Source organism: Rhamphochromis sp. 'chilingali', assembly GCF_963969265.1.
Source record: "Rhamphochromis sp. 'chilingali' genome assembly, chromosome: 1".
NCBI classification, from domain to species: domain Eukaryota; kingdom Metazoa; phylum Chordata; class Actinopteri; order Cichliformes; family Cichlidae; genus Rhamphochromis; species Rhamphochromis sp. 'chilingali'.
In genome coordinates, this window is record NC_137929.1 from 65,896,661 (window position 1) to 66,039,027 (window position 142,367).

The 142,367-nt window shown below is 41.8% G+C and overlaps 10 protein-coding genes and 1 long non-coding RNA gene across 25 annotated transcripts; 3 read left to right on the forward strand and 8 right to left on the reverse strand.

Annotated features, from left to right (window-relative positions):
• Positions 1-3,062: 3,062 nt before the first annotated feature.
• LOC308405222 (nuclear factor 7, brain-like) lies at positions 3,063-5,221 on the forward strand. The gene is made up of 2 exons (XM_080895698.1): positions 3,063-3,261; positions 3,363-5,221. Exon 2 carries the CDS (start codon positions 3,380-3,382, stop codon positions 4,763-4,765), a length of 1,386 nt encoding a protein of 461 aa, XP_080751824.1. The 5' UTR covers positions 3,063-3,261; positions 3,363-3,379; the 3' UTR covers positions 4,766-5,221.
• Positions 5,222-10,959: 5,738 nt separating this feature from the next.
• On the reverse strand, positions 10,960-17,892 carry LOC308405511. Of its 14 annotated transcripts, none has more exons than XR_013973339.1 (6): positions 17,722-17,892; positions 13,961-17,603; positions 13,688-13,868; positions 13,468-13,603; positions 13,185-13,365; positions 10,960-13,043 (listed from the first exon to the last, which is right to left on the reverse strand). It is a non-coding gene; the product is annotated as an uncharacterized lncRNA (long non-coding RNA). The 14 variants fall into 14 exon arrangements; XR_013973340.1 differs by having other exon boundaries at positions 10,961-13,043; positions 13,185-13,603; positions 13,961-16,243; positions 16,396-17,603; positions 17,722-17,888; XR_013973341.1 differs by having other exon boundaries at positions 10,962-13,043; positions 13,185-13,603; positions 13,961-14,561; positions 14,676-17,603; positions 17,722-17,887.
• A 1,279-nt stretch (positions 17,893-19,171) lies between these two features.
• LOC308405258 (nuclear factor 7, brain-like) lies at positions 19,172-23,488 on the forward strand. The gene is made up of 2 exons (XM_080895763.1): positions 19,172-19,449; positions 19,551-23,488. The coding sequence occupies exon 2, from the start codon at positions 19,568-19,570 to the stop codon at positions 20,939-20,941; it is 1,374 nt and encodes a 457-aa protein (XP_080751889.1). The 5' UTR covers positions 19,172-19,449; positions 19,551-19,567; the 3' UTR covers positions 20,942-23,488.
• A 3,603-nt stretch (positions 23,489-27,091) lies between these two features.
• Positions 27,092-35,104, reverse strand: LOC308405501 (stress-associated endoplasmic reticulum protein 1). The gene is made up of 3 exons (XM_080896176.1): positions 34,841-35,104; positions 32,609-32,684; positions 27,092-28,792 (listed from the first exon to the last, which is right to left on the reverse strand). Exons 1-3 carry the CDS (start codon positions 34,922-34,924, stop codon positions 28,752-28,754), a joined length of 201 nt encoding a protein of 66 aa, XP_080752302.1. The 5' UTR covers positions 34,925-35,104; the 3' UTR covers positions 27,092-28,751.
• Positions 35,105-37,934: 2,830 nt separating this feature from the next.
• LOC308405472 (C-type natriuretic peptide 2-like) lies at positions 37,935-40,338 on the reverse strand. The gene is made up of 3 exons (XM_080896147.1): positions 40,158-40,338; positions 39,343-39,441; positions 37,935-38,804 (listed from the first exon to the last, which is right to left on the reverse strand). Exons 2-3 carry the CDS (start codon positions 39,439-39,441, stop codon positions 38,499-38,501), a joined length of 405 nt encoding a protein of 134 aa, XP_080752273.1. The 5' UTR covers positions 40,158-40,338; the 3' UTR covers positions 37,935-38,498.
• Positions 40,339-44,974: 4,636 nt separating this feature from the next.
• On the reverse strand, positions 44,975-52,551 carry eno3 (enolase 3, (beta, muscle)). 2 transcript variants are annotated; one of them, XM_080895784.1, is made up of 14 exons: positions 52,453-52,551; positions 49,696-49,785; positions 49,520-49,615; positions 49,378-49,436; positions 49,206-49,275; positions 48,234-48,367; positions 47,833-47,949; positions 47,648-47,753; positions 47,216-47,413; positions 46,446-46,522; positions 46,097-46,221; positions 45,912-46,020; positions 45,317-45,375; positions 44,975-45,229 (listed from the first exon to the last, which is right to left on the reverse strand). In XM_080895784.1, the coding sequence occupies exons 2-14, from the start codon at positions 49,778-49,780 to the stop codon at positions 45,160-45,162; spliced, it is 1,305 nt and encodes a 434-aa protein (XP_080751910.1). In that variant the 5' UTR covers positions 49,781-49,785; positions 52,453-52,551; the 3' UTR covers positions 44,975-45,159. The 2 variants fall into 2 exon arrangements, with proteins under 2 accessions (XP_080751910.1, XP_080751909.1); XM_080895783.1 differs by lacking the exon at positions 52,453-52,551 and adding an exon at positions 49,941-50,003.
• Positions 52,552-56,690: 4,139 nt separating this feature from the next.
• Positions 56,691-61,072, reverse strand: pfn1 (profilin 1). Its single transcript, XM_080896135.1, has 4 exons — positions 60,920-61,072; positions 60,657-60,795; positions 57,228-57,420; positions 56,691-57,131 (listed from the first exon to the last, which is right to left on the reverse strand). The coding sequence occupies exons 2-4, from the start codon at positions 60,792-60,794 to the stop codon at positions 57,034-57,036; spliced, it is 429 nt and encodes a 142-aa protein (XP_080752261.1). The 5' UTR covers position 60,795; positions 60,920-61,072; the 3' UTR covers positions 56,691-57,033.
• Positions 61,073-74,636: 13,564 nt separating this feature from the next.
• On the forward strand, positions 74,637-76,240 carry LOC308409688 (nuclear factor 7, brain-like; the record flags this gene model as incomplete). The annotated part of the gene is made up of 2 exons (XM_080902611.1): positions 74,637-74,736; positions 74,838-76,240. The coding sequence occupies exon 2, from the start codon at positions 74,855-74,857 to the stop codon at positions 76,238-76,240; it is 1,386 nt and encodes a 461-aa protein (XP_080758737.1). The 5' UTR covers positions 74,637-74,736; positions 74,838-74,854.
• Positions 76,241-80,284: 4,044 nt separating this feature from the next.
• LOC308405144 (uncharacterized protein) lies at positions 80,285-94,204 on the reverse strand. The gene is made up of 3 exons (XM_080895587.1): positions 93,892-94,204; positions 90,735-90,914; positions 80,285-81,937 (listed from the first exon to the last, which is right to left on the reverse strand). The coding sequence occupies exons 1-3, from the start codon at positions 94,061-94,063 to the stop codon at positions 80,868-80,870; spliced, it is 1,422 nt and encodes a 473-aa protein (XP_080751713.1). The 5' UTR covers positions 94,064-94,204; the 3' UTR covers positions 80,285-80,867.
• An 11,605-nt stretch (positions 94,205-105,809) lies between these two features.
• On the reverse strand, positions 105,810-111,952 carry LOC308405136 (uncharacterized protein). The gene is made up of 3 exons (XM_080895574.1): positions 111,649-111,952; positions 109,713-109,955; positions 105,810-107,282 (listed from the first exon to the last, which is right to left on the reverse strand). The coding sequence occupies exons 1-3, from the start codon at positions 111,818-111,820 to the stop codon at positions 106,258-106,260; spliced, it is 1,440 nt and encodes a 479-aa protein (XP_080751700.1). The 5' UTR covers positions 111,821-111,952; the 3' UTR covers positions 105,810-106,257.
• Positions 111,953-127,649: 15,697 nt separating this feature from the next.
• On the reverse strand, positions 127,650-129,278 carry LOC308405185 (nuclear factor 7, brain-like). Its single transcript, XM_080895647.1, has 2 exons — positions 129,235-129,278; positions 127,650-129,133 (listed from the first exon to the last, which is right to left on the reverse strand). The coding sequence occupies exon 2, from the start codon at positions 129,114-129,116 to the stop codon at positions 127,728-127,730; it is 1,389 nt and encodes a 462-aa protein (XP_080751773.1). The 5' UTR covers positions 129,117-129,133; positions 129,235-129,278; the 3' UTR covers positions 127,650-127,727.
• Positions 129,279-142,367: the final 13,089 nt, after the last annotated feature.

Here is a 142,367-nt window from a genome sequence, read left to right on the forward strand (position 1 = left end):
AAGACAACCTTCCATTTATATTCACTTAAACAAGAAGCTGGTTTTTATGTACATTAAAGCTTTATAAAAATGTAACAGTGCAAATGCTAATTCCTTGCTGAAAGTTTAACCAAAAGGCATTTCCAGTAGAAATGGGCTGACATATCCTGAGCATAACCATGTATAATATCCACTGAAGTTAAAAAGAGGTGCTTTGCAACATTAAACTGCAGTGTGCAGTACGCATTTTTCGGACCATAAGGTGCACGGGATTATAAGGCACATTAAGCGAAACAAAGCAGTCAGATAAATCAAACTTTATTAAACTCATTCTTCTTGCTTCCTCCACTTCTGTACCATTGATTCATTAATGTTGAATTCTCTGGCAGCTGCTCTATTCCCATGTTGTTGCAGTATATTAATGACTAACCTCGTATTGTGGATGGATTATCTCAGTTGTTCTCCTGACTGAAGTTTGGTCCGTTTACAGCATCCTGCCATGCGATTGCATACGTTTGATTTTTTTCAGAAATCTCTCAGTCAGAACATGCAATATCATGCTTAGGTAACTAGCGAAACTAGCGAGCTAACTTCCGCTAGCTTCCTGCTAACTTCTAACTCCGTTAAATGTAATAACTTTTGTTTTCATGGATGCCTGGAAGTTAAACTTTATAGTTACACCTGGTAAAGCAGCAATGCTGATCGTTTTATTAAAGATGAAAGAATTTAGACAGTTTTTAACTCTCAGTGATGCTGCAGTGTTGTTTGACCTGAAGAATAAAGAGTTTAGGACCCAGATTACTCCCAGATTTAAGAGCATCTTAGTCCGACAAATACGACAATAACAACGGCCGCTTGCATGTTCTGCAAAAAAATGTGCTTTGTTGTGTATCTGATGGACAAACACCAAACCAGTTCCACATCACGGAAGTTGCACCATTTTTACAAACCAATTCTGGATCATCTGTTTCACTCAACAATCGGCCATGTGCGTATGAAAACAAAGGCACTGCGCATGCGCGTTTTACTCCCATTCTATCGCGATATTTCATTTTCCTATCGTTGCCTAACATTATACCGGTATTACCGTGAACGGTATAATATGGCCCAGCCCTACTACAAACATAACTTTACTCCTCACAATACCCCTATATGGAACAACAGGTATATCCGTTTGTGTAGGAAATCTGTGTACGTGGATGAATGGAGATCTAAAGGGATTTGGGCTGTAGCTCATTTTATGGATGATAATGGGGTCTTATTAAAGCATGAGACGTTTTGTGAGAAATTTGATGTAAGATGTACTGTTAAGAGATATAAATCCCTAGTTGTTAGAGGAAAAATGATTCTATGTAACTTTACCTTCTTTTAAATGTACAAGCTGTGTTTAAGATAAGTAGTTTAGAAGTGTCTTTCAGATTTTCCCAGCAAGGACATATTGTTTTAGATTGTTTTATCTCTCACAGCTTTCTCCCAGCTCTCTGCTGACGAGACTAGCGCCACATATGGAGTTGTTTATTTTATCTGTTTATTATTTTCTTATCCTGTTCTCACTGTCTTTCCTATAAAAAGTGCCAAGCCTCTGTTCACGACGTGAGTTGTTCTCAGCAGCTCACCCGTGTACACGTTTAGCAAAGAAAGTAACTTTGTCTCATTGTGTCTTTATTTCTCCTGGGTTTTTTACAGAGTTTTCCCCCAACACTAGTGAAAGCCATTCCAGTCCCTTTGAGATCAATGATAAAAGAAGATATTGTGCACTCTAAAATTTCTCCTGGACTGAGGCAGCTCTGCATAGCTGGAGTTGAATTTGGTGACAGCAGGTTTACAAACAAAGTGATCAGGAATATTTTGATAAACGAAATTTTCCCTAATCCGGTTAAAAGAAATTATATCCTTAAAGAATTTGAGACCATGGAGGTTAAGGCGATAAGAAAAAAGTATATTTCACTTCCTCTTTCCCCTAAAGCAAAAGAGGTTCACTTTAAAATCATTAATGAGGTTTATCCAACCAATGAATTCTTAAGACGGAAATTTAATTTAGATGTGAACGCCTGCACATTTTGTGAAAATGATATTGAAAGTCTGGATCACTTGTTTTTCAACTGTGAATCAGTGCACTCCTTCTGGACTGACATGTGGAGCTGGCTACAGTCCAGGAGAATTCAGTTACCACATTTGACGGTGACAGTAATAAAATTTGGAATACTTGCTGAGAATGCAGATTTTGACCTGTTGATTAGGACGATTTTGTTAATGGGAAAATTTTTTATTCACAAATGCAGATACTTTAAAGCTAAACCATGTATAAACAGATGGCTGAATGACTTTAGACTCTGGGCTAAATCGCTGAAACTTGTGAATAACAAGAAAGCCCATAAACTTGTTGTTTTATTTAAAGAGTTTAACCTATGTTAAAAAAAACAAAAAACTCCCTATTTTATAATCACGACTGCCCTTTTTTTGCACGTTAGTTTTTGCCTTTGGTTCGAATCCTTCAATGACTGTTCTTTATTTTTGTGCTAACTTTGTGCTTATTGTTGTTGTTTTTGGGGTTTTTTTTGTTCGTTTTGTTTGTTTGTTTGTTTTGCTATAATGCTCAACCGAGGATGTAACATAATCGGATTAATGATGGTGCCTTGTATGTTAAACTGTTGTTTGTAAATAAAGTTTAATTTAAAAAAAAAACATAGCGGAGGTGCCGTTGTTGTTTTCTGGTGACGCAACGTCCGTCGAGAGACGATTGGTAGTCTACAGTGGGCCAGCTCTCCTATTGGTCCACAGTCTGCGGGCGGGGTGAGCCCTTCTAATAATCAGAAGAAAGTTTGAAAGAAAAACTGCCAAACAGCTGCAACACTGAGTCATGCTTTATTTTATCAACTTCATAAAAATGTTTAATTTTTGACCTGCGGTGACCGTCTGCGCTCTGCTGTCACACTCACACATTTATAAGAGGAAGTTAAATGAAGCTCCGCCCCCCACGTGTTTAACACGCAACAAACCAGGAAACTGGCTTTTTTTTTTCGAGCGTCGTTCCAGACCATACTCCATACCACTTGGTGGCGGTAATGCACCTTTCAATTGTTTGCCAACCGCCAGTACAACTGTAAGAAAGAAGAAGAAGAAACTGGCCGTTCTTCGTCCTCAGTGCAGAGAGACGCACAGACGATCAGACTGAGCTCAGACCAAACTAGCAGCTTCCTCTGAGTGAGTCCAGCTACAGGAGAGAAAAGTGGAAAACTCCAACACTGCTGCTTCAAGCTGCTGACGCTCCACACACTGAATGTGAGTTTGAGCAAAAACACGACTCAAAGGAAGTTTCAGTGAAGGTGGTAGAGGAGGGAGGGGAGCCAGGACTGACTGTACTTCCTGTCTGCTGTTTTCAGCTTCACTCACAGACTCAATGGCTTCCAGATCAGAGGAGGATCTCTGCTGTACGGTCTGTCAGGAGGTCTTCAGAGATCCTGTTCTTCTGTCATGTAGCCACAGCTTCTGTAAAGACTGTCTGAAGAGATGGTGGAGAGAGAAAGGGGAACGTGAGTGTCCAGTTTGTAAGGAAATATCTTCAAAGAAGCATCCACCTTTAAACCGAGCTTTAAAGAACCTGTGTGAGTCGTTCTTACAGGAGAGAGCTTCAGAGGATCTCTGCAGTCTGCACTCTGAGAAACTCAAACTCTTCTGTCTGGACCATCAGCAGCCAGTGTGTGTCGTCTGCAGAGACTCAGAAAAACACACCAATCACAGATTCAGACCCATCGATGAAGCTGCACAACAACACAAGAAGGAACTTCAGGAAACTCTGGAGCCCTTAAAGAAGAAGTTAAAGGTTTGTGAAGAAGTTCAAATGAAGTTTGATCAAACAGCAGAACACATTAAGGTCCAGGCCCGACACACAGAGAGGCAGATTAAGGAGCAGTTTAAGAAGCTTCACCAGTTTCTAGCAGAGGAAGAGGAGGCCAGGCTGGCTGCAGTGAGAGAGGAAGAGGAGCAGAAGAGTGGGATGATGAAGGAGAAGATGGAGGCTCTGAGCAGAGAGATAGCAGCTCTTTCAGACACAGTCAGAGCCACAGAGGAGGAGCTGAGAGCTGAAGACGTCTCATTCCTGCACAACTACAAGGCTGCAGTGGAAAGAGTCCAGCGCTGCCCCCTGCTGGATGATCCACAGCTGCCCTCAGCAGCTCTGATAGACCAGGCCAAACACCTGGGCAACCTGACCTTCAACATCTGGAACAACATGAAGGACGTGGTCTCCTACACTCCTCTCATCCTGGACCCAAACACTGCTCATCCAAACCTCATCCTGTCTGAAGATCTGACCAGTGTGAGACGAGGAGGAGAGAAGCAGCAGCTTCCTGATAATCCAGAGAGGTTTGATTATTACATCTCTGTCCTGGGCTCTGAGGGCTTTAACTCAGGGAGTCACAGCTGGGATGTTGATGTTGGAGACAGTATACGGTGGGCACTGGGTGTATTTGCAGAGTCTATGCAGAGGAAGGGAAGCATACTGTCTGGATTTTGGGGAATAGTGTTCAATACAAGTAAATATTTTGCATTCTCACCATCCGCTAAAACTGTTCTCTCAGTCCAGAAGAAGCTCCAGAGGATCAGAGTGAATCTGGACTGGAACAGAGGAAAGCTGTCGTTCTCTGATCCTGATACTAACACACACATACACACCTTCACACACACTTTCACTCACAGGATGTTTCCATACATTAGCACTTTTGATGGTGGTAAAGTGAAGGTGTGTCCGTTGAAGGTGTCAGTGTCAGTGCAGCAGATGAGTTGAGGATGATGATGTTTCTAATGTTGTTTCCTGTCAGTGAGTTGAAGCTGTTAAACTGCAGCTGTCCTCCTGCTGCCTCGTTGTTCCAAAGCTCTTTGTTTCTCTTTTAGTCTCACTGTTTCTTTCTGTTTCTGCTGTCCACCTTTTCACATGGAAAATCATTTCACTGTTTCTCACTGAATGACTCCCCAAACTAGATTTGAAATTCTATCAAGTTTCTAATCATTACAAGTGATTCATGTTTTTTATCTGTCTGTCTATTGAGATATATGGAGCTTAATTAAAACATATGAGCTCCAAGCTTGTGTGTTAATAAATGTTTTATATACTCTTCTTTATATATTCTTTATACTAATTTTATATCTTTTTTTAATTCATTGTTTTCGACAGTTAGAAGTTATTAAGTACATAAACTGTTTTTATATTAATTAAAATAAAAGTAGCTCATGACTCAAAAAAGTCTCACATATCTTCACTAAATGTCACAAAGCACAAAGAGATGCAAAACATTCAAATATTCTTTTGCCAGATTGAAACAAAGCCCACCTGAGGTTTGCAGGAGCAGAGTCTGAGTTTGTAGGAGGAGTTTAAGAGCGAAAGATGCACTGAGCCTCAGGATAGCCCAGCTTAAAGATAAAATATGAATAATGTTATAACGAAACAATATTTCACAAATAAGTGTAAACACCATGAACAAATGATCCATCGTGGCATTTGATTGACTTTGTCTGATTATAATGAATTTGAGATCCTCCTACTGTGGAAGTAATGAGTCAGCAAAATGAAAATGAAATCATGTTTAGGCAAAACCTGTTTAAAAAACAAAAAGATCATGGTCTCAAAAGTTGAAGGAAAAACAAATGAAAAAACATTTTGTAAATTATCATGGATTTGAGACCAATACTGGCGAATATCTTTACAGTCCCAAAAGATGTGGAAATGGTTAGCTCCATCTCCCCCACATCTCCAACATTTATCACCTATTCCTCGATATCTTTGTTGAGCAGGGGTAATGAAAAATCTCATAATGCTTTTCCAGCAAAATTCACGTCAAACGTTAGACCCAGTGGTAGCCCACTGTATCTTGCATGCGTGAGCCCAACTCTTGTCTGTAATTGTCAAATTACCCTCCTTTTCCCACTTCGCTTTAATATACAGAGTGCTGTCGTTTTTACACCGCCGGATGCTGTTATATAATTTAGAAATAATTTTGCTTTGCACTTCAGATTTGGTTAGTAATAAGAATGTTTCTACAAATTGTAATTCGTTTAGGTTCACTTTTAAGTTTTGATTAAAATAATTTCTGATCTGTAGATATCTAAAAAAATCATCAGATCCCAAGTCATGTTTACTCCTTAAAGATTCAAAGCTTTGAAATGCACCCTTATGGACAAATGAATAATAATTGGTTATACCTTTTGAAATCCAGTTTTTGAATCTATTATCATATTGATTTGGAGTAAAATCTGAATCATATGCACACCATCTTAAAACCTTAGAGGCATTTTCCAAACCACCAATTTTTATTACTTCTTTCCAAGCTGATATCATTATTTGTAGTATAGGTTTATCTGCCATATGTATTTTATTCTGCAATTTTATGTCCGATATTAAAGCTGAAACTGGTATTTCTTTTACTATTGTTCCTTCAACATCTTTCCATCCGGCGGTGTAGTTTGGACAACAGAGACAAATCAGTGGTCTTAACTGAGCTGCACAATAATATTCTCGTAGACAGGGAAGCCCACGACCTCCCTTTTCTTTCTTTAATTGAAGCGTTTTATATTTAACTCTAGCTTTTTTCCCATTCCAGATATATTTTGACAATGTTCTATCCCATACCACAAACTGTTTTTGTGGTATGGTAATCTGTAGAGACTGAAACAAATACAGCAGTCGGGGAAGAATATTTAATCTGATTGATTCAATCCTGGAGTGTAGGTCCAGAAATGGAATAGTGTTCCATCTTTGTATATCTGATTTTATGGATTCATTTTGAGGGGCATAGTTGGCATTGAACATTTTGGTGAAGTCACGATGTATTACCACCCCTAAATACCTAATGCTATCTGCATCCCATTTCCATTTATAACGATTCTTAATTTTGACTGGTGGTTCATAATTTAAAGTTAATACCTGCGTTTTATTTATATTGACCTTATATCCCGATAAAGAACCATACTTTGATAGTGCTTCCATGAGATGGGGGAGTGCCTGTGAGGGACAGGTTAATGTTAAAAGTAAGTCGTCAGCAAATAATGCTAATTTCTGTTCCCCTCCTGGCGTTCGTACTCCTGTTATATGCTGACTCTGCCTAATCCACTGACTAAGTGGTTCTATAAACAAAGCAAAAAGCAGCGGTGAAATGCAGCAACCCTGTCGTGTCCCTCGTTCCAGTATAAATGATTCGGTGAGGTCCCCATTGATTTTGATTTTAGCTGTTGGTTTGTTGTATAGCTCTGAGATAATATCAATTATAGATTTATCAAAATTAAACTTCTCAAGCACTTTGTATAAAAAGGACCATCTCACTGAGTCAAACGCCTTCTCGGCATCTAAGCTTAACACTAAGGTCTCTAATTTTTGTTTGTCAACTTGCTGCAATATGTGCAAAACCTTTCTGATGTTGTCCTGGGCCTGTCTATGTTTAATAAAACCCGTTTGGTCATTATGTATTAACCTAGGTAATATCATTTCTAGTCTCTTACAGACAATAGATGTGAACAACTTGTAGTCAATATTCAATACACTGATTGGGCGATAGTTGCTACATTCTAATTTATCTTTTCCTTCTTTTGGTATAATGGAAATTATTGCTTCCCTCCATGAAGGAGGGATAATTTTCTTTTCCATTACCCAATTAAATGTCTTTATCATGGTGGGGATCAAATGATCCTGCATTATTTTATACCATTCAGGGCCGAACCCAACAGCATTTTATTTTGTTCCTCTGTCACACCTTGCAACTTTAGACCTGACAAGAAAATATTGACACTAGAGTTGTTATCTACAGGAGATTGGGAGTAAAGTTTTCTGTAGTAATTCTGGAAGCATAGTTTAATTTTCCCCAGTTCAGTTTCTATTTGTCCATTAAAAGGATTCTTTATTCTATGTATAGTCCTCTCTGCTTGTTGCTTCCTAAGTTTAAGAGACAGAAGTCTTAGTGATTTCCTCCCTACGTCGCATTGCTGTTGTTTAATAAAAACGATTTTCTTTTGTATATCCATCATATTTAAATCATCTATTTTTTTCTTAAGTTTTATTATGTCAGATTTGATATCATCATCCAGCGTCACAGAATGTAGATGTTGTAGCTCTAACAATTTGTCTTCTAATTGACAACGGTTTTCCCACCTAGATTTTTTCAGGTAAGAGGATATACTAATTATTTTTCCTCTAATTACTGCTTTCAATGCATCCCATAATATTCCTGGAGATACCTCCTCATTTTCATTATACTCTAAATAAGTTTCTATTTCCTCTTTCAAACTCTCTTTAATATTTGGATAATTTAAAATGTTTGTATTCAGCCTCCATAAGGTTGATCTATTTTTGCTATTCGGGCAGATCTCAAGATAAACCGGGTTATGATCTGAGATGGTACAAGCGCCTATTTCACAGCTTTTAATTCTAAATAGGTCATTCTTAAACATGACAATATAATCTAGCCTAGAATATACATTGTGTGGAATTGAGAAGTGGGTATACTTTCTGTCATTTGGGTGTAAATCTCTCCACACATCTAGTAGTCCAAAATCGTCCATAAAATGCACCATTCTTCTTCCAATACTCCTCTGATCGTTTTTTGTGCAATGCACCAGTGGATAAACTGAATTCCAACGACAGAAGACTCCTGTATATCCTTCTGGTCGCAAGTAAAAAGCCTCTTACGAGAAGATGGCTTAAGCCTGAACCACCAACGATAGAAGACTGGATACATTCTGTACAAGGGATCTATACAATGGAAAAAGTGTAATTTTCTCTTAAACTTCAGAGGGATACCTTCTACGGAATATGGTCTAAATGGACAGACTATGTTAAGCATATGAGGTGTGATTTTGTGTATGATGTTACAACCCTGAGTACTACGTAAACCTACCTGCCCTGCTGCCTCCTAACCCTAGTTTTTTTTGTTTGTTTGTTTGTTTGTTGTTTTTTTTTTGGGGGGGGGGGGATTGTTTTTGTTCTTTTCTTCTTTTCTTTTCTCTTCTTTTTCTGTCTTCTTTATTTTTCAATTATAAGTTAAAATCTGACAGCAAAGAAAATGTAAAAAGGCAAACTACTGTTATGTTCAACAGCTGTCCCAATAAAAGAGATAATAATAAAAAATTTAAAAAAATCAAGTGCTTTTTTTGAACCTTCAGGCGTTTTCTTTTTTGTCCTCTATATTAGAAGTGTTAACATTACAACAATATGAATTGGGACCAATTTAAGAACGCATACATACAGAAACCCATGAAAGTTTAACAGTGTTTAAGAGAGCTCACGAACACTTGATGGACTGACAGTACAAGCTCTTATGAACTTAATAGGAAGACTTCAAAGTGTAAGAAGCAGTGTGTAGATCACTGGTGCTTACACACTTATCTGTAGTTTGTCACTCATCAAGGATTACGAGAGTTACCAATTCTGAGAGAACTGGGTGAGGCAAGGAGAGGGAAGTGACGGGAAATGCCGTAGGTCACATTAGATGCTGGAGAGTTGACAAGAAAAAAAACCTCTAAATGTTAGCTCACAAAGCTTCAGTTATAGTATACAATCAATTGACAAATAATAAACCAAATTTGTATAATCATCTCCATCAGCCTGGAGCACAGGGAGGAGAAATTAGACGCTCTCCAAGAATACAACGACTTTATCGAACTCCTGGAGTCAGTTGATAGGCGATGGTCCAGCTTGGATGCGATGTTGTCCCTGCTGAAGATTTTACACCAGGAATTTAAATCCCCGCGGGAATCTCTGGAATTCAGCCAGAATAAGGTGGAAATGGTCACTGCTAAAAAGTCCTCGCTACGAGACTGAGTTAAGTCTGTAAATGAGAATGTGACCCATCATAATACAGAAAATAAATGCAGGCCTGTAGTATGAGAGAAAACTATGTGTTTTCTGGTATCTCGAGGTCTACTGAAGAGGATGCAGAAGCAACTAATTAAAAGCTGCGCTCGAGTCCATCATCTCAGACCTAAGAGGGTGCCGGGAGACAGCATCCTGTTGTGGAAAGACCAGCGAAAAGTTGCATCAAGGAGGTGAAAGGACTGGACTTCAGCATAAACCACCATTTCCCTAAAGAGATCCTGGAGCAACGCAATGTCCTGTTCCTAAGTCTTCATTAATAAGGGCTCTACGTGGACGGACAGCTCTATCGTGACCCTGCATCACTCCCTGGTTATATTAACATCACTCCAGATAAGAATCTGAGATGTTGCTTCAGACACCAACTACACTTAAAGAAAATAGTTCTGTAAAAATGAATTCTTGCTGTAGAAAAAGTTGAAAAATATTCAATATTGAAAGCTTCACTAAAAGGATATTTGATTAAATATGAAGATTTTGTAACGCTGTTGTACTTTGTATAAAATCAAAGTGAAAAACATGGACGTATTATTATTATTTATAGGTAATTATTAGAGGTGGGAATCACCATACGTCCCACGATACGATATTATCACGATACTTACGCACGTTACGATATTATTGCAATTTTTTAAAATATTTAGCGATATTCAGATTCTGTACATAAAGGTAAACTTTATCAATATTCATTTTATCTAATATCAAAGCCTCGCACTCAGTCTTTCTCTCATTTCAGTCAGTTTTATTGTTGACAAACTGAACGGTTTGTATTACAGTCTAGTCCAACTTAACTGAATGCAACCATCTGGTACAATTATAGCTATTCTGAACTATGCAATTTATGAAAACTATGCAGCCCATTCAGCAACTGAAGAATTTGAAAGTATATTAACTCATTCACTGCCATTGACGTCTATAGATGTCAATTGAAAAACTCTTCAAAAATGAGTAAAAATGCTCAAAAACCCTGGCAGTGGGGAGTTACCTGATTTGAAAATGGCTGGCAGTGAATGAGTTAAAACAAAACATAATTTTACATTAAATAAAAATTTTTTAAACGTAATTAAAATAAAACATGTCTTAAATTAAAATAAGTAAACTGTGACATTTGGACAGTGAAGGAATGTCAGGATCCTTGCTCAGAAAAAGGATCAACATGCTCTGAAGTCAGAGCACAAAAACCTTTTTTGTAACAAAATATCGATTTCTGCTGTCCCTGTATCGATACATTATTAGCAAACAAAATATCACGATACTACACAGTATCGATTTTTTTCCCCACATAGCATAACATAGTAATTATGTTATGATTGTACTGCTTTGGCCCACTTTACATCTAATTAGGCTGCATGTTGCCCCGTAAACTAAAACGACTTTGACACCCCTGATATACACTATAATAACCTGACTGGAAGATCAGCATCTGTCCTCTGGGAAGCAGGGAAAGCTGCGATGAGGTAAAATTATTTCTTTCTTCTTTAATGAAAAAAAGAACAAAAACATTCCTGAATTGGAAAAAAAAAAAAAACGTCACCAGTGGTGGTAGTTACGTTCATAGGAGGAGATCGAGATAGAGAGGGATCCAGGGGCAACAACAAGAGACAACATCGACACATTAGAAAGGTATAATAAAGAAAATACGTGACACCAAGAAAAGAAGCAAAATCTGAAACCACTTCAATTTTATTGACAATACAAAGGCAGAGTGTAGAGTGTGCCAGAAAAGGATATCACATAGAGTCAAAGGAGCTTGCAAAGAAAAGCGTCTGGACTTCTTTAAGTTACTTGAAGACGTTTCATCCGAGAAGCTTCTTCAGTTCTAAGGTCAAATGGTGGAGAGTCCCAGATATAAACCTAGTGGGAGTAACCCCCCACAGAGGGACAAAAGGACCCCCTGATGATCCTCTAATCGCCTGAGCCAAGGTGTGAAACTGGGTGTGGGTCCCAATCAGAGTTTCGGGTGAGTTCATTGTGAAACCTGGCCCCACGTTATCATGCGAATTCCTGAGATCAGATGGCCCAGGATGTGAGTGGGTGTTAAGGCGTCTGGGAAGGGATCTCAAAACTGGATTATAGATGGCAGACAGTTGGTGTCGCAAACCACCGCCTCTGTTCAAAGATGGTCGCTCACAGTGGACATAGATGGCTTCTTTCACTCCTCTTTCAAACCATCTGTCCTCTCTGTCCAAAATGTGAACATTGGCATCCTCGAAAGAGTGTCCTTTATCCTTCTGACCTTAGAACTGAAGAAGCTTCTCGGATGAGAGGTGAAACGTCTTCAAGTAACTTAAAGAAGTCCAGATGCTTTTCTTTGCAAGCTCCTTTGACTACGATGACTGAGAACCTTCACAGAGATATCACAGAACTCAAACAACCTGCACAGAGACCTGAGAACAGTCCACCCATCAGTGCACTGGGAAGATAAAACACAGTCAAATGAGAGTGATATTAATGAAGGTGCCAGTGTGTCTACTGCAACTTTAGCTGCTGCAGTATCTACAGCATCATGCAGTATACCACCACAACCACCTAAACCAACCCAGAGCTCTATAAGAAAGTTTTTGCAGAGGTCTGTGACCCCAGCAAGACAGAACTTAATTGATAAAGACCTGTCCAAAATGATTGCACTTGATTTCCAACCATTTTAGCTGTGGATGATAAAGGATTCAGGAACTTATTCATGCACTGAATCCTATGTATGTTTTCTTGCATGCAGATTGAGGATAGTTTCTTGCTGATGGTTGAAGTCCCGCATAGTCTTGATGTTTATTTTAGAAAGAACCGCATCTTCCACCAGAACACGATGCTGGATTCGCTCACAGGCCTTTAAAATAGAGACTTTCTCTGGACTGTTGTGAGTACCCTGAGGTGAGCATAACCACAAGTGTTTAGTTTAACTGTTGCTCCGAGTGCTGATGTCACGTTGTGCGGGTCCCTAGCACTTGGTCATCTTTACTCTCTGTATAAGAGCAGCATCAACGAGGTCATCCCTGTCAGTGTGGCAGTAGAGGGTGTTGTCCCAGTGGGTCTTGTACAGCTGGTTAAACTATTGTGGCTGCTTGTCATGCCCCTCCACACTGAAGGACCTTGTTCCTCTGCTCAGCGGTAAGTGATAATTTGTCCTCTATCAGGCTAATCTCCACAAACACAGAGCAGAACATTTCCAGCTTTTCAAATCCAGGATGGCTTTTGTACTGCAGGAATCTTCCTGTAAAATGAATCCCATACAAACTTGGTCGGTAAATATATAAACAATTGTCTTTGTTTTCAGACAAGCAGTGTGTGTTTTAATCCTTGCTTTAATGTAAAAATGTTGTCCCTCATATAAAAAGTAAACCTAGCTACTCACACAGACTGGAGGGTGAACAGTGGAGGTTATAATTGGTGAGTGTAATGTGGGGAAGGACAGCATGCAGCACAGTGTCACATGCCTCCTCGTCACTCTGCAATGTTTCACCGGGATCATCTGGCTCGGGTTGCTCAGGCTGAAGCACCTCCTCCTCAGAAACAGGTCCATCACTGACGATGTCCTACAGAGAGAAAATTACAGAGTCTCCTCTGCTCTGGCTGAACAAGTACTCCAGTCTGAGTAATTCAGTGGATGTGAGATCAGCTGGGCCACAGATGTTTACTTCTACAGGTTCTCCAAACAGCTGCTGACAGCAAGTGTTGAGGCAATTGATCAGTGCTGCAGAGTAAATCCTTTACCACCAAATACAGCATCTGAGCTCCTCCTTCCACCTTGCAAAGCCACTTATCAGTGAGGACCTGAAAACAACAATAATAATGGAAATGTCAATGACATGACTACAAGTGTAATTTGTCACAAGTATACAGATTACAGCCGTGTACCTGAAATCATGTTAGGAAGTTATTCGTGAAAACCTTCCAGGCTGTTGCTTCCACGCAGACATTTTTAATCGGGAACATCCACGTTGTTTTTTCTTGTGGTACCCACCCTGTACATGTTTGTGTCTGCTGGGTCCTGAATGCACTCCAGGTGTCACTGCTGTGCTGCCCTCAACAATGACACCTGGAAATAAACAGACAAACTTTATGTGATCTTCAGTTTGTCACAATTTAAATTCTTGTTTTAATAACCTTCTGGAATGAGGACTTTCCTACCAGGTGTTTTGAACAGACTCACTCCACCCTCATCCAGCCCAGCTGGAACTTTCAGCTCCTCAATAACCAAATGGATGATCCGAAATGTTTCCTCGGGCGTCAGTGTGACCCTCCGCACATGCTGTTTTACCTGTCCCTGGAAATGTACAGGCAGACAACTGCAGACACAGACTGCATTGTTACTGGGTCCTTTGCTCTGGCGACCCTTATAAGCAGCTCGAGGTCTTCGCGGTTTTAAGGCAGCAGCGCCCCAGCTAGTGCAGACTTAAATGCTGAGTACTTTGCATGAGACTCTGTACGGATGGCTGCGTCAAACCAGGGGATCCAGTGAAAGATGTCCAGACACACAACCATCCCACAGTCCACCCGAGGCTGAAACAAGGCCTCTACTACTGATGGTCCCTTTGCACGACAACAAGCATCCAAAATGTTGGGAACAGGCTGATTGGCCAAGTGAAACCTCTCAATGACTCCACATCACATTGGTTCCAGCTTGTCAAAGGACTCCTCACAGGTTAGCACAAAGTGCGATTCATGTGATTCTCTTTATCTGCCGGTTCTGTCTCTCAGAAGGCGTGCAACATTCTTATCCACACCACGCCTGCAAGGACTCTCACAATTAAGATCTTGATGTTAAATTGAGTGAGCGATTGAAAAATTAAAAAAAACTTAAAGCTTTTAAAATACACATGAACATGATGGTCATTTTACTCACTTGCTAGTCAAGATGGCAGGGAACATGGCTTGATGTCCCTCACTGAGCTGTGATTAAATTCCTGAACTCCAGGCGAGCCACCAACCCTCCTCTGCCACTTCTGCCTTTGTCCATGGCCCGCAGCACAGGACCTCAGTAAGCATCATGCACCAGTTGGACACATCACAGGTGTGACGTACCTTAAGTATATAAGGAAGAAGAGGGAAAATGTAAATATGAATCCAGGATAGGGGTTTTACTGTTTACATTGGAGTAAAATATTAATGTGAAATTACACGGTGGTGATAGCCAGACTTATATAGGTGAACCTCCTCACACTCATCAGCTTGAGGATACTTCTAGGAGCACTTTCACACTCCAACAGAGTGCCACAAAAAATATGCGGCTGTGAAAAAAAGAGCTGTACACTGATCACAGCACCTCAGGATAGGGATGCAACGATACCAATTTTTTCAAACCGATACGATACTTGGATCTGAGTACTTGCCGATACAGAGTACAAAAATCGATACTTCTACCACACACACACACACACACACACACACACACACACACACACACACACACATACAATTAATTGGAAGAGAGGTTTTATTATATTCCCTGCCGATAAAAAATAAAATCTTAATAAAAATGACCACAAAAAATTTTCAAGTGAAAAATAAGCACTTCTGTTAAATTATTGCAGAGTCTCCACATTGTAATTTTACAAAATATCACTGAATTATTGGCACTGTCTCGAGCTTTCAGAATAATAAATAAACACTTCTGTTTGGAATAAAATAAATACAAATAAGGTTTGAGAATAAAATAAACTTTTAAATTGTTGCAGAGTGTCCATATTGTAAACAAACAAACAAAATAACGAAAGTATTTGGCGTCCGTTGTGCCGTCGCGCACACATTGCTTGTCTTTACCTCTTCAGACAGTTTTGGCACCACTATCTCCCTGATGTATGGGCGGTTGGGAATTTCATATCGCAGCTCGAGTATGCTGAGAAGATGGTGCAATCCTATGTTTTCAGCGATAAAATGAGTCAGAGCCTCTGTTATTTTAACTGCCCGTGGATTCTCTCTTGACATTTTTCATTGCTTTTCCAAAACCTGAGTTAAAGTTGGCTGTTCCGGTCCACACTGCTGACATTTTGTTTAGCCTAGCTACAGCAGCCTCCAGTTTCTCTTTTTTACCTGGAGCCGTCAGTCTCACTCACCTAGCCCTGTGCCTGTTTAGCGCGGGATGTCCCCCTAGTGGCCAATCTAAAAAACGACAACAAAAATGACAAGCCACCCTCTGATTAATGAAATAAGTTGGTATCGGTTAACTTTTACGAGTATGAGTACACACACATTTTACAGTATCGGTGCATCCCTACCTCAGGAGGTTCTGGTGGGTAAAAACAAATGTGATGTGATTTCATCACCCGTCGCCTCTTTAACACAACAGTAGTGTCCTTGTATGTCTGAACAGGGGTGAACAGCCCTCTGTCAGTGTCCTTTTTAAGCCAGGAAAAGTCACCAGATGGGATATATCAGGATTTTCCCAGAGACATGCCCATCCCTCTGTCTCCACTTGAAACACACACAGAAAACATAGAATACAACACACACATACAAATGCTCTAACTGAAATTGTTTGGATTTCAAATAAACAGCACTTACAGGTGAGTGACTCAAAGGTAATTGTATGGCATGATCATGACCCTGGGATGCAGGTGACTCACTCAGTCAAACTGTGTCATGTTTTTGGACCGTACAGCAGCCTCTGTGGACTCAAAATTATTTTGATGTGACTGTACAGTGGTCTCAAACTCCTTGGACAGGAAAGCTGAGGTCTGCCCAGTTCCCCGCTTGTCAGACTTCACTCCAGGACGAGGAGTGTTGGGACTTTAGTACATCTATAAATGGGATGAACAAGTAGTTTTGTAATTACGATTACTTTGTAGAAAAAGGTGGTTCCCCATCTCTCCGTTTCTTTGTGGGTTTGTCAGTAGTGATGTGACGTTCTGTATCGAGGCTTCGAGGCTTGTGTCGAGTAATGGAGGGGGCGTTTCCGCGAAGCGCGTATCGAGGCTTGCTTCATTTATGGGAGGAGCTGAAAATGATGACGTCCGAAGCCTCGCTGCCTGGCTGTACCACGTGACTGGTTCAGGAAGCAGTTCGAACTTTGCCGCAAATGATCATTTTCCATACTGCCAGCATAAATATACACAGTGTACTGCCATCACTACAATATAGATGTTTTACACACTCCTTTTGTTGTTGACATTTACAGGCTGTGTGCAAAATGCCACACTCTTCAAATTCATGCCAACTACTATTTTTACGTCCAGTAGGTGTCCTGCTAGAGCAAATGAAGCTTCAAGAAGCTTCGCGTTGGGGTGAACCAATTGGATGAAAAGCTTCAGTGCTTCATGAGGCTTCATCTGCCCATCACTATTTGTCAGCTCCGTTCTGCGCCTGTCAAGTATGCTGGAATCATGCATACCGTCAGCAATATCATCGTGAATGTTACACACTTAAAGAAAGTTTACAACGAGCAACATATGCTGACAATAGCCATTCTCAGGTAAATGAGTATTAATGGTTTAGTAATCCTGCCTAGTATGATATTAAATATATGATACACTTACTACTTCATATATCCGACATCGTTTGTAACGAGCCACCGAAGCGGTGCCTTTTCATATTGTCCTAATGGCACCACCAGCTCTCCCAGACACTGCTGACGTGAAGGCGCGTGGATACAATCTGCTCGGAGAAGCTTCTCTGCGTGAGTCAACGCAGTGATTTGGCTGAGCAGCTCCAGTGGAGGTTTGGAGAAGACCATACTTCCCACAGTAACGTGCCTCTTTGGTTGTCTTAAGTAGGGCCGAGTGACGACGTGCATCGGGATTAACAACGCGAATTGCTGGTGTCGCCACTGAAAAGACTAGAAATGGCAGTAATAGGTTAGATATTGGCCATGACGTAAAGGGTTGAATGAGCTTTTCATCCTGGTGTCATTTCAGCTAAATCCAGATCCAAATATCTTAAAGTCGATAACTTACTGTAAAGATAAACGAAAAGCGACTTTCCAAACATAGCGGAGGTGCCGATGTTGTTTTCTGGTGACGCAACTTCCGTCGACAGACGATTGGTAGTCTACAGTGGGCCAGCTCTCCTATTGGTCCACAGTCTGCGGGCGGGGTGAGCCCTTCTAATAATCAGAAGAAAGTTTGAAAGAAAAACTGCCAAACAGCTGCAACACTGAGTCATGCTTTATTTTCTGAACTTCACAAAATGTTTAATTTTTGACCTGCGGTGACCGTCTGCGCTCTGCTGTCACACTCACACATTTATAAGAGGAAGTTGAATGAAGCTCCGCCCCCCCCCCCCCCACGTGTTTAACACGCAACAAACCAGGAAACTGGCTTTTTTTTTTTTTAATTTAACAAACAATGAGTATACAACATACGAACAGATGAAGTATACAAAACAACAGAACATTAACACAAAAAGCCAAGGGTAAAAGAAAAAGGTAACAGTTATAAGAATACACGCAAAAATTCACATACATATATTGTTTTGAGAGCCTTTTTGTTGGTGGAGTCTGATATTGATTGTATGTACATTTCCACATCCTTAAAATAATGACAGAAATATGGTGTTTTGTTAGTAAACTTAAATTTATGGATAAAAAATTTAGCTAAAAGTATTAACAAATTTATCATATAAAAACATTTATCATACTTCTTGGGGAACTTAAAGAAACAGAATAAAACATTTTCCCATCGTAAAGAAAACTCCCTTAAAATATGGACAATAACAAACCTGCTAAATTCCTTCCAGAATCTCTGTGTAAAAGAACAGTACCAAAAAAGATGTGTCACAGTTTCTGGATGATCCCCACAGAAAGTACAATTAGTATTTATGTCCCTTTTAAATTTTACCATGTAGTGACTGGCTGGATAACATTTATGTAGAATTTTAAATGAGACTTCTTTTACCTTATTTACAATCAAATATTTATGGGGACCATCCAGACTGTCTTCCACTTGATATCTGGAACATATCGGTTCCAATAAGATATTATATATGGGAGAGAGACGATATCTTCTTGGAATAAACTACGTATTCTCTTATTGCTGTTACCAAGTTCCTGTGAAAAGCAGATTTTTCCTATTGGTGACTCAGCTGGATCAGGGAGAGTGACTGAGGCAGATATTGAGCTGTCAGTGTTTTTATATAATATTAAAGTCAATGAGGGTATGGCACCAAGCACCATTGAGAATTCCTGAACACTCATTGGAAAATTATATAGTGCAATAAAGTCGTTGTAAGTAAGTAGTTGTCCCTCTTTATTAACCAGCTGAGCCACCAATAGGATCCCATTTTGGACCCAAGTTTCCAGGAAAAGTGATTAATTTTTATATCTCTTTTGTTCCAGATGAGGTATTTGTGAGGTGAGAAGTTGTGTTTATAAATGAGGGTCCACGCTAAGAGGACCTGCTTATATAAAGTTTTTTTTTCTTTTTCGAGCGTCGTTCCAGACCATACTCCATACCACTTGGTGGCGGTAATGCACCTTTCAATTGTTTGCCAACAGCCAGTACAACTGTAAGAAAGAAGAAGAAGAAACTGGCCGTTCTTTGTCCTCAGTAAAGAGAGACGCACAGACGATCAGACTGAGCTCAGACCAAACTAGCAGCTTCCTCTGAGTGAGTCCAGCTACAGGACAGAAAAGTGGAAAACTCCAACACTGCTGCTTCAAGCTGCTGACGCTCCACACACTGAATGTGAGTTTGAGCAAAAACACGACTCAAAGCAAGTTTCAGTGAAGGTGGTAGAGGAGGGAGGGGAGCCAGGACTGACTGTACTTCCTGTCTGCTGTTTTCAGCTTCACTCACAGACTCAATGGCTTCCAGCTCAGAGGAGGCTCTCTGCTGTCCGGTCTGTCAGGAGGTCTTCAGAGATCCTGTTCTTCTGTCATGTAGCCACAGCTTCTGTAAAGACTGTCTGAAGAGATGGTGGAGAGAGAAAGGGGAACGTGAGTGTCCAGTTTGTAAGGAAATATCTTCAAAGAAGCATCCACCTTTAAACCGAGCTTTAAAGAACCTGTGTGAGTCGTTCTTACAGGAGAGAGCTTCAGAGGATCTCTGCAGTCTGCACTCTGAGAAACTCAAACTCTTCTGTCTGGACCATCAGCAGCCAGTGTGTGTCGTCTGCAGAGACTCAGAAAAACACACCAATCACAGATTCAGACCCATCGATGAAGCTGCACAACAACACAAGAAGGAACTTCAGGAAACTCTGGAGCCCTTAAAGAAGAAGTTAAAGGTTTGTGAAGAAGTTCAAGTGAAGTTTGATCAAACAGCAGAACACATTAAGGTCCAGGCCCGACACACAGAGAGGCAGATTAAGGAGCAGTTTAAGAAGCTTCACCAGTTTCTAGCAGAGGAAGAGGAGGCCAGGCTGGCTGCACTGAGGGAGGAAGAGGAGCAGAAGAGTGGGATGATGAAGGAGAAGATGGAGGCTCTGAGCAGAGAGATAGCAGCTCTTTCAGACACAGTCAGAGCCACAGAGGAGGAGCTGAGAGCTGAAGACGTCTCATTCCTGCACAACTACAAGGCTGCAGTGGAAAGAGTCCAGCGCTGCCCCCTGCTGGATGATCCACAGCTGCCCTCAGGAGCTCTGATAGACCAGGCCAAACACCTGGGCAACCTGACCTTCAACATCTGGAACAACATGAAGGACGTGGTCTCCTACACTCCTCTCATTCTGGACCCAAACACTGCAAATCCAAACCTCATCCTGTCTGAAGATCTGACCAGTGTGAGACGAGGAGGAGAGAAGCAGCAGCTTCCTGATAATCCAGAGAGGTTTGATCATTCCTGCTGTGTCCTGGGCTCTGAGGGCTTTAACTCAGGGAGTCACAGCTGGGATGTTGAGGTTGGAGACAGTATACAGTGGGCACTGGGTGTATTTGCAGAGTCTGGGCAGAGGAAGGGAGTCATAGGGTCTGTTTTATGGAGAATAGGGTGCAGTGCAAGTAAATACTACACACTTTCACCATCAGCTATCACTGATCTCTCAGTACAGAAGAAACTCCAGAGGATCAGAGTGAATCTGGACTGGAACAGAGGACAGCTGACGTTCTCTGATCCTGATACTAACACACACATACACACCTTCACACACACTTTCACTCACAGGATGTTTCCATACATTAACACTTACGATAAAGCTAAAGTGTTGCCTTTGAAGGTTCAGTGTGAGTGGGGCAGATGAGTTGAGGATGATTATATTTCTAATGTTGTTCCCTGTCACTGTTAGACCTCTGCCTCACCACTACATATTTCAAATACAACGAAGGCTTTTACAGACAAAAACATGGCTGTGCCATGGGCTCCCCCGTGTCACCTATTGTAGCCAACCTTTACATGGAGGAAGTGGAAAGAAAGGCTCTTGGCTCTTTCAAAGGAAGAGTACCCAGCCACTGGTACAGATATGTGGACGACACCTGGGTCAAAATCAAGACACAAGAAGTGGAATCCTTCACTGCGCACATTAACGCTGTGGATAAAAACATCAAGTTCACCAGGGAAGACACAAAGGATAACTGTTTGCCTTTCCTGGACTGCGCCGTGCACATTGAAGAGAACGGCAACCTCAACATCGAAGTTTACCGGAAGCCCACACACACGGACCAGTACATCCTGTTTGACTCCCATCACCCTCTGGAACACAAACTTGGAGTAATTAGGACCCTACACCATCGGGCAGAACATGTTCCCTCTAAGCCTGAAGGAAAAAAGAAGGAACACACACATGTAAAGGAAGCACTTAAAACATGTGGTTATCCTAACTGGGCGTTTATAAAGTCAGCATAGATGCACAGGAAAGAAGACCAGACACCAGCGAGGGAGGATAAGAAGGACAGATGCAACGACATTGTCATCCCCTATGTAGCCGGTGTATCAGAGAAACTCGGGAGAGTTTTCTCCAAGCATGACATCCCAGTGTACTTCAGACCCAGCAACACACTCAGACAAAAACTGGTTCACCCGAAAGATAAAACGCCAAAACACAGACTTAACAATGTGGTGTACGCTGTACAGTGCAGCGAGGAATGCCCAGACCTCTACATTGGAGAGACCAAACAGCCACTTCACAAGCGCATGACACAACACAGAAGAGCCACCTCCACAGGACAAGACTCAGCAGTCCATCTGCATCTTAAGGATAAAGGACACTCTTTCAAGGATGCCAACGTTCACATTTTGGACAGAGAGGACAGATGGTTTGAAAGAGGAGTGAAAGAAGCCATCTATGTCCACTGTGAGCGACCATCTTTGAACAGAGGCGGGGGTTTACGACACCAACTCTCTGCCATCTATAATCCAGTTTTGAGATCCCTTCCCAGACGCCTTAACGCCCACTCACATCCTGGGCCATCTGATCTCAGGAATTCGCATGATAAGGTGGGGCCAGGTTTCACAATGAGCTCACCCGAAACCCTGGCTGATTGTGACCCACACCCGCTTTCATACCTTGGCTCATGTGATTAGGTAGAGGATCATCAGAAGGTCCTTTGTCCCTCTTAGTGGGTGGGACACTCCCACAGGGCTTTAATCTGGGACTCTCCACCATTTGGCCTTAGAACTGAAGAAGCTTCTTGGATGAGAGGTGAAACGTCTTCAAGCAACTTAAAGAAGTCCAGACGCTTTTTTTCTTTCCAACAGCTTCAATTCCTGTCAGTGAGTTGAAGCTGTTAAACTGCAGCTGTCCTCCTGCTGCCTCGTTGTTCCAAAGCTCTTTGTTTCTCTTTTAGTTTCACTGTTTCTTTCTGTTTCTGCTGTCCACCTTTTCACATGGAAAATCATTTCACTGTTTCTCACTGAATGACTCCCCAAACTAGATTTGAAATTCTATCAAGTTTCTAATCATTACAAGTGATTCATGTTTCTATTTGATGTGTGAACTATTAAGCTTTAGTAAGCTATTATTAAGTTCTTATTTCATCATTTATAAAGCATTAATTCTCCTTACTGTTCATTTCTAAATGTTTATTCTTGATTAATACAGCCCCATATAACATGTTCATTGTATCATTTTTAAATAAGTGATAAAGTATTTAGATGCACATCTAGCTCATGTCTGTGTGTTAATAAATGTGTTATAAATGCTTATTTTAAAATATAATTTTGTAATTCATTGTTTGCCACAGTTACAAGTTATTAAGCATTTTTTTGTGACCTCATCTAAAGTGAAGTGTAATTTTGCCTTAAACTGTTTTTATAGTTGACTCAAAAAGTCTCACATGTCTTCACAACAGAAAAATGTCACAAAGCACAAAGAGATGCAAAACATTCAAATATTCTTTTGCCAGATTGAAACAAAGCCCACCTGAGGTTTGCAGGAGAAGAGACTTAAACTCCTCCTACAAACTCAGTCTGAGTTTGTAGGAGGAGTTTAAGAGCGAAAGATGCACTGAGCCTCAGGATAGCCCAGCTTAAAGATAAAATATAAATAATGTTAATACGAAACAATATTTCACAAATAAGTGTAAACACCATAAACAAATTGTCCATCATGGCTGATAATGCAGGAGTTTGTAATAGATCCCACTTTCCTCTGGATTGTAGTCTGTTAGCTTTAGTCAGACAAGACAGCATCCAGTCAGGTTCAGTTTCAAAATGCTCCTGAAGTTAAAGAAATACATGGAGACGATTTAGTTTGCTGGGATATGGACGGACATGTGTTTAGTGAGAGCAGCAGTTTGTTGTTGCCCAGTTGATTCTTTATGACAACAATAAATATATTTTTAAACAATGATTCATGTTCAACTCCATATATGAAATGTTTCTGATATTTCAATTGTGGTTGTTTGCATTTGATTGACTTTGTCTGATTATAATTAAAGTGAGATCCTTCTATTGTGGAAGTAATGAGTCACTTCCCTCTCCTTACCTCACCCAGGTAAGGAGAGGGAAGTGACGGAAAATGCCGTAGGTCACATCAGATGCTGGAGAGTTGACAAGAAAAAAAACCTCTAAATGTTAGCTCACAAAGCTTCAGTTATAGTATACAATCAATTGACAAATAATTAACCAAATTTGTATAATCATCTCCAACAGCCTGGAGCACAGGGAGGAGAAATTAGACGCTCTCCAAGAATACAACGACTTTATCGAACTCCTGGAGTCAGTTGATAGGCGATGGTCCAGCTTGGATGCGATGTTGTCCCTGCTGAAGATTTTACACCAGCAATTTAAATCCCTGCGAAAATCTCTGGATTTCAGCCAGAATAAGGTGGAAACGGTCGCTGCTAAAAAGTCCTCGCTACGGGACTGAGTTAAGTCTGTAAATGAGAATGTGACCCATCATAATACAGAAAATAAATGCAGGCCTGTAGTATGAGAGAAAACTATGTGTTTTCTGGTATCTCGGGTTCTGCTGAAGAGGATGCAGAAGCAACTAATTAAAAGCTGCGATCGAGTCCATCGTCTCAGACCTAAGAGGGTGCCGGGAGACAGCATCCTGTTGTGGCCAAATTCGGACATTTCAAATAGAAAGACCAGCGAAGAGTTGCGTCAACTTGGACTTCAGCATAAACCACCATTTCCCTAAAGAGATCCTGGAGCAACGCAATGTCCTGTTCCTAAGTCTTCATTAATAAGGGCTCTAGGTGGACGGACAGGTCTATCGTAACCCTGCATCACTCCCTGGTTATATTAACATCACTGCAGATTAGAATCTGAGATGTTGCTTCAGACGCCAACTAAAGTAAACAGTTCTGTGAAAATGAATTCTTGCTGTAGAAAAAGTTCAAAAATATAAAATTTAATGTAAGTCAACAGCTTTACTACAAATTAGTTTGGTTTGGTGGCATCCTATTGTTCGTGCAATGCCATAAATGTTAAAGTGCAATACTATGTTGTCAGTTGTTTGTATTTGTGCAACACTTGAATTAAGAAAGCAAAAGTTGTTATATGTTTTGAAAAGGGATATCTGATTAAATATGAAGATTTTCTAATGGAATTGTACTTCTTTGCATGAAACAAGTGAAAAAAACATGGACTTATTATAATTATTAATATTAATAGGTAATTATGTTATGATTGTACTGCTTTGGCCCACTTGACATCTAATAAGGCTGTATGTGGCCCCATGAACCAAAATGAGTTTGACACCCCTGATCTACACTATAAAAATCTGCCTGGAACATCAACATCTGTTCTCTGGGAAGCAGGGAAAGCTGTGATGAGGTAAAATAATTTCATTTCATTTTAAAAAGAAAAAACAAAACAAAATATTCAGGGATTAGAAAAAAAACATGAAATCCTTCGAAGAAGCCTTCGTGTCCCAACAGGAACAGGAAATACTGAACAAACTATGTAAAACTCGAATTAAATGAAGTTATTAATAAGACAGTCAAGCAATAACGCTGGATTCACCGCTGACAACTGGTGAACTCCAGCAGGAATTAGACAGGCTATAGTGATTGAGGGCTTAAGATGCAAGAATGTGGAACATAAAAACACTCTTTATGATGTTTACTTTTTCTCCAAAACTCACAAACCACTCTCTCTGAGGTAATTATATTAATAAACTTTTTTTCAAGATTTTCAGATTATTCAGTATCTATACTTCTTCTGATTAATTGCTCGTTTCATAATTCTTCTTCTACACCACTGCAGTCTGAAAATATAAACCCCTGCGTGTTATCTTAAAAAGCTATAAAGGACCGAGGACAAAGAAGGACTAGATCCGCCTAACTTCTTAGCCAACAGGCTTAGGATGGTTAAAACATACCCTTTCAGATGGGCTCTGGCTAGACGTAGAACAGGCTCTAACAATAACAGAGAGATTTTGGAACTACCATTTATCAGCTCAAACATCAAATGGCATCAATATCAGCTCCTTCCTGACAGCATGGTGGGAGTTTCTAAAAATGATGAGTCTTCATTAATCCCCTGCAAACGTTCACCTATCTGGAACAAACCTGACATATTACAAAACAATAATATGATCAACTTCCCAGATTGCAGTTGTAAAAGAATTAAATACTTGGAACATATATTCTAAGGAACAGACTTTATTCCATCTGACAGGCTAGTTATACAGTGTAGGATTAACAAGAATAGATTTTTAGAATATCAACAAATTAAATCTATAGTAAAAAAAACAAAAACAAAAAGGAATTTAAGGCTAATGAAGTTAAATAACAAACACCATCACAATTCCTTAATCTTAAAACCCCCAAAATACTGTCTAAAATGGACAGTCTCCAAAATAGATGAATCCATATCTCTTCCTATTGCTAAATGGGAAGCAGATTTATCAGTCAGTTTAGACCAAAGGTTCTGGTCTCAGATATGCGTAAAAATCTTTAAATTGATTAGAAATCCCAGTCTACAACCAATACTGTACAAAACACTACATAGAGTGCAATATACAGGTCAGTGGATGTTCAGGATAGTTTCTAACAACTGCTCACACTGTCACGGGAATACACCTAGCAACAAGGTGTATTAGGAGGATACAGATAATTGTCAGGCAAAATGTCCTCAGTTTGATGAAATAATCCCCTCCCATAATACACCTACCGTAGCACAACACTGGCTTCATAGACATTTATCCTTTCTTACTTGAACAAATTGATCTGTTGGAGGCTGGATGAGTCACTTTGGTAATACAACTGATAAACAGATGTCTTGCCCAGAGGTGTGTTATAAAACTGAGTTTTGAACCCCCCCTTAATGAAGTACCAGCTGATCTATTTGTTAAGGCTAGTGTTTATTTACGGGATGTTTGTGTATATATATACATATACATGTACTTTGACATTGGAGTTGTGTCATTTATTTTTATTGACTATTGCTTCTAATTATTTTGTATTTTGAATACTACAATTGCAGTTTGTTTTACGTTATTGTGCTAGTGATGTTAATGATGGTAACTCTGTTTTCTTCTGGGCTCACTGGTGGCAGTCAGTGTGCAGAGTCAGGGTAACAGGCTTCATGTTAGCACCCGGTTTGGTAGTGGAGTTATGGACAATTGAGTGCGATCACTGAGGGGCTCCATACTGTTCTGCATCCTCCATCTGTCCCCTTGTTTCCCAACTTAATCTTTAGCAGGACAGGTTGATTTGTTTTTCATATAATTAATAAAACCGTGGATAACAGTACAAATTCAATAGTGCTAACCCTTCTTCTTCAGAACAGCTGTTAGTAAAGCAAGTTTACAATGATGATTAACTTCAGCCACAAGCTGGCAGCAGCTGGTCTGAGATCCTTTATCGGAAAGAACAATTCAACTCTCAGGTGTCATCAGAGACAGTCTTCACTTTCAGAGATGAATTCATGCCTGCACTGCCTTGTTGGTCGTAAACATCTTTTTCTTACAGAGAAAGCAAAGACAAAGAGGAGCCGGGAGGCGTGTAGAGAAAAATATTGGAGCTTTATTTAGTATCAAAGCGGAGCGTGTCGTCCAGCCGGAGGAACGTCTCCGACTGCTTCACATGGAAACGTCAGCAGGACGTTTGTAATGACGGAGCTCGTTTCATCAGCTTGTTTTACTTCATTTACAGCAGAAGAACTGAAAGTGTGTGGAGGGGAAGGGATTTAAAGGAGCAAAGCGCTGTTTTTAGAGCCTTAAAGAGAAATCACATTTCCAGTCTGAATCCTGTAAACTTCACACGATGATCCAGCATGAACCTGCATTCACAATCACTTCCTGTGTGCTTTAATTCAACGTCTTTTCACTCCGCTGACAGTCTGTTCGTCGCTTCATCTGCACGTCATTAAAGCCCAGATTCATTTACTTTAAATGACTTTGGACCTCTGAAAATCTGAGAGCTAAAAGAAGAATTTACGAGGCCCCGTGAGACATTTGTAACTAGCGCTCACAGAAGATGAAGCTCTGACTTCTTCTTCATGTGATTCATATATTTCCTGTTTCACACACACTCACAAAAAAGTGTTTTGGATGAGAGACGTGCTGCTGATAGACGCAATCTGCAGATTTCAACCCTGAGTTCAAAATAAACATTTTATCTGTAACTTAACTATTTCATTAATTCGTCACAAATATAACCAATCACAGCTCAAGCAGGGTTTATTGTGAAGAAGACGCACTAAATGTAAGTGACAGTTACCAGAGGAGAGATTAGAGTAACAGCTGTGGTTGAAACTAAAGAGCTCCAGCAGAAAAGCTAAAATTGCTTCTTTAAAGTAAACGTTTGTCTTTAAACCGTTTCTAATATTAACACTTATGATATGTGACTGAATAATCAGCGGAATGAATTAAACGGCTCCTCAGAAATAAATAGATTTGTTCTTTTTGTTTGTTTCACATTTGAAACACTAAGTAATAAGCAGTCATTAAACAGCGGTTAGCAACAGCACTCGAAATCACATAAATCACTGAACTATTATTGACAAAAATACAAAATTCACAACAAATACACTCAATATGAACTGAAACTAGAACAGGTGTGTTAGACTTTTAATTTGGAAGACATTCTTTTTTTTCACATTAAAAGTCTTCCAGGCTGGGCTGCTCTTCTCAGGCTTCAATGTACAAAAGTTTAAAATCTGAGGCGTGCTGCATGTAAACATCTGTCTGAACCTTAACTTTGTCCTGTTATTACAATGATTCACAGTATGATGGCTGAGTCTTTCTGAGTAAATGAGCTCAGACTCACGAGGGTCCTAAAGACTGAGCGACGGTCTGAGAAAGGAGGCGCGTTCGCAGGATTTATGATTAATGAGCCGACAGCAGGAAGAACAGCGCTTTGTCCCTTTAAACCGGGGACTGAGAAAAGCAGCAGAGACGAGAGACAGCAGCTGGACGACCGACAGGAAGAGGATTTAAGACTTCATCTGACAGGAACCAATTATCAATATGTGATGGATCAGCTTCATCGACAGAGACGGGAGTAAACAAACAGGCGATGTGCTGCAGAGAGAGAGGGAAGAGTCCAGACTCCACAGGTACAAGTGTGTGTGTGAGAGAGTGTGTTGGGGGTGTGTTTTGAAGGCGATGTGCCCCTCCCTCCCTCCATCGGGCTCAGCATCTCTGGGGTCAAAGATCATCACATGCCCTGCCTGATGCTCTGGATGATCTGGAAGATGGCTGCAACAAACACAAAGGAGGCATTAGCAGCAGGTCACATGACACAAAACTAGCTCATCCGTAGACACAAAGAGACGCTGACACCTGTTTTCTTAAACACTCTTAAACTGTATTATTGCTCAGTGAATCAAACCTGGAAATTGTGGCACAAACGTTCAAAAAACCACAAACGACGCAAAGCAACGAGCCACGATCGCTTCCTGAGTTTTACTCCGAGGGCTGGAGGCCTGCCAGCCGCCTGTGTTTGTCACGTAACACTAGCTACTGTATTTTAAAGAAGATAAATGTTATGAAACGGAGGTACCAAACAACCGTGTGCAGCAGAGATAAGATCGCATGAATCATGTGACGTGTGAACGCGCTTGAAATGATGGCGAGGTGATGTGCTCTGTTGTCGGCTGCAAATGCAGAAGTCTCTGCGTTATCACTCTGCAGCTGCTCGTGTGGTTTCACACGTGTTCCTCAACAGCGAGCCTCCTCACCAGCTCGCAGTGGAGTCTTAAACAAGAACACTAACCGTCCAAAGACTCCGAGCGCACGCAGTCACGACGGACGTGTTTATAGCAACGTTTCTGTAAATGTAAATAAAAGCACAGTTTGTGTTTCATAAGCTCCTCGAGTCTGTGAGGACTAACTATGAAGCAAAGACGCAGGGACACAGTGTGGTTTAGAAACCTGTCAGTGAAATAAGCACAGGTTTCCACCTTAAATGAGCCCGGGCTCATTTAAGGTGGAAACCTGTGCTTATTTCACCGTCAGTGTTTCTTCAGGTGTGGATGTTCCTGAGCACACGCAGGATCAGGTCGGTTTCTAATGCAGCGCTGACACCAACATTCACACTGTGCAGCCAAATCCATCAAGTCATGAAATCTCAATGACGTTATGAACCACATATGATGGAATCCACAAACATCTGTAAGAAAGTTGTTACTGTTCAACTAACGCAGCCACCAAAGATTCAGCTTTTTTCAGCAACACGATGCCAAAGCACATTGTTGTAAAAGAGCCCAGCTGCTACTGACCAGCATGTAGACTTGAACGGTCGCCCACTGAACTTTATAAAACCCAACATGTGAGCAAAGAGCTGCTTGAATCCTAGATAAAGTGAAAAAATGAAACATTATGGTTTCAAACCACAAGCTTACAACCTAAGATTATGAACACGTAAAGAGTTACGTTAGAAGAACAACGGCCACAGCTCAGTGGGAAACATGCTCCTCTATGTCTCCATCTACCTACACGGTTACCTTCCAAGATATGTGCAGATCCACCTACTGACAAACCTGCTGCATCCATCTACCAAACTATGTTCCCACCTACTTATCTACCTATATACCAACCCATATCTAACTACCATCATACCCTCTACCTGCCTAAAATCTACCTACATAGACACCCATAGGTGTCTCTGTACCTAAAGCCTCTCTATCTATGCACCTACCTGCCACTTCTACTTTGGCTCTCGGAGGAGGCGGACGCACTTTTCTCCTCTCCCTTATCTTCCCTGCTAGTTCTTATGTCCTTGTCTAGTCTCGTGTCTTTTTTGTATTACTTTCCCTGGAACACTCTCTCACAGTCTGTGTCTAAAACCTAAAAGAGAATTATGGATTTGATCAACTGGTCTCTGAATGCTATTGACACCCTTTAACGAGAAGTCTGGGCTCGGGAGAACCCGAGTGCCCTGGAGGGACTTTCCCTGCCGGATACACGATGGACGGGTGGCAGAGGATCGTGTGCCTGGCGGGACTGTCGATCGAGGACGCTGAAGATATCTACCTATTCGGAACCATGATAACAGGGTTCTTGCTGATCGGAGCTGGCTTGGCCCTGGCTTATCGGAGAATTAAGAAAGCGGAACCGGCTGTTCAAACCCCCACAAGGCTGCCCGCTGGGATTGGAACGACAGGTGCGACTTCTCAGAAAGGGCTCACTGAAGGCAGCATGGTTAAGAGCTTGGAGGCGCTTACGACTGCAGTGAATGCTCAGAATAACACCTTTGAGCGTATGTATGTTGGATTACATCAGGAAAGAATCAACTCAGAACAACATCTCTGGGCGGAGCTGGATTACACCTCGGATCAGTTGGCTGCGATCGTGAGGTCTCAGAATCTGCTATGTGAGCAAAAAGAGTGACAAGACCACAGAATCGACGGCTAATAACATCACGGAGAAGCTCGCAGCTATTAACGGGAGATTGAGAGACGAGTGTCGGAGTGTTAAAAAACAGCTTGAAATTCTCAATTACCATCATAACCCGGCTACCCCTTCGGCGCCAGCTCAAGGCTGGAGCCGAACAACAACTCCCTGATAACGACTGTGTTGAGTCTGTTCCTTCCCATTCCCTACAAGGCCACCTGGGTTGGCTGGTAGACTGTTTACTTAGCCTGATAGGGTGAAGGACACTGTCTCAGCTGAACTATGGACACGCACACACATACATATACTGATACTGATAAGCACTCACTGACGCATCACCCTCCCTACCCCGGACCCAACGCCACCTCCAACGCTTACCTCCCCTCTGATGTGGACATCGGGTCAGCTGGAGGCGCAGTCGAAGATTGTAGCAGTCCCAGATCAGATGTACACACTGGGACTCTTTCCCATGTTGCTGTCTGTGTTTATTGTGTTATGGTGTGTTGATACCTGTGCATTCCTGTATTATCCTTTTGTGTTGCACATTTCAATGTTTTTTTTCCTCGCTACCTGGCCTGACCTGTCTCCCCAATGTGATGTTTGTATTGTATGTACGGCCGGCAAGGTCTGTCATCTCGGTTGTGGGCAAAAGACCTGCAACTGACAAATAAAGGCTATCTCATCATCTCTCTCATCTCATTATACCCACCCACCCATTTACCTACCTACTTAACTACCTGTGTAATGATCCATATACCTACCTACTGATATATGACTTAATCTACTTTACCAACTGTCCTGTTTATCTTATCCATAGGCATGTATTCATATACTTACCTATGGATAAGGATGGATGTGCCTGCCTATCTACTGAGGTATTACAACTAGAGACACCCCATTAAATTTGATGATCAGTGCTTTAATAGAGGACTCTTAATAGCTTTTTATCTTCAGAGGCTTTGATTGTGATTGCAGTAATAGTAACGATCGCAGTTAATCCAAAAAGTAAAGCAAACATGTTTCTCTCTCTCCAGGTTTATTGTCATGTTAACGAAGAGTGTTGAGCCTTGTAATACTTTTTATTCACACACATGCTCCTAAATAAATGTAGCAATCTGCACATGTATTTTTAGTCGCAAATGTGAAACTTTCACAATGTCCAGCACCGCCAGCATCAACTTCCTGTCCTTATTCCAGTAACTCTAATACTTCTTTTAGTATGAAACAGTCAAGTCTTCTGCTGCTGGCAGAAGCAACATTAATCTGCTTAATGAGCAGGAACATCACGGGAAACCCAAACCGGCTCTATGCCTCAAAGCCACGGCACAAACAGAGATTCTATTGTGACCTACAATTAAAAAACAGGCTGAGAAAAGCAGGAGAGCCAACTCCCATCTATTTAAAGCGACTGTTTTTTGACATGTGTTACCAAACGCTAATTAGAGATGGCAAGTCCTGACTGGCAGCGATAAAAGTGCAATCTGTCACAGGAAGACCTTCTGACTCCGTATCCTGCAGGCTGAAGACAAAACTTCTGGGGAAAAATGTGACTCAGAGTTTCGAGAGCTGATAGAGTTCTGCAGAAACGCCACAGAGATAGGATCAGCTGAGCGGGAAGCAGAGCCCGTCTGCATCAGCAGCTGTATCAACATCTGTATCACCTGCAGGGGAGAAACTCACCTGATCCACAAACCACAAAGACGAACAGAGCGAGCAGCCACGGGCCCACCGGAGACTTCTCATCGTTTACTGGCCGCTGGAAAACACAGAGAAACCACGCACCGTCAAAAGCGTCCCGTGGAAGCCTTTTGAGTTTTACTTCTACATAGAACTTGGTTCTTTTTATTCTGATGGTAATGATAACACCTCGTGGTGAAAACAGGCGTCTTTGGTGTTTTCACAACACTTCTCTTATGATACCTTTACACTGTTTACATTATATGCGACTTTGTTTCACACATTTCACTTGCTTAATCCTGAGATTTAAGCTTGTGCTTCATGAAGCCTCGTTTATGCAGCAGGGTGAGTAAAGTAGAGAAACACGAGGTGAGACAGTTCTAACTGGTTTGTCTACTGCAAGGACAGACGAGCTGAAAAAAATGACATTTTGTGACAGGTGAGATGGGAGTGTTGGCAGGTCAACGCTAAGAGAAAACCGAAAGTCTCCAACAAACCAAAGACAACCTGAGAAACCGAACTGTAGACAGGACGGGCAAACAGAACGTGCGACAGCCGCTGAATATTTCAGCTAACATCCCTGCTGTAATCGTCCCGTTTCAAAGACTTCTGCTAGCAAATGAAAAGATTTCCGTGGACAGTCAGTGTTTACTGTGTTCACCTTAACGTCTGGAGGTCATCATTACAGGGCCAAACCCTGACTGATGAGATCCATTCATGCCTCAGAGCTCCAAGCTCTGACCTTTGATTTATTTTAAACACTAGAACTTTAAAAATGTTTAAATTATGTAACCCTGTTAAAATAAAACCCGTCATGTTACCATTTGCAATATGTGGTACAACGGGAAGGCCACTTATACCTCAAACCGCTGAAGACGTCACGTTAATATAATAATGAACGCAGCGCTGGACATTAATGGCACACGTAGTTGCCTAGTAATGCACACTGTTTACATACATTTTGGCTGCTGTAACATAAGCTAAAGTTAGCTCGATGTGACTGAGCAGCAGGGACCATGTAAAGATGCCAGTATAGCCTCAGCATTGGTTGATTCACGTGGTGCTGCTTCAATGAAATATTCGTTGTGCCAAAGCAGTGCAAATATCACTAGAACTGTAATAAATGTATATTTAAACCATATTTTATGAGGGGTTTTACAGGTATTCAAACATCAAATACTTCTTTGTTCATCAAACAGAAAACACAAGTAGTTCTGTTGTACGGTGTGACACCACCAACTGAATCAAGGCAAACTGTGGTTTTGTCACAGTCGCCCACCACAGACTGTAAATATCCTGAGCTAGCGTGCCTGCTGATGGCACGCAAGCTAAATGTCTCTGAATTTAAGCTTCAAAAGTACAAAGCTGGGTGTTTACAGATGTTTACTAAATCACATCTGTGGCTTCGAGTTCCTTGAGAATCGCCTCACAGTAAAAAATGTTAGGCTGACTCTGTGTGTGTCACACTCATAACTGCTCACACACACACAGCTTTGTGTGCGCTCAATGTTGTTACACCTGCCAAACCAGCCACTCTGCACCAGACTCCATTTAGAAAACAGCTCATTTAACGCTGCTCTCTGTCTGCACGGACAGAATCGAGCATCTGATCTTCATTTAAACGGTCCGAAGCCCTTTGTTAAATTCGGCCTGCGTGTGATTCCCTAACATCACCTTCTTTGACACAAATTCTGTTTTAAATGTGCGTACTGAGCTGCACGCCTCCGCCCACTCCATCTGTTTACACCTCATCACACAGAGGGGATGGACGATTAAAGCCCCCCAAAAGCTCACAAACAGCCGACAGCTTTATATGTTTGTGCCGATTGAACACCACAAAATAAAACTTTAATATATTAGAATAAAATCGTATTTCTATAAATTACAATCGAGCGGCGCGCTAAAACTCCAGCTTTCCTGAAGGACTCTGGCTCTCTTTAAGATGACACACTAAACAGCCACTCACAGTGCGCCAGCAGCGGGATCTCTGTTACTATCCCACCATTTCACTGGTTTTTAACAACAATTACATGCAGCATGATGGCGACTGTGATGGTAACAGAGCTCCGTGGCTAACTTAGCGAGCTAGCTGTTTCCTGGATTCGACTCTAAATAAATCAAATAAACGTATTTAAATGCTCACTTCTACACGAACATCACATCTACAGACCACACGCCGGCCACAGCCCACGGGCTCTAAGTTAACGGGTCAGCCGTTAGCCCTGGTTTCCCTACCGACGTTTTCTGGACGTGTCCCCGCTGTGTGATCGTCTTGCTGTGTCGCTCGTTTGCCACTTTCATCCGCTGCACTGCCGACATGCTTCAGGCTTATTGACCGGTGCGGACCAGGAGGACGGAGGAAGAGGCGGGAACAGCCGGGATCCAGAGGCAGGAGGCTCGCTGGTAGCGGAGGAGAACGTCCGGGAGGAGAGGACAGTCAGCTCGTTCTGTTTCCGTGTTACCGTCAACGGTTTGGTTGATGTTAGCTGAGCGAGCCCTGACCCCGGAACTACTGACCTCGTCACGTGACAGGGAACAGCCAAATGTCTGCATGCTGCCCCCGAGAGGCGGGAACAACCTGTGCATGTCAGAAATTTCACCAGAAATACAAAAATAATTATATATTCTTAAAAAACGTAGAAATATTCAAAATAAATGTAATATTATTAAACAATTACTGAAACTGGTTCAACATGAGGAAGTCTTATGAATGTTTGCAGATGATGTTTTGATCTGTTGGGAGAGAAGGGAGCAGGAGGAGGAGAGAGAAGAGGAAATAAGGCAGATAACATGTGTGAGGATGAGGCAAGTGGATAAAATGAACGTGCGAGGAGTAAAAGGAGTGACGTAGATGAGGTTCCTGGGGTCAACCATCCAACTGACAGTGTACAAGAGAGGTGAAGAAGAAAGTGCAGGCAGGCTGGGGAGGATGGAAACGAGTGTCAAGGGTGATTTGTTACAGAAGCAGCAAGAGTGAAACAGAAGGTTTATAAGATGTTAGTGAGACGTGCTGTGATGTTTGGTTTGAAGACGGTGGCACTGATGAACAGACAGAAGGCCGAGCTGAATGTGTTAAGAACGTCATTGGGAGTGATCGGGATGGAGAGGATAAGAAATTAGGAAGAGCAGTTTGGAGACAAAGTTATAGAAGCAAGGCCGAGATGGTGTGGACATGTGCATAGGATGTTGAAAATGGAACTGCCGAGCAGATAAGATGCACTGTGGCAACTCCTAAAAGGAGGATCCAAAAGAAGAAGAAGAAGAAGAAGAAGAAGGAAATCACTTTGAAATGAGTGGTGATTAAATTCAAGTTTTAGGTAACCTGTCTAAAAATGTATTTCTTCTTCTCAAGTTTCAACTTAGACCACCTTAATAATAATAATAATAATAAGAAGAAGAAGATTATCTTTTATTATTTCCAGTCTTTTTCAGTGTGAATGAATGACATTTTCTCTAACAATGTAATGATATGATCATTTTTGTATTTTAACCTTTAACCGGTAAAATTATTAACGCGTCACACATTTTATGATGTGTTCCATACACCACCAACACCATGAACCATCCACTGATGTAAATGGCACTCTGTTCAGAAAATCCTGACCAAAAAGAATTATAATTAAGAAAACTTGGTATTTGCACAAGATATTAATATCTATCCAAAAGAACTTCATGATCAACTTTTAATAGAGCTGGTCATATCACTGACTTCAACTAGAAGCTTCAAATTATGAGATAAAAGAGAAAAACTGATAAATGAAAAGTGGCAGTGGACTTATCATAAGAAAGCTTTAGGAAATATGTAAAAGGAAGTCAAGTGATGTGTTCACTGTCTGTTTCAAAATAACACTCCAACAACAGTGACACAACTCCAGTGAACTGTTGCTTTCATTATATGTTTCATAATCTTTAGTTTAATAGTTATCAGGTTTATCGTATATTTGATAGTCATATGTAAAAAACCAAACAAACAGACAAACAAACAAAATGTTTCCGATGTGAAAGTGCAGCACCAACCTGCTACATTTGACTGTGTTGACGAGGACTAATTTATGACTGTAGGACTATATTATGTATTAAAAAACATTATGGTCAAATCATTTAAATAATATGATTTTTTTTATATAGAAATAATTTGTAACCCTAAAGAGTAATATTTATGAGAAGGTCAGTAAAACAAACAGCTGACCTGTTTATTTATCACAAACATGTTTATGATAAATTAATTTGACGAATACTCAGACACGTGTTTTTAAAAACACTTCTTCCTTGTTCTAGCTTGGTTTTAGTGAAGCATGCTGTGCGCAAACTTAGGTAACTGCACTCACTGGCATCTGCCACATGAGGGCGCACTAATAACACAAACTAAAGGAGTCTCACGTGGAGACAAGGTAATAAACCATTTCCTAAAGAAACAGATGAAATGAACACAGGGTAAAAGAATAACTTTCATTACCTTAAACATCACAGAGCATCTTATAGTCTGCTATAAGTTTTCAAAACCAGATCACAGGCAATAAGAAGTAACCCTTGTGGCAAGGCTAATAAAAGTCTCTCCCGTTTCCTTGCTCATTTGCTGTGATTCTGTCTTTTCTGTTAAACTGCATCTATAAATAACTCACTTTGCTAAATTTCATACAATGGGATAAACCTGTAAAAATGATCCCAGTGAGCCAAAAGCTCAGGCTTCAGACTTGCTAAACAGTCACCTTACACATTACTGTTTACTTCATAACAGCCTGACATCATCTCAGTGGAGTAAGTAATTACAGTAAGGTGAAAACAGTTGAAATTAGGCTTTTATTTTAAAAACCTAGCATTGACTATTATTTTGGTCATCTCATAACATTAATGCATCTTCATAACATGCTTGAAGAGATATTTTGAAACTCATATGTCAAAACTTGGGAGCGATGTCACTCTTGAGTTAGCGAGTTCTTAAAAAGTAGGTTTTCTTTTGGTTCTCAGAAAGGTAGAGCGGTCCTGCGCAGTATCTTAGCTGTTCCTAGGACCGCGCTCTTCTGGACAGAGATCTCCGATGTTGTTCTTCTCAAGCTCTTCCCTGAGCCCTTGGTATTTCTCAAGTCTTTAACCTCAAAATGTTTTCCTGGTTAAACAACAGATAAATACATTCCTGCTGTTACAGAGCCATAATATGCATTCCTATTTAGGATTCTTCTTCCTTGTTGGAAGCACCATAATGTCCGTTCAGTGTCACCATAAACAGGAAGTTCACACAGTAAAAACTGAAACTTTCATTAATATTAATGTTGTAATAAATATCTGTGTGATGTTATTTACCTGTTGAATCAAAGCAACATAAGCCCAGTGAGGTTTTCTCTGTAGTTTATTGTTGCCTGCAGTCCGTCCACACAAACACACACATACCTGCATGTTTAACACATGGTCGTCTATTAAGCTGCTTTCACACATGCCCCACTGTGATCAGCTTTCCAGTACATCACCCGACAGAGACACATGTAAAAGCGCAAAAATGTGCAACACTATCAGATTGGACATTCATCTGTCTTTAACCTGCCATGTCCTGCACACATTATCCAGACTCCGCCCCTCACTGGAGCAACACAGAGTACTTCCTGTAATGAAAAGGCGTGTGAAGTGGATCATTTCCTGCTGTGAGCTAAATGCCTAATGTTCTTACACACACAAATATATCTACATGTTTAAAACATGTTCGTCTTTCACACACACAGAGTCCTGCTGGCTGCACTGGAGCCAGGCGTCAAGGGTCATTAGTACGTTTCCTTTAGTCCTTTATTAGTAAAGATCCAACATGAAGTCTTTGCCCAGTGGAAAAATTCATCCTTCTGGAGGTCATGCAACGTCAGGCGGAGCTTAGGTCGTAGTGTAGTTACCATGGTGACACATATGTCTAACAGCCCAGACCACTCATGGACCCAATACGGTCCATCTTCATCCCAAAGCATCCTCTCCCTCCCATCATCGACTTGCGGCTCCACCTCCTCATCTTGGTCTGTTGCCGCAGGAAGTTGAGAAAGAACTGAGGGACTGCTTCAGTTCTGCTGTTCACTCGCTTTGCAAGGGTGTGGCTCACAGGCAGTACTGCAGAAGGAGTTGTGGAGGTGAGCTGTCCAGCTGATCCCTCTGTGATGTCATCAAAAGTGGGAGTGGCCAAGATGAGAGTTGAAAGACGAGAGCCAAACAGAGAGTGTAAAACCTGAAATACAGTCAGTAATCATCTGTGTGATTCACTGCCTTTTCTAGTGAATGTTGATAACTGTACCTCAAGTACACAGAGTAGTCAACTAATCAGATTACTCAGATTACACACTGGTCCCACATAACAGAACTTAGAGTAAGCCATATTATATATTGGTTAGTACTCTTGTAACGATGGGTCCATTAACCTTTGCCCCATATTTGAGTCTTTAAAACAAGTCTTTAAAACATCAAACAGATGACATTTTTTAAGTGTCACATTTATCTTCCTATTATGTGTCACTGATCGGTGGAGCACTGAAAAATCTTACACAGACTCACTTATGCTGATGACACCATGCTGTTAATCTAAGATCATCTCTGACTATGAGATCTGTTTCATTGTATCTCTTTATTAAAGCTGACATAATCAATAAAAAGAGCAGAAACTATCGATGAAGACGATGAATGAAGATAATGAGGACAAAGATAATGATTAAAATAAAGGGTGTAAAAAGAGAATGAAGGTAATGATGAAAAGGAAGTTCTCCACTGACCTGTTTGTTGTCTCGTTGAGGTGACGGTTTTAACTCCGCAGCAACAGCGAGGAAGAGGAGGAAGATGAGGGAAATGAAAGGAGATGAAGCAGCAGCCATCTTTGTTTGTACAAAAAACATTTAGTTAAAAAAACACACCACCGTGACTGTTTTTAACCTATAAGCTTTAAGAAGAACATGAAATAGCTGAGTTACGTGTAGCTCTGACTGAAGGTTATTAAAGCCTACAGCGCCATCTATCGGTCAGAGGATTGCTGTGACTTGATAAAAGTGAATATTGTGGTGAAATAACCTGATCAGGAGATAAAAACTGATTGGGTCAAATTTTGTTGTGGTATTAAAAAAGAAGCAAAAATATATTTTTAACATAAATTTGAATTTATTTGTGCATCTTAACAAATTTGTAGCTTTATTCACATTTGTACAATTCTGTTTTTTTACAATGTGGTCATGAATAGTTTTTTTAAATTGATTATTACAGTCTCAGATTACAGATGTAGATTAGAGTCTACCAAACTGAAGGTGTTTAGATTTTTATTATTGAATTCAATTCAATACAATAGAGTTAAAAAACATTTTAAGTAAAAGAAGGCTAGAAAATTTAGACTTAAAATAAATTTTGATTTTTGTTATTTTATTATTAGATATGAATAAATCTTCATTGGGTTATGGGAGTTATTAAACTGGATTATTTAGTAAATTTCAATTTAGATTTTCTTTAATTTGATGAAATATTTTTGAAGTTTAAATGTCATTTTCTGATGTTTATGTATTAGTAAATTTGATGATTAGGACAATAAAGAAGCAGAACTTACTGACAAACAGTTTCTCAAAAATATTCCAACAAAAATCAAAGTCAAATAAAAGATTCTGCTGGTCGTCCGATCAATCCAACTGTTTTTCTCCAATCACAGTAATTGATTATCAGTCTCAGAACAAGTCGTATAAGCTTTTTTTTTCTTTTTTTAACTATCACTGGTGTCTGTCCTGTCTCATCTCAGGACCAGTCAGTATCTGTGTGCCGGCGGCGGGCTGACACTTTTATACGACTCGGCGCTATGATGTCACACATTCTTACTGCTGTCACCCCAGACAACGGGTTCACACACTCACAACGACGCACACACAGATGAATGTGGACTCAATGGATGCATGTGTTACAAAAAACACTCAAAAAAACAAAATAGATAAAAATATTCAATCGACAAAGTTTAATCATGAAGTTCTGGAGGAAGTTCAAGGAATCCTTGAAGAGGCTTCTTTGGTTTGAAATAGTTTCCTTTGGTGTTTTAAAAGCATCTTGAAGTCCTTGTGGTGTTTCAAAGACCATAGGAGTGTTCACAAGTTTCATGAGGGTCTCAGATTGTCCTCATTGTAGCTCCAGGGTCTTTCCTAGGTCAGTTTGAGGTGTCTTTACAACATTCAATGACTGAAAGGGTTGTGGGCCTCCAGATGTCATCTAGTGACCTGTAATAGAGCTAAAAATGTCTTGGCTTTGAAAACTTTCCAGGTGAGACAAACCCTCAAAACTACTCTCAAACATCTAGATGTTCATGAAGAAGGCGAATTCTTCCATGAGTAATTAAGAACACAATAAATGGAAAGGAACAGGCTCATACAGTCCTGGAAATGGTTCAGGGTTCTTGAAAAGTTTCCAGGAGTCACAAATAGGTGCAAGTGGTATTTGAACATGTTGTAAAAGTCATGACAGGAGACAGAATGGGCCTCCTTCTACTGTAGTTTCAAGTGTCTATTGTTGTCATTGAGGAAGTTCCAGGAGCACTTTCAGAGTTTCTGGAAACAGATGTTGTTAAAGACGCGATTGCAGTAGGGTAAGTTGGAAATAGTTTATCTGATTTAGTCACTAAAGTACTAAAAGTATAGTAAAGAAGTATAGTCTTTGAAATGTTTCAGGGCTCTTGAAGATTCTGAAGGTAAAAAACAAAACAGAAAACTTTCTAGTTCAGGGGAGTCAAACATAATTTATTTTGTGAATTAACAAATAGTTTTTATAACTATAATTGTATAATTAAAGGTCAGTCTGGACAATGACATACCAGAACTTTATTTTTCCAAACACATTTATTTCTAACAATTTAAGCTCAAAGAGTTGTACTGAGAAATTTCCTTCTTTACTCTGAAGAACTTCTAGGAGATTCTAAAGAGCTTTCAGAAGAGAAATGATCCTGCAGGAGGTTTAGGTATTCTTTGTAGGCTAGTTCCACATATACTTGACAAAATTCATTGAGTTAAATGGTTTATTGGTTCAAGGTTTCCAGGAAAAGTTTAGTAAGTTACTGAAGGTGTTGTAGATGTTCTTGAGAGAAAGCCAAAGGATGTGATTGTCCTTAAAGAAGGAGTTCTAGACTTTCTTGAGAACTAAAAGTCAGTAAAGATGTTCATGCAGACTAAAATATGTTCCACAAGTCAGCAACTTGTGGAACATTTTAAGGTACATCGAGATTCTCCAGCAGTTGAAAATAGAGAATCGAGCATGGGGAGAATCAAATAGATCCTGCACGGTCCTCAGGGTCCTTAAGGGAAAATTTGATTTCACTTCCAGGATTCTTCCAGATAGAATGAATGACTCAATCAGTCTTTCAGGGGCTTCCGGGATTCCTGGAATGACTTGGGTCTTTTAAGTGAGATACTTAAAATCTTCCAGGGGAATATGAAGATAATCCTGGAGTCCCAGATTAAGTTCCAGATGTTGAGTTGAATCCTAGAATATTCGGGAGCCGCCATTATAACCGCACCCAAAAGAAAGGATAGCTTCGCCTTTCCCTCCGTCTCCTTGTGACCCCTGACCCCAGTCGTCCCGTCAGCTCGTAAAGCATCACCGTGGAGACTGAGTCGTGGTTTGCAACTATTTCCTGTGGAACGGGGCGGGGCCACAGAGGTTCACATGCTCCGAAGGATAGGTGTGTATGTATGGGTGTGTGTGTCTGTGTGTGTTTAATGACCCCCTGCTGTCTTTGTCCTCATCAGACAAAATCCCGCCCCCCATTCAACCTCACACGTCATCAGCCACGCATAACACACACACGCACACAAGGGCGGAATAACAGATCATCAATCACCTCATTAGAGAGGAAGATGGGTTATTATGTGTGTGTGTGTGTCAGCATGACAAGCAGGAAACAACAGCGCCTTTACTTCCAAAGAAGGCCAATCACAGGTCAGAGAGCAGCTTGTTCTTAATACAATAACACAATATTTACCTTTGTGTCACTTTCGGTGCATTTCAGCCCGACCAGTGCTGTAGGGCTGCAACACTGCACTGTAACACACAGCTGCAGTTTTGCTGTTCTTACACAGCGATTGTAAAGTAACAAGTAATTATTTCTAAATGAGTTTTGATCGTTTTCAGAGTGAACTTCGGCACGGCTGCTGCTCATATCCAGGCAACAGGCTGCCTTCAGCCTAAACTCCTCCACCAATCAGCATTGACGTCACACCAGCGTGTGTGTGTGGACATGAATAGTGGACTCCAGTTGAGTGTGAGAAATCTGCCCTTCGTTCACAAGACTGAACACATAAATGTTTCACCTCTTTCTCACCACAGGATTTTATTTAAAGCTTATTTTCATATTAAAGATATTTATTGCTAAAACCTATTTAAAAACCTTCCAGAATAACCGGAAGCTATCAGCAGACCTAAGAGACCTGATCGTGGGCCAAAATAGGCCCTACAATGATGCTTGGAAGGGGAGGAAGAGGAAATGCAGATGGAGAGAGGTATTCTAATGAAGGCCGAAGACCCTAGAAAGCACCAAATGCTGCAGGAAAGAAAACTCATCTTTAAAGAAAGAAATTTCAAGGAGGAAACGAGTTGCTTTCCACCACTGGAGACTACCCTTAGAGAATAAGTGACACTGAACTGGCATAATGTCCTTTTAACTTTCATGATCAAAGCAGAGGCTGTTTGTAGCTGTGGGCAGAGCTGAGCCAAGTGCACTGAAAGAGTTCAAAGATTTTTAATGTTAAATGTTCAACTAGGAAGAAAAACACACTTTAGCTGCTCATAAATAAACAGGGATCCATACACTGGCATATACAAACTGCTTTGAATCAGTTGGTTATTCTTCATTGTGAAGCGTAGAAGTTTATCTGATGTAGTAAAACAGTCGTGCCTCCTGTTACACTCGTCGCACACGTCTCATTTGCATCTTTTCTGACTGCTGCAGGAAGCTGAGAGGGAACCTGCAGCTCTGCAGCTCATCCACTTCCCCTTTAGATGCATTGCTCAATCCTTATGTACTTTCATGGTATAACAACACTGAATGTGCAGCCTAATGGCATGAAAACCAGCCCCTTATCAAACACTCAAAGCTTATCTGTAGAGATCACGCAAGCTAAGATATTCACTGATGCTTATATGGCTAACTATTTTGACAAACAAGGGTTTTAAATGTTTGTCTTAATCTTATAGATAAGACCGAGAAACGTTTTCTTTTCAAATCCTCTTAGTTTGTAGCACAATAAAAATCACATGTGTAACAAGACAGAACTTTAATTCATTACAAACATTATGTAGGAATATTATTTCTAAATAACTGGACACGGATAATGACATGATATAATATACTACACTATTTCTAACCAGGAAGCTTAGTCTCATGTTTTAGGCTGAACGCGAAAGGTAGATATGAAACCTAAGAGGTCAGCTCATGTGTGACATATTTGAATGGCCCTACATCAGTCCCCGTGTCGTCAGGAAGAAACTCTGTAGCATTATCAACTTAACCTTTCGGGTTGATCAGAGCTTGCAGGTGTCAAATTACACTTTATTTATAAAGTACTTCATGTTGATAACACTCGTTTTATTTTTAAACCACTGTAGTTGTCTAGTTATAAAGCATTTGTCAGTTTGACATCACCAAGTAGTCTTTGAAGACCTTGTTGGATGATAGCCCCATCTTCAAATTGTCAAAATGATCGTACAGACCAGAGGAAAAAAAAACCCAAAACACTCAGACAGGAAGTAGATTCATAGATGTTGATTCCTAAACGAGTTCTTCAGCCTTTTGGATCCATTTGTGTCAGATCTCATTAAACAGATGCTGATCAATCACCTAGCCAAGCCCAGAGATTGTCTGGTCCATGTTGGTCACTATGAGAACGCCTCACGGCTGGAATCAGCTTTGATAAAACCCATTACTGACTGCTGTGTTATCCAGGCTGCCTTTTTACTGATGCAGTTCAGATAATTGTTGGGTGGCTAAAAATGCTGATATACATTAACCAAATAGAAATGTCAATGGGAGGGAGAAAACTAAAGAACCCAGCCAACAAGGGGACATGAACCCAGAACCTTTGTCCAACCAAAAGTTTTTGTTTGTTGGTGTTTGGCTTGATAACTTCCATTTGATTTGTAGGAGTTACAGAAACACATTTGAAGCACACCTGAGGATTTTGAGGTGGAAAGCTGAAGGAAAACTTCAGAATATCAGTCTTTCCTATTAGGAAGCGATTAGTTGTTCACGTCAAGCAGAAGCTTGTTCTGAATGAGTTTTGTTCACCATTGCTGGTGAGGATCTGTACATGCATGATGCATTGAAGAGCTCAGCTCTTTAAGGAGTTTGAATGTAAAAAGACTATAAGCAGCCTAAATGAATTAAACTCGGAGATGTTTCCTTTTCACTCTTTAATGTTTGTCTTTTGTATAGAAAACATCATTAATGGAATTACATCTAGAGAGACAGTCAAGCCCACTATGACCTCTAACCCCTCACCCCCAGTGGAAAGGGGCAAGAGCCTTCTGGGGTCATCAGGTGTCAGTCAGTTGCCACAGCGACAGGAAGGCAGCATGGTGCTTTAGTTGATCTTTGGGTGGCGGAAGTCTTTGCCAGCGAACTTGGCCTTGCCTCCAAGCTCCTCCTCAATCCTGCAAGTCAGAGGTCATGATTAGCTGTGCTTTGTTTTTCTTAAACGTCTACTAGCCTGAGAATGACAAAAATCCTAAAGTTCTTACCTCATCAGCTGGTTGTATTTGGCCAGACGTTCTGACCTGCAGGGGGCACCGGTTTTAATCTGAAAGAAACAGTAGAATGAGATCAGCACTGGAGTTGTAGTGACCCAGTTTCCTACCCAGCACATTTAATCAGAAATAGGACCAGACAGTTCAATAGTGGTTTCCCTGCTTTTATGCAACCACTTATTTAAAAAAGGCACAAGTCACATTTATTCTTCTGCCTGCAACTGACCAGTGATTTTCCCACAAGACTCAAAACTTTGGGTCTTATAAGTACTGATGCACTTTAATTTTCATTTTGAGTCAGACCTCTGTAGATAATCAGTGTTCATATCAGTCCTTGATTATCAAGGCATTTTGCACACACCCAGCAGTTAAGATTCAAGTGATTTTCTTACAATTTTGCTTCAAAATGATCTTAAATCTTTCATTCAAGCTCAAATACATGAAGCAGTACATTGACCAGCCATGTGTGAGCAGTCTGGCTTTTTCAAATGACTTTAAGGGGCATTTTTTGTTTTTAATGAACAAAAACTTCAATTATTCTTTGTGAACACATTAATCTCACTGAGACTGTCTGATGAAGTTTAAATACCTGTCCAGTGCAAAGTCCAACCACCAGGTCAGCGATGAAGGTGTCTTCAGTCTCTCCGGAGCGATGGCTAACCATCACACCCCAGCCGCTGCTCTGAGCCAGCTTACATCTGACAGGCAGATACATTTAATTAACTTTACGCAGAAAATGTTAATGTGGACTAAAACGACTGATTGGTGTCTTACGCCTGGATGGACTCGGTGACAGAGCCAATCTGGTTGACTTTCAGCAGCAGACAGTTGCAGGCCTTCTTGTCCACTGCCTGCTGGATCCTCTTTGGGTTGGTGACAGTCAAGTCGTCGCCTACGATCTGATTAGAGCAGAAAAACCGACGTGTTACTATAGTAACACTATATTCCCGTTACTGAAGGTTTTCCTTGAGTTCTTCCAGGAAGAACCAGCTTGTATACTTGAGATTCCACAAGGCTAACAAACGTCTAGGGATGCCAATGATTGTGGCAAAGAGGAAAAAAAAGAAGAAATCGAATGACAGTGAGGTTGTGTCACATGTCTGCATGCCTGTGTGCACCTCACCTGGATGTCTACAGAAGAAGTGAATTTAGCCCACTGCTCCCAGTCATCCTGGTCAAATGGGTCCTCAATGGACTGGACTGGAGAAAGAGAGACACTGAGGAGAAAGTTTCCACAGTAGAAATGCCACAGACACCCAACAGGCTCAATGATGCTACGGTGCTTAACAGTTACATGAATTCAATTGGAAATGTGCACACTGCACAAATCTTTGTGGTTCTCCAAATTATCAGTTGAACATCACACATTTTTAAATGGAAAAAAGAAATTTAGAACCTCTCTAGAGAGATTTTAGAGCATTTTTCCTGCAATGAACAAGAAGGCAGCCTGACCACTTCCTGAACTCAAAAGGCTTATTTCACTCCCTCAAGAGCTCAAGTGAACTAAACCAAGTAAACATTTTGAATACTTCTGATCCAAGTATTCAAAAAGGAATTTGAGTTTCATACTTGGCAGCCTTGTTTGAAATTTAAATGCTTTAAGAGACCAATATATTCCATTCCAAAGACATTTGGTTAAACCACAGACTCAAAGCTACAGAATTAGTTTTGTTTCCTAGGTTTGTGAAAGACATTTGAAGACCATAAATCAAAGTCAAATCTCAAGCTCAATTTGACACATCAGTGCAACATTGGTTTAGTTGTCCAAATTCACTGCAGTTTCTCAAAGGTCATGGCTAAACACATCTTGTCTACATTCAGGATGCGAACAGATCATCACTGTATGTTCTGAAGTCATTCAGTGGTCATAGCAGCAGCTCTAGTCAATCTTACCAGGGTAGTTCTTGATAAAGCTGCGGTAGAGGTCACCCAGCTTTTCACCAGAAATGTGTCTAGAGGGGTCATCGGGGGACTTGAAGTCCAGGTCGTACTTTCCATTGCGGAAGAACTCTGAGGCGGCCACGTCCATGCCAATGATGATTTTGTCAGGGTAACCGGCCTTCTCGATGGCACTCTTCAACAGCTCCAGAGCTGTGAACACAAACTCTCATTGTTAGAAGTCATAATAACTTCAACCTTGAGTTGTGCCAAATGTGTATTATTAGTTTTCTGGTAATCAGCTCAACCACTGGTTAATTTAACTGTCTGACTAACTGAAGCAGCAGCAATACACACAAGTCTGCTTTAAATTCTATTGCATTAGCAGTCACATCAGTCCCAAGATAAACTACATAACGTCACTGCGTGGTCACGTGCAGCTCTCACCCTCATTATTCTCCAGGATGTTTGGAGCGAAGCCTCCCTCATCTCCCACGTTGGTGGCATCTTTTCCATATTTAGCTTTGATGACATTCTTCAGGTTGTGGTAGACCTGAAAACAAAGTATTTAAACAGTTAGACATCGGTTTTACCGTTCATAGCAGAAACATTGCAAGAGGGCAGGGTTTAACCTCAGCTCCAATCCTCATGGCCTCATGGAAGTTGGAGGCTCCAACTGGCAGGATCATGAACTCCTGCATGGCCAGTTTGTTTCCAGCATGGCTACCACCATTAATCACATTAAAGGCCTGCAGAAAGAGAAAGATTCTAAAAATACCATCCATATGCAAACTACCCAAACATAAGTTACAAAACACCTCTGGAGCTTAAATGAAACCACTGAATTGAAAATAAAAATCTGGTGCACAATAAAAATTGTCCAGAGGCTCACTACAAATTTCCCATAGGCTTGCACGTTAATAGCAAACTAAATAAAAAAATTAAATAAAAATATAAGTAAAGTTGAGTCAAGAAGTTTGGGTCTTTAAAGCCAGTTTTCCACTTCACTTAAGCACAAGCCCCTCCCACTCACAGGCACAGGTAGGATGACATCTTTGTGACCAGCAAGGTCAGCAATGTGGCGGTAGAGGGGAACTCCTTTCTCTGCTGCTCCAGCTTTACAGACAGCCAGCGACACACCCAGGATGGCATTGGCACCAAACTTGGCTGCAAACAAAGAATCAGACATCCTTGCTTCAAAACAATCTGCATACAGTTGCACAGTACGGCCAAACTACCAGGTAAAGAGGGTCAAGAAACCCTCCAAGTTGTTTGAACTCATCTGTGTTTCCCCAAAAGTTAAGTATAAATATAACATTTGAATACATTCAGTACATGAATGAAGCATGAAGAGTGTTAAACCACGACTCGAGGGATGTCAATTGACTTTCCTTTACACGATTTGAGGGTTTCTCAAATATAATTGTGGGTTGAAATATTCTTCTTGCTAGTGAAGAGCTGATTTTAACCTGCCACTAGAAAGGTTAAACAGATTGTTGAGTCCATGGACTCAGGTTGAAGTTATTACAGTCATTTATTAAAGTCCCATCCTTCAGTACACAAACTTGGCAGACACAACTTTAAGTGCAGTGGAATTTCTTAATTTCCTCATGCCCAGCAAGTTAACATGAATGGTGATCCTCAGAGTCCATACCAGGTGTTCACCTGAATCAGTTACAATGTCAGAGGACCACAAATCTTAATGAAATATTAAGAAATCTGTCAGATGGCACATTTATTTCAGGCTATATAGACGGGTGCACCAGTATACCTGTATAAATGCCAAAGAAAGCAGTGCTTCCAGCTTTGTTTTCACTCTTTTTCTACAATTCACTTCAGCAGTTCATTTCCTGTTAAATATTTTGTTTACCCAGTTCTTATAACCTAATATTGTTTGGACTGGTTTTAAAAGAATTTGCCATTTTACGTCGCCACCCTTCCATGTTTTTACATAAACAAATCTTAAATTCAACTACTTTTATAAGGCGAGTTTCTAAGTCCTTACATTTGTTTTCAGTGCCATCCAACTCCAGCATGAACTTGTCGATCTTCTCCTGCTCGACGACGCTGAGTTTCTGTACAGATGGGATGAAGTACCATTAGCCTGCAGTGAATCCCTGCAGTAGTTAAAGTGTATTAGCATCAAGCTAACATCAGCAATCCAACTTAACGGATACCTTCTCAATCAGCTTGGGGGCAATCTCCTTGTTGACATGCTCCACAGCCTTGACGGTACCTGCAGGGAAACACAGGTGTTAGCAGCTACGCTAAAAGTAGCATTAATGCTATCCCCAGCCCCACACACTTGACTCCTCCCACCTTTGCCCAGGTAGCGGCTCTTGTCTCCGTCACGAAGCTCCAGAGCCTCATGGACTCCGGTTGAAGCGCCGCTGGGAACAGCAGCCCTGAACAGACCTGAGGTGAAGTTTGACCGTCAGGTTACTGAACTCGCTGCAAACAGGAAGTGCGTCATGGTCAAAGTGACAGCTGCTCACCTTTGGCTGTCCACAGGTCCACCTCCACTGTGGGGTTTCCCCTGGAGTCCAGAATCTCACGAGCGTGGATCTTGGTGATAGACATCCTGACTGAAGGGGGAAGAGAACCAGGTGATTAGTTCAAATACAAAGAATCTTTTATAGAAGTGTCATCCGCACTGGGTCAAACATTTGTTTCATCTGAAATTTGACATGTTACTAAAAAAAAAAAAATCCCCGTGAAGAGGTCAGATTGAGTGAGAGACCTGCTGCAGAAATCCTGTTTAATGCCATGATGCCTCCATGATGACCTTTCTTATCAGACTCCACCCAAACAACCAATCAAAGCCCTGCACTCCTGACTGACAGCTACAGGGCTCAACAGAAGAATGGGAGAGACCATTCTGCAGGCACGAGGGGGGTATCATAGTCTGGCTGGGTTATTTATACCAACACCAGCCGTGTGGGAGCCTTTGACCTTTTCCCCTGACCTTTCTGCAGAGGTCATGACTTCCTCCCTGCTGTTCTTGAGTTACACAGACTCTTATTAATGCTTGTGACATTTAAAGAGGCATTTGTGACTGAGCTGATATTAGCCTCCACTGTGCATGACCCACTTCACCTCACAGCTGAAGGACTGGGCTTTATCTGGTTGCTAGGTCTCATACAGCAAGCTCTTCTGATTCTGCGCACACTGAGAAAAGCTGCTGTAGTAAAAGTGTTCTGGTCCAACTGTGTGAGCAGGTTCAGAGCGTCCGTCACATCTGCTGCGTGTTATGTAAGAGTGTGTCTGGGCAGATGCCATTTGAACAGCTGAGCTCTTACAGTACACTCCAAACCCCTGATGGCTTTTACAAACACTGTACACCTGCTTAGAGTTGAACTTGGCTGCAGATGAGTGTGGGTCAGCCAGCCTCTTTCAGATCTGCAGGTCTGCTTTCAGAATGAATAAACTGACTATAACAGCGGCAGTCTGACAAAGTCTGTTAAACACGAGGCACAGCAGCTCCAACCAAATTCTGAAGTCGCTGATCCTTCGAAGAATCAAAGTGTTTTTCTTGTAAACAGGTTGGGTACATCTGAGCACCTAGATGTTGTTTTGATCCTATGTCAAGTCCAAACAGATGAGTCACTGAAGTCTTTAAACTTTTAGGGGAAATCTGTTAAAACCCCGTTTTGTTATCATGAGCTACCGTTAAACGTCTCAGGCAGATGGAACGAGGCCTGTTCATGCTGGGTGTGCTGAAAACTGAGCGAATTAAAGCTGACTGAGGACACTTAAATGCACACCAACTACTCATTTCACAGTCTTCTCACGTTTCTTTAAAAGGCATCACAATAACGCTGACCACTAAAAACAGTTTTTAGGTAGCTTTGTTCATCAGGACTTTCAGCCGTCAAACCCAAGACACTCACCTCTGCAGCTTCTGGCCTTAACAGCATACAAGAGGCTATAACTAACTCTCACAATGCAAAGCCAATCATATTATTAAGTTACTCAAGCATAAGTATGTTTATCGGTTTATGGTTAGAAATAAAATGATGAGAAAGGCACCTTCATTGGTTTTTACTACATGCAGGCCCAGCAAGTGGCCAACATGCTTTCTGGAGTCAGCTGTGAATACATTCAAGTCTAGTGAGTAACAGAACAGCTCACATGAGATCAAGCATGTGGCACCACGGGTCTGTGAGCTGCTCCTGCTCACTGTTGGTCAGCCGTGGAGAAGCATGAGTTTTAACATACAGACTGGGTCACCAGTATGTAATATCTCAAACATCAGACCACTGAAGGACGATGGGGAGGGGGCTTTACATCGATAATTAGCACAATAGCTTTAAGTCCATGAGCGCTCACATTAGTTATATTTACAATGATGCATTCAGGGGGACAGACTAGTCCACACATGGCTGCTTTGATACAGAAACATCATTTTGAAGGATTAGTGCCCCCCTTAAACAACACCCCTGTCTCCCAGACCCCTGAGGGGAGGCTACGCCTCATTTTAAGGTGCAGAGTGGCCATTTAGACACCCAGCAGGTCACATTTAAACCACCTGTGATCATTAGCTTTGAGTGAAGTCTGCTGCTAGACCATGTGGGACGAATGAAAACCTCTTATTGGCTGAATGAGCCTTAGCAGCGGGGCAGGTTTAGGGACACTTTGTTTCAGCCTGCTAAACAAACAAGAAATGAACCAATAACACAATAAAATGTCTCCAAGTGTAAAACTTATCACACAGAAAGACGAGCGTTACACTACAGATGAATCAAAGTCACTCAGCAAGTAGAAAGTCAACAGAACAGAAGTCTTTTCAAAATGTAATAAAACCTTTTCCTTTAAGGTGAAAAGTCAGATTCAGGAAGTGTTGCTTGGAGTTTATATAACCTGCTTAAATATGTGCAGATCTGAGCTCAGGAGGACTTTTAAATGCTAAAGAGTCACATTTAAAGCTCCCTGTGAGCACATGGAGGGTGTCCGTCCGTCCACGGACTTTGAGCCTCTCACGTCTGTCTGTCAGCTCTGTGACCTTCAGCCCACTCAAAGTCAAACCTTTCAAACTTTGTTCCCCTTCCTGCCATAAACAGGAACAAAATAAGTCTCCAGAACAGGAATTTATTTAAGTTAGCACCTCAGGAGAACTTCTGCAAACTGAGCTTTCAGAGTAAAAGTCTAAAACGCATGCCACCAAACCAGAAGCAGTCTGAGCCGGACACAAACAGGAAGTTACTTAAAAGAGCTCCAAGCAGAGCCCTCAGCTGTCTGCCGTCCCAGCTTACCTGTTCAGAGGCAGTGAGCACGAAGAGGGGGCCGTCTGTCTGACTGTCCGACTGACGTGGAAAGTGTCTGTCTGTCCCCCAGCAGGGTTTTTATAGCCTCTCCCTGCAGCTGCAGGAGGAGGAGGAGGAAGGAGGGAGTGTGTGCATGTGACAGGACGGAGGCAAACAGAAAAACCTCCCGGCTGTAGTTAATCATCAGATCTTCACTGCTGTTTGCCGTCTCCAAACATAATTATAAGAGCCTTAATCTGAGGCTGTGTAAGTTTGGACTGCAGTCCTAGTGTAACATGCTCAGATATGTAAATACTTCCTGAACACACACATTTCTAGTGCTTCCCAAAGAGTCAAAAGGAAAATCACCAGCAGCGTAACACAATCCAGGAAGTCTCTAAACTCGGGTACAATGAATGTTTCTGTCCGTCAGTTGCTCTGAAATAAGAGCTTAAAGACTTCAGGGGACATGGATGCACTGGACCAACAGTGTGATATAATCTTTATTTAACCCAAAAGTCATTAAGTGCCCGTGTTACTGCAGCCAAAACATTAAACACAGCCTGCAACACCACAAAGCAAAGGCAGGAGAGCTCAGGTAAATAACAAAATACATACATAATAATAATGAAAATGAAATGGAAAAGTCTGAAAATAATGTAAGAAATGTATAAAACCACCTCTTTAAGAGTAATAATAAATAATAATCAGGACCGGCTGTGCGGCTTTAAAAGGAACTGCTCTTTGATTTTATATCTGCAGAGACGATTTGAATCCAGGAAGTGCTGCGACTCGAACACTCGAGTGCTATCATCACTGTTTAATTTAATGCTTTCAAACACAAGAATCGTTAAACAAATGTGGCTCTGTGTGCATGATCTAATCTAAAACTTTAAAATCACTGTGGCGCTCACAGAACCCCAGAGCTCCGGCTCATCTGAGGGAAAACATCACATGTTAATTTGTCAAATAAGCAGTTTGTTAAGGTTTAATATTTATTCAGAGGAAAACCTAAAGAAACGAAATCCCTGATGACAGAGAGGACGGCCTTTACTCTGAGGAAGCCGTCAGTGTGCTGAGCATGTGGAGGCTAAATAAAAAGAGGCGTTTATTTCGTCTCAGAGGGCACTCCAACTGTTTAGACCGATTACTTTTAAGTAAAAGTTACCCAGTTTAACTCTGTTTTATGTCCCTCATCTTTAAAGGGCAACGAGGTTTTTCTTATTCTGACTTTCATTAAAAAATACACATAATAAAAAAAACCTGAAACCTCTTAAATTCCCATTTGATTTCTGCTTTTTTTATGTGTCTTTTTTGTGTGTACCTGATTTAATTGTGCTTAAATGCAAAGATGTTAAAGGTGTTTACACCTCAGTGGTTTCCTGGTTTAGTGTTTCAGTCCCATCTGTGATTAGAAAACGTGTCTCTTTGGTTGACAGCAGCGGAAACCTGCAGTCGTTTCAGGTACACAAGCTCAGACTGGTGAGGTTTAACGACTGTATCTGCATATTTAAATTGCATTAAAGCTTAAAGTTTGCATTTTTACAGGCGTGGCCTCTTTGACTCACAGGTGCATGGCGACACGGGCAGCTGCAGCAGCTGATCACTGAACACAGGTACGAGTTCAGAAAGGTTTCAAAATACAGCCCAACTGTTGAAATCCAGCAGACTGATTAAATGAAACGATTTCGTTCATCATTTGTGCGAACTGGTGTGACATGAACTTTCACAGAGGACTTTCCTCTTAAACAAAAGCCACAAAGGAAACAAAAGTTTACATTTCTACCATAATCCAGTGAAAAAAGGCACAAATTAGTTCAAAACATCACAAGAATGAAGGGGAAAAAGTCTTTTTGTGGGGCCCAGTTTTACTCTCAGTGTGCTGAATGACTGTTATGCTGTGGGGTGAACAAGAGTGATGGTCCCTAACGCTCACAGAGAAGGTTAAAGTTCATCTAAAGGGGAAATGTGAGACCAGCTCAGCAGTCACTGCAAAGGGCAGTAACCCCAGCACACACACACACACACCTTACCCTTTACGCTCACCTTTAACTGTACTTCACACACACCGAGTGGCTACACGGCGGCCTGTCCAGCGTCCCCGGTGCCTTTACTAAATATAACTGCACTTTACTGGAGTGGTGGGGGAGGGGCACACTCTGTATATGACACATAGTGTAAGTTCTCCTGCAGCATTTGATCGTACTGTCTGTGTCAGTAAAGTGGAAGTTTGTCGCTTAACTTCACCGTGACGTGTAACTGTAGTTCTGCAGCAGTACGAGGGGGCTGCAGTACTATAGCAACAAAATCACATGTTGCACTAGAAGTTCACAATTTTATATTTCAATAACACCACTTTTAGTTGTACTACTCTTAGCAGTAATAATTTATGTTGCCTTTTAACCACATACACAGATGTTTGTTTTTATACACCTGTGGGGACTCGTGTTTACAAAGGTCTCCAACTAAAAGGTGAACAGCAGAGTGTTTGTAAGGGTTTTTGGCTGGTGCCATGTTGATCTTTTTAGAGTCAGGCGTGGCCATGTTTGGATGAGAGTTTGGAGTGCTAAGTTATGACCTTATGCCATCTTGCAGGGTTATAAAGTCGCGTCCATGGACTGAATGAGTGCACCACACGGGCACAGAGATCAGCCTTTTTGGGCATCTTGTACAAACATGTTTACTTCAGTTCTACGTTTGGACATTTTAACTTGGGAGATCATGGGGACTGAATTACTGTTGGAGGCCCGAGTGGACATTACAGGAACTGCAGTTTTTAGCATTTCAGCTCTTGTCTACAGGTCAGAGGTCAGCCGATCGGTCCCTATAAAGCACATTCAGTACTAGTGTGTTTGGTCTGTGTTTTCAAACATTTTATAAGCTAAGGTATGTTTTCCCGTTTCTTCAATTAGATGATATTCTCAGCTGCCTTAAAATAAAAATTTATTTGAAAGAGTGCATCATACAAAGCTCTAAAGTTAGCCACACCTCTTCACTGAGGTAAGACTTTTATTCCTCTTCTGCTTAGTTTTCCTCTACATTACTTTTAAGCTGTCTGTGCTGATATGCTAACAAGGTTTCTGGGAGAACTATAAGGATCTTTATGCATATGGGATCATATTTAAAGGGTGAGTTCAAGAAGAAAAAGTCATTTGTGGGCGGCTATGCTTGGTATATTTTTACTATGTTACTTTTAAATCAAAATAAGAGCACATTTTTACATTATAGGGATATTTCAGAGAGTCCTCATGCCTTTGAAAGACTAAAGAGCCATGATAACCCTCTAGGTTAACATGTGCCCACACATGTGTAGGATGACACGTGTCTGGACTTGTACAGTTTTCATTGTGAGAGCCATTTTTAGCTTGACTCCAAAATAATGCGAATGTTTCTACATTATGAGAATCTTTTTCAGTCATTGTCATGTTCACACCCACAGTTAACCCAACACACGTGTTTTTGGACTGTGGGTGAAGCTGTAGTTCCCCTAGAGAACCCAAACAAGCACAGGGAAAACAAACAAATTCAGTCTGGCCTGGTTTTGAGGTGGAGGGCATTTTTTCATCCTTTTTTATAAAGCCACAAAAGCCTTTTCTGCTTCATAGTAGAGTGTGAAGGGAAGGGAGGCGGGAGGTGTGAGGGCTCATATCTGGTTTTGGAGTCAATTAGTTTTGGACTTGACAAGCCAGTATGTTAATGTGTACAAAAAGCAATTTGGATGTGTGCACACATACCTGTGCAGGTTTTAAACCAGAATAATGAAGACATTCAGCATGTGATGATATTTATGTATGAAGAGGAAGTTTTGTATTTTATGGAAAAGTTGGCCTTTTCTCCTTCAGAGCACTCTTTGAACACACAAACATGGCTTTGAGGTTCAGGTTTAGATCAGGAGACTTGATAAGGCAGTGAGTCAATATGGGCCCAACTTATACAGAAAGACAAAAGTGCGTGTATTGTTTAAACACTATATAAGCTCTAACAAGGAGTTGTACGTAATACTAATACTACAACTTGTTGTGGCATATTTAATCAAATATTAGGTGTGATGCGCGTATATGAGTGCACTAGACTGTCTTATTTTTTAGCTGTGTGTCGCACAGTAAATCAGCCCCTGAAGAAGAGGTGTTTGTAGAAAACATTTGAAGCACACACACACACACACACACACACACACACACACACACACACACACACACACACACACACACACACACACACACACACATAAAGACACCCTCACAATGTAAGTATAACCATGTTTGTTTTTATTTCATTCAAGTGTGCAATCAGTTTTCACAGAGCTCTGATTGGACGCTGGTCAATCGCCACTGTAGAAAAATAATGGTAACACTATGTTCCTGCGTTAAACATGAGGTGTACTCTCAGGTTAAAAGCTACCACACGGTAACTTAGACCAGAGAAAACACTGATTCATCTCTACAGCAGGAAACACACCTGAAGATTGAAAATGACTTAAAAAAAAAAAAAAAACTAAAGAAGCTCAGATGTAGAAACACAGGGAGGAGGGTAGGGGAAGGGAGGCGGGAGGTGGCATCCATCTCATGTGGTGAAGGTGACTGTCTTGTCCTAATAACCAGCCTTCCTCAGGTACTCAACGATTTTGAACACCTTGCTGGATAGCTGACCACCAGAGGCGTCTTTCGTGCCCTTGGCTATGACTATCGCTGTAGAGACAGACAGAAAGCAGGAGCGTGTCAGCCTCAGAGATTTGGAGTGAATTCAAAGGATAAAAATGTGCTGAGTCAACGGGAACATCTTACCTGTTTTTGCCTTTCCGACACATACGCTGAATGTGTTTCCTTCGGCGTCTGCTGAGGTCTTCAGGTCCAGCGCAAAGACTGGGTCAACGTCCATCTGGTCTCGGATCAGCCGGCACCTTACTCCACCGATGTGAACGCCATTCTGAGCGAAGCTCGACCGGTCGTTAGCACCCAGCTTCTTGATCTCATCGACCTAAAAAAGGGAAACAGAGCGAGAGATAGAGATTACCATACCATCTTCATCCGCTTTATCTGAGGCTGGGTCGCGGGGGCAGCAGCCTAAGCAAAGAGGCCCAGACCTCCCTCTCCCCAGCCACCTCCTCCAGCTTATCCGGGGGAACACCAAGGCGTTCCCAGGCCAGCCGAGAGATATAATCTCTCCAGCGTGTCCTGGGTCTGCCCCGGGGCCTCCTCCCGGTGGGACATGCCTGGAACACCTCACCCAGGAGGCGCCCAGGGGGCATCCTTGTCAGATGCCCGAACCACCTCAGCTGGCTCCTTTCGATGTGGAGCAGCAGCTGCTCTACTCTGAGCCCCTCCCGGATGGCCGAACTTCTCACCCTATCTCTAAGGGAGAGGCCAGATAGAGATTAGTGGATCTATTTAACTGAGTCCTCCAAATTCCCAGCCACCTTGAAGTACCCACCATGACCAGCATGGGCTCTTCTCCTTTTACAGCCTGAGTTTATTTAAATCTCACAATAAAAAAGCAGCCGCTGTGTGCGGAGGATCATAAACAAGCGTCGGAATAGGAAGCTAAAGTCATTGAAACATGATTTAATGTGGTGTGACCATTGTGAGCATGCAGAGTAGGAAGTGAGAGAGAGAAAAACGACATTCTTGCTCATTGGTTTGTGTGTTTCCAGCTGGAATCGGAACAAATAATAACTTTGTTGCGCCGCCTGTTGATACTGGTTTTACTGGTTTGTCTGAGCTTTGTTAGTGTGTCACACTGACACAGCTGACTCACTGGCCTAGTTCAGACACCATCCACTAATCAGAGTGTTTTTACCAGCTCTGAGGTCACAGAAATGTTTTAATTTAATGCATTTATCACAATTAAAGTCATTTTTTCATGATTATGCATCTGTGATATATATATATATATATATATATATATATATATATATATATATATATATATATATATATATATATATATATATATATATATATATATATATATATATATATATTCTTTTAACTTGAAAATTAAAAATGATCTAATGTGGTTTTAGGACTGCATCATATTTATAGCTTCAGGTATTGATTTATCTATTAAATAATCCTGTGTTTCAGTTACCTATTAACTGCATCATTAATACTGCTAATTAGATTATTTTAAATCAGAAAAATAAAAAAATACAGTATAATCAATAATTCTAATAAAAAGAAAAGCTTTACTTTACGTTTTTATATTAAAAATAAAAGATTATTATCATAGTATATAATAATATACACTGTTATGGGACTGCATTGGATTTCTGTTTTTTTTTTTTCTGGATTTCAGTCTGGTTTTATTATTGAAATTAAATTATTAATCAAATGTATTTGTTGAAAGTTGAGATGCGGTTGAAGAAGTTGAAGTGTTGACTTGCAGAAATAAAACGTGATCGCTGCTGTCAAAGAAACTGTCGCTGCACTTTGCTCTGAAGCAGCAGAGCTGAATCACATGAACTGTGATGACAGCTAGTTTCACATCTGTCATGTACGTGGACAGATTTGACCTTTTGAAGTGTTTTTTCTCAGAAGGAAAAGTTTTCACTGCACTTCATTTCTCAGAAAACGTGTTTTGTGAGTGAGACTCAGAGAGGAAGGAGGCCTCGAGTGCCTTCAAACTCACCAGGAAGTACATGCATTGTAGCTTTAAACGCAGTCTGCGTTAGATCTCCATTTACACATATGAACCTGACATGCTTAGATTTAGCATGACTTCCTCTTTCTGAGGCCTTCTTTAATTAACAAACCTGCACAGCGTCTGATTCAAAGCTGATCACCGCCAACTGTTTTTGATTTAAACTCAGATGTGCTCGGGCTTCAGCCTCACGTGTAACTGAATTCACACTTCCTGCTTTCTGTCAGCTTTGCTCCGCAGGTTTCTGAGCTCATACGTGAGATTTAACCATCGCTCTGTTTTTGTGGAGACTTTTCTGAGAAGTGAAGGGAGCTGCAGGAAGATCGAGGAGGAAAGAATGTGAGGACGACAAGTCAAGACATGAACACACACACACCAAAATGCACACGCTGCTGCCTGCACAGGCAAAACCACTTCCCAAAAAACATCAGCCAATCAGAGAGGAGCCCACTAGTGAGTGTAACAAACCCACGCAAATGCACACAGAGTGTTTTTAAAAGCAGGAACGAACTTCTTTAATTTTATAATTTAAAGTTTACAAACTGTAAAAAAGACAAATCCTGCAGACGTGTGTGTCCGTGTGTGTGTTTGAGACATTGTGCAACACTCCACTCCGTACCTCAGTGTGTGTGTGTGCGTGTGTGTGTGTCTCAGAAACAAGAAGTGATCGTCTCGTCTTCCTGTATTCGCTGTTTTTCGACATTGTCTCCTTATAAGGTAGTTAAAGCAAACGCACAGCACAAACACCCGGAAACTACCGGAAGCTCACAACCGTTACGCAGCCTGCTCTGAGACATTAGCATTCATCTTTTTCCATTTCCATTTTCCAAAATGTGTAGAAAAACGAGCACCTCAGGTGAAACGTTTTTTGTCACACTGAAAGATTATTTTATGGAAATTAAATAAAACCTAAAAACCTTTAATAGCACGTGTTTTATTTCCAGTTATAATTACCACCATTTCCAGAAAACTACATGTACTGTAGCATGTTTGTGCTTTCTGGCAAAAGTTAAAACGAGGGAGTTTAAACACATCTCCTGAACTCCTGAAAAGTTGTTTCTACACCTGAACTAAGATCAAAACTAAAAAAAAAAACATAAAAAAACATTTCTCTTTGTACTTTTAAAAATTAAAAGCTAAGGGAAGAAGCCAATGAGCTGAGAATTGTCATCTTGTTGCTCAGTGACTTTCCCCTTTGAAGCCAAGCTTTAAATTTCTGACTTTTTTAAAAAAAACCTGTATGGCACACGTGTTTTCCTGCAGCACCTGAACACAGCACTGAGAGCGGGAAGTGAGCTAGACAGGCAACAAACTGAACACACCCAAAGCTCAAGAAGAAGACACGGACATGCAAAATAAGAAGCTGTTTCCAAGAAATTTTCTCATAGCAACAGAAAATGAGCCAAAGGAGTGGCAGTTTGTGCAGGTTGATGTCACCAGTCTGAGCAAGTTTTTGAGTGTGAGGTTGTTTGAAAACTCTTGGCAGAAGCTTTAAAGGAGGAAGTGGACTTTTTTTTACATATATTTAGCAGTTTGTAGAGGCAGGAAGAGGAACAGTGTGTGTTTGTGTGTACCGTGACTTGGATGCCGGGTGAGCTGGCCCAAACGCTCTCCTGCCCAGCTGTGATTCCACAGATGGCTGCCTCTGACACCGGGCACGTCCCGCTCTGGTCGGGCGTCTTCAAGTTATCAATATAACCTTGCCACGACATCCTGATCAATAACACACACACTGATCAATAACCTCGATTCACAAGCACCAAATCAATATTACCTTTAGCTATGTGTGAAAGAGAGAGAGAGAGAGAGAGAGAGGTGGGACAGCTCGCTAGCTTACCTGTGCAGGTAGAGTCTTGGGTGTGAGGAAGAGGGGAGAGAGCAGTCGAATGCAGAAAGAAGGAAGAAGAGTTGTCTTTTATACACCCAACCACTCCCAGCCTGCTGGCAGCTTCCTCTCTCACTGTCACTGTTGAGTGAGAGAGTCGCCCGACCCCTCCCCCTCTCTGTCACTCTCTCTCACTCACCTGGGAAGTAAAAAAAAAAACAAGGAAGTGATTTGATCAGCACACAAACATCCACTCATTTAAACCTCTAAAACATCAGTCCTGTAACCCGCTGAGCTGTAATCGGTCAGTCGGCGTCTCTGTGGAGAGACCTGCATTATTAAATTGAACTGTTAACCAAGCATTAACCTCCAGTGCTGAAAAAGGCACGTGCAGTTCCTCTAACATCCACTTGAAGCAGTGAGTCAGTCAGCATAGACTCACGTTATACTGTCCAACTTTACTGCAGATATAAACCCATTTACAGCCTGATTTGATGTAGTTTTCTGACAGGTTGTGGAGTTCCACACGGCTCTATTATCGGTCCTCTGCTTTTTATTCAACTTTGTATTATAGTCTTGTTTTTAAAAGCACATATTAGGGAGGTTAATATTTAACATATTGAAATTGTATTAATACTTAAAGTTACATTAGGGTGTTGCCTCTTTGATGGACAGGTGGGCATAGATGCTAGATTGTAACTCCATCTCAGCTAACTGGACTCCCTGAACTGGACCTCTGGACTGTGTATATGCTGTTGGAGCTGTTTTAACATTTTTTATGCAATTATCAAAACAATAATATGGCTGCTGTGTCAATAATTGTACTGAGAGTCCATGAAGCTCCAGTTTTGGTAACATAAACGCTACTGAGCACTAATTAACAGCTGTCATCGTGTGACATGATTGTGTGTGTGCTCCCATACAGTCTGTGGATGTAGCTTTTTAACCAAGCTTGTTAGCATTAGCTAATAGCTGAGTGCACCACTCACCTCTTTTCTAAATTTGGTCACTTCTGGCTCAAAAAATCCCCAACTACCTACAATATAGCAGCAGTTTTGATCAGTAAGATTGAACACAGTGAATTGCGCTTTAACTTGAAATGAGAATTACAATATTTGACAGTGACTGTTGTGTTTTACTCGCTGTAATTTGTGAACTTTTAGTTCTTGTTCTCTGATCAGACATAATATTAAATACTTATAAGAGTGAACAAATCTCAAAATACACGCCATAAACATGCTTGTTTCAGCTGTAAAATTGGACATCTTAACATGGGAGTCTGTGTGGTTGATATCTTCGAGTGGACATCTGAGGCACTGCAGGATTTTCTGCTAACCTCAGGTCTGGGACTGGGGTTAATGGTCAGATTGCACTGTTAGTAACTAACCTAGTTATCCTTAATCTCTTAGTGAGTGAGTGCAGCGGAAGGTTTGTGAGGTGTGAGCAGCTCAGTTAAAACCGTCAGCGAGCAAGAAGCTGCTGAGAAACTTGTCGTCCCACACAAACCACTTCCTCCTGACGCGTTTCACTTCACATCCACTCCCATGGCTGAGATGTAGCTCACATTCAGAGACATTAAAACACGCGACCGTTGTATTAAAGTAAACCTATATTGATCCCCAACTGTTAACCTTAGACATCAGCAGCCTCACCCACAGTTGCAGTGCATTGTGGGAGCTGCAGTTCAGCAGAGGTGACCTAGAAGGCAGATTCAGTGAAAGCCATGGCGTCTCTATCTGCTCCCACATGCTGCATACCTCAGGTTAACACACACACAGACCACACACACATACCTGAGCTAGTTCAGGCCTGTGTGTGTCAGCGGCGTGTTTAAACACGACGGTCATGCTATCACTATCTAGTACTCCCACCCAGTCACAGTGTGTACTTTTACGACAAACCAACATGAATGAAGTGGTTTTCATGAAATCAGTAACACGAACTGGAGGAGTAACTTCAGGGTTTTGCATCTCTTGGAGGACCGGCTCCTCAGCAGCATGCAAAGAAAGGGAAACAAGTCTAACGGGTACAGGGTCTCTACCTCTGACTCCAGGCAAAAGGGTTTGTGAAGAATGAAAAACATGCTGAAGCATCAGTCAGGTCCAAAGGGAAAAGAAATGTGAGGTGAATTGGGAGGGACAGGTTGATACAGGCCGGCATGTAGAATATGCATACCCTGAGGAAATGCTCTCTTTCTGCCTTTCTGCGGCAGGAAACAGGAACCAAACCTCATTGACATTTTGTTCGATTTTACCTTAGACTGCAGTTTGACAAGACTCTGATCTTCTCTCATTCTTGTTCCCACTCATGTGCTACTAAACTTCATGTCATGATGCTGCCTATGCAGTATCATATCCATCACACCTTGATGCAAAGCAAAGTGAACGAGTCACGCTGACATGAAGATGAAATGCTCACAGATCACAGAGGAGGGAAGGCTGAAGGATCCGCACTGTCAGAAAGTTCATTTAAAAATCTGTAAAAGAAACAAGTTTGGACACTACAGAGTGACAGAAAGCTGTGCAATATGCTGTGGTTGTTAGCAGAGCTTAAAGTGAGATATGGCGGGTGTGGCAACCCTTAGATTGCCTGCAGAGTAAAAATGATCACTTCACAGAGTAATTTGCACTGTGAGCTCCTGTAGATTTCTCTTTGTGTGCAGGCTGTGGTCAGCTGACTTGCTGCTGCTGCTGCTGCTGAGGTTTCCTGTCCTTTGTGGACAGTTTTTAACCAGCTGAATTCAATAAGTTAAAAATAGATGTTATATGAGCTTCAACAGCCGATTTCCAGCACTGTATGAAGGTGGTATACAAATCAGAATTCAGTGAGCCACTCTAATCAGCATCGTCATCTTAAATTTAGACTGATGTCTGCCACTTGATGTAACCTTCAAGTAACCTTGACCATGAACACCGCAGTCTGCGAACGTCACCACAATACTGCAAACTAATCAGTTCAGTCTGCAGTAAACGCCAAACGGTCTCTGTGTTCACGCAACATTCCACATGACAGGTAAGAACACAAACTGAGAAACACATCATATCTGATATCTGATTTAACTCCTTTTAAAGTGTTGTTTTATGGTAGTGACCGCCAAGTCTTCAGCTAAAGCTAACCGCATGCTATTTGGAGACTAAACTTGACAAGTCAGTAGTTTTAAATATGCAAGACAACGTGCAAAACATATTCTGCATCGCAGGCCTCCAAAGATAAGGATCAGAGACTGTTATTTCTGAGAGACCATAGGTCACCATGTGCTGGTGGCAGGGCGCCATTATGTGTCACTGATTTGCGTTGACAACCAAGAGTCATCCACACTGAGTGAACAGAAAACTGGATTCTTGACTAGTTTTCAGCTCTCCTGTGGAACGAGGACTTTCCATCGGTTATATTGAGAGCAGGAATCTGGCGTGATGCTCATCTAGAGAATCATGAGCTGATTAAATCAAATTGAAACTCATTCTTTAGGCTGTGTGCCGTGCTCTGACGCAAGAGAGAAGCAAGCTGAAGTGAGAAAGCTTTCAGTAGAGACGAGTCTTCGCTCGGATTGATCAGCCCTGATCAATCAGTCAAATCAAAGAGAAGCCGGAGGCCTCCAGTCTGCAGCTCAGGCACCATTTATGGAGGTTAAAGCAGAACGTACAACACACACACACACACACACACACACACACACACACACACACACACACACACACACACACACACACACACACACACACACACACACACTTCCTCAGTAACTGAACTCTTGCTTTCTGACTCAAGTTGAAAGAAGTCGAAGCGAGTGAGAGAAGAGGAAGTGGTGTTCTCCTCAGTCTCACACACACTTTACTGCACTTTAAGTACTATCAAGTGTGTGTGTGTCCTTATATGGAGAAGCACAGTGAAGTGAAGTGTGTGTCTGTGTGCTTGTGTGTGCACGTGTGTGATGGCACGCTCACACGTTTAGAGCATGTAAATTGACTTTTTATAGACGACACTTGTCGAGTTTAATGGGAAACAGAAAATTTAAACTGTGCTCAGTGTCTTCTTTAAAGGCCACACCCACTTCCTACCACTAGATCGTTCTTCCTGTGACACACAAACACACATGCACACCTCCTCCACCCTTCCACCTCTGCAGAGTTGAACAGATGCTCTCACCTCATTTAGAGGAGGAGGAGGAGGAGGGGCATCACACTAAGGAAGATGCTTCAAATATGGTGTTTTTTTAGTCTCTTTGTAGTTGCTTGCTGCCTTTTTACTAAACTGTGACTTTCTAACAGGAAGTAAAGACGCGTTCATGCAGGGACTCAGAGCGATAGGCATTGATGCAGACTTTGTACAAGCAGTGAGTGCTTTGTGGTAAAAACAATAAAACACGGGGGGAAAACCCCTGACTTTAAATGTGTGTGAGGATTGAGAGCTACATGATGGCAGAGGTTCAACTCTCAATCTGAAGCAAAGCTGCAGTTTTAAGGCCTCTGTGAGCATTGAAATGAATTCAGGATCTGTTTCAAAATATCTGCCCGTAGGTGTTGTTTCTAGAAGGACTTGGATTACATTCAGGGTGAAGACACGGCCTGCCTGAACACGACTGCCCCCCCTCACACGCCCGTGATGATCCAACACAACAGCACATCAGTGTTGAAACGACCGCTTGTTTTGTAATTTTGTGTCTTAATTGCAGAAACCATTTCACACCATCCTATCACTGCACAGAAGTCTTGAGCCATCCCTTGAAAATTAAAAATGAGTGCAGTGATTTATTGAAACACCAGCAAACAAGCACGAAATATGGAATATGGGGCAGAAACAGAGTTTTTACAGTTCTGACCAGCCTTCTGAGCAGTTCACATAATTTCTTTTAAAACTTTCGATTCTAAGTTATAATAGTTTTCAATTTGAAACCTATTCTAAACATATCTGTCCGTCTTCTATAGCTTATAGTCGGATTCATTTAATCTCCTTAGCTATTGCAACATGTTTATCAACACATTAAATCACATTTCCTTTTAATTAGAAAAGGTGTTATTACAATATGTTCCCTTTTTGGGGGGTTTAATTTGACGTGTCGTAGCCACAGTACTGAGGGCTTCCCTTTTCTTTTTATATAATAAACATTTGGTCTGAGTCACAGCAGCCTTTCAGCCTGAACTCTCTGAGGAGCTTCCTGTAATGTCTTTAAGTATCTTCAGGAATAGTTCTCCGGGTTTTTGAAGAACATTTAAAGCTCTTTTTTGGATGTTTCTTCCTTTTGTTACATTCTGTCAAGCTACGCTGACGTCCGGGCTCTGATAGTGTTCACCGCACTGGCTTTGTGTTTGGCATCATTGTCTGAAAATAAAGCTGCTGCCAATCAGATGCTTTCCAGGTGGTATTAAAAGATGGATTAAAACATGATGGTACTTTTCTGTTTTCATCATTCATCACTTCAACACACCTGTTCCAATCATTTCCACTCCCCTCCTTTCCCCTCCTACTGAACTGCCCTCCTGGATTTTTTTCTTAAGGTCATGACTTTCAGATACTGTTCATCTGCTGGAGATTTTCAGGCCTCACATTTCTTCTTTATCCTCCACTGGGCCAGTTTTAGATTCAGCTAAACAAATTGTACTGAGGGTTGTTTTTGTGACAGGCTGCTGGTAACAAATGACCCAAAGATACAGTTTAAAACTGGTTCTTTGCTAAGTTGCCTGTAGGCACAACGCTGGTCCATTCACTGTGTTGGGAGCCTTGGTTACAGTTGAATGATTCGCAAGTCAGAATTAAACATTCCTGTGAAAATGTTTAGGTACAAGGACTGGACTGAAAATTAGTGAAAAAGCAGCCAGTGTCCAAAGAAGTCATTGACTCCCAGAAAGCTTCAGAATCTCTGCTTAAAACCACTTTAAAAATCAGAAGAAAGTTAAATCCTTGGAGGCAAAATGTAGAGAAATACCAGGTGACTCAAGACTTTTGCACAGTAATGTCTGACTTGCAGTGATTTTTCTGGAAAGAGCTGTATGTGAGGAAGTGTTGTAGATCTACACCTATGTGTGGATTGTGATCACCGAAGCGTAGCTGGGCCCAGCACGCAACACACCAGTCAAACAAAGTGTAGGTCAAAAGAGCTCGAGCACAGATCACCCAACAAAGATGGAGGAGAAGTGAAGAGTGATCCTTAAGGTTTGAGCTTAGTGAAAGGGTCATGCTGAGCAGGGATGATGGAGGGTTGAGCTCATGTGACACTGAATTGAGGGCTAACAGGTCATCATATAAAGACAAAGGTTTTTAAACATGACAGAAACATTTAATCTTTATTAGGACCTTCTATAGGTTTAGGTGATCAGTGTGGTGTTGTCTAACAGAGATGTCATGAAAATTAAAACACTTGACCGATTTTTATCCTGATCCTCTGTCCAACCTCGTTTAGATGACTATCACAGCAGGTGTAAAACACCTTTCCTGAAGCTTTTAATCTGAAACTTTTCTTAGAGCCATTAAACTGTATTTCCCTTTTCATGGCGTCTTAGAAACTTCTTAGGAACCTCCTACTTATTTCTTCTTTCCAATGTGTTTTTCTGGGGATTTTCATTGTTTTAAAACTGTTGATTTTCTAATGAACCCTTTTCCAGCACATTTTTACTTTGCTTTAAATGCTGAGCTTTAAATTTGAAAGTTGACTTAGAGCTATAACATCATCTTTTCTTCTTCTGTGGTTTTAAATTGTTGTTTTTTATTTTTGTATATTACATCATATTTATTAACATATTAAATCAAGTTTCCCTTTAATATAAAACATTTCTGGTGTCACTGTCACATGTTCCCTTTTCTGGAGCTTTTAATGTGACATGTTGCAGCTCTGGTACTCTGTGCTTCCCTTTTCTTTTAATATTAAACCTTTGGCTTGAGCCACTGCAGCTTTTCCAGACCACATTAAATAATCACACTGCAGACTCTGACATATTTGGGTTTAATGTCAGGGGATGTTTGTCGATGAAAGTTATGATAGATGAAAGTTTTGGTAGGACACATGATGTGGACAGTCTGGCAATCACAGAATATTCTAGTCTAAAACTCCAGACAGCTCTAGAGAAAGTTTCAGATTAAAAGCCCTGGAGTGTTTTACATGTTATTCTGTTGGATTAAATCTGATGGAGCTGATTTATAAACACTTCACTGCAGGTATCAGGTGACCTGCAGAGACTGATCCTACAAACAATCCACATCTCAGAAACAGAGTAAACCAAACTGCACCACAGTGATCAGACTAAACCTTCCTGACATGAACACAGTTTCACAGTAAAAACCATGAACCAGCAGAGAGACTACACCCAGCAGCATACACCACCTCTCTGACACAGTACACCCTCGGGCAGGTGGTGTCCCCATAAACAGTCTGAGAAGCTCTGATTATCTACTATGTTCAAACAAACTGAGTGTCCACAAACGTCTGAGCTCACAGTGAGAGCTGCTGGCACAGGTTGGAGATGTTCTGCCCCCTGCTGGACACACAGAGCTACAACATGAAGATCAGAGGAGGCTGGTGCTTCTTCACCTTTGGAAACAAGAAGGAGGTCAAAATATTTAAAAACAGAGATTGTTTTTAAACCTGTAAAGGGGGAAATCCTGACGAACCAATCCACAGCCAGAAAAGAAGACTAACTCTGTAATGGTCCAATCAGGTGTCAGCTCTGTCAGTGTAGAGGTCCCAGATAGCAAGACGACATAGAATTGACGTTGATTTTTCATCCGATCCGTTGTTATGGTCAGGGTTGAAATGCCACTGTTGTAACAACATTGAAATACTGTGGTAAACCGACTGTGGTAAATCTTACTATAGGGACGTTGTAATGATGTTGATTTACCGTTGTTTTTTTGTCATTGATATTTGATCTATTTGTAGTCGACCAGGTGACAACAACAATGTCGAGAAAAGGTCTATTTATAGTTGACCTTCATTCCGCGCCGGCCACCATCAAAAAGCCATTGATTTGTAGTTGAGCGTTAAACTGCTCTGGTCTGACAGCATCGTTAACACCTTTTGTGAGGTCGCATCTGTTTCAAAGAACAATTCTAGAAAGATTAATGGCTTAAGCAGTGAGAGGCGAAAAACTAATATATCCATAAGTGATGGTGTAACATTCTGCATTCAAGTATAAGTTGTTCTAACTGCTAAAAGTGTTTGCTAGTTTTTGCCTGTCACATATATTTGATATTTGTATATGTAGCTTGCCATCACCAGTGTGAATAGGTGGATGACTGGTTGTGTAAAGCGCTTTGAGGTCCTTAGGGACTAAAGCGCTATACAAATACAGGCCATTTACCACTGTTATCATCTTCAATGCCCTGTACCAACACAGAGCAGAGCAGCTATCTGAACGCTACCCCAACAGATGTCGATTATCTTTTTAATAATTTTACCTCCTCACTGCGTACGACTCTGGATACTGTAGCTCCTGTGAAAACTAAGGTCTCTAATCAGAAGTACCTGACTCCGTGGTATAATTCTCAAACACGTAGCCTAAAGCAGATGACTCATAAGCTGGAGCGGAAATGGCGTGTCACAAATTTAGAGGATCATCATTTTGCCTGGAGAAACAATTTGCTGCTTTATAAGAAGCCCTCCGCAAAGCCAGAACATCTTACTATTCATCACTGATTGAAGAAAATCAGAAAAACCCCAGGTTTCTCTTCAGCACTGTAGCCAGGCTGACAAAAAGTCAGAGCTCTGTTGAGCCAACCATCCCTTTAACGTTAACTAGTAATGACTTCATGAACTTCTTCACAAATAAAATTTTTATCATTAGAGAAAAAATTACCAATAATCATCCCACAGATATAATATTATCTACAGCTACTCTTAGTACCATTGATGTTAAGTTAGACTCTTTTTCTCCAATTGATCTTTCTGAGTTAACTTCAATAATTACTTCCTCCAAACCATCAACGGGTCTTTTAGACCCCATTCCTACAAAACTGCTCAAAGAAGTCCTGCCATTAATTAATTCTTCGATCTTAAATATGATCAACCTATCTCTAATAATCGGCTATGTACCACAGGCCTTCAAGCTGGCTGTACTGTACTGGCTTTACTCAAAAAGCCATCTCTAGACCCAGCAGTCTTAGCTAATTATAGGCCAATCTCCAACCTTCCTTTCATATCAAAAATCCTTGAAAGAGTAGTTGTCAAACAGCTAACAGATCATCTGCAGAGGAATGGTTTATTTGAAGAGTTTCAGTCAGGTTTCAGAGCTCATCACAGCACAGAAACAGCTTTAGTGAAGGTTACAAATGATCTTCTTATGGCCTCTGACAGTGGACTCATCTCTGTGCTTGTCCTGCTAGACCTTAGTGCAGCATTCGATACTGTCAACCATAATATCCTATTAGAGCGATTAGAACATGCTGTAGGTATTACAGGTACTGCACTGCAGTGGTTTGTATCATATCTATCTAATAGACTCCAGTTTGTGCATGTAAATGGAGAGTCCTCTTCACACACTGAGGTTAATTATGGAGTTCCACAGGGTTCAGTGCTAGGACCAATTCTTTTTACATTATACATGCTTCCCTTAGGCAGTATCATTAGAAGACATAGCATACACTTTCACTGCTATGCAGATGACACCCAGCTCTATCTGTCCATGAAGCCAGGTAACACACACCAATTAGTTAAACTGCAGGAATGTCTTAAAGACATAAAGACCTGGATGGCCGCTAACTTTCTGCTTCTTAATTCAGATCAAACTGAGGTTATTGTACTCGGCCCTGAAAATCTTAGAAATATGGTATCTAAGCAGATTCTTACCCTGGATGGCATTACCTTGGCCTCCAGTAACACTGTGAGGAACCTTGGAGTCATTTTTGACCAGGACGTGTCCTTCAACGCACATATTAAACAGATATGTAAAACTGCTTTCTTCCATTTGCGCAACATCTCTAAAGTAAGTTTTTTTTCTTTTGCCACCGGCAGGGGAAGTGGTGGTGGGGGGAGATAGGCCTCCATACCTTGGAGGGCCTGAGATATCCCCAGAGAGGTGCCGTCTGACACCCAACCTGACATATAGACACAGACATACAGGCACACACAGATACAAACATCCATTCCCACCCTCATGCTCTCATATGCAATTACTCAACACTCAACCAATGTGGAGACAGACATAGAGAGACACTGTACACACGATCACACTCCCCAAGCGTACTCTACGAACCGGGTCTAGGTACCTTTGCCCCTGGAGGGGGAAACTGCACCCAGACCCAGGTGGTGTTACCCTTTTTCATTGCGGTGGGGAGAAGCAGACCGCCCCGACTCCACAGCAGCAGGGAGGCCCCACACTCCAGACCGCAGTCGGACGGCCAAGTCATCCTGCTGGCCCCCCCGCTTCAGCAGGTCGCAGAGAACGGAGGTGTGTGAAGACTCCAAAACCTCCCTCCGCCCGCTCATATGTAGTGGTGATGCATGTGTGTTCTAAGGTGCATTTAAAACCCAGGAGGGCATGGAGCTACCTGCCAGAGAGCAGCAGGTAAGCGCATAGTCCCTCCTGCTAGCCCTCAATGTCTACGTGTATTTAAAATTGAGAGGTGGGCAACGACACCAGGGGTGAGGTGTACACCCTGATGGTCTTTTGGAGTCCGTGTTGCGTGCCCACCCCCAAGATCCTATATGTATGTGTTATGAGAGTGTGAGTAATGTGAATGTCTAAATTGTGAGATAAAATTGAGGCACAAGAAGCCAGAAGGGGACAGAGGGGGGGGTAGCCTCCCCTGCACCCTGGTGACACACCTTTACCCCAAGGCCCTGCATGTGTGGGTGATTGTGGTGGAGTGGGAAGAGGGAGGCAGCGGGAGATGGGGAGGGAAGGAAGGGAGGGGAAAGTGACCCCTCCCTGGGGCCAGCTCCCCCGCTGACCCCAGTAGGCACCCCCATACTCTGCAACCCGCCAGGGAAAGGGGACCCAGGCCCATCCGGACAGGGGGCCCAGAAAAGCAGCGCCGCACGGCCCCACAGAGCCTGGGACAGCCCACCCGACCCCACCACAGAGAAAACTGCACCCACCCCATCATCCACTCATCTTCCAGATTACATGAGACAATAGACGCCCAGGCTGAGCTCTTCCTCCACCTCTCCTGTATCTGCCCCTCCTGCAGAGAGAGTTCCTGAAGAGAGGAAAGCTCCTGCAAGGTGTTACAACCTTCCCCCTCCAGTTGAAGAGCCCCCAGGTGGCTTGATGCGCTGGCGGCACTCTGCGCCAGGGCCGGGCCCCCATACACCCACCCGCCCACAACCCCAGCAACATACCAACCAGGACCCAAGTCCCCGAGGCCCAGCCAGGGCCCCAGCCCGGAGACGGAGCTCCCCCAGAACCTCACGCCCGTCCCGGACCCACTCAGGGGCAGCCAGGCTACCAGGTCAATAACCCACGTCCATCAGCACAGACCCTCCCCTAGCCCCGCTGCACGCAGCCACGAGGAAACCGTCACCTAAGAGCCAACAGAGCCCCTAATAGGCCATGACCGCTACCCCGGGTTCAGTCCCCCAAGGAAGATGCTCCTGGGGAACCCTCCGAGGCCCTAAGCCTGTCCCTACCCCCACACCAATCACAACAGTGAAGGCGGGACCAAACTATGACCCCCCACCCCCACTAGGTGATGGAGCTGATCAAAGGAGCCCAGAGCAATTGATCTGATGTGGTGGCAGAGGCCGTATCAAGACTAATGTAATCTAATAGATAATTTCTATATTGGTCAGAATTAAGACTATTTTTATTTTCCAGTTCATGAGGACTGTTTTCTTGGCTATGCATAGGGCAGTGAAAACCATATGGGCGATATTCTTTTCTGAAGTGACATTATCTAAGCTGCCCAACAAACACACTAAGGGGGAAGTTGGAATGTTACATTTCAGACACTTCGATAAGTCTTCACATCTCTCGCGCCAAAACTTCTGAACTGGTGGACAGAACCAAAGAGCGTGGATATAATTGTCTGGTGAATTGGTTTGGCAGTGTGAGCAGTTGTTGGTAGACGTGAAGCCCATCTTGAACATCCGATGACCTGTATAGTGCACTCTATGTAATATTTTGTATTGAATTAATTGAAGACTGGGATTTCTAATTAGATGAAAGGTTTTTAAGCAAATCTGAGACCAGAAGTTTTGGTCTAAGTTAACTGATAAATCCGCTTCCCATTTTGCAATAGGAAGTGATATTGATTCATCTGTTTTAGAAAGCATTCTGTATATTTTGGATAGTAATTTGGGGGTTTTAAGAGTAAGAAATTGAACCACACTTGGTGGTGTTTGTAGTTCAACTTGACCCGGTTCAAATTTCTTTTTTATTATGGATTTAATTTGTTGATATTCTAAAAATCTTTTCTTGTTGATCCCATATTGTGTAACTAGTCCGTCAAATGAAATAAATTCGGTTCCTTCTAGTATATGTTCTACATATTTGATTCCTTTACCACTCTAATCTGAAAAGTTTGTCATATTATTGTTTTGTAATATGTCAGGGTTGTTCCAGATAGGTGTACATTTGCATGGGTGTTGGGTCTGTCTAGCACAGGCATTTTTAGATAAATAGCTGTATATGTTTACAAAATGTACAATTAGATTACATTTGCATTTCAAGTTATAAAAGTTTACTCAACGTGTCTGTGGGGGTTTTTTGTACAGTAAAGAAATACTACTAGGATTTTAAGTTCTTTGTGTGATTTCAGATCACTAATGCAGTATGTCAGTGAAAAAAACAACTAAATTCAGTTGAGCTGAAAAGATACCAAACAAGGCAAGGGGAAAAAAATAAACTGAAACAATCTGAGGGTGAAATACAAACGTAAACTAAAAAGGAGTCAAAAATGGCCGGTTGTATTTTGGAGGGTTAATCCAACAAATCACGAAAAATTAGGTTAAAATTTTTTTTCATGACAGTGCAGATTTCTGACATTTTGTGTAATTTAAGCTGTAACAATGTGATTGTTTTCTAACAAAAAACAGTGAAACTTAAGTTAGACTTGTGTTTGTAAATGAACCGCCCCATGTTGTGTAGCTTTCTGGATTTTATACTTATTGGGCTACATATTTATTTATCATACATGCTATACAGTACATAGCATCAAAACTCACATGTTTTATGTAACTAAAGTGTTTAATTATGTGGGCTACAGAAAATAATTAAGTTGTAGACTATATTTATATGAAAAACGTGTATACTTACTGCATTTGAATCATTTTAACCATATGTAACCACCTGCATATGTGTTTGGGGGAAAAAAAGGGCTTCGATTTTGCCACCCTCATGCCACCCTAAGAAAATTTCTCTAGATCCGCCCCTGGGTGGAACGAATGACCAGCACGCACAGGGTGTGCAGGAACACTATGGCGCGGAGCACACACATGGGAGTCTAGAGAGCAAAGGGGATTTTGTGTGCATCTGTTATTTACCTCACTGTAAACAAACGTACTGTTTTCACTAAAGAGTCTTTCGGGTCCTCCTTCCCCACATCCCATGGTTTGCTCTGGCAAACCGTGACATTAGCAGCATATTAGTCAGCTTAGAACACAGGGATTTAATAATAGATACACAAAACGGAGCATGCCCGTTCCGGCCGGCTTTAAAGGGTTAAAGTGAAACAGCAACATTTTACTCCTCCCCTCACGTCACTCAAATGCAACAAAGCAGGAAACATGATGTTTTTCCTCCTTAGTAGAGAGGAAGAAAAACGCCCAGAGAGATGCACAGACGATCAGACTGAGCTCAGACCAAACTAGCAGCTTCCTCTGAGTGAGTCCAGCTACAGGAGAGAAAAGTGGAAAACTCCAACACTGCTGCTTCAAGCTGCTGACGCTCCACACACTGAATGTGAGTTTGAGCAAAAACACGACTCAAAGGAAGTTTCAGTGAAGGTGGTAGAGGAGGGAGGGGAGCCAGGACTGACTGTACTTCCTGTCTGCTGTTTTCAGCTTCACTCACAGACTCAATGGCTTCCAGATCAGAGGAGGATCTCTGCTGTACGGTCTGTATGGAGGTCTTCAGAGATCCTGTTATTCTGTCATGTAGCCACAGCTTCTGTGAACACTGTCTGAAGAGATGGTGGAGAGAGAGACCAACACACGAGTGTCCACTTTGTAAGAGAAGATCTTCAAAGAAGCATCCACCTTCAAACAAGGCTTTAAAGAACTTGTGTGATTCGTTCTTACAGGAGAGATATCAGAGAGCTTCAGAGGCTCTCTGCAGTCTGCACTCTGAGAAACTCAAACTCTTCTGTCTGGACCATCAGCAGCCAGTGTGTGTCGTCTGCAGAGACTCAGGAAAACACACCAATCACAGATTCAGACCCATCGATGAAGTTGCACGACAACACAAGAAACTTCAGGAAACTCTGGAGCCCTTAAAGAAGAAGTTAAAGGTTTGTGAAGAAGTTCAAGTGAAGTTTGATCAAACAGCAGAACACATTAAGGTCCAGGCCCGACACACAGAGAGGCAGATTAAGGAGCAGTTTAAGAAGCTTCACCAGTTTCTAGCAGAGGAAGAGGAGGCCAGGCTGGCTGCACTGAGGGAGGAAGAGGAGCAGAAGAGTGGGATGATGAAGGAGAAGATGGAGGCTCTGAGCAGAGAGATAGCAGCTCTTTCAGACACAGTCAGAGCCACAGAGGAGGAGCTGAGAGCTGAAGACGTCTCATTCCTGCACAACTACAAGGCTGCAGTGGAAAGAGTCCAGCGCTGCCCCCTGCTGGATGATCCACAGCTGCCCTCAGGAGCTCTGATAGACCAGGCCAAACACCTGGGCAACCTGACCTTCAACATCTGGAACAACATGAAGGACATGGTCTCCTACACTCCTCTCATTCTGGACCCAAACACTGCTGATCCAGACCTCATCCTGTCTGAAGATCTGACCAGTGTGAGAGGAGGAGAGAAGCAGCAGCTTCCTGATAATCCAGAGAGGTTTGATCATTCCTGCTCAGTCCTGGGCTCTGAGGGCTTTAACTCAGGGACTCACAGCTGGGATGTTGATGTAGGAGACAGTACACCGTGGGGACTGGGTGTGTTAGCAGAGTCTGTGCAGAGGAAGGGAGACATATGGTCTGGATTATGGATAATATGGTTTGATGAAGGTGAATACTCAGCATGGTCACCACCAGGTCCTCTCACTGATCTCTCATTCCAGAAGAAGCTCCAGAGGATCAGAGTGAATCTGGACTGGAACAGAGGAAAGCTGTCGTTCTCTGATCCTGATACTAACACACACATACACACCTTCACACACACTTTCACTCACAGGATGTTTCCATACATCAGCACTGTTGATAAATTGAACGTGTGTCCGTTGAAGGTGTCAGTGCAGCAGATGAGTTGGGGATGATGATGTTTCTAATGTTGTTTCCTGTCAGTGAGTTGAAGCTGTTAAACTGCAGCTGTCCTCCTGCTGCCTCGTTGTTCCAAAGCTCTTTGTTTCTCTTTTAGTTTCACTGTTTCTTTCTGTTTCTGCTGTCCACCTTTTCACATGGAAAATCATTTCACTGTTTCTCACTGAATGACTCCCCAAACTAGATTTGAAATTCTATCAAGTTTCTAATCATTACAAGTGATTCATGTTTCTATTTGATGTGTAAATGGAGATGATTTAGTTTGCTGGGATATGGACTGACATGTGTTGAATGGGAGGAGCAGTTTGTTGTTGTCTTCTTGTCTGTTTATGACAACAATAAATATGTTGTTGAAACAATGATTCATGTTTAACTCCATATATGAAATGTTTCTGATCTTTGAATTCTGTTTGATTAAAGACTTTCTTCATGACACAAATGAGATTTCAGTGTATTAATAGAACTAAATAAGCTCAGAGTTGAAAGGCTGGAGTATTATGTACGTGCTTCACTGTCAGGATCTTCAGGGGGATTCAAAGGGAAACATCAAACTGCTGTAATGAGATAAACTAGTTGGGCTGAACACACTTATCTGTAGTTTGTCTCCATCCAGGATCATCAGAATATAATGAACATGTGTGAAGAGCAGTGTCGTGTAAGTTACTTTACATTAGTAACTTAGTTACATTACTAGTTCTATCAAAAGTAACTCAATTCAGTTCAATTAAATTTTATTTATATAGTGCAAGGCACTTTATGTTGTACAGTAGATCCAGAGAAAATCTAAACAATCATATGACCTCCTATGAGCAAGCACTTTGGCGACAGTGGGAAGGAAAAACTCCCTTTTAACAGGAAGAAACCTCCGGCAGAACCAGGCTCAGGGAGGGGCGGCCATCTGCTGCGACCGGTTGGGGTGAGAGAAGGAAGACAGGATAAAGACATGCTGTGGAAGAGAGACAGAGGTTAATAACAGATATGATTCAATGCAGAGAGGTCTATTAATACATAGTGAGTGAGAAAGGAGACTGGAAAGGAAAAACTCAATGCATCATGGGAATCCCCCGGCAGCCTACGTCTATTGCAGCATAACTAAGGGAGGATTCAGGGTCACCTGGTCCAGCCCTAACTATATGCTTTAGCAAAAAGGAAAGTTTTAAGCTAATCTTGAAAGTAGAGATAGTGTCTGTCTCCTGAATCCAAACTGGAAGCTGGTTCCACAGAAGAGGGGCCTGAAAACTGAAGGCTCTGCCTCCCATTCTACTTTTAAATACTCTAGGAACAACAAGTAGGCCTGCAGAGCGAGAGCGAAGTGCTCTAATAGGGTGATATGGTACTACAAGGTCATTAAGATAAGATGGGGCCTGATTATTTAAGACCTTGTATGTGAGGAGCAGGATTTTGAATTCAATTCTGGGGGCGACCGTGGTTCAGGGGGGTTGGGAAGCACATCTGTAACCGGAAGGTCGCCGCTTCGATCCCCGGGCTCTCTGTCCTGGTCGTTGTGTCCTTGGGCAAGACACTTTACCCTATTGCCCAACTGTAGCTTACCTCCACCAGTGTATGAATGCGAGAGTGAATGAATATAAATGATATGATATAATGATATAAATGAATATATGAATGAAAATAAATAGTGGCATTGTAAAGCGCTTTGGGTGCCTTGAAAAGCGCTATATAAATCCATTATTATTATTAAACATTTTAGGGAGGTTTTTAAAAAATTGTGTCTATTGTCTTGTGTAGTCTGGAAGATGAGTGGATGATGGGGTGGGTGCAGTTTTCTCTGTGGTGGGGTCGGGTGGGCTGTCCCGGGCTCTGTGGGGCCGTGCGGCGCTGCTGAACTGGGCCCCGGTCCGGATGGGCCTGGGCCCCCTTTCCTTGGTGGGTTGCAGAGTCTGGGAGTGCCTACTGGGGTCAGCAGGGAAGCTGTCCCCAGGGAGGAGGCCTATCTCGGGCACGTCACATCACGGGACAGTGGCACGGTTGCCCCTCCGTTGGTCTTCCTTGGTCTTCTTTGCTCTTGGTGCCTCTGGATGTCTGGAGCCAGTGGTGGAGCGGGGGGGTGGCTTACTGGGCTTAAGCCCGGGTTGTTTTTTCAGAAGCCTGGGGTCTTTTGGAGTGTAATTTTTTCATAATTAGATGCCTGGATGACAACTGTATTAAGCAAAAAACTACACACAATATTTAAAGCACATAGCGCACACTGTGGGAATTTACGACTGTGCGTAAATCCCCCCTAGTATTGGTATGTTCCGAGCTCCGGCACTAAGCGGGGCGGGGCAGCTGCTGCATGAGAGTGTGCTGTTAGAGAAACGGAGCCAGGCAGACAGAGGAGAACTGAAGTTCGACCAGGTACCAAAGCAAATCATCCGTACTGTACAAATAATGTAAATATGTATCGCGAAAGATTGATATCAAACAGATCACTTGACCCATATGACGTTACTTACTCTTCGAGTGAATCAACAAATGGCGAAATGAAAAGCCGAACAACAACAATGCTGTTTCTTTAGAGAGTCTTAGCTTACATGTGTGTTTATTTCATATTTTCAGTTGTTTCCCTCCACGGCTAAATAAATCGGTTTCAGTAATGCACTGATATACAAGAATGGACATAAGGGGCTTCTTTCAAAGAAAAAACTCTGGTAGTATTTTATATATTATGCTTTGTATATTGTTCAGTATATTTCTATGCAAAACAAGAGGAACTTCAGTACACAGCAGTATATTCACAGTTGAAACCAGATATTTACATACACTTTATGGAAAACACAAGAACATTTTTTTACTGTACAACATCAATTTAGAGTAAACTTGTTTTGTTTTGGATAAATAAACATTGAAATATCTTTTGAATTAGTTAAATGTCAGAATAAAGAGAGACAGAGCTTCTATTTTAATCACTTTCATCATATTTAGGAGTACATATACACTAAGTTTATTGTTAATTAATAAGAAAACTCCAGACGATTCCATTCTGAGCTGAAGAAGCTTCTGATGGGTTAGTAGAGTCCATGTGAGTAAATTGGTGGCACACCTGTGGATGCATATAAGGCAAAACACAGAGCCTGTTTCTGTGACATGGGAAAATCAAGAGATGTCAACATGTCTGTGAAGGTTCTCAGTCATCCAGGTCATCGTAGTCAAAGAGATGTCAACCAAAACACCAGGAAAAGAATTGTGGACCTCTATAAGTGTGGCTCAATTTTGAATACAATTTGGTGCCATTTATAATTAAGAAATACAGATAGTTTCTCTCTTTACTCTTAAAGTTAACAAATATGTTTTTTATATTTATCAATCTAAAAAAATAAACATTTAGTCTAATTTGATGTTAAAATTAAAAAAGTGTTTTTTGATCTGAAGAGTAAATATCTGGTTTCAACTGTATATTTGATGATTGTCAGCAAAAAGAGGGAGAGAGAGGGAGATGGAGAGAGAGGGAGATGGAGAATGAGGATAGAACAGAGATGAACAAGAGGAGGTGAGACACACATGTTAGTCAAACGACAAAAGAGTGACTGTGTCCAGTCTGTTCCAAATTTGTTAGAGGGCTATCAGCCATATCATCCTGAAATACTTGACTGCAAATCTGAAGAAGACTTCCTACAGATCCTCAGTGCTGATGAGGTGAGGAAACGGTCTTCCTGTGACATGCACGTTGCAAATTATCTATGACATTCCCATTCTATGTAACTTGGTCTTAAGTTTGGAGATGGTACTTTGTCTCACTCCAAATAATGCTGAATCTTGGTTTTGTGGAATACCAAGTTGAAACAGCCCTATAGCATGGACCCTATCTAAATCTTTTAAATATGGCATGCTTAGAGCAGATACCCACGGACTGCTGTATCAGGGTCATGCTAATCACGAGCCAATCAGCCACCTGATTTTCAGCACCTGGTTTACTGGAAGCTCACATCAAGAAACAATAGCAGAACAAGTGGTTTGCCCTGGATGCAATCTACATACTCAACTCTGCTGCTCAACCAATGAATAAAAATTTCCTTATAAATGTGGCTCCATTTAAAGAGAAAGAAACAGGCTTTGCAGTAGTATAGGATTTATTATCAAAAAGCATTGTTACAACACACAAATAAACAAACACTAATTGAATCACTTTTGTGCTGCATGTTCTCTAAATGTTAAAAAAAATAAAACAACAACATCTGTTTGTACATCTCTTTAAAAAACAACAAAACAAAGAAAAACTCTGAAATGAGACAGAACTGTCTTTTATGCTGCTTACATATGTTAGCGATTGCCCTTCAAAAATAATTTGATTTAATGAATTAAATATTTATTTAAAATTTAACACACGTTGATAAACAAAAGAACTAAATAATGATCTGGAAGAAAAGGAGCACACTGAACTTTAACCATCATTAAATGTAACATCAGGGTTTCTCTGATACAATTAGAAGAATAATGTAATGAACTGAATTAAGAATGCTGAGAGTTTTTACTGCTCTGGACAGAAAATACTGATTTGAATATCGGTCATCTTTTCACTCAGGTGTTGCAGTGATTTGACTCCTGGTCAGTGCGAGCTCTACCACCTACACACTGCTATGACTCTGTCCCACATTTTCTAAACATAACACTTTTAAGCAATATCAATTATCGTATCTCATTAACAAAATCCTTTTCCACAGATTCTACAGCCTTCATTCCCTTGTGTGAATTTGTGTGAGCTTTCAATCCTGATTGATGAGGGAATCTTTTCCCACAAGTGCTGCAACTATATGGCTTCTCACCTGTGTGACACCTCATGTGACGCTTCATGTTAATCCATTGACTAAATTCTTTCCCACAGGTGATACAAGGGTAAGGTTTCTCACCTGTGTGAAGTTTGACATGTGTTTTCAGGTTGCTTGTACTCTTAAAAGTTTTTCCGCATGTCATACAAGGATATGGTTTCTCACTTGTATGAACCCTTCTGTGAGCATTCATTTTTGAGTTGGAAGCGAACACTTTCCCACAGGTGCTACAGGAATATGGCTTCTCACCTGTGTGAACTCTAAAATGTGTAGTCAGAAGGGATCTAAGGAGAAACGTTTTACCACAGATGCTACAAGAATATGGTTTCTCACCTGTGTGAACCCTTGTGTGAACAACCAATTTTGACTTGTAATTGAATACTTTCCCACAGGTGCTACACAAATAAGGCTTCTCACCTGTGTGAACTCTAACATGTGCAATCAGGCGTGATTTAAACTGAAAAGCTTTTCCACATATGTCACATTGTTCAGTCTTTTTTCTTGTCCCACTTTGACCCTGACTCTCTGACACAGCAGCCATTTTTACTCTCTTACTGTCACTTTTCTTTCTGCAAAGTCTCCTCTTCTTCAACTCTGCATTTTCAAGTAACCCCAAGTCCACATGGTGACTTTCTTCCTGATCTTGGCTCTCAGCAGAGCTGTGAGAGATTTGTTCACTGTTTGGTTCTGCTTCACTGTGGTCACTTTCCTCATAAGCAGGAGTCACCATGAAGATATCAGGCTCCAGCTTCACTCCCAGCTGCTCTCCCTTCTGACTGCTGCAGAGATCCTCCTGTTCCTCATTAATCTGTGGAGAGTCTGGGTCCTCCTGGTCTACACTGGAGCTCCTCACCTCGCTATAGATTGGCTGGTTTGCGAGTGGCTCCTCCTCCTCCGCCGCCTCCTCACAGACATGTAGTTGTTGGACGTCTAAAAAAAAGAAATGGAAATTTTTTTTTTCTCTAAAACAACAATCACCAGAGAAAATATATTTTGATCTGAACCATAAACAGGTCTCTACATAGTGAGAATTTGGCCCACTGAACTTTGCAGAACTGTTGTAAATTCATTAATTAGAGGGTTTTCGAAAAACCGGCTTTTTACGGTCACGCCACAGCGAAATCTTCATTTTGTTTTTCTTAAGGTGAACTTGCTGGTATGTTTTGGATTATTATTCTGCTACAGAATCCTAGTGCCCTTCAGTCTCTAATAAATGGTCGGATATAGGGCCGGGCCATATTATACCGTTCACGGTAATACCGGTACAATGTTAAGCAACGATAAGAAAACGCGATACAATATGGGTGAAACGCACATGCGCAGTGCCTTTGTTTTCATATGCACATGGCCGAAAAAGCATGGAGGCAACAGAGAATGAGAAGGGAAAAAGCGGATTGTTGAGTGAAATGGATGAACCAGAATTAGTTTGTAAAAATGGTGCCACTTCAGTGATGTGGAACTGGTTTGGTGTCCATCAGATACACAACAAAGCACTTTTTCCCCCTGTAGAACATGCAAGCAGGCCGTCGTTATTGCCGTATAAGGCACCCGTAAATCTGGGTCTTAAACTCCGTCCACTTCAAGTCCCAAAGTCAAACGAACACTGCAGCATCCCTGAGAGTTAAAAACTGTCTAAATTCTTTCATCTTTAATAAAATCATCAGCATTGCTGCTTTACCAGGTGTAACTATGAAGTTTAACATCCAGGCATCCATGAAAACAGAATTTATTACACTTAACGGAGTTAGAAGCTAGCAGGAAGTTAGCGGAAGTTAGCTCGCTAGTTACCCAAGCATGATATACCGTGTTCTGACTGAGAGATTTCTGAAAAAATTCAAACGTACAGCTCTGCTATCACTTCCAACATAAATGAAGACAGGTAACTAAACAGCAGTGACGTTTGTAATGTTACTGAAGTTGGGCTAGCTGGTATATAATGATGTGCTAAGTGATCGCTAGCGACACAGCTATGTTAGCATAACAAAACAATGAAGCTGGAGGATGAACGCTAACACTTTTCCACTCAACAAAAGTTAATGTGAAGGTTCCTGATGGTTAGAGACAAATACAATCACATGGCAGGATGCTGTAAACGGACCAAACTTCAGTCAGGAGAACAACTGAGATAATCCATCCACAATACGAGGTTAGTCATTAATATACTGCAGCAACATGGGAATAGAGCAGCTGTGATAGAATACAGCATTAATGAATCAATGGTATAGAAGTGGAGGAAGTAAGAAGAATGAGTTGAATAAAGTTTTATTTATCCGACTGCTTTATTTCGCTTAATGTGCCTTATAACCCCATGCACCTTATGGTCCAAAAAATACATATTTGACTTTTTTTATTTGGCACACTGCAGTTTAATGTAGCAAAACACCTCTTTTTAACTTCAGTGGATATTATACATGGTTATGCTCAGGATATGTCAGCCCATTTCTACTGGAAATGCCTTTTGGTTAAACTTTCAGCACTAGTAAAGTTGTGAAGTTGTATTTTGTGTCGCAGAAATTATATCGTCAGTTATATCGTTATCGCAAATTTTCAAATATATATTCTGATAAATATTTTTGGCCATATCGCCCTGCTCTAGTCGGATATTCTCCTTCAGGATGTTTTTGTAGACAGCAGAATTCATGATTCAATTTACCACAACAAGCCTTGCAGGTGTGAGGCAGCAAAAGCAAAAGCCCCAGACCACCAACACTGCCCTCGCCATATTTTACTGTGAAAATGATGTTCCTGTTCAGAATTGTTGTTACTTTTACACCAAATGTAAAGAGACACATGCCTCCAAAAAGTTTCCCTTTTGCCTCGTCAGTCCACGGAATATTTTCCCAATGTCTTGGAGATCATGGAGACTTTCCTTTGGCAAAACTGAGACAAGATTTTATGTTACTACATAGCAGTGGTTTTCACCTCGTAACTCTGCCATGGATGCCATTTTTGCCCAGTCTCTTATAGTGGAGTCATGAACTTTGACCTTAATTGAGGCAAGTGAGGCCTGGAGTTCTTTGGATGTTGTTCTAGAGTATTTTGTGACCTCCTGGATGTGACCTCGGGAGTAATTTTGGTCATTCGGTCACTCCTGGGAAGGTTCACCATTGTTCCAAGTTTTCTCCATTTGTGCATCATTTGGCTCTCACTGTGTTTCAGTGGAGTCCCAAAGCCTTAGATGTGGCTTTGTAACCCTTTCAAGACTGATAGATGTCAATGACTTTGTTTCTCATGTTTTTCTTTACATTGTGGAATGATGTGTTGGTTTTTGGGATCTCTTAGCCGGCTTCACTTTGTCAGAAAGGTTCTATTAAAGTGATTTCCTGACTCAGCCTGCAAAAAGGTGTGATTAATCAGTTAATTCGTTATTTAACAAGGGGGCAATTCCTTTTTCACACAGCACCAGGCAGGCTTGGATAACCTTTCTCCCTTGATAAATAAACTCATCGTTTACGAACTGCATTTTGCATTTACTCAGGTTATCTTTGTCTAATATTTAAATATGTTTGATGATCTGAAACATTTAAGTGCGACAAAATGTGCGACGAAAAGTCAATAATCTTTTGACTTTAGACTTGAAAAAATGTTCTACGACTTGCAACTTTGTTAAGTCTAATTGTTGAATGTTGTAATCGTAGTTCTTAAATTTGTAAAGTCTTAGTTCAAACTATAGGATCAAGACATTCCTTTGTCCCCCTCCCCAGCCTCTCGAGGTTCTGGGAGGAGGCTGTAGTGTTTTATCACAGACACATCCCTTGTAAAGACTCTGTTTGATGTTGCTTCCTGCTTTTATGATCCTTTTGGTGAGCAGGAGGTCACACAAACGCACTCGCATCACTCACACACTCACACACACTCACACACAGTGCCTTGTCTTTGTAACCAAGGGGGGTTTTACATCAATACTAGAGACGGCATGATGCCACTTTTTTATGTCCGATGCCAATATCATAAATCTGGATATCTAACAATACCGATAGTTTATTTCACAATCAAACTGTTTGTTTTTTTTATACCTTGCTACATTTTGTATAAGTTATACTCAAGTTTAAAAAATAAACACTAAAGCTAATCTGTTATACATATATGCAAAAAATACCCTGCACCCAAAATATTTCATAGTTCAGCAATACTAATCAAGCTAATAAACTTAAAGGGAACCCCGACTATTGTGACAAGTTACTCTAAATATGTTACAAATTATCTCCAATAATTAAAAACATACTTGAGAATAACTACAATTTTTTTGTTATTCATTAAATCTTTGTTGTTTAAAACTATTTTGGAGCCGTGGGAGTGGCCATGTTTTTTTAGCACACAATGCATTCTGGGATGATGACGTGTATTGGTTGTCGGCGGTGTAGGTGCTTTCGTTCAGCTAACCTGTTTTGTTAAGTGTAGCACCGGTATTAATTAACTTGCCTATTAGTGACCTTGTTACGGCTTGGTAGACCAGCACTTCCGGTCTTTAAGGCTACGTTCACACTGCAGGCGAAAGCGCATCAAATCCGATTTTTTTGACCCTATGCGACCCATATCCGATCATGCTATGACAGTGTGAACGGCGCAAATCCAATATTTTCAAATCCGATCTGGGTCACTTTCGTATGTGGTACTGAATCCGATACATATCCAATGTTTTAGAAAGCGACTGCTGTTTGAACAGTCAAGTCACATTAAATCCGCCTTTTACGTCACCGACACAAGACTGAAGCCAATTATCAGCGCCAGAGAAGCGCCCGAGAAGACATCGCGAACGCTTCCTGGCCATCCAGTGTAGATGTCAGTGAAACTGTTGGGAAGACAACGTAAACATTTTATTTGTACTGTATAATCTGCAGATTCTGACAGAAATCTACAACTATCCTTTGAAGCACCGCTCCTCTCTTAAACGGCAATAAGGATCATTATTAGGTTATCTACATTATTATGTAAATAACAAAATAACTTAAAGCAAAAATTGGGAAACGTGAAGTCCGAAGTCTTTATATTAAGGGCCATCAGTCAAACAATATTGTTTGCTCTGGGTCTAAACAGAGCGCGTTGTGTGTGACATCTTCTTTTGCGCATGCGGGCCGCTTTGAGCGTTCACACTAGAGAGCGTTTGCTGTCGCATTTTATGTGTAGTGTGAACAAGCAGACAAAAAAATCGGATTTGATCAAAAAATCGGAATTGAGCATTAAGACCTGCAGTGTGAACGTAGCCTAAGTCTGACGTTATTAGCCATGTCTGAGTGGAAACTCCGCTGCAAAAATCAAATGATCACTGCAGCATTACTGAGAGTTGAAAAACTGTCTAAATTTGTTCATCTGTAATAAAATGATCAGTGTGACTGCTCTGCCAGGTTTAACAATTAAGTTTAACATCCAGGCATCCATGAAAACAGAATTTATGACATTTAACTGAGTTAGAAGGTAGCAGGGAGCTAGCTCACAAACTTCCATCTAAATATAATATACCATGTTCTGACTGAGAGATTTATGAAACAAATTAAAACGTACAGTTCTGCTATCACTTCCAACATAAATGATGACAGGAAAGTAAACAGCAGCGACATTTGTAGGGTTACTGAAGATTGGCTAGCTGGTATATAATGATGTGATACGTGATCGCTAGCGCGACAAGCATAGCATAACATGGTAAATGGCCTGTATTTGTATAGCGCTTTACTAGTCCCTAAGGACCCCAAAGCGCTTTACACATCCAGTCATCGACCCATCCACACACATTCACATACTGGTGATGGCAGCTACATTGTAGCCACAGCCACCCTGGGGTGCACTGGAGGGTGAACACTAACAAATGGACTTTTTTTTCCCATTCGATAAAAATTAATTTGAGGGTTCCCAATGGTTATAGGGACAAGTGCAATTGCATGACAGGATGCTATAAACAGACCAAACGTCAGTCAGGAGAACAGCAGAGATAATCCATCCACAATATGAGGTTAGTCATCAATATACTGCTGCATGGGTTTGGCTGCATCGTAAGTGTTTAAAAACACTTTAAAATGATTAGCGGTGATAAAAACCGAGAAGCCAACAGTGATCACTGACTGTTTTTAGGGGCTTGTTGAGATTAAACAGAACAAGATACAAAGCATTAAAACATGCTAAAAACACAACAGTCTTATTAAATGCAGAATACTTTGGGCCCGGAAGCACGATTCATCACGTTATTACTTAAAGACCGAATACACGGAGGCTAACAAGGGCTGCCCAAAGAACATCTGGATTAACATACGGCTTCAAAAAGTTTAGGTGCTTTACAACAAATGCTCGGTCGCCGTTGCCATTGAAAAGCAGTAGCCGCATACACACCAGTAGTTTTCCCTCACTCTCTCGTCCTCGTGTGATGGATTGTTTTCATCTTCATCAAAACTAAGTGCTGGTTAACTATTTTCTTCCTCTCTCTCGGTTGCTCTGGTCCAAACTGGAAAGGTTGAACAGAAGCCATTTCCAATGCGCCGCTAACTGTGAACTCGATGTGGTGCAACCGTATGACGTCACTACCCAGAGTGCATTGAGAAAAAAAATAACAATGGTGGGCTATTGGTAGAGCTGGGCGATAGAACGATAACGATATGTATCGCGATATAACTTTTTCTCGATAGAAAAATTACACTATTGCGATAGACCTCGCCGCTCTTGTCCTCTTAAAAAAAAGAAAAAAAAAAGAACAGCCAATCCAAATTAAGTAGCGCAGAGCCGAACCAATCACAGCCGCAGCGTCACGTCACGTGACTTGTTACGTACAGCACAAGTGCCAAGCCGCACATGTGTATTTGTTTGGGAAGCAGCCAGCCACCGTACCGCCCGGGTAATGGAGGAAATGAGTGTGCCGACTAGAAAAATCAACCGAGCGTGACCGAAGGTTACCGAAGAGAAAACAGATGATGGTTCCAATGCCGGAGAGATTGTCGAACGGAAGAGCCACAGAAGTTCCGTAGTGTGAAGGTATTTCGGCTATTTCAAGTCTGACAAAAAACAGAGTAGCGTGCACTGTAAATTGTGCCGAAAGCAAGTCTGGAAATACAATAAACTGGTGCATGCTCAGGCTACGTCCACACGTACCCGGGTATTTTTGAAATTCACTGAAAACAAAGATTTTTAAAAACTCCGGCCAGGGTGGATATTTTTGAAAACTCAGTTTTTGCATTTACGTGTGGACAGAAAAACGGAGAAAACGCATTTTTTGACGTCACACTGTGCGCCACGTTATTGTGTCGGTGAAATGAATTTCTACAATACTGTTACTGTTAATTCTACTCTCTGCAGTGTTTAAATGCTTACATATACACACAGTTACTGTCCCTCCACACATACGACTCGGTTCTGCTTCTATGCCCCAGCTTTGTTTACTTTTTCCCACCGAGGCTTCTAGACTTCTGATTGGCCAACATTTCTGCACGGTTAGGAATCTAGCGCCACCTGCTGCTTTGGCATGCTCATAGCAGCGTTTTCCTTCGTTTCTGCCTTTATGTGTGGACGGGATTATTTTTTAAAACGAAAACGGAAAATCTCCGTTTTCAAAAATACCCGTGTACGTGTGGACGTAGTCTCAGTCTCTGACTGGAAGCGCTAATTCGTCATTCGGCTTTTGTCAGACTAAAGTAACTGTTAAAACTGTTTGAAAAGCTAAGCTATACAACAAGGAGAGATTGAGAATTTCCTTTTAGTTCTCAGTTTATTTGATATTGACAAAAGTTAGTCAGTTTTGTCTGTTCTTCTGTAAAACAAACTAAGATTTATTTTTAGAATTAATATTTTGTTTCTAAGTGGAATTGACAATTTAGTAGTCTGTTTCGTTTGTTCTATTTTGAAACTTAAACGCTTTAGCGGCTGCCTTTTGTGGAGTTTGCAATATTTGCCTTTATTTATCTGAAAAAGTCTCATGTTCCTTAAGTACATCTACCCTGTTGAACTTATTATGGGAAATAAATATTTAAATAAAAACAAGCTGCTGATTATTTCACATTTTACTTGTGAGCAACGGCACATTTAAATCTTACAAATATAGTTATTTGGCTTATATCGTGATAGATATCGTTATCGGCTGAAACAAAAAAAACATATCGTGATATGAAAAAAATCTTATATCGCCCAGCTCCATCTATTGGTAAATCGGTTTGATATAAAACGTGCTTAAAAAGAAATCATATGTGGTATTAAAAAACGGCAAATGTGTTATTGAAAGCACAGTACATATTTTAGTGCAATCACGTCTTAAAAGATCTCTAAAACCCTTTTAAACCTACACCATCCTTTCTATTCTGGTATTTTAAAGAGTACTTAGCGGAAATATTAAACAACCTAAGTAATGTCTGTGAAGGTTCTCAGTCATCCAGGTCATCGTAGTCAAAGGAGCTTGCAAAGAAAAGCGTCTGGACTTCTTTTAAGTTGCTTGAAGACGTTTCACCTCTCATCCGAGAAGCTTCTTCAGTTCTAAGGTCAAATGGTGGGGAGTCCCAGATTTAAACCCAGTGGGAGTAACCCCCCACAGAGGGACAAAAGGACCCCCTGATGATCCTTTAATCGCCTGAGCCAAGGTGGGAAACTGGGCGTGGGACCCAATCAGCCAGAGTTTCGGGTGAGGTCAGATGGCCCAGGATGTGAGTGGGCGTTAAGGCGTCTGGGGAGGGAACTCAAAACTGGATTATAGATGGCAGAGAGCTGGTGTCGTAAACCCCCGCCTCTGTTCAAAGATGGTCGCTCACAGTGGACATAGATGGCTTCTTTCACTCCTCTTTCAAACCATCTGTCCTCTCTGTCCAAAATGTGAACATTGGCATCCTCAAAAGAGTGTCCTTTATCCTTAAGATGCAGATGGACTGCTGAGTCTTGTCCTGTGGAGGTGGCTCTTCTGTGTAAACCCTAAGTAATAGGGTTGCTAACTCCCAGCCCCCCCCCAAAGAAAAAGGGGAACCACCCTCCTCCTCATGATGCTTAAACGACGTAATCGACTTTAATTTAATGCATGTGTAAAGCAAAAGGGAGTTTTCAGCTATGATCATCATTCATTGTGCACAAATGACTAGCAGAGTTTTGGCCAGTTTGGTCTTTTGCAAATGCAGAATAATTAACTGAAATAACTTAAAGTGCACATTTCTGTTCATTGTTCAGTTTATATATTTTTGTTTTTCAATCTTTATAACTTGCACATTGACACATAAAAAAATGTACTGCAATGAATCTTTGTTTTGTACTTCACGAATGTCTACACTGTTTGTCTGCTTTTGAAAATTTTCATTGAATGTTTATTCTGTGAATTTATAGTTTAAAGAAGGACTGTTATTGCAGCCAAGTTTAATTGAGCTGTATAACGGAGGTGATATTTTATCATTACTCTGTGTATACTTTGTAAGTTCAGTTACACTTGTTTCATCGTGTGTCAAGATAAATACAGATTTTTAAAAGAACATATGGTCTGTTATTTACATTTAACATATATTTGCAACACTGTTTAAAAAAAAGACTAAATAGGTCTTGAAATTCAAAGTTTCAGAGTTGAGGATAAAGATTTGAGACTTGCAAAATAATGACTTGTTCCCATCTCTGTTCCAAAGAAATATCATATCCTTCGATGATTTTGAAGGACAATGAACATCTCAATCAACTCTGTTACTGAAGCATCTTAATTGGTTTTAACAGAAACGTGATGCATTCTTGCTGCTTATTAAAGTTCTGACCTTTATTTCTTCCTGTGAATCATCCCAGTTTTACAAACCTATTCTGTGCAGCTTTATATCGGGTTTCCAGGTGGTCGCCAGCAGTTTGAGCCACTCATCATCAGTTCTGACACCGTCCGCCTCCAGCTTCACTGCCAGCTGCTCTCCATCCGGACTGCTGCAGGGTTCCTCCTCCTGTCTCTCTTTCATCTGTGGAGGCTCTGGATCCTCCTGGAATTCTGAAGAGAGAAACAGAGGTGAAATTCTGAAACCACCAAGGTTAGTTTACCACCAAGCCTCAGTTATTTTGTTTTTTTGATGCATGCAGGCAGCAAGCCGAGGAGATACCACGACACCCTCCCTATCTTGTTGTGACGCCTGATAAGCGGTAAATGGGCTGATTCTTATATAGCGCTACTCTCCAGGATCACTCAAAGAGCTGTATAAAATGTGCAACATTTAAAGATTTTTGCCTTCTAGCTAACATTCACACACATTCATACTCTGATGGATGCATCGAAGATCAACTTGGTGTTAGTATCTTGCCCAAGAATATTTGGCAGACTGGGGGAGGCAAAAACCAACCTTCAGATCAGTAGATTTAAGTCATAGATCATCAAATTCAAATAATAATAAATGCTGAACTATGAAATATTTTAGGTGCAGGCTATTTTTTGCATACAGAATAGCTTTAGTGTTTTGGTTTTTAAAACTTGACTATGAACTTATAGAAAATGCAGCAAGATATTTATAAAAAAGCTTTGAGTATAAAATACACTATATCAGATTCATATCAGTATCTGACATAAAAACGTGGTATCGTGCCATCTCTACTAAACAGTTTCCAACCACAGGAAATTTTAGTGTCTTCTTTTTTTATGTTTGAGATGCAATTTTTATATACACTGTAGGAAAATATATTATAATGCAAATTTGCACAAATTTTGCATCAAAATAAACTATTTCCAACAATGTAATTTAAATTCTAATCATCCCAGAAACTATACAGAAAGACATAAACTCAAACATGAACTTTAAGAACATCAGCAGATCTTTGTAAATGCCCTATAGGAAAAAAATAAATTTTCTGTGAAAGTCTAAGGAGCTTGCAAAGAAAAGCGTCTGGACTTCTTTAGGTTGCTTGAAGACATTTCACCTCTCATCTGAGAAGCTTCTTCAGTTCTAGTGTTAAATGGTGGAGAGTCCCAGATTTCCGAGAGGAACAAAGGACCCCCTGATGATCCTCCACCTAATCACATGAGTCAAGGCATGAAACTGGGTGTGGGTCACAATCAGCCAGAGTTTCGGGTGAGCTCATTGTGAAACCTGGCCCCACCTTATCATGCGAATTCCTGAGGTCAGATGGCCCAGGATGTGAGTGGGCGTTAAGGCATCTGGGAAGGGATCTCAAAACTGGACTATAGATGGCAGACAGCTGGTGTTGTAAACCACCGCCTCTGTTCAAAGATGGTCGCTCACAGTGGACGTAAATGTTCATGTAGAAATTCATGCCCTCTCAATTAGCTCAAGATTTAAAAAAAAGGCTAAGTTTGGACACATCTTCTTGTTTAGTCTAAGGAGCTCGGAAAGAAAAGCGTCTGGACTTCTTTAAGTTGTTTGAAGAGGTTTCACCTCTCATCCGAGAAGCTTCTTCAGTTCTAGTGTCAAATAGTGGGGAGTCTCAGATTTAAACAAACAGGGACAAAGAACCCCCTGGTGATCCTCTACCTAATCACATGAGTCAAGGTGTGAAAATGTGTGTGTGGGTCACAATCAGCCAAGGGCTGTATCCCAATTCAGGGTCTGCAGCCTTAAAGTACGCAGCCTCAACCATCCTCAAGGGCCGCGTACTCAAAGACCGCTAAGGCCAGAAGTGCGAGGCTTGTAAAATGGGACGGTCTAGCCTCCGTTGCGCTGCCCAGGTTGCCTAGCAACCATGATACTAACAGCTGGAAACGTTTCATACAGCTTTGTTTAACAGAAATGAAGGAGAAAATCTTTTGTTCATTTGTTTTTGTTTCTACATGAGCTTTGATCATTCTCTGTAAGATTAAGGTCAGCTATTGAACGGCGTATATTTTAAAGTACAGGCTTTAAAACCAAGTTAGTACAAATGTCACTAATGTCACATAACTTTGCCGACATGTGGCCAACAGTAATGTTTAATGTTCTTCGTTATTAAACATTTGCACATGAATAAGTGACATAATATTCAGTATTTACTTAAAGTTTACTCTTCTTTTTTTTTGGCAAAATTATCCACACCCACCGCCGCGCTATGCATTGTGGGATATGTTGGGCCACGAAGTCTACACCGCCACGTCCTTAAAATTCAGGGAAATGAAGGACGCATTTCAAGCAGCCTTTGAATTGGGACAGCCTTCGTCGCGTCGCTGTGACGTAATCGCCCTTAAAATGCGGCCTTTAAGGCTGCAGACCCTGAATACAGCCAAGGTTTTGTGTGTGTTCATTGTCAAACCTGGCCCCACCGTATCATATGATTTCCTGAGATCAGATGGCCTAGGATGTGAGTGGGCGTTAAGGCGTCTGGGAAGGGATCTCAAAACTGGATTATAAATGGCAGAGAGTTGGTGTCGTAAACCCCCGCCTCTGTTCAAAGATGGTCGCTCACAGTGGACATAGATGCTTCTTTCACTCCTCTTTCAAACCATCTGTCCTCTCTGTCCAAAATGTAAACATTGGCATCCTTGAAAGGGTGACCTTTATCCTTTAGATGCAGATGGACTGCTGAGTCTTGTCCTGTGGAGGTGGCTCTTCTTCTTCACGGGACTAGACTCTATGTTTTGCTTTTTATACTATACTTACTATGTTTACCAAAATATGAGGAAATCAGGGGCAGCTCAAGACTTAAAAACCTGAACTACACGCTGGCCTTAAACTCGCTGCTTTATCAGCATCAAGGCGTTTATTTCTTTTCAGGGTTTTACTCCTGCTAAACAATAATCTCACAGATGAACTCAAACTGCACTGATTGTTTCAGTACGACTGTGAAAGACAGCCAAACACACCTGACTGCACTCTTTAGCTGATGCCCAGTGTCTGACACTTCATACAAATTAGACTCTGAAATAAAATTAATCACCAAGGTAACAGCTTTCTGCTCCCAGCTAACATCAGAGAAATCCCGGAGACGCTGACGAGCTTTCATGTCTTCATCAACAGAGAGGAACCTGAGCTCAGCACACGTGTCCGTACCTGAGCCGTGTGAGTGTGTGTCGGGTCTCCGGCTGATATCCAGCAGTCTGCGCTGACGCTGGATCTCCTCCTCATACTGGACGATGGTTTTCTGAACCTCGCAGAAGATTTGTTGGCAAACAGCAGCCAGCCTCTCCTGTATGAACTCTCTCAGAGACTCAGCTGAACACATGGCTGCTTCAGCTGCTGCGGGTCGATAGAAGAGACAGCGACGCTGTGTTATTGGTGTTTGATCGACAGGAACAGGAGCGATACTTTACTGTGTCTCTGAGCTCAGCCCGCTTAATCAAACCGGGACCAATGTCTGCGCAAGCGCAGCTCCTATCCCTGCTCTGCTGTGGTTTGCCGTGCGCGGTCACGTGACTCCCTGCAAACCGCCCCAGATCTTACGGAGTCCTGAGAGGGACAAAAGAGAAAAACGGATTCTCAAACTGATACACACACGCTACCGTGACAATGACACGCTGTCACATTTTATAATTCTCCTCTAATGCCTGTGTTATTTGTGATGTTACTGAAACCATCGTCTTAAAAAAGGTGATTGTCACAAGAAGTTTATAACATTGTGGAAAATGTTGTTATTGCGATATTGTTGTGTACAGCTGGGTATTAAAAGTTTAACCAGACTTCAATAATAGTACTGTAAGTGCTAAAAACCTGTATGTTGGGCATTTTTGTGACATTGACTTTCAGGGGTTTTAATAGTGAGCTTCATAGGAAACTGCTCCCTGAGGCTACACCTGCATACTCCTGCCGGCTGTCCCTTACACTATAAAATAAATTAATCTCACTTTGTTATTTAAACAAACCCACTTGTACCTGCAATGAATTAACCTGTGTTTGAAAAAGGAGGTAAAGACTTTCTTCTAAAAATAAAGTAGAAGGTCTAACACGCTCAATCAGAGAACTACATTTCAATATGTTCTTATTGTTGACACCATCAGACTCTTCTTAGCTGTAAAAACGTCTTTACATGAAGTCTAATACAGTATGGATGGTCAAATATGAGGCTGCTGTGATGGGGCACAGTTTGCAACACAGCAGCCCAGCCTCATCACAGCAGAAATCCAGATGCCTTATAGGCACAGCTTTATTATGACAGGATAGAAACTGCTAACAAACCATCTGTAATTCTGAACAAATGAAAATGCTGTGAGGTTGTGGGGCCTTTTCCAGTTTTAAACCACTCAGGCCAAGGACACCTAGTTAGTAGACAGAGTGCACACTAGAAACTGTCTCTTCTTCTGACAGTAATTATTGAAGTTAACTCAGAAAGATCAATCAGAGAGAAAGAGACTAAATAAATATCATTAAAAGTAGCTGTACGTAACTGCTCCTGACCCTGAATCCTCCTTTAGTTACGCTGCAATAGGCGTCATGGGAATCCCCCAGCAGGCTGCTATAGATGATTTTCTCAGTATTTTTTAGGGTCTTTGCCTTATGAGCACGTCCTTCATTTCTTCTGTTGGGTTCCAACTTAATGTTTGAATTATTTAATTTCTTTAAACTCTTATATAATTTCTCTATATTTTGTATAAGAGGGGCCAGACTTGGACCTAGTTTTTCTTTTTTAAGTGTTCTGCAGGCTTGATGAAGGTGTTTCAAAGACATTCTTTGGACGTTGCTTTTTAAGTCCTGTCCTCGTACCTTAGAGGGAAGTGTATTCCTACTTAAATTCCTACAATTTAGTTTTTCTTGTTTCTGCTGAAAACTTCAATTTGCTTCAAGGAGGAGAGTTCATGCTCTCTCAATTAGCTCAAGATTAGAAAAAGGCAAATGTTCTGATGTTGGAGTTTCATGAATGCAGCTCTGGGAGCAATCTAAATAAACTAAACAGTCATCTTCTCTCAGCTCATTCCACCAGGTAGAAACTACTTCTGCATATTTTTAGGTTGCACTATGTTGTACACTCCACATGATGTCACATTAACAACAGTTTTAGTAACAACACTCTGGACTGCATACTTAAAAAAAATGTGATTTTAATGATTTCAGTTCTTTCCTGTAAATTTTACTGGTTTATTCCCTATACACTTATTTGCTGGACATGTACCAGTTGATGGATTTGGAGTGTCCCTTTCACAGCGCAATATGTTTGAACCAGGGTGTTAAAATAAATCTCAAAGGTACCACTATGACTGTTAATTTATTTGGAGAGGAGAAAGCCTAAGAATTACCCACAGTTTTAAGCAGAGTACCAGAGAATCCTGCTTGTTGTGTTCATGTTCAGAAACACAAGTAAGTAATAATCATATATTGCAAGCATCACTTTCTGTCTGGCTTGTTTGGTTTGCATAACCTGTATTTTATTAGCTGCAAACCAACAAAACCAGTCAAAAGTTTGGACACATCTTCTTGTTTAATCTAAGGAGCTTGCAAAGAAAAGCGTCTGGACTTCTTTAAGTTGTTTGAAGAGGTTTCACCTCTCATCCGAGAAGCTTCTTCAGTTCTAGGGTCAAATGGTGGAGAGTCTCAGATTTAAAAGAGTTTCCCCCACAAACAGGGACAAAGGACCCCCTGATGATTCTCTACCTAATCACATGAGCCAAGGTGTGAAAATGTGTGTGTGTCACAATCAGCCAGAGTTTCGGGTGTGCTCATTGTGAAACCTGGCCCCACCCTATCATGTGATTTCCTGAGGTCAGATGGTCCAGGATGTGAGTGGGCGTTAAGGCGTTTTTTAGGACTTTACCACACAGTGTTTTCTGGTGTGTGATGCAGTGATATGCTGTTAACTCACTGATAGAGTTCTCCTGCATCTGTACTCGCATCCTGCCGACTAGTCCACTTTTTTCACCACACAACACTCAAACAGCCTCCATAAAGGAAGATTACCAGGTTGGCCCAGTTATGTTAGATATTAGGGCTGGGCCATATCATACCGTTCATAGTAATACCGGTATAATGTTAGGCAATGATAAAAAAAAATGAAATATCGCGATAGAATATGGGTAACCTTCCTTTCCGAACAGATTTTAGGTGGCACAGGGCACTCAAAAATCTGTCAAAAATGTTTTAGCATGACTTTGCTAAGCTACGCAACCGCACTGCTTGATGGATTGTTGGAGCATTACGGCTACCGTAGTCGGGAGCCTCGCGGAGTGATACGTACTGTGCTTCAACGTAATATTATTGCATTGTGTGTGTTTAACCTCACTTTAAGTTTTGTGCATATTATACATGGTTATGCTGAGTATGTCGGCCAATTTCCACTGGAAATGCCTTTTGGTTAAAATGTCAGCAAGGATTTTGCATTTGCACTGTTAAATTTTTATATAACTTTAATGCACATAAAAAACAGCTGCTTGTTTAAGTGAAAATACATTGATGGGTTTTTTTGCACTAATAAAGTTGTGGAGTTGTAAAGTATTTTGTCTAGTGTCAGTTATGTTGTCAGTTATATCGTTATCGCAAATTCTCAAATATATATCGTGATAAATATTTTTAAATATATTTTTTTGCCCTGGAGTGCTGCTCTACTATATATAAGCATACTTCAAATTACTGTGTATGAATGATAATCAAGAGACAAACTTTGAAGATGCAGAGCATGATGTCCCATCATCACACTGTAAACAAACATCCACCAGGCTTCTTTGTTGGTGATGATTCTCCTATCAGGGATCAGTAGAGTGTATTAACCTGTGGTATAAGCAGCAGTCACTGAAATATTACTGTTTCAGATAAGAAATCTAGCACATAAAAGCCAGGGTGGGAGGGATCTCTGCAAACTGACTTAACTCTGCAAGTGTGAAGCTCAACAAAAATCTGACTCTCCAGTCACAGACAAACAAAACCTCCAGCTGGGAGATAGAAAATGCTGTCTGGGTCCTGCTGGATGTTGCTGGTCAGAGTCCCACATTAGCAGAGTGCTTCTTGGTCCCACTGACCCATGTGGACAGCGACTGTGGAGAACTGTTCTGGAAAACAGAGAAGAGAATTAAAATGAAAAAAGCCAAACAGGATTTCCAGGTATTAATCTGGTACATCGCTTCACTGCAGTCTTATGTATTTTCCCCACACCTGAATAAAAAATATTATTATTTACATATTTCAGCTGATGCAGCCTGACTGAAACGCCGATTCTAAATGTTCAGCACACACACAGAGACACAGAGGTACCATTTAAAGTTTAGTGTTAACTTGAGTCACTGATCATTTGCAGTATTACAGAGTCTGGCAGTCTTTGCATGATGTCCACGTCACTGTAAGTTTCTAGCTGACTCTCAGGTGTGACAGGTGTGCCAGCAGGAAAGAGTAATAATAACCTGCATCCTGAGGTTTGTCATGCAGGATTAAAGGAGCCAGGCTTTGTTCACACAGCTGGGATTGTATTTTACACTGACCCTGGGTCAGTATAAGTATCATACAGTTTAAACGAAGCACTGAAACTTGCACATATTTATTATAGATGCACTGAAGCTAATCGAGATATTTGCTGTCAATCTGTGGCTGCGATTAAACACTTTACTGGAAACTTTATTAACTAGTAACTTCATCAGTCATGACAGAAGCTAATATTTCTGTGCTAACATAAAGGATCTCAGATCAGCTGCTGCCATCTTGTGGCCACAGTTGGTTACTGTCTCTGAAAGTTGTCTCATGTTTCCTGTTGTCCTGCTAACAAAGGCTGGAGCTCATCATGCTGAGAGGGCAGCAGCATTTTGTGGCTCTTCACACATGTTCATTATATTCTGATGATCCTGGATGGAGACAAACTACAGATAAGTGTGTTCAGCCCAACTAGTTTATCTCATTACAGCAGTTTGATGTTTCCCTTTGAATCCCCCTGAAGATCCTGACAGTGAAGCACGTACATAATACTCCAGCCTTTCAACTCTGAGCTTATTTAGTTCTATTAATACACTGAAATCTCATTTGTGTCATGAAGAAAGTCTTTAATCAAACAGAATTCAAAGATCAGAAACATTTCATATATGGAGTTAAACATGAATCATTGTTTCAACAACATATTTATTGTTGTCATAAACAGACAAGAAGACAACAACAAACTGCTCCTCCCATTCAACACATGTCAGTCCATATCCCAGCAAACTAAATCATCTCCATTTACACATCAAATAGAAACATGAATCACTTGTAATGATTAGAAACTTGATAGAATTTCAAATCTAGTTTGGGGAGTCATTCAGTGAGAAACAGTGAAATGATTTTCCATGTGAAAAGGTGGACAGCAGAAACAGAAAGAAACAGTGAAACTAAAAGAGAAACAAAGAGCTTTGGAACAACGGGGCAGCAGGAGGACAGCTGCAGTTTAACAGCTTCAACTCACTGACAGGAAACAACATTAGAAGTATCATCATTGTTCATTGAGAAAGGGATACAAAATCTTGAACATGTTATACAAAATGGAAAGTTTATTTCATTTCAAGAAGTTGTATCCAGATATGGAATCATCAACAAACACATTTCTTAAATATCAGCAACTGAAATGAGACATACCGGAAAATTTTAATCCCAATCAATTGAATCTAGAAATATCTATACCTAAAGATGTGTAAATATCTGTGCCCTCAAATGGCTATCAAAATATCAAAAGCTTTCATTTAAAATTGATTCATCAATTTCTGTCTCAACCGTAAAGTGGGAGCAAGATCTTTTCATTAATCCAGAGTAAAATGTCTGTATGTGCTCAATACCTTCAAAATGAGTGAAAGCCCAAACTTACAGGACAAAGGCTGTCCCAAATGGGCCTTACACACTCAAACATATGCACCCATTGCAAAGACAACTCTGCTGAGAACTATATGCAAGCTATATGGTCCTGCACGCCTTTCTAGATGTTCTGGCAGAGGATGTGTGAAGACTTCTCCACATGGTTTAGTTGCAGTATCCCAACCTCACCCAAAGTGTGCATCTTAGGTGACATCAGTAACTACACAACTAAATACATCACTTATACTCCTTACTTTGTTATGCATCACTAAGAAAACTGTTAAATAAAAAAAAAAGTTTGTGTATCAATCAATATTTACATTTATTTCTAGATCACATCAGTCTGTAGATAGTGTTTTCCTCCTCAAAAGATGAACTGCGTTTATTCGTTTCTCTCTGGTCCCCACTGATTCATCCTATTATTTAATAGGGGTGGTCTCATTTGCCTGGGTTCCTTAATAGTGAATTAAGGCATTCTCTGAAACTTAGAGGTCTGGCGGCTTCCTGGACCCTAAAGAGCTGTGGTTGTAGTTTTGGAGTGTCTGGGTTTCTGCCTCAGTTCGTGGTGGTGGGGGACTGGGGTGGGTGCTGCCTAGCGATCTTGGTGTGTGGGGCCTGGAGTGCTTGTGGTGGTGGGTCCTTGTCTCTAGTTGGGTGGCTGACCTCTTCTAGGTGCCTGCAGGCCCATTGTGTGGGATGGGATGGGGTGTCCATGTGAGGGAGTAACCAGTGCTGAGTGCAGCTTGTCCCAGACCCAGACTAGTGTGTCTTCTTCCTTTCTGGTGTTGTGACACAGTCACAGCCCCAAGATGTGGGACTCATCTACACACTATAGTCTACTCTCTGTGGTGGGAGGAGTTATTTCCTGGCTCGCCACTTCTGGGTAGGGATGGGTATCGTTTAAGTTTTATCCGATACCGGTGCCAAACCGGTACTTTTGAAACGGTGCCGGTGCTTAAAGAATGGAGAACACAAACTTTGTCCTAAAACCTCTCATGTTCAGCTGTTTTTTTGTAAAAAGAAACAATGTTAGCCTTTTCTGCAGCTATAGGGCATATATGGTATCACTCTTGGCTGGAAGCAGTGCTTAATCAATGGAAAAAACACAAACTTTGTCCAAAAACCTCTCATGTTCAGGTGTTTTTTTGTAAAAAGATAACAATGTTAGCCTTTTCTGCAGCTATGGGGCATATATGGTATCACTCTTGGCTGGAAGCAGTGCTTAAACAATGGAAAAAACACAAACTTTGTCCAAAAACCTCTCATGTTCAGCCGTTTTCCACTTTTTCTTTGGTCATTTTAGCCTTTTTGGCCAGGGTGAAGAGAGTATCTGCCATCAAACAAGAAGACAGCCGCATGTAACTACGACGGTGTTTGCTAGTTCACCTTACGTGCATTAATGTAATAACGTGGTTAGCGTACTCAACGTAAATTACACACGAACAACATTAAGCTACTCACGCAGAGAAGAACGGCTGCTGCTGCATCATCATCCGTCATCATTTCTGCTACACTGGCAGGGCTAGGGGCCAGGACTCTCCTCTTCGGGGTTTTGGGGGATGTTGCTAACTCCGGGTCTGATAACAGGCAACCCACCCGCAGCAGATGTGTGAGGTCTCGCAGCAAGCTATCAAATACGGCGCATTTCTCGGCTTTAAAAAAAAAAGCACTATACATCGCCAGGTTCGTCATCAGATTCAAGGTGTCACCTCCTTTGCACAGTATCACAGTATCAGCTTAAAGCACTTGTTGCAGGCTGCTGAGTTTGCATCTTTTGCTGTGAAGTACAGCCAGACTTTTGACCGCTTCACCTTGGGCATTTTTACTTGTTGGTTCCAGGGCCGGTGGTTGGACATTGTGGTGTGGTAGTTCACCGGCTCCCTTGGTGGCCAGGGGTGGCTTTGAGCTCTTCCATGTCAGGAGGTAACTGTCTTGTGTACTGGGCAGTTCTTCAGCACATGGAGCACTGGGACCCTGGTCTCGGCTCTCACCTATAGTGGGATCTGCTGCTCATCGACTGGCCCTCTAGGGCTGTCACCCTTTGGCCATCTAGGGCCTCTTCCCTTTTTCCTTCTTGCCCTGCCGTAGACAGGATCATACTCTATACAACATATATTGTAATAACCAAAATAGCATGGATAGACGAAATAAACAGTTAAACCTTAAAAAAGGGGAGCCCATAGAGAATATACAGAGCTGATTTGGAAAAGCAAAATGTGTTTGGCACAACAGTGCATTCAGATCATAATTCTGATTGCAAAGGCTGCCAGACAGAACTGGATTTTTAAAAGGGAAAAAAGGAAAAACAGAAATATCATCATTCTCAACTCATCTGCTCCACTGACAGTGACACCTTCAACGTCAACACTTTCACTTCAACATCAGTGCTAATGTATGGGAACATCCTGTCAGTGAAAGTGTGTGTGAAGGTGTGTATGTGTGTGTTAGTATCAGGATCAGAGAACGACAGCTTTCCTCTGTTCCAGTCCAGATTCACTCTGATCCTTTGGATCATCTGTGCTGAGAGAGCAGTGGATCCTGCTAATGGAGACCATGCTGAGTATTTATCTTCCCCAAACCATATTATCCATAATCCAGAGAGTATGCTTCCCTTCCTCTGCACAGACTCTGCTAACACACCCAGTCCCCACCATGTACTGTCTCCAACTTCAACATCCCAGCTGTGACTCCCTGAGTTAAAGCCCTCAGAGCCCAGGACAGAGCTGTAATAATCAAATCTCTCTGGATTATCAGGAAGCTGCTGCTTCTCTCCTCCTTCAGTCACACTGGTCAGATCTTCAGACAGGATGAGTTCTGGATGAGCAGTGTTTGGGTCCAGAATGAGAGGAGTGTAGGAGACCATGTCCTTCATGTTGTTCCAGATGTTGAAGGTCAGGTTGCCCAGGTGTTTGGCCTGGTCTATCACAGCTCCTGAGGGCAGCTGTGGATCATCCAGCAGGGGGCAGCGCTGGACTCTTTCCACTGCAGCCTTGTAGTTGTGCAGGAATGAGACGTCTTCAGCTCTCAGCTCCTCCTCTGTGGCTCTGACTGTGTCTGAAAGAGCTGCTATCTCTCTGCTCAGAGCCTCCATCTTCTCCTTCATCATCCCACTCTTCTGCTCCTCTTCCTCCCTCAGTGCAGCCAGCCTGGCCTCCTCTTCCTCTGCTAGAAACTGGTGAAGCTTCTTAAACTGCTCCTTAATCTGCCTCTCTGTGTGTCGGGCCTGGACCTTAATGTGTTCTGCTGTTTGATCAAACTTCACTTGAACTCGTTTGCAAACATTTAACTTCTTCTTTAAGGGCTCCAGAGTTTCCTGAAGTTCCTTCTTGTGTTGTTGTGCAGCTTCATCAATGGGTCTGAATCTGTGATTGGTGTGTTTTTCTGAGTCTCTGCAGATGTGACACACTGGCACTCTGCTCTGCTCTCTGAAGACCTCCTGACAGACCGGACAGCAGAGATCCTCCTCTGATCTGGAAGCCATTGAGTCTGCGAGTGAAGCTGAAAACAGCAGACAGGAAGTACAGTCAGTCCTGGCTCCCCTCCCTCCTCTACCACCTTCATTGAAACTTCCTTTGAGTCGTGTTTTTGCTCAAACTCACATTCAGTGTGTGGAGCGTCAGCAGCTTGAAGCAGCAGTGTTGGAGTTTTCCCACTTTTCTCTCCTGTAGCTGGACTCACTCAGAGGAAGCTGCTAGTTTGGACCAAATGTGAGTGTGATTCCAGTGTTGTTGTTACAGCCCTTACAACTCAGAGTGTGTTTTATTCCAAAGTTCAGACTGCCAGAAGCTACAAAAGTTATTGATTAACAGCGTTTATCTCATTTCACTTGCACAGGTCAGTGCATGAAATCAGCTGTTTGAGAACGTTTAGCATCAATGTGCTGCAGGAGCATGAAAACATGATGTTGCTTTTTTCTGCTTTGGTGGATAATTTACAGTATAGAGGCATGAACAAACTACATTATATAATTCATTGTATGAATAGCCTCTTTGGGCAGCTTTGATAGTGTTGTTTTTGTTGCAAAGTAAGCAAAGCATTTCATCGTGAATCACGTGCAATTAAAACAGAAGAATACCTCGATAAAAACTCAGTCATTCAGTTCAGAAAATTACAAAAAGGTTGGATCTGTTCATCTGGACGTAGTGTTTTTAGTCATAGAAATGTTTCGTCACTCATCCAAGTGACTTCTTCAGTATCAACTGACTGGAGGTTTCCCCAAATCTTATAAACAGTACATTTGCACAATAACTAAAACCCACCCACAGACTAACAATAGGCTGTAACCTCAGCTTTGTGATCATTAATATTCAAATTGTCACAGCCATCAATCAAAAACTATCGATCAGTGGTCTTTGATCAAGACTTTTGGGTTTTTACTTACCTGGGTGATTGAGCGTGCATTAAGAAAAGTTATGAAAATAATTTGTTAAATATGTTTTTTACAGTTAAAAAAAACCCTTTTCTACTCAGATGTTAGTTGTTGTAATAGTTTTATTACAACATTTTGCCACATTGCGTCTTTCATGACAAAACAGTGAGAGGTGTTATTGTTGTCTTCAAATATATTTGATAAAGGTCATCCAATTAATGCAAATTTCATGTTTTTAGCTGTTATAATCTGATGAGCAATATTTTATTTTATTTGTTTGTTCTTTAATTTTTCAATTTTTCCCCTAAGAGAGTTCCAGCTTTATGTGGTCAGTTGTGTGCCTCAGTGACCCTAAGAGCTAGACGAGCAGAAGCTTAGCTTTCAGGTGATACACCCAACTTGGTCAGGTCAGGGTTGAGGCCTGACAGTGCAATCCAATTACATAACAAAAACAGTTATCCAGAGAGTTATTTCAGAGATAAAACCTTTAAATCAATCAAATTTGACTGGAGCACAATTGGGGGAGGGGGGGGGTTGAATAGAGTTTGTGCGAACCTCTGATCAGTTTTCTGAATCAAAGGTTTGGGGACTGGACAAAGGATGTTCCAAACACTCAAACATACGAACTCACTGCACAGTGCACACACTGTGCTGTGAACTGTAGGGATGCCATCTGGTTCTGCAGACCTGTTCAGAGATTCTGGCTGAGGACATGTGAGTCCAGTAACGGGGACAGATTCATCATATGCAGAACTGAATCATTCATTAATGTTACGACTTCTTTAAGCAGCCTTGGGACTTAAAAGACACATTGATGATTTGGAGGAAGTAATTATTGAAGTTAACTCATAAAGATCAATCAGAGAGAAAGAGTCTAAATAAATATCAGTAGTATTAAAAGTAGCTGTACATAACTGCTCCTGACCCTGAATCCTCCTTTAGTTATGCCTCAATAGGCGCAGGCTGGTGGGGGATTCCCATGATGCACTGAGCGCTATTCGCCCACTATGTGGTTATGAATCTCTATGCATTTAATCATTAGTTATTATTCATCTCTGGCTGTCTTCTACGGAGTGTGTTTATCCTGATATGATCGAGGATGGCCGCCTCACCCCAGGCCTGGTTCTGCTCGATGTTTCTTCCTGTTAAAAGGGAGTTTTTCCTTCCCACTGTTGCAAAAGCTTTTCTTCATAACAGCTCATCTGATTATTAAAGTCTTTCTCCGTTTTATTTTAGGGTCTTTGCCTTATAATGTAAAGTGCTACGAGGGGACTCTTGTTGTGAGGCTTCAATAGTCTCAACGTTATGATTCTGTCAGAATGAGATTCCTGAACAAATGTAACAATTATAAATAAATAATGTTGCAAGCCTGTAAATGAATGTCAACACTGCTCCCCCTGCTGAATACATAAGACATTACCACTGTTTTTTCTCAGCGTCATCATTAGTCATGCTTGCATCTTCCTTGTCATAGACATGGATATCATTACGGTGGCCCATCAGCCGGTAATCGGTGAGGACCCCTTCAGTGTTTTTGCTGTATCTGTACAAGTTGATTAATTTATATTTCTTGCTGAAATAAATCAACTAAGCACAAAAAGTACTTTGTCTCACTGCAAATAATGCTGAAACTTGGTTTTGTGGAATAACAGGTTGAAGTTGCTAGATCTGTCTAACTGCTATAACAGATTCTGCTAGTCAGGAGCCGATCAGGCACCTGATTTTCAGCACCTGGTCTTCTGGAAGCTAAAAATTATGACACAATAGCAGAATAAGCTGTTTGTCGTGGATGCAATCTACATTCTCAACTCTGCTGCTCAACCCATGAATAAAATTTTCCTTATAAATGTGCTTCCATTTAAAGAGAAATAAATAGACTTTGCAATGGTATAGGATTTATTGTCAAAAAGCATTGTTACAACACACAAATAAACAACCAAACACAAATTGAATGACTTTTCTGGTGCATGTTCTCTAAATGTAAAAATGTACTTTTCTATAGAAAAGGAGCACACTGAACTTTAACCATCATTAAATGTAACATCAGGGTTTCTCTGATACAACTATAAGAATAACGTAATGAACTTTATAAAGAATGCTGAGAGTTTTTACTACTCTGGACAGAAAATGCTAATTTGAATATCGGTCATCTTTTCACTCGGGTGTTGCAGTGATTTGACTCCTGGTCAGTGTGAGCTCTACACACTGCTATGACTCTGTCCCACATTTTCTAAATATAACACTTTTAAGCAACATAAATTATCACGTGTCTATTTAACAAAATCTTTTCCCACAGATTCTGCAGCCTTCACATAACCGTGTCACCTGTGTGTATTCATGTGAACTTTCAATCCTGATTGGTAAGGGAATCTTTTCCCACAAGTGCTGCAGCTATATGGCTTCTCACCTGTGTGACGCCTCATGTGACGATTCATGTGTATCCATTGACTAAATTGTTTCCCACAGGTGCTACAAGGATAAGGTTTCTCACCTGTGTGAACTCTGACATGTTTCTTCAGGTAGGTTGCACAGTTAAAGGTTTTACCACAGGTGCTACAAGAATATGGCTTCTCACCTGTGTGAACTCTTGTGTGAGTGGTCAATTGTGAGTTGGAAGTGAATGCTTTCCCACAGGTGCTACACAAAAATGCCTTCTCACCTGTGTGAACTCTTACGTGAGCATTTAGCAGGGATCTAAGGACAAACGTTTTATCACAGGTGCTACAAGAATATGGCTTCTCACCTGTGTGACGTCTCATATGTATATTCAGTTGGGATTTAAACAGAAACGCCTTTCCACAGGTGCTACATGAATACGGTTTCTCACCTGTGTGACGTCTCACGTGTGCAGTCAGGCGTGATTTAAACTGAAAACTTTTCCCACAGATGTCACATTGTTCAGTCTTTTTTCTTGCCCCACTTTGACCCTGACTCTCTGACAGAGCAGGATTTTCCACTTTATTACTGTCACTTTTCTTTTTGCGACGTCTGATTGTCTTCACCTCTGCATTTTCAGGTGACCCTGAGTCCACATGCTGACTTTCTTCCTGATCTTGGCTCTCTGCTTCACCAGAGCTGTGAGAGATTTGCTCACTGTTTGGTTCTGCTTCACTGTGGTCACTTTCCTCATAAGCAGGAGTCACCATGAAGGTATCAGTCTCCTGCCTCACTCCCAGCTGCTCTCCCTTCTGACTGCTGCAGAGATCCTCCTGTTCCTCATTAATCTGTGGAGGGTCTGGGTCCTCCTGGTCCACACTGGAGCTCCTCTCCTCGTTATAGTTTTCCTGGTTTGTGAGAGGTTCCTCCTTCTCCACCTCGTCCTCACAGACATTTAGTCGTTGAAGGTCTGAAGAGACAAATGAAAACGCAACACCTTTGTTACTGCTCCCATTCCCCATGGGATGGACGTAGAGACCTAAAATTCATTCCAGATACACAATATAACCATCCCTCCCAAACAGTGGTCACAAATCAGTCCAAATGTGTGGTAGTGGGCACATCTGCCATATTGAGATAATCCATCCCACCTCACAGGTGTGCCACATCAGGATGCTGATCTGACATCATGAGTAGTGCACAGGTGTACCTCAGACTGCCCACAACAAAAGGCCACCCTGGAATGTGCAGTTTTGTCTCACAGCAAAATGCCACAGATGCCACAAGCAATGAGGGAGTGTGCAATTGGCATGCTGACAACAGGAATGTCAACCAGGTCTTGACCTGACTCCAGCTCGTCGCCGTAACAGACTTGTGTGGGCAAATGCTCACATCCGATGGCGTCTGGCACGTTGGAGAGGTGTGCGCTTCACGGATGAATCATGGTTCACATTGTTCAGGGCAGATGGCAGCTGAGAATGTCCCAGTTCTTGCATGGCCAGCATACTCACCGGACATGTCACCCATTGAGCATGTTCGGGATGTGCTTGACCGGCGTATACGACAGCGTGTACCAGTTCCCACGAATATCCAACAACCTCGCACAGCCATTGAAGTGGAGTGGACCAACATTCCACAGGCCACAATTGACAATCTGATAGACTCCATGCGACGATGTGTTGCACTGCATGAGGCAAATGGTGGTCACACCAGATACTGACCGGTTCTGGGTCCCCAGACCCCCAATAGCGCAAAAAACTGCACATTCCATTCTTGGATCTTGTGTGTGTCTCTCTCTGTGCATGTGTGTTTCCATATGTGTCCATATTTGTGATTGTGTGGCTGTTATATGGTTTTTTTTGCCGATTTTTTTTCATTTAACAAGTATATTTGAGGGACCCTCAGCATGTTCAGCATTTTTTCAGCTGTCCATTTTGCTTTTCCAATTTTTCTGTTTAACTTATTACTATTGCGCTAAATCATAGCATTTCTGCTGTTTTATAAGATTTGTGCTAAATATAGTATTTCTGATTAATTATAGTTTTTCTACCAAATCATAGTACAGTATTTTTGCTTTCTATAGGATTTTTATAGGATATTTATATTGCTTAATATAGTATTTCTGCTTTTTATAGGATTTGTGCTTAATACAGTATTTCTGCTAAATGTAGTATTTATGCTTAATCATAGTATTTCTATATATTTCTGCCAGGTCCCCAGGCAGCCAATCCTCTGTGAGGACTGAGACATTCAAATTTACAAATCAGGGTCTGCACGGCTTCCCAGCCAATCATATATGTGGGCTGAGGCATTCAAATTTGCATATTGGGGCCTTTGTGGCTTCTAAGCCAACAAGTCATCGATGTCATATATCTCTAAAAATTCATATTTTAATGATAAATTGTCAACACTTGACGATTCCCCCATCTCTTCTGAACAAAACGGCGTAAAAATGACCGTTCTGGCCAATACAGTTAGGAAATTGTGGTCATTTGTTTGAGGGGAGTCCTCACTATGAGAAATAGACTGCAAAAATCCTGTCTCTGTGCTGCGTGTGTGCACCTGTTTTGGCAGGAAAAAGTACACAGCCTCTGTGGATTCAAATTTAGCAGCTCCCAGGCTCTTTTTTTTTTTTTCACAGGTGAACAAAAATTAGTTTTGAGGGAACTTAACCATGTTCTGTTTTTTTTCATCTTGTCATTTTACTTTTCCAGTATTTTCACTTAAGTTATTGCTATTCTGCTCAATCATAGTATTTGTTCTAAATCATTGTTATTATGCTATATTGTAGTATTTCTGCTAAATCATAGTATTTCTACTATATTATATTTTTCTTTCTAAATATAGCATTTCTGCTATATAATTGTATTTCTGCTATGTTATAATATTTGTGCTAAACCAGAGTATTTGTGCTGAAACATAGTATTGATTTTAAATTACAATATTCATAGTTCATCACAGTGTCTCTGGTAAATCACAGCATTTCTGCTCTGTTGTACTATTTTTGTAAATCATAGTGTTTCTGTAATGTTTAAGTATTTTTGGCTAAATACATTCTTTCTGTTATCTTATACTATTTCTCCTAAATTCTTGTATTTTTTAGAAGTTATCATGTTTCTGGTAAGTTACAATATTTCTGCTAAGTTCTGCTATGCTATTGTATTTCTGCCAAGTATTATGTTTCCTCTAAGATATTGCAGTTCTGCTAAGTTATTCCATTTTAGCAAAGTTCCTTTGCTTCTGCAAAGTTTTAACAATTTCTGCAAGTTTTCAGCTTTTTCCGCTAGTTTTTGCATACAGCTTCAGCTTTAAAGCATCCACACTGCATTTTCGCAGGAAATGCAAATTTTTCTAGTTAAAGTTCTGACCTTTATTTCTTCCTGTGAATCATCCTACAAACCTATTCTGTGCAGCTTTATCTCGGGTTTCCAGATGGTCGCCAGCAGTTTGAGCCAATCATCATCAGTTCTGACACCGTCAGCCTCCTGCTTCACTCCCAGCTGCTGCAGTTCCTCCTCCTGTCTCTCTTTCATCTGTGGAGGCTCTGGATCCTCCTGGTCCACACTGGAGATCATCTCCTGGTTAAAGACCTGCTGTTCTGTCAGAGGCTCCTCTTTCCCACAAACATGAAGCTGTTGGAATTCTGAAGAGAGAAATAGAGAAAAAGATGATGAAAAAACTCCTTAATAAAAACAAACAACAGGCCACATTCACTCATTTTTGCTTTCTAACTAATAGGGCTGCCACCAGTAGACTAGTCACGATTACGTCGACTATCAAAATCGTCTCTGACTAATTTAATAGGTCGTTAATGGGTCGTTTCAAGCTTTGCAAGATCCTGAAAGATGAAGGAATGAGAAGATTTAAGAGTGTAATAATGGACTGAAATAGAAGATGCAGCAATGCATCAACGAGGATGCCAGCCACCCAGTAAACGCCAAAAGAAGACGCAGTCTCTGAAATCAGGAAGGGGGGTAAAGACTTTAACAACACTGTAGACTGAATTTATCAATTTTGTTTCACAGGCATTTTACCCTGTTGTACCATCAAAAATATAAATTACAATATGGTAATAATGAAATCATTAAAAATTATTTGGTGTTTTAGTCTCTTTAATTATTCTTAATCTGACTCCACAAAAGCATAAAGAAAAAAATTGACTGAAAGTCTAAACTCTCTGGAACAGCTGCTTCAAATTCTTCTTTTTATGTGTGACAGGTGAGACCTGACCTTTGTCGGTAGTTTTCCCCTTTGAGGCAACAGAACATGTCCCACTTGAGTTTCTGTAGTTTGGCAGAGGCTTAAAGTCATTTTTACTCTTGTAGAAGGAAACACTGTTTTATTCCTACAGAGAAATGTGTAGTGGACTCCGCCACCACTTGCCGATACTTATTAGGGTGTGACCCTAACTTGTGAACAGGGGTATTCCTGCTGTGGTCAACTGTTCAGTGTAAGTGATGTCCTGTTTTCATTTACAGATTGCCAAGATGCTGCAGCTTTGCCTGGATGGATTTTTGGCTGCAGGCCGAGGTCCCGAAACACCAGTGTTTGTTTTAATTTGTTTTAGACTGGTTTAACTCGACAGCAAAGAGCTGAAGATTATTGTGACAGCTGTGGCTGTCGATGTTGTTTTGTTTATTTGTTTGTTGTTTTTCTTCATTGTATCAGTAGGCTCCAATGTGTGTACTGATTGTAGTTGAGAGTGGTTTACTTTTATTTTTTTAATATATCGTTGCAGACAGCGAAGGCGCTGCACGGAAACTCATCTTTTTCTTGCCACTTTTGCATGCACCGTGGTGGTGAGCTTGGGTGGAGACAACAATGATGAATTTCCTTTTTATAGTGCTTTACCCAGTTGGGGGAACTGACTATATACTTACAGCTGCATATACGCTGCAGCTCCATCCTATTGAAATAGGTACCTCCCTCAGGTCACATATTTTATTTATGTTTACCAAAATATGAGGAAATCAGGGGCAGCTCAAGACTTAAAAACCTGAACTACACGCTGGCCTTAAACTCGCTGCTTTATCAGCATCAAGGTGTTTATTTCTTTTCAGGGTTTTACTCCTGCTAAACAATAATCTCACAGATGAACTCAAACTGCACTGATTGTTTCAGTACGACTGTGAAACACAGCCAAACACACCTGACTGCAGTCTTTAGCTGATGCCCAGTGTCTGATATTTTACACAAATTAGAGTCCGAAATTAAATTAATCACCAAGGTAACAGCTTTCTGCTCCCAGCTAACATCAGAGAAATCCCGGAGACGCTGACGAGCTTTCATGTCTTCATCAACAGAGAGGAACCTGAGCTCAGCACACGTGTCCGTACCTGAGCCGTGTGAGTGTGTGTCGGGTCTCCGGCTGATATCCAGCAGTCTGCGCTGACGCTGGATCTCCTCCTCATACTGGACGATGGTTTTCTGAACCTCGCAGAAGATTTGTTGGCAAACAGCAGCCAGCCTCTCCTGTATGAACTCTCTCAGAGACTCAGCTGAACACATGGCTGCTTCAGCTGCTGCGGGTCGATAGAAGCGACAGCGACGCTGTGTTATTGGTGTTTGATCGACAGGAACAGGAGCGATACTTAAACTCGGTCTGCTTCATAGGACGGCAGCCACGTCTGCGCACGCGCAACTCTTCTCCCGCTGTCGCTACTCTGCTGAGGTTTGCTGTAAGCGGTCACGTGGGGCGCTCATATCCTACGGATCTCCGCATGGGACATTAAAGCAAAAGGCGTGTTTTGTGGGATTCCGCAAAGTTTTTAAATTTATTCCAGTTAAGTTATGTTATTTCACAGCGAACAGAACCGGTTCTTTTCTAAACCTAAAACCTGGATAGTTGTTTGTCTTTATGTTTTAAACCACCGGTGTCGAACTCTAGGCCTCGAGGGCCGGTGTCCTGCAGGTTTTAGATGTGTCCTTGATACAACACCGATGATTTAAAGGTAAATAACCGCCTCAACATGTCTTGAAGTTCTCCAGAAGCCTGGTAATGAACTAATCATTTGATTCAGGTGTGTTGACCAAGGGTGTTATCTAAAACCTGCAGGACACTGGCCCCTGAGGCCTGGAGTTCGACACCCCGTGTTAAACCAGTGACGGGATGGCGCCCTTTCCAGCGTGTACCATGCATCTCGCCCCATCGTAGCTGGGATACACTCCAGCCACACCTTCTTTGCTTTGTGTTCATACCTAACAGAGAAAGATCACGTGTCCTCATTAGGAGAGGGATTTGTTGGTGTGTAGGGCTGTAGCCTCAGGTTTTTATTATGAGACAGCGTGTTTCAGATCATTTTACAGAGTAACATCAAAGTAACTTAACAAGTAGTACAAGTTAGCTAATTACACCCAGGTCTTTCTCCTGGGTGTAAATAAGTAAATCATGTCTGAGCAGGGACGCTGAGATTGGAACTTTTACTACCATTGGTGAAAAGTGATCTATTAAACAAAACTCTACTATAAAGCATAAGCGCAACACTCATGAATATTCTCATAACTAACATATAACTTAAGGCCCTTTACATTTGAATGCCTGTGATTTTGACATGGACCTCAAACTTACACAGACGCATACAAAACCAAAGAAACAAAAAAGCTTCAGTGTCAAACTAGCTTTACTTTCATGGATCTGTAGCAATTTCACCTGATTTATCACTCAGTGTCAAAACACACAAATAACTCATTCATTTATTAACAGAAAAGTACAATCAAATTACCTACACCACAAATTAAGTTCAAATGAATAAAATTAAATTATTTTCATGTGTTCACTCCAGCTAAGCTAATGAAACAAACAAAGATGTCAATATTGGCAAAATATAAATTTGTTGAAGTCAAATTATAATATTAAATAAGAAATTAATCTATAAAAGGCAATAAATAATGGTTCAACCATTCTGTTTACTTACTATTTTAATGTATCTCTCTCATTTTGTATTACTTTTTCTATACCTGTCTACATGGATTTATCGTTTTCAACCCAAAAAGCTGTGTATTATTTGTAACACAAAAACATGAATGAAACCACAGAACACATTAAAACCCTTTCAAATATATCATGAAGAAAGCTGAAAGCTACAAAAACAAAAGTAGACAAACATGTCAACACAGGCGAAAATACAAGTCAAAACTAAGACCACAACAGTAACTATGGCAACACCAGCACAAACTTTACCCACCACCTGCAGTTCTTACTAGGGCCCCGCCCCTCCCTGAGCCTGGTTCTGTCGGAGGTTTTTTCCTGTTAAAAGGGAGTTTTTCCTTCCCACTGTCGCCAAAGTGCTTGCTCATAGGGGGTCATATGATTGTTGTTTTTTTTTCTCTGAATTTATTATTGTAGGGTCTACTTTACAATATAAAGCACCTCGATGTGACTTATTTTGGTGCTATAGAAGTAAAATTGAATTGAAATGAATTGAACTGAATTCATGGCTGTTACAGTTATTAAACAATAGAAGTAGAAACAGGACATAAACAGTACAATGTTTTGTTGTCCCCCCTGACCTCCTCAATCAGATCTCTGGCTATCCTCACTTTCTTCTCCATCATTTGTGTAAGTCAGCAGAGGTTGCTGTCAGATGAAACAGAACTATGGATCCTAATAAACTGCACACAGACAAAGCCTGTGCAGTGACGTCCACAGAAGGACAGTGTCTGAAAGTATTGAAAGAGACACTGCAAAACAAAGCAAGAGACTAGAGCCTATCAGGAAAACTAGTGAGTGGACCTCTGATTAAAGAATTTCTACCAAACTACAACTGCAGCTGAACAAATGAGCTGTTGGTGGAACTTTACACTCTGAAATATTGAAAGATTCAAAGGATGAGACAGCTCAGCACAGCATGTTATTAACTTCACACATGAAGTGGTTCAGTCCAGTCAGTCTTCAGTTTTGCAGCCACCGTCCACATCCTGCTTCTTTGACTGGTCGTCATGGTAACTCTGGACTTTCCTCCAACGAATCCTGAAGTCTGTCAGTCCTTCTGACAGCATGAGGCCTGACAGCTCAGACAGAAAAGATAGTTACTGCTTGTACAAAAGTCATCATCCCAGTTCCCTGACATTAAATCAAATGCTCCACAGTATTGGTTTGAAAGGTAGTTATCAGGCATAAAAGACCTCCAGTTAGTGAATGTGGAGGTTGTGTTGTCAGACCAGAAGGCCCAGGGATCCCTGTAGAGGCCAATCCACACATACTGAACCCCTGATCCATTCAAAGTGAGCGTGATGTTGGATTTCTCCTCTTTGCTTCTTATACTGGTCAGGTCTGTGTGGTATGTCCTGCAGTACGACTGAGCCGCTGACCAGGAGCGGCTCTCCATCACTAAGATGTAACTTGTACTGCTGGCTGTAAAAAATTAGGTACCGTAGTGAAATCAGTGAGCTGACTTGGAGAAGCAGCTGAGTTAGCTTACCGGTGTATTTTCTTATTAAGTGTTAGCTACTAGTTCCGCTTAGAATTGGTTTTCTGGCATGTCAATAAAATGACTTTGAAAATATAGAAATCTAAAGAATATTAGTATATTTACTGTGATACTGATAATACTGGTAATGGTCAACAGTTTATGGCCGGTGTTCCTTGGCTTTAAGTTAGACTTTGCTCCCACCCACTCACTTTTCAAAAAGTAAACAACTGCAAATGAGCGACCCTCCACATGTGACAGGAAATTACCTTACTAGATGGATTTTTATAAGACAGAATGCATTTGAATAATTAAAAAGCTAAATAAATGTCAGTTGACTCTTGCTGTTGGTGCAGACCTTTTTGAATGCTTGAGTAAATTCATCATTTTGTAATAAATTGTTTTTAAAATGTTTATGCAATTTTTTAAAAGAGAAAAACCCAACAAAAACTATTTGTTTTTGAATGTGATAAAAGACAAGGACATTTTACTTTTACTCCATTGACTTTTCTCGGAAAGACAAAAGTCTTTTATGTTTGTGGTCAAATTGACCCCACAAATCTAAACCTTCCAAAAACGGCCGCGGTATATTTGAAATAAATAAATGATATTTTTAGGTAGCAGGTACTTAATATGCAAATGAAGGGAGGCAAGCACTGGAGTAATATGTTGGTGTCTCTTCACATGAGTCAAAAGGCGGGCTGCAGTGTTTTATACAAGTTGGCACTGTGTCAGACTGGACTGAGAGACACCAATGTATAGCGAATTACAGTAATCCAGATGAGACAGGACAAACGCATGGATTGCTTGTTCCAAGTTTTTAAAGGATAAAAATGATCTCACCTTGGATAGGAGCCTTAACTTATAAAAGGACCACTGAACAACTGAGTGAATTTGTTTCTCAAATGTAAGTTTGTCATCTAAGAAAACCCCCAGTTGTTTTACGTGTGTTTTAACAGCAGATATTAAATTACATAAGTCCAAATCTGGGCCACTAAAGTTACAGCTTGGTCCAAAAATAATTACGTCAGTTTTATCCTCACTGAAGGTAAGAAAATTTGAAGCCATCCAGGTTTTGACTCCGTCAAGACATTTGAATAGTGATTCTGTGGGAGTGGAGGTTTTTAAAATTTGATCATAACTTGCTCCTGCTGAGAAAGTAGAAAAATCTCGAATAAAATCTTTGTTATATTTTGGGGGTCTCTTTATTATTCCAATGAGTGTTGGGCTTGGGTTCCCCAATTCAAAAACTAAGATTTCAAAGCTTAAGTAGAAGTTTGTTGAAAGTTGTTTATATGTTAGCTTCTTCCTGAGGACAGCCGCAACTCCACCCCCCGTTTTCCCGTCCTCAGCAAAGTTAAATAATTGGAAGGTAAGAGTTCATAAAACAATTGAGCTCTCAGCCAAGTTTCCGTTAGGAGCGTAAGGTCCAAATAAATAAAAAAGTCCTTTAAAATAAAGGTTTTGTTAGCTAACAAACGAACATTAGCAAGGCTAATCCTTAGTGAAGTCGAGGGGTTAGTAGTGGAAATAGGCGCCCAGCAAGGCTTCTCCAAGTTCTGGATGTTTACTCCTCTCCAATGATGTCGAGAGGTGATGAAGCCGCAGGCATGGGTTTTTCAGTAATCCCAGCGACAGGAACCAGACAGGGGTAGGTCATGGTCGGAGAGGTCCAGTGTTTGATATAGACAGATCTGGCCACATCACAGTATTAATCATTCCCGGGACCAGTGTTGGGACTAACGCGTTATTAAGTAACGCGTTACAGTAACTACGTTATTATTGTGGTAACGAGCACGGTAACTAGTTATTATGCCAAAATCAGGAACGCGTTAGTCGTTACTGGGATTTAGATAGGGTCGTTACTCGTTACTTCGTGTGGTGGCTATCGCGGAGCTTCCACAGATTCAGTAACATTAGCAAGTGGTGGAGGCCAGCAGGTGGATGAAGGAAAAGGGAAGCAGAAGGAAAAGAGACCCGAGGCAGCCGCCGGTCCAAGTGTGAACTGAACTTCAGGTAAGAAGTTATGACCTGCAGTCTCTCTGGGTCAGATATGAACCAAGTTTAGGTGGAGTTTATTTTCGTTATGCTGACTTTTTCCTACTGCGTGCTAGCTAGCATGATGGAGTTTCTATACAGCTGGGTGGTGCTATGAAGTTAATGATGTTGAACTTTATTTTGTTCATAAGTTATTAGATTTGCCAACCGTCCCGTCTGGTATTCAGAGAAAATATTACGCGTTTCTTATTGAGGTGAAAAGGAACAGTTTGTCCCGTAATTCAGCTACAATGAAAAAGGCACAAAGCTGGAGTTATTCTGTGTCTTTGCTGCACAGCTGCCTCTTCTTTCATTCTCCCCCTCCCTCTCCTGTTTCTACTTCAATCATGAAACTGATCAGTGATCAGCTGATCGGCTCTCTTGTTTGTTTATCGCCCACTTTGCGCCGAAAGAGGAAACCAGCGGATGTCGCGCTAAACAACAGCAGCACGTTTGATCAGCTGTTGTTAGAATTTATTTAATATTAATTTGTAGTGTCAGCTGATGTTTGCTGGAGCCACAGCTGTAAAGCTGCTGGTCATGATGTCGGTTTGGTTATCTGGTGAGAGGGAAACATGAAGATGAAACCAGGAGATGTCCTTACTGAATCATCAGAGCTGAACAGGTGATGGAGAAACAGGTTTACCTTTTAGGTGACATGAATGAGTTGAAGTTATGAACTGTTTCTGAGAGACAAATAACACCAGGATCCTTTTTTAAGTAGCTGACAGCTGGTAACTGTGCAGGGGCGGGTCTAGCAAAGTGTTGCCAGGGGGGCAGGTAGGGCATTAACAGGGAAAGGGGGGCACAAAGAAATACTTATATATCTTATTCTCATTTAAAATGTCTAGCTTTTAAAAAAATAATTATCTGAATCTTGCAACAAACGATTGATAGATTGATGCATATATACCATCAAAACAGTGTACATCACTGTCACAACAGTGTTTATTTTCATTCATTGTTTTTTCCTATAATGGTGGGCCTCTAGTCAAAATGTCCGGGCCAATTTTCTGTCCCAGTCCAGCTCTGTATGCAGCTCATCTGCAGTCTGGTGTTACCTACATCTTCCTATTCAGAAGGCAGAATTTCCGAGTTCTGAGTACAATCAAAGCACCACGACTGCAGTTTTTGTGTTGGATGTAAAAGGCGCACATGACACTGTGACGTAGGCTAGAATCATGACAGCAGTCAATGACGGTCCAGGCGTGGGATTTCTCTTGTGGAAATGTGCACATTATCTTTTCCTTTCTATTGGTAGGTGGCACAGTGCACTTGTGGCAAGTAAGCAAGCTAGAAGACTGCAAAGTTATGGAAGCAACACATTAACAAGAGAATTCTGAGTAAAACCAAAGTTACTTTCCCTAGTAACTAGTTACTTTGAAAGTAACGAGTAACTTGAAGTAACTGAGTTACTTTTGAGAGAAGTAACTAGTAATGTAACTAAGTTACTATTTTTAATTAACTTACCCAACACTGCCCGGGACATAAGAAGGCAGCCTTCAGGCTCACCAGTCGACCGCTTGGTCTTCCCCGGCGTCAGCAAGCCTCGTTGATTGGGGTAGCTTCGAGGCAAAGCAGAGGCAGACTGGGACAGGAAAACCGGGCAGAAACAGTGGAGGGAGAAATCTCTGCTTTCCATGATTGCATTAAGGTTCACTTGTTAAACAGGGGAATCTTAAATCCAAAAGCGTTTGGCGGTCATAGACATACAGAGAGTTAGCATCTTTTAGGACAAATAAAACAAAAAATATCACTCGAAGGGACAGAGTCAGACGGCTTGAACACTACCACCATCTTGAAAAAATTAATTAAAACAATTTAATTTAGCAGCCCTGTTCTTTCACAAGTTTACATAACTTAATTTATTTAATTCCATTACCAATGTATATACCTCCATTCTCTGAAACATATCAGCCAGTTCTTTCCCTTTACAGTCATAGTCCCTATATTTAAAATCCTTACTCTCACACACCATACTGCCTTTACCTCTCTCTATTTACACACCTTCCCTTGTTCTCCTCCTTTGTTTAAGACCAGCAGTTTGTAATGGAACCATCAACAGCACTGGTGTTGGTACCATTCCTTATGTAACTCTCACCGTTTTATCTGGGTTGGGACCGACACTAGGAAAACACTGACTTGTTGTAAGTAACAGCAATAATAAGAACAAGGCAGAAAATAATTGAAGAAAAAAAAACTTATTTATTCCCAAAGTTGGGGAATTATGTTGTATCAGCAGCCAAAAAATTAAAAATAGAATGAATAGCTTTCATATAAATAGCTTCATTAAGTCATTCTATAAATCATTTTTTTTAAATAAAAAGAAAGATAATTTAAAAGTAATGCAGGTGTTGTGGTAGGAGTAGATAAAGATTTTCTAACTGTGCTTTTGGTTGATGTGTTAAAAAAAACTGTACATGTAATCTGATTACCCAAATGACATCAGTCAGTCTCTGTGAGTTTATAAGTTTCAGTTCAAATGTTTGCGATATTAATATTACTGACCTGAGAGCAGCAGGATGAGCAATAAACAGGTTTCTTCCATTCTTTGCTTCTGTATAACAAATATAGTGATCATGATCAATATTGTACCATAATTATTATCAAAGATTTTTATTTAAGGTTTCTTATCTCCAGTCTAAGTTGCTTAGTATATAGTTTATATACATATAGAAAAAAAATATATCCAATTATTTTTAAAAGGTTTTCAAATCCATTGTGTCTTTAAAAAATGTTTTAAATAATCATTAATAGGTTTTAGAATAATGTTTAGAATATAAACATATACAAGAATTTACATTTAGCATTAATGATGCATATCTTACCTGACAGCTTATCTTCTCCTCTGTTGACTGAAGCTGACTTTTAAGAAGGTCTTTGTTTGTTCTTTTCATATATTTTACTGTCAAATGAGGAAACCAGAAGGGAGTGACCTCTCTGTAGAAACACACTTTTATCTAAACTATTATTGTATGTTCTGGGCTTTGATCAAATGCAAAACCAGTTTACTGATTATCACTTTACCTTCTCTAATTGGAGATCTAGCAAAAAAAATTGCTGAATATGGTAATGTTCCAATTTAAAGCTTCACACAGAATACTGTACATGTAAATGTTTGATATCTTCAAGCTGCCCTATCTGTAATTTTCAGAAAGTTAACAAGTGGACATGTAGGTATGTATGTATGTAGGTATCTATAAAACCTTTGAGGCAACAGGTTTTCTGAGTCTATACAGTCATTAAGTGTTTTTGCAGTGGCACCAAAGTGTTACACTTTTATTTAACATGTTTCTATGATACATTGACCACCAAGCACTGTATAATGCTAATGTTTCAAAGACTGTTATTTACAAAAAAACAACTACATGTAGTTCTGGAAGTGGTGTCACTCCCAAAACTAAATATTTTTGGTCATGTGACCATACCTATGCGTCTTTAAAACCAGGTATTCTGTAAATGACATGCCTTGATGCTTAAAGAAACATAAGCAAGGTTACGCAAAGATGATTCTGTTTACCAACATGCAAATCATTACGAAAATCAGGCTGTTAAATGGGAGAAAAAAGCAAATAAGCTCAGACGTGGATCTCGGAACAGACATAGTTGTTAGGAGGAACAAGTGGGGAGGAATGGAGTCTGGCTCCATGATTCAGGGCACTGTACAGTTTGTTAATGAACCTCAGGGATGGGAATACTTAAGCATCTAAATCCTAACCTGTTGCTGGCTTTAGACAGGAATCGTGCAACTGTTTTTAAACATCTGTAAAACCTGAAAAAGTTCCAGTTGTTCCTGAAAGCAGCAACACTGTGCTTTTCAGTGAGATTAGGGTCATTTCTCCACACAGAAAGACACTGGCCTGATGGTAGAATTGAACTCAGGACCTTCTTGCTGTGAGTAAACAGTGCTAACCACCAAGCCAACTGAAATTTTTTTTTAAACCCACCCCTATTTATTAGTTCTGGAATATCTAGAATTAGGACCATCTTTATTCCATGGGCTAAAACAAGAACAAACAGTGGTAGTGGCGCCATGTAGTCATCACTACATGGTAGTGGGTAGCTGTTCATTTGCTTAACCTTTTGTGAAGACCTAATAAAGAAAATGTGACAGCTCGTTGGAGAAGGCTTTGTAAAATTCAGAAATTAGACCGTCACTACCTGTTGACTTATTACTTATTAACAGATCAATAATCTCCTCCAGTGAGATGTTTTCAATGTAAAGAACTTGTCCAAATTAAAAGTCTTGTCATTGATGAGCATTTTTCAAGTGTATCACTTCTGGGGTTGATGAGTTTGGGCAGTGTTTTAACAGCATCAGTGGTCATATGGGCGCTGTCAGAAAGTACAGTAGATATGGTGGGCTTGTGATTAGTGGAGATAGCGAGGCAGTGGGTGACTTCATGACAGACAGGTGCTTTCTGCCAGAAAGCAGCAGGTGTAAGCACCCCTCCTGATAACCCTCAATGTCTACATGTATTTAAAATTGAGAGGCGGGCAGCGATGCCAGAGGTGAGGTTGAATACACAGACTGTCCTCTGTACACCATTTAGCGTGCCCACAAGGCCCCTTATGTATGTGTTATGAAAGCAGTGTTGGGAAGGTTACTTTTAAAATGTATTCCACTACAGATTACAGAATACATGCCCCAAAATGTATTCTGTAACGTATTCCATTACGTTACTCAATGAGAGTAACATATTCTGAATACTTTGGATGACTTAATATATTACCATGCTTTTTACAACTACATGAATGTCCTATTGCTGTGTGATTTATTCCTATTACTGAAGGTTACTCGCCATACCAATACCAACTAGATATTTAAATCTTAATATAAAATGAGTAACAGTAGGTGGACATTAGGTAAGGCTGCACTTTTTGAAGCGATCTCGTAAAGAAAACTATTTTGTGTGTATATAAAACAGGTCCGCGCCTCCAAACCGTACGTCGGGTTCCGTGTCGGGCTCGTAGCCGAAAACTAGCTTTACTTTGTTGTGTGGGTCAACTGCTAGCGAGAGACAGAGAGGCGTTGAATGGCTGCTCCAACGGAGCTTATTGTTTCAGAGGAAAACACGAACACGGTGTACAGTCGAGTCTTAATAGCTCACTTACAACTGGGCTGCTCAGGCACTCTTCTCGGCTGCAGTGGCTATTATTATATTTACATGCTTCCAGCTCCTGTTTCTGCATGTGCGTGGGGGGTGATGGAGCGGGAAGAGAGTGGTAGTTGGGGATGGGGAGGGAAGGAATAGGGGTAGAGGCAAAGTGCACCCTTCCTGGGGCCAGCTACCCCACTGACCCCAGTAGGCACTCCTGTTCCCTAAAATACATCAAGGGCAGGGGGCCTGGGCCCTTCCAGTCCAGGCCCACAGTAACAGCACTGCCAAACCCCACAGAGTCCTCACCCAGTGGCATGTCCAGCGGGGTGGCCTGGGGGGACACAGGCCACCCCCCCAACCAGACTGGCCACCCCAGGTGCCACCCCAAAGGCAAAACAATAAAATTCAATCAAATATCAAATGTACGATTATGTTTTCACGGTGAAGCTCAGATACCAGCGGATGTCGCGGTAAACAACAGCAGCACCTTTAAGCTTGATCAGCTGTTGTTAGAATTTATTTAATATTAATTTCTAGTATCAGCTGATGTTTGCTGGAGCCACAGCTGTAAACCTGCTGGTCTTGATGTTGGTTTGGATATGTGGTGAGAGGGAAACATGAAGATGAAACCAGGAGATGTCCTTACTGAATCATCAGAGCTGAACAGGTGATGGAGAAACAGGTTTATCTTTTAGGTCACATGAAGGAGTTGAAGGGAAGTTATGAACTGTTTCTGAGAGACAAATAACACCAGGATCCTTTTTTTATGTAGCTGACAGCTGGTAACTGTGCAGGGGTGGATCTAGGAAAGTTTTGCCAGGGGGCCAGGTAGGGCATTAACAGGGAGAGGGGGGCACAAAGAAATACTTTTCTTTCTTATTCTCATTTAAAATGTCTCGCTTTTATTAAATAATTATCTAAATCTTACAACCAAAGTTTTTATCTGACATAATATGTATAGAAATCATACATATACCAACAAGACAGTGTACATATGGAAAAGATATTTATAAATCTTATAAAGTTTGTATCTGTCTTGTGTGAAACTTGTATGAAAAGCATACAAGAGTAAAAACAGATATAAGATCCCTTGAAAGATTATATAATGAATCTTGTATGTTTTGGATACTTACTAAAACAATGTATGAAAGTAATGAGAAAGTGGCCACTTTCATGAGTAAATCATGTAAGCCTTATATAAGTAAAAACTTATATGACTTAACTCATGAAAGTGGCCACTTTCATGAGTTAAGTCATATAAGTTTTTACTATTTCTTTTCCATATGGGACTGTCACAACAGCATTTGTTTTCATTCAAAGTCTTTATGGCTTTAATACCTGGGGGGCCGGTCTGTAGTCAAAATGCCTGATTTTCTGTCCCAGTCCAGCCCTGCAGGTTAATACTGGCAGTGTCACCATGCCAGCTGACTGTATTTCATCATCAGCCAGTGTTGTTCTTTATACATCAATATTACCAAAGTTTACCATAAGGCAGCATAGAAAGTGTCATGGTTCTGGGTCAGTTTGGCCCAGTATTTTGAGTTGTCATGTTTTTGCAGGTTTAGTTTAGTTCCATGTGTCATTTTCTGTCTGTCTCTCAGTGTCGAGTCTGCATCTTTGTGTGATGGTTTCTTGTTCCTGTTTTATTGTGAAGGTCTGCGTCTCATGTGAGTGTGAGTGTATGTGTGTTCAGTTTTACCTCTGTCTCGTCTTGTTGATTATTCCCAGCTGTTTCCCCCACCTGTGTGTAATCTCCCTGTGTTTCTCTGTGTGTATTTAAGTCGCGTCTTCTGTGTTTGTAGTTGCTGGTCTGTCTGTGTTTCCACCCTGCTTCATCTGTGTGTTTCCCTGCAGTCAACTATCATCTGTTTCCGCCTGCTCTCATTCATGTCCAGGTTCGTGTTCTGTGGTTAGTTTGTTCCCAGTTTAGTTTAGTCATTACTCCGTTCACAGTTTGTCCATTTCCTTTTTGTGTTTAATAAACCACCCTCACACCTGTACAAGTGCCTGCGTTTGGATCCTCCATTATTTTCCACACGGCTCATCTCACTCGCCGTGACAGTACGGACCAGCCAGATATGGATCCGGCAGCATTCAGCCCAACCAGGGAGCTTCAGGAGGCCGTTATCGACTCTGCTTCTAAATTAATCAACCAGTGGTTAGAGCATGAGGGAGAAGCGTCTCTTTACACTGTGGAAGCCAACCTACAACACCTTATTTCCAGTTACCCCTGGTTATTGGACTCACTGCATCCGCTCGTACAGAATTTTGTTCTTCACGAGCTTCACCTTCACCCGCCGCTACCGCTTGCCCACTCGCTTCAATGGAGGACGTGCCGTCCGACCGGCCGGACGAAGAATTACCCGGTCCGTCGGAGCCGTCTCTGAGACGAAAGCGACGTTCGCGCCGCCGGCGTGGCACCCCACAGCCGGATGTAGGGACATGTAAGCAGTCAGCTGTGGTGAGTGAAAGGGACAGTTTTTATGCTGCGTCAGACTCTGTGAGCTATTTTTTGTGTGTCTTCTGAATATAACAATAATTTTTCCGTCTCACCCATGGCCACTGCTCCAAAGACTGCCTTTGCTGAGCCCACATTCAGGGTTAATGACTGTGTTCACGCTGTTGTTTCTAAACCTGAAGTTACTGACTCAAGCACCACGAGTTTAGGGAATGACTATGTTAGGGGAGCCTTTTACGTCTGCCTCGGTTCCTTCAGGTAAAGCAATAAACTTCCCCGAAACAGTTTTTCCTGACCATATCCCCCCATCCACACCTTCACCACAAGTTAATGTGGGGCCTGTAACACAGTTAGCAGTACAGTTATCAGTTCAGCCAGCTGCCCTCAGTTCAGCCAGCTGCCCTCAGTTCAGCCAGCTGCCCTCAGTTCAGCCAGCTGCCCTCAGCCCAGCCAGCAGCCCAGCTGCCCTCAGCCCAGCCAGCAGCCCAGCTGCCCTCAGCCCAGCCAGCAGCCCAGCTGCCCTCAGCCCAGCCAGCAGCCCAGCTGCCCTCAGCCCAGCCAGCAGCCCAGCTGCCCTCAGTTCAGCCAGCAGCCCAGCTGCCCTCAGTTCAGCCAGCAGCCCAGCTGCCCTCAGTTCAGCCAGCCACTCCACCACCTGTTACAACTTCGCCACCTGTAGCTCAGTTGCCACCAGTTCAGCAGCCTACCCACTCGTTCATTCAGCCACCATCCTCACTGTCTCATTCTAAGCAGGGAACACACTTCACCACAACATCTGCTGGTTCTCTTAAGCTGGCCATGTCAGAGACAGTTGCTCCCTCTAGGGTCTCCCCAGAGGCTCGGTGTACCCCTAGAGGTCAAGACGCCAGTGCCAGCAGCCTCACCGGAGAACTCACCAGAACAGTCTCAGCTCTCAGCACCCCCTGAGAGTTCAAGTGAGTTCACCCGTCCGCCTCCGTCCTCTGCTGAGTGCATTGGGGAACACTTTCAGCCCTCTGAGGACTGCATCCCACTGTTGCTGCCTGAGTCTAGCCACTGTGCTGCTCAGTCCCAGCCAGTGTCCACACTGGCAGAGGTCTCTGTGCCTGCTGTTTCAGTGTCTGTTTCCACTGGAGGGCCAGAGGGGCCCGTCCAGTCTCAAGCCATGTTAGCTGGTGGTTCAGGTGAACCCAGCCAGCGTCCTGCCTCGTCTGCTGGAGGGCCCGAGTCGCCCGTCCAGCTTCAAGCCGAATCAGCTGGTGGGTCCGAGGAGCCCACCCAGCACCACACCTCATCTGCTGGGGGTCCTGGAGGACCCAGCAAGCACATCCTCACGTCTGCTGACGGTCCGGGGAGGTTTGTTCAGCCACCACCTGGTGAATCATCCCCTGTGACTTCTACACCGTTGCCTGCATCCGCATCACCTCCTGCAGCATCACCGCCTGCAGCATCACCACTGTCAGGTTCCGCAGCCGTCCCGCTGCCGTCAGGTCCAGCCTCTGTGCCTTCATCCACGCCTGGTCCAGCTTCAGCTCCTTCATCCACGCCTGGTCCAGCTTCAGCTCCTTCATCCACGCCTGGTCCAGCTTCAGCTCCTTCATCCACGCCTGGTCCAGCTTCAGCTCCGCCTTCGTCTGGTCCAGCTTCAGCTCCGCCTTCGTCTGGTCCAGCTTCAGCTCCGCCTTCGTCTGGTCCAGCTTCAGCTCCTTCATCCACGCCTGGTCCAGCTTCAGCTCCGCCTTTGTCTGGTCCAGCTTCAGCTCCGCCTTTGTCTGGTCCAGCTTCAGCTCCTTCATCCACGCCTGGTCCAGCTTCAGCTCCTTCATCCACGCCTGGTCCAGCTTCAGCTCCTTCATCCACGCCTGGTCCAGCTTCAGCTCCGCCTTCGTCTGGTCCAGCTTCAGCTCCTTCATCCACGCCTGGTCCAGCTTTAGCTCCGCCTCCGTCTGGTCCGCCTCCGCCTTCGTCTTCGTCTGGTCCTGCCTCGTCTGGTCCTGCCTCGTCTGGTCCTGCGGTTGCCACACCGTCGTCAGAGCTAGCTCGACTGGTTCCGCCTTGCCTCTGCCGGCCGTTTTCCGGGCCTCTAAGTTGGCGTCGTGGCCTTCGGGGACGGCCTCCGGAAAGGGTTCGTCGCCGCCGCTGGCATCGCGGCTGACCTCCAGACCTCCTCAGTGACCACCACTGCCTTCCAAGTGGTCGGCCTCCTGACTGGTTTTGCCTGCGCCGCCGCCGTTGCCGTGTGCACGGTCGGCCTCCAGAACTGTTTGCCCGTCGCCGCCGTTGCTGTGTGCACAGCCGGCCTCCAGAACTGTCTTGGTCTTAGTGTTGTCGACCCCCTGTACTTTTTTTTTTTTTTTTTTTTTTTTTTTTTTTTTTTTCAGACTCTTGTTGAGCTCTGATTTGGTTTTGTTTTTGATCTGTTTTCTTGTGTTCTTGAACTGTTTTCTTGTGTATTTGGACTCTTGTGGTCCTTGTTTTTTGTTTCGGTGCTGAGTAAATGCTGAGTAAACACTGACAAAGCACTGATTGTATCTCTTCTACTTTATCAACGCAGTATCTAAAAACTTTGCACCATAGTGGTTAAAATCTCATTCTAATAAGAGTTAAAAGCGCATTCGGTCATTAGGTTTATAGGATTATTGAATTATGGTTAACGGTTGGTAGAATTTTTTTTTTTTTTTTTCAAACATTATCTGCCCCCCCCCCCCCAACAAATATTTTCTAGACACGCCGCTGGATAAATGAAACAAATTGACAAACAGCAGCAGTTTTTGACTCTTCACACATGTTCATTATCTTCTGATGATCCTGGATGGAGACAAACTACAGATAAGTGTGTTCAGCCCAACTAGTTTATCTCATTACGGCAGTTTGATGTTTCCCTTTGAATCCCCCTGAAGATCCTGACAGTGAAGCACGTACATAATACTCCAGCCTTTCAACTCTGAGCTTATTTAGTTCTATTAATACACTGAAATCTCATTTGTGTCATGAAGAAAGTCTTTAATCAAACAGAATTCAAAGATCAGAAACATTTCATATATGGAGTTAAACATGAATCATTGTTTCAACAACATATTTATTGTTGTCATAAACAGACAAGAAGACAACAACAAACTGCTCCTCCCATTCAACACATGTCAGTCCATATCCCAGCAAACTAAATCATCTCCATTTACACATCAAATAGAAACATGAATCACTTGTAATGATTAGAAACTTGATAGAATTTCAAATCTAGTTTGGGGAGTCATTCAGTGAGAAACAGTGAAATGATTTTCCATGTGAAAAGGTGGACAGCAGAAACAGAAAGAAACAGTGAAACTAAAAGAGAAACAAAGAGCTTTGGAACAACGAGGCAGCAGGAGGACAGCTGCAGTTTAACAGCTTCAACTCACTGACAGGAAACAACATTAGAAACATCATCATCCTCAACTCATCTGCTGCACTGACACTGACACCTTCAACGGCAACACCTTCACTGTATCATTAGTGCGAATGTATGGAAACAACCTGTGAGTGAAAGTGTGTGTGAAGGTGTGTATGTGTGTGTTAGTATCAGGATCAGAGAACGACAGCTTTCCTCTGTTCCAGTCCAGATTCACTCTGATCCTCTGGAGCTTCTGCTGGAATGAGAGATGAGTGTGAGGAGGTGATTGTGAGATTTTATAGTATTCATTATCAAACAACCCTATTCTCCAAATTCCAGACAGTTTGTTTCCCTTTCTCTGCCCAGACTCTGCTAACACACCCAGTACCCACAATGTACTGTCTCCAACATCAACATCCCAACTGTGAGTCCCTGAGTTAAAGCCCTCAGAGCCCAGGACAGCTCTGTAAAAATCAATCCTCTCTGGATTATCAGGAAGCTGCTTCTCTCCTTCTCGTCTCACACTGGTCAGATCTTCAGACAGGATGAGATATGGATTTGCAGTGTTTGGGTCCAGGATGAGAGGAGTGTAGGAGACCATGTCCTTCATGTTGTTCCAGATGTTGAAGGTCAGGTTGCCCAGGTGTTTGGCCTGGTCTATCAGAGCTCCTGAGGGCAGCTGTGGATCATCCAGCAGGGGGCAGCGCTGGACTCTTTCCACTGCAGCCTTTAAGTTGTGCAGGAATGAGACGTCTTCAGCTCTCAGCTCCTCCTCTGTGGCTCTGACTGTGTCTGAAAGAGCTGCTATCTCTCTGCTCAGAGCCTCCATCTTCTCCTTCATCATCCCACTCTTCTGCTCCTCTTCCTCCCTCAGAGCAGCCAGCCTGGCCTCCTCTTCCTCTGCTAGAAACTGGTGAAACTTCTTGAACTGCTCCTTAATCTGCCTCTCTGTGTGTCGGGCCTGGACCTTAATGTGTTCTGCTGTTTGATCAAACTTCACTTGAACTTCTTCACAAACCTTTAACTTCTTCTTTAAGGGCTCCAGAGTTTCCTGAAGTACCTCCTTGTGTTGTTGTGCAGCTTCATCGATGGGTCTGAATCTGTGATTGGTGTGTTTTTCTGAGGCACAGCAGACGACACACACTGGCTGCTGATGGTCCAGACAGAAGAGTTTGAGTTTCTCAGAGTGCAGACTGCAGAGAGCCTCTGAAGCTCTCTGATCTCTCTCCTGTAAGAACGACTCACACAGGTTCTTTAATGCCAGATTTAAAGGTGGATCATCCCTTGAAGATCTTCTCTTACAAACTGGACACTCATGTGTTGGTCTCTCTCTCCACCATATCTTCAGACAGTCTTTACAGAAGCTGTGGCTACATGACAGAATAACAGGATCTCTGAAGACCTCCTTACAGACCGGACAGCAGAGATCCTCCTCTGATCTGGAAGCCATTGAGTCTGTGAGTGAAGCTGAAAACAGCAGACAGGAAGTACAGTCAGTCCTGGCTCCCCTCCCTCCTCTACCACCTTCACTGAAACTTCCTTTGAGTCGTGTTTCTGCTCAAACTCACATTCAGTGTGTGGAGCGTCAGCAGCTTGAAGCAGCAGTGTTGGAGTTTTCCACTTTTCTGTCCTGTAGCTGGACTCACTCAGAGGAAGCTGCTAGTTTGGTCTGAGCTCAGTCTGATCGTCTGTGCGTCTCTCTTTACTGAGGACGAAGAACTTCCTGTTTCCTGGTTTGTCACATTTGAGTGACGTGAGGGGAGGAGAAAATGTTGCTGTTTGACTTTTAACTAAGGTGTGTTTCAATCCTTCCTGCAGCGCAAAAGCTGTAAAACAGTTTTTGTGTCTTTTCACCTCCACAGGTCACAACATGAAACCTGTTGTGAAGTTTATAAAATAAAGTGTCACTCGGTGGTGCAGCTGTTTGTCAGCTTCTATTTTAGACTTTGTTCTGGTTCAGGTTCCCAGCAGTGGGAGTGTAATGCAGTCACACAAACACAGGTGGTGTTAAGGTGGACTCACTTAGTTACAGACAGTGGTGTTATTTCTTGTAACTACGGGTGTGTTTCACTCCAAAGTTCAGACATTAACCTGCCAGAAGTTGTAAAAGTTACTGATAAAGAGCTTTTATCTCATTTCACATGGAGGTCAGAACATGAAACCTTTAGATAATTTTATAAAATAAAGTGTCACTCGGTGGTGCAGCTGTTTGTCAGCTTGTATTTTAGACTTTGTTCTGGTTCTTGTTCAGGTTCCCAGCAGTGGGAGTGTAATGCAGTCACACACACACAGGTGGTGTTAAGGTGGATTCACTTTGTTACAGACAGTGGTGTTATTTCCTGTAACTAAGGGTGTGTTTCACTCCAAAGTTCAGACATTAACCTGCCAGAAGTTGTATAAGTTACTGATAAAGAGCTTTTATCTCATTTCACATGCAGGTCAGAGCATGAAAGCTGTGATGCAGCAGTTTGAGAAAAATTGCTGCTGATATAAAATATTTTTTTGTTCTTTTACAAAATATATAAAAGAGCAGAAAGAAAAGAAATAAGTGTAAAGAGTGCAGCAAAATGCATGTTTTAGTGTGAGTTGGTTCATCTGATCTGGTTGTGTAAAAGTCACTGCATGACACTGAGTGTTACTTTTGTGTTACTGACACTCATCTCTGACTCAGAGAAACGATTTCTTCCCTGTGATGTTCACACAGTGGTGAGTTACATGTGTGTGGAATTTTCACTGTTTTATAGAAAAAAATTTCTCTTACTTTCTTTTTTCTGTTATTTACTAAAAAATCTCTCAAAGAAATAATAAATTCTCCACACGTCTTTGAAGGTTGCATGCAAATATCATGTGATGTAAAAGTCAAATAACTGCTGATGAAAACAAGGCCAGATGTTGAGCAGCTGTATTGCTGCATGATCAGCCCACAGCAGCAGAGACTGTTGAGCCAACATGTGAGAAACAAAGCAACACACTGAACATCTGAACCACAGCAGGAAGTGTGACTCTTTGTAGACCTGTGGACAGGAAACACACAGTAGGTCCTGATTAGTAACAGGGTCCAAATACAAACATGTGTTTATCAGCATCTGTATATATGAGCACACAGAGAGCTCAGCTGGACACACACTTCAGTCCTCCATCAAACACAACACACCTGCACAGCTGGACTGTGCTGCTCCACCAGCTGCAGCACAGTCCAGTCTTTACAGTCAGGGAGGGCTTTTAATTTGAAAGGCACCACACAGGAAGTTTCACAGGACCAGAAGAAGAACCAAAGGATGGTCTGTGATTTTAAGGTTACCACACACAGTCCTCTGAGAGCAGCGTGGCCTCCATCTTTGAAACACACCAAGTAAAACACACAAACTCAGTGTTTGATTATTGATTGATTGATTTTCAGAGGTAAGTAATTGAAGTTTATTTATTAAGCTCTTTTCACAGCGGTCACAAAGCGCTTCACACTCTGCTAGGCGACAGGAGGGGAGAAACATACACAAGCCCTCTCACGAAATCTGAGTTAATAAAGGGTTTTATTACAAACATTAAACCAAAAACCGACGGGGCTGTTCAACAGACCACCGGGGAAACAATTAACACACAATGAAAAGAACAGGCAAGAATAAAAACTAAGGGTTAACTAAGATAAGCTGGCGGCACACCAAATAAAAGCTAAGGGTTAACTAAGGTGAGCCAGCAAACACAAGACTCTTATAAAACTAAGGTCAGCTGAATATCAGGTTTAACACAGCAAACAGGTTTAACAAACAACGTTCACATGCAACGCAGACGAGGAGGCCACTGCATGTTCACTTCAGAGCAGCAGTTCCCCATAGTGTGAAGGCTCTTCAGCCTTTTATACTCCCAGGTGCAGACAATCAGCCAGTCAATTGGTCTTGGAGTGGTCATGGGATCTCCAGGCAGCCAATCGTCCGTGAGGTGTGGCACACTGTGATCTGCATAAAAGAAGGCTGGCACAGGACTCCCAGCAGACAACAGAACAAGTCATACTCACAACCGGGAGAGGCTATCAGCTAGCACATTTTCTGATCCTTTTATATGCCGAATCTCCAAATTGTACTCTTGTAGCAGCAAGGCCCATCGCATGAGTCGTCAATTGTGGTTAAACATTCGGCCAAGAAATACAAGTGGATTATGATCAGTGTACACTACAACGGGTAATGTGCCAGACCCCAAGTACACATGGAAGTGCTGAAGAGCTAGCAACAGGGCCAATATCTCCTTTTCAATGACGGAGTAGTTTACCTGATGCTTGTTAAACTTGCGGGAGAAGTAACAAATGGGGTGGTCCAATCCCTGCAAGTCTTCTTGCAACAGTACTGCCCCAGCCCCAACAGCACTGGCATCAACCTCTAATTTGAATGGACGCGTCAAGTCGGGGGCATTTAACATGGGAGTGTGGCATAGGAGGGCTTTTGCACTTTCAAAGGCATCCTGACACTCATCAGACCATAGGAAATCAACCTTAGGGCTTAGCAGGTTGGTCAACGGCTGGACTATGGAGGAGAAGTTTTTAGAGAAGTTCCTGTAATAACCCACCATTCCCAGGAATCTGCGCAACTCCCGCCGGGTGGTAGGCGTGGGATACTCCATAATCACTGCAACCTTGCCGTTAAGAGGTCGCACCTGCCCGCGTCCCACCTCTCTGCCCAAATAAGTCACTGTGGCCTTAGCAAATTCATATTTAGCTAGATTGAGGGTTAAAGAAGCCTGAGCTAAACGGTAGAATACTTGGCGCAGAGTGTACAAATGGTCCGACCATAAGATAAGATAAGATAAGATAACCTTTATTAGTCCCACACGTGGGAAATTTGTTTTGTCACAGCAGGAAGTGGACAGTGCAAAAGTTATGAGGCAAAAATTAGAATACAATAAGAATAAATACAGTACACAACTGTACAGAATAGAATAAAATAAAATACTATATACAGTAGAATAAAATAAAATAAATATACAATAAGATAAAAATAGAATACAAATACAAATACTATATACAACTGAGTAAAAATACAACGATGACAGAAAGGATTATTGCACTTAGTATTATTGCATATGTATGGATGTGTGTGCTTGATCAGTTAAAGTCTTTATTATGGAGTCTGACAGCAGTGGGGAGGAAAGACCTGCGAAATCTCTCCGTCCCACACCGTGGGTGCCGCAGTCTCCCACTGAAGGAGCTGCTCAGTGCTGTCACAGTCTGCTGCATGGGGTGGGAGATGTTGTCCATCAGGGATGACAGCTTAGCCGCCGTTCTCCTGTCACTCACCACCTCCACTGGGTCCAGAGGGCATCCTAGAACAGAGCTGGCCCTTCGGATCACCCTGTTCAGTCTCTTCCTGTCCCCAGCAGAGATGCTGCCGCCCCAGCAGACCACACCATAAAAGATAGCAGAAGCCACAACAGAGTCATAGAAGGTCTTCAGGAGTGGGCCCTCCACTCCAAATGACCTGAGTCTCCGCAGCAGGTACAGCCTGCTCTGCCCTTTCCTGTAGAGGGCGTCTGAGTTATGAGTCCAGTCCAGTCTATTGTTCAGATGAACACCAAGGTACCTGTAGCTGTCCACAGCCTCAATGTCCATACCTTGGATGTTCAGTGGTTCAGTGGTTAATATACACCATGTTTTAGTGTATATTACCAGATCATCTAGGTAAGCACTACAGTTGGAAAGGCCATAGAGGACATTATTCACCAATCTCTGGAATGTCGCGGGTGCATTACACATCCCAAATGCCATGACAGTGTACTGCAAAAAGGTGTCAGGCGTTACAAAAGCTGAAATGGTAGAAGCACGCTTGGTTAAGGGGACTTGCCAATAGCCTTTGAGAAGGTCTAATTTAGTCACGTATTGGGCGATTCCAATACTGTCCACGCAATCCTCAATTCTAGGGAGTGGGTAAGAGTCAGGGACAGTAACGGCGTTTACTTTGCGGAAGTCAGTGATAAAACGAGGTGAACCATCTGGCTTCGCTTCTAGCAAGCATGGTGAGCTCCAGGGGCTCTGACTGGGCTCTGCCAAACCATGTTGTAGCAGGTACTCAGTTTCTTGTTTCATCAACAAACGTTTGGTTGGATTTACGCGATAATGGTGTTGTTTGATGGGCTTTGCGAACATCAATGTCATGTTTTAGCACTGTAGTCCGTGTTGGCACATCGCCAATTAAACAGGGGTACTCATGGACCAAACTGCTGCTTAGCCAGAGCATTAGCCTGACTCAAACGCTCACGGAAATCTTGCACATACTTGGTCACTCCCACTCTAGGGCTCCCTTCCTGGATCAAAAGTTCCTCTTTTATTGCTTTAAGTGGGCTGCGAGGCGTGTGGCCAAACACTAGTTCAAAGGGACTGAACCCGAGTGACTCTTGGACGGCTTTGCGAGCAGCAAACAACACAAAGGGAATCCCTTCATCCCAATCCACTTTGGCCTCTAAGCAATACTTGCGGAGCATGGCTTTTAAGGTTTGATGCCACTGCTCTAAAGCTCCTTGGTATTCTGGGTGATAGGCAGAGGACACAACCTGTTTGATTTGTAGGCTTTTAGCTACTTGCTTGAATAATTTAGACTGAAAGTTAGAACCTTGATCTGTTTGGATGACTTTAGGCAGGCCGAATGTAGAAAAAAAACTTAGTAAGGGCTCTCACAACTGACCTTGCCGTAATTTTGTGCAGTGGAATAGCCTCAGGGAAACGTGTAGCTGCACACATAATGGTGAGTAAATATTGGTTTCCCGACTTTGTTCTTGGTAGTGGACCTACGCAGTCTACTATGACGTGATCAAATGGTTGATCGACTACTGGGATGGGACATAATGGTGCAGGGGGTATAACCTGATTTGGTTTACCCGCAAGTTGACACACATGGCAACTACGGCAGAAAGCTGCCACATCACATTTCATGCCAGGCCAGAAGAAGTGTTTTAATAGTAACTGATACGTTTTTGTGATGCCTAAATGTCCCGACCACTGGCTTTCATGAGCAATCGCCAGGATCTTTGACTGATACAGCGTGGGTATGACAATCTGCTTAACCTTACTCCAGTCCACACTCCTAGCACCCAATGGAAACCATTGACGCATTAGCACACCTTGTTCTATGAAATAGGCTTGTTGGTCATTCTTAGCTTCCTCAGCACTTACCACATGCTTAAAACATTGCTGCAATGATTCATCCAGCACCTCCAGACTACGACGCACTAATCCGCCCGGAACATCATTTCCTAGCAACATGGCCACCCCCTCTATGGGTAAGGTCGGACATACTGCGGCGGGGAAAAATCCCGTAACGAGCTCTGATTTGATATAGACCTGGTGAATGGGTCTGGGAGCATAACCCATCTCTATTCCACACAGCACAACGTTAAATCCGCATGCACTGTCTGCTGAGAAAGGCAAAGCACCTCACTCCCAGCTGCTCTCCCTTCTGACTGCTGCAGAGATCCTCCTGTTCCTTGGAGGGCCTATCTCCACCCACCACCACTTCCCCTGCCGGTGGTGGACTTCCTCAGGTGTCTGTGCGTTGGTGGTTCTTTGTGTCTGGGGGTGGGCGTCCGGGTACACACCGGCTCACTCCTTGGCGGCCGCTTATTGGGGCTCGCTCGGGCCATTTCGGAGGTGGGGTGCCCCTGGCCTCTCGGCCTGGGGCTCGGTCACTCAGGCACAGCTGGCTGCCGGCGGAGCTCACGGGCATGTCACTGCAACTCCCCCTGGCTTCTGCTCCGCGGCTGCTGAGTGAGCCCTCATCTGGGACTCTCCTCAGCTCTTACTGGAACAGTGGCGCGGCTGCCCCTCTGTGGGTCTTCCTTGGTCTCTTGTGTTCTGGGGGCCTCTGGATGTCTGGAGTTTTGATCTCCTCCATACCTGCTTCATACCATAGAGGACAGGGCTGTGGCTCCCCACACTCCCTAGCAGATCATTACATGGAGAAACCTTTGGAATGCAAGCATGCTGATCCACACAGGTATGCACACAGGTGTACACATGGGTATTCACAGACGCGGACTACAGCTTTCTTGGCTGCTGCCTCAAAGCACATGGTGCGCTTGGAAAAATTTTTTTAGTAAAAAAGAAAGACGGAGAAAAAAAAATGAACTGTTTGGGAGATTCGTAGAAATCCCCTGTCACTGACTTAAATTACACCTTTCTTGGCTACTACTTCGAAGCACATCTGTCCTGCGTGCTGCACAACAACATTGAATATTTAGTATTTACTGCTGTTTACACTTAGCTAGATTAATGCGATGGTGTTGTGTTTAGTATGTTGCTTTGTTTTTTTGTTTTTTTGCTTGTTTTCTATTCTTCTCTCAACAGGTGATCCAGGAGATTTTTTTTCTCCCCCCCTTTCTCACTGTCCCTCTCCCCTTCTGTTTTTCCTTTCCTTCCTCTTTCTTTCTCCCTTTCCTATCCCTCACTCATGTCTGTCCCATCTGTTACATCTGAAAATAAAATATAATAAATAATAAAAACAAAGATCGATCAAATGGACCAATATGGCAATGCCACAATGATCCATTTGGCAAAGTAAATCCATTGGGTATCCTTGTTGGTCTTCAGACAACAATTCTGATGGCTAAAGAACCAAATGGGACAGGCAAAAAAAAAAAAAAGAGATCCTCCTGTTCCTCATTAATCTGTGGAGGGTCTGGGTCCTCCTGGTCCACACTGGAGCTCCTCTCCTCATTATAGTTTTCCTGGTTTGAGAGTGGTTCCTCCTTCTCCACCTCTTCCTCACAGACATTTAGTCGTTGAAGGTCTGAAGAGAAAAATGAAAACATTTTTTGTTGTTTTATATAAAAACAAAAAAACACCTGAGAAAATATATTCTGATCTGACTGATTAACAGGTCTCTACATAGTGAGAATCTGACCCACTGATCTTTGCAGAATTCTTGCAATTCAACCAGACGTGCTGGGTTTTTAGTATGAACTGTCTTTTTAAGGTGAAAAATAAAAACCTTCACAGTGTGTGAAAAAGTGATTGCCCCCTAAACATAATAACTGGTTGGGCCACACTTAACAGCAACAACTGCAGTCAAGCATTTAAATGGCAATGAGTCAGTTACAGCTGTGAAGGAACTGTGGCACACCCTTCTTTGCAGAATTGTTATAACTCAGCCACATTAGAGGGTTTTCAGCAAACCAGCTTTTTATGGTCACGCCACAGCATCTTATTTTTCTTAAGGTGGACTTGCTGGTGTGTTTTGGATCATTGTCCTGCAGCAGAATCGAAGTGCTGTTTGGCTTGAACGTCTCTAATCTCTAATAATAATACAGATCTTTAAAAGAACACATGGTCTGTTATTTAAATCTAACATATATTTGCAATAGGGGATAGGTTAATTGGATAATCCAAATTGCCACTAAGGTGTGAATGTGTGAATGAATGTGAGTGTGAATGGTTGTCTGTCCCTGTGTGTTAGCCCTGCGACAGACTGGCGACCTGTCCAGGGTGTACCCTGCCTCTCGCCCTATGACAGCTGGGATAGGCTCGCGACCCTGAAAAGGATAAGTGGAAGCGAATGGATGGATGGATGGATGGATGGATATATTTGCAACAGTTTCAGACTTTCAGACTTCACTTCAGAGTTGAGGATAAAGATTTGAGACTTACACAACAATCACCTGTTCCCATCTCTGTTCCAAAGAAATATCTTATCTCTGTGCTTTCAATGATTTTTAAGAACAATTAATATCTCAATCAACTCTGTTACTGAAGCAGCGTGATTGGTTTTCAGACTTAATCGTCTTCTTAGACTTAGACAATGTAGGTTCAGTGTCAAATTTTCATTCATGCTGCTTATTAAAGTTCTGACCTTTATTTCTTCCTGTGAATCATCCCAGTTTTACAGACCTATTCTGTGCAGCTTTATCTCGGGTTTCCAGATGGTCGCCAGCAGTTTGAGCCACTCATCATCAGTTCTGACACCGTCAGCCTCCTGCTTCACTCCCAGCTGCTCTCTATCCTGACTGCTGCAGGGTTCCTCCTCCTGTCTCTCTTTCATCTGTGGAGGCTCTGGATCCTCCTGGTCCACACTGGAGATCATCTCCTGGTTAAAGACCTGCTGTTCTGTCAGAGGCTCCTCTTTGCCACAAACATGAAGCTGTTGGAATTCTGAAGAGAGAAATAGAGAAAAAGATGATGAAAAAACTCCTTAAAATAAAAACAAATAACATGCCACATTCACTCATTTTTGCTTTCTAATAGGGCTGTCACCAGTAGACTAGTCACGATTACGTCAACTATCAAAATCGTCTATGACTAATTTAATAGTTCGTTTCAAGCTTTGCAAGATCTTGAAAGATGAAGGAATGAGAAGTAAGATTTAAGAGTGTAATAATGGACTGAAATAGAAGATGCAGCAATGCATCAACGAGGATGCCAGCTGCCCAGTAAACGCCAAAAGAAGAAGACGCAGTCTCTGAAATCAGGAAGGGGGGTAAAGACTTTAACAACACTGTAGACTGAATTTATCAATTTTGTTTCACAGGCATTTTACCCTGTTGTGCCATCAAAAATATAAATTACAATATGGTAATAATGAAATCATTAAAAATTATTTGGTGTTTTAGTCTCTTTAATTATTCTTAATCTGACTCCACAAAAGCATAAAGAAAAAAAATTGACTGAAAGTCTAAACTCTCTGGAACAGCTGCTTCAAATTCTTCTTTTTATATGTGACAGGTGAGACCTGACCTTTGTCGGTAATTTTCCCCTTTTAGGCAACAGAACATGTCCCACTTGAGTTTCTGTAGTTTGGCAGAGGCTTAAAGTCATTTTTACTCTTGTAGAAGGAAACACTGTTTTATTCCTACAGAGAAATGTGTAGTGGACTCCGCCACCACTTGCCGATACTTATTAGGGTGTGACCCTAACTTGTGAACAGGGGTATTCCTGCTGTGGTCAACTGTTCAGTGTAAGTGATGTCCTGTTTTCATTTACAGATTGCCAAGCTGCAGCTTTGCTTTGCCTGGATGGATTTTTGGCTGCAGGCCGAGGTCTTTTAATTTGTTTTAGACTGGTTTAACTCGACAGCAAAGAGCTGAAGATTATTGTGACAACTGTGGCTGTCGATGTTGTTTTGTTTATTTGTTTGTTGTTTTTCTTCATTATATCAGTAGGCACCAATGTGTGTACTGATTGTAGTTGAGAGTGGTTTACTTTTATTTTTTTAATATATCGTTGCAGACAGCGAAGGCGCTGCACGGAAACTCGTCTTTTCCTTGCCACTTTTGCATGCACCGTGGTGGTGAGCTTGGGTGGAGACAGCAATGAAGATTTTCCTTTTTATAGTGTTTTGCCCAGTTGGGGGAACTGACTATATACTTACAGCTCCATCCTATTGAAATAGGTACCTCCCTCGGGTCACATATTTTATTTATGTTTACCAAAATATGAGGAAATCAGGGGCAGCTCAAGACTCGATAACCTGAACTACATGCTGGCCTTAAACTCGCTGTTTTATCAGCATCAAGGCGTTTATTTCTTTTCAGGGTTTTACTCCTGCTACACAATAATCTCACAGATGAACTCAAACTGCACTGAATGTTTCAGTACGACTGTGAAAGACAGCCAAACACACCTGACTGCAGTCTTTAGCTGATGCCCAGTGTCTGATATTTTACACAAATTAGACTCTGAAATAAAATTAATCACCAAGGTAACAGCTTTCTGCTCCCAGCTAACGTCAGAGAAATCCCGGAGACGCTGACGAGCTTTCATGTCTTCATCAACAGAGAGGAACCTGAGCTCAGCACACATGTCCGTACCTGAGCCGTGTGAGTGTGTGTTGGGTCTCCGGCTGATATCCAGCAGTCTGCGCTGACGCTGGATCTCCTCCTCATACTGGACGATGGTTTTCTGAACCTCGCAGAAGATTTGTTGACAGACAGCAGCCAGCCTCTCCTGTATGAACTCTCTCAGAGACTCAGCTGAACACATGGCTGCTGAGGCGATGCTGTTTTATTGGTGTTTGATCGACAGGAACAGGAGCGATACTTACTTTGTGTGTGAGCTCGGTTTGCTTCATAGGACGGCAGCCATGTCTGCGCACGCGCAACTCTTCTCCCGCTGTCGCTACTCTGCTGAGGTTTGCTGTAAGCGGTCACGTGGGGCGCTCATGTCCTACGGATCTCCGTATGGGACATTAAAGCAAAAGAAATAAAGGCGTGTTTTGTGGGATTCCGCAAACGTTTTAAATTTATTCCAGTTAAGTTATGTTATTTCACAGGGAACAGAACCGGTTCTTTTCTAAACCTAAAACCTGGATAGTCGTTCGTCTTTATGTTTTAAACCACCGGTGTCGAACTCTAGGCCTCGAGGGCCGGTGTCCTGCAGGTTTTAGATGTGTCCTTGATACAACCAGTGTTGGGTAAGTTACTTTAAAATAGTAACTCAGTTACATTACTAGTTACTTCTCTCAAAAGTAACTCAGTTACTTCAAGTTACTCGTTACTTTCAAAGTAACTAGTTACTAGGGAAAGTAACTTTGGTTTTACTCAGAATTCTCTTGTTAATGTGTTTCTTCCATAACTTTGCCAGTCTTCTAGCTTGCTTACTTGCCACAAGTGCACTGTGCCACCGACCAATAGAAAAGAAAAGATAATGTGCACATTTCCACGAGAGAAATCCCACGCCTGGACCGTCATTGACCGCCGCCATGATTCTAGCCTACGTCACAGCGTCATGTGCGCCTTTTACATCCAACACAAAAACTGCAGTCGTGGTGCTTTCGATTGTACTCAGAACTCAGAAATTCTGCCTTCTGAATAGGAAGATGTAGGTAACACCAGACTGCAGATGAGCTGCATACAGGGCTGGACTGGGACAGAAAATTGGCCCGGGCATTTTGACTAGAGACCGGCCCACCATTATAGGAAAAATCATAAAGCCTTTGAATGAAAACAAACACTGTTGTGACAGTGATGTACACTGTTTTGATGGTATATATGCATCAATCTATCAATCGTTTGTTGTAAGATTCAGATAATTATTTAATAAAAGCGAGACATTTTAAATGAGAATAAGAAAGAAAAGTATTTCTTTGTGCCCCCCTCTCCCTGTTAATGCCCTACCTGGCCCCCCTGGCAACACTTTGCTAGACCCACCCCTGCACAGTTACCAGCTGTCAGCTACCTAAAAAAGGATCCTGGTGTTATTTGTCTCTCAGAAACAGTTCATAACTTCCCTTCAACTCATTCATGTCACCTAAAAGGTAAACCTGTTTCTCCATCACCTGTTCAGCTCTGATGATTCAGTAAGGACATCTCCTGGTTTCATCTTCATGTTTCCCTCTCACCAGATAACCAAACCATATCATGACCAGCAGGTTTACAGCTGTGGCTCCAGCAAACATCAGCTGATACTAGAAATTAATATTTAATAAATTCTAACAGCAGCTGATCAAGATTAAACGTGCTGCTGTTGTTTAGCGCAACATCCGCTGGTTTCCTCTTTCTGGCGCAAAGTGGGCGATAAACAAACAAGAGAGAAAAGCCGATCAGCTGATCACTGATCAGTTTCATGATTGAAGTAGAAACGGGAGAGGGAGGGGGGAGAATGAAAGAAGAAGAGGCAGCTGTGCAGCAAAGACACAGAGGAACTCCAGCTTTATGTCTTTTTCATTGTAGCTGAATTACGGGACAAACTGTTCCTTTTCACCTCAATAAGAAACGCGTAATATTTTCTCTGAATACCAGACGGGACGGTTGGCAACTCTAATAACTTATGAACAAAATAAAGTTCAACATCATTAACTTCATAGCACCACCCAGCTGTATAGAAACTCCGTCATGCTAGCTAGCACGCAGTACGGAAAAAGTCAGCATAACGAAAATAAACTCCACCTAAACTTGGTTTATATCTGACCCAGAGAGACTGCAGGTCATAACTTCTTACCTGAAGTTCAGTTCACACTTGGACCGGCGGCCGCCTCGGGTCTCTTTTCCTCCTGCCTCCCCTTTCCTTCATCCACCTGCTGGCTTCCACCACTTGCTAATGTTACTGAATCTGTGGAAGCTCCACGACAGCCACCACACGAAGTAACGAGTAACGACCCTATCTAAATCCCAGTAACGAGTAACGCGTTCCTGATTTTGGCATAATAACTAGTTACCGTGCTCGTTACCACAATAATAACGTAGTTACTGTAACGCGTTACTTAATAACGCGTTAGTCCCAACACTGGATACAACACAGCTGATTTAAAGGTAAATAACCGCCTCAACATGTCTTGACGTTCTCCAGAAGCCTGGTAATGAACTAATCATTTGATTCAGGTGTGTTCACCCAGGGTGTTATCTAAAACGTGCCGGACACTGGCCCCTGAGGCCTGGAGTTTGACACCCCTGTGTTAAATCAATGACAGGATGGCGCCCTTTCCAGTGTGTACCATGCATCTCACCCCATGGTAGCTGGGATACACTCCAGCCACACCTTCTTTGCTTTGTGTTCATACCTAACAGAGAAAGATCACATGCGTCCTCACTAGGAGAGGGATTTGTTGGTGTGTAGGGCTGTAGCCTCAGGTTTCTATTATGAGACAGCGTGTTTTAGATCATTTTACAGAGTAACATCAAAGTAACTTAACAAGTAGTACAAGTTAGCTAATTACACCCAGGTTTTTCTCCTGGGTGTAAATAAGTAAATCATGTCTGAGCAGGGACGCTGAGATTGGAACTTTTACTACCATTG

What these genes read in the sequence shown, in the direction of transcription:
- eno3 (XM_080895783.1), bottom strand. Translation starts at nt 49,968, where the DNA reads ATGGCATTAAACAGGATTTCTGCAGCAG. An exon ending in TTGGACTTTGCACTGGACAG is followed by an intron (nt 45,376 to 45,911) that starts GTATTTAAACTT and finishes TGTTTCTTTCAG; the next exon opens with ATTAAAACCGGTGCCCCCTG. An exon ending in AAATACAACCAGCTGATGAG is followed by an intron (nt 45,230 to 45,316) that starts GTAAGAACTTTA and finishes TCTGACTTGCAG; the next exon opens with GATTGAGGAGGAGCTTGGAG.
- pfn1 (XM_080896135.1), bottom strand. Translation starts at nt 60,794, where the DNA reads ATGTCGTGGCAAGGTTATATTGATAACTTGAAGACGCCCGACCAGAGC. An exon ending in CACCCGGCATCCAAGTCACG is followed by an intron (nt 57,421 to 60,656) that starts GTACACACAAAC and finishes TCCCTTTTTTAG; the next exon opens with GTCGATGAGATCAAGAAGCT. An exon ending in TGTCGGAAAGGCAAAAACAG is followed by an intron (nt 57,132 to 57,227) that starts GTAAGATGTTCC and finishes CTGTCTCTACAG; the next exon opens with CGATAGTCATAGCCAAGGGC.
- LOC308405185 (XM_080895647.1), bottom strand. Translation starts at nt 129,116, where the DNA reads ATGGCTTCCAGATCAGAGGAGGATCTCTGCTGTCCGGTCTGTAAGGAG.
- LOC308405222 (XM_080895698.1), top strand. Translation starts at nt 3,380, where the DNA reads ATGGCTTCCAGATCAGAGGAGGATCTCTGCTGTACGGTCTGTCAGGAG.
- LOC308405144 (XM_080895587.1), bottom strand. Translation starts at nt 94,063, where the DNA reads ATGTGTTCAGCTGAGTCTCTGAGAGAGTTCATACAGGAGAGGCTGGCT. An exon ending in CACACACTCACACGGCTCAG is followed by an intron (nt 90,915 to 93,891) that starts GTACGGACACGT and finishes TTCTCTCTTCAG; the next exon opens with AATTCCAGGAGGATCCAGAG. An exon ending in TATAAAGCTGCACAGAATAG is followed by an intron (nt 81,938 to 90,734) that starts GTTTGTAAAACT and finishes TCTTTTTTTTAG; the next exon opens with ACGTCCAACAACTACATGTC.
- LOC308405258 (XM_080895763.1), top strand. Translation starts at nt 19,568, where the DNA reads ATGGCTTCCAGCTCAGAGGAGGCTCTCTGCTGTCCGGTCTGTCAGGAG.
- LOC308405136 (XM_080895574.1), bottom strand. Translation starts at nt 111,820, where the DNA reads ATGTGTTCAGCTGAGTCTCTGAGAGAGTTCATACAGGAGAGGCTGGCT. An exon ending in CACACACTCACACGGCTCAG is followed by an intron (nt 109,956 to 111,648) that starts GTACGGACACGT and finishes TTCTCTCTTCAG; the next exon opens with AATTCCAACAGCTTCATGTT. An exon ending in GATAAAGCTGCACAGAATAG is followed by an intron (nt 107,283 to 109,712) that starts GTTTGTAGGATG and finishes TTGTCTCTTCAG; the next exon opens with ACCTTCAACGACTAAATGTC.
- LOC308405501 (XM_080896176.1), bottom strand. Translation starts at nt 34,924, where the DNA reads ATGTCGGCAGTGCAGCGGATGAAAGTGGCAAACGAGCGACACAGCAAG. An exon ending in GACACGTCCAGAAAACGTCG is followed by an intron (nt 32,685 to 34,840) that starts GTAGGGAAACCA and finishes TGTGTTTTCCAG; the next exon opens with CGGCCAGTAAACGATGAGAA. An exon ending in CTTTGTGGTTTGTGGATCAG is followed by an intron (nt 28,793 to 32,608) that starts GTGAGTTTCTCC and finishes TGTTTGTTGCAG; the next exon opens with CCATCTTCCAGATCATCCAG.
- LOC308405472 (XM_080896147.1), bottom strand. Translation starts at nt 39,441, where the DNA reads ATGGCTGCTGCTTCATCTCCTTTCATTTCCCTCATCTTCCTCCTCTTC. An exon ending in CTCAACGAGACAACAAACAG is followed by an intron (nt 38,805 to 39,342) that starts GTCAGTGGAGAA and finishes ACTGTATTTCAG; the next exon opens with GTTTTACACTCTCTGTTTGG.